The 144,179-nt window shown below is 44.5% G+C and overlaps 1 long non-coding RNA gene across 1 annotated transcript; it reads right to left on the bottom strand.

Annotated features, from left to right (window-relative positions):
- Nucleotides 1–42,512: 42,512 nt before the first annotated feature.
- Nucleotides 42,513–137,331, bottom strand: LOC128324694 (uncharacterized). Its single transcript, XR_008307038.1, has 3 exons — nt 137,271–137,331; nt 43,613–43,679; nt 42,513–42,569 (listed from the first exon to the last, which is right to left on the bottom strand). It is a non-coding gene; the product is annotated as an uncharacterized LOC128324694 (long non-coding RNA).
- Nucleotides 137,332–144,179: the final 6,848 nt, after the last annotated feature.

Here is a 144,179-nt window from a genome sequence, read left to right as displayed (position 1 = left end):
CCAGTGGATAAATGGGCAGTGTTAATTTTATAGAAATATGAAAATAATGTGAAATATACCTGCAAAGAAAAAAGCTGGCTTTCTGCCAGTTTGAGTTGCATTTGGTGCATCTTCTTGTTCTAAAGTCTAGCTCCAAGATAACAATAACAGGGCATTATGCATGCCTGTTGCTATCCTTGGTGCTGTATACTTCCTGATCTGCTTTGTAACACCACCCAAATCTTATAAGCACATAGGTGCATTCTGGCTTTACTTGGAGTCTCTGATGACGGGACCTGTTGAAATGTAACATTTCTGTTTTGCAAGCTTCTTTGCAGTATCTCATATACCACTCTTATTCTGGCATCACTTGTTTTTACTCTGAAGGATGAATGGATTCTTTCCGTTAGACTGTGATTTTCTTTTCTTGATCAAGAATAAGTCTGAAATCCAAATATATATTGATCAAAACAGTTTTCTTGGTGTGAAGCTGACTTGCAAGGAAGTGGAATGGCTGTTTTGGGCCCCGTCAAAAAGACCTGGAGCCCTGGGAATTGCTCCGTAGACATGTTCTATGAAAAAGAATAGTGTTGGCAATTATTTCAGCCAGAAGAAAGCGCAGGGATGATCAATCCTCCTGCTTGAGAACATAAAAAAGATCACCTGCTGAGGTCAGGAGTGAAACATTCCCAGTGGGAGCCAGCAGCAGCCTTCAGTTCATTATGAGGAGAGTGGTTGTACCTTTTGTTATAGCATCTGGCACCAGTCACTTCTAGATCAGACTATTGGTCAAACCAGCATGGAAAAAGCCATTGCTTAATGAATGCCCTTGATTGTCTTAGCTGGACTTTCCTAGGCTTTGCGTTTCCTGGCTAGAATCAGGTATAGAGTATTGACACAAAGCTTAGCAGTGGTACAAAGGTACACCATCAGCAATGAGCTCTAAAAGCTAAAAAACATGGGCTACATTTTCAACAAGCTGTCAGAGGTGAGACCAGTGCTTCATTTTGGAAAGTGTGCTTCGGGGCTCAAAGCTGAACACAGGCCCTGGTGTTTGCTCTTTATGCTAAGGGACATGCTGCAATTGCTCTGTAAGAACAGCCCTGCTGGATCAGGCCCAGGGCCTATTGAGTCAAACATCCTGTTTCACACAGTGGTCCACCAGATGCCTCTGAGAAGCCCACAGGCAAGAGGGGAGGGCATGCCCTTTCTCCTGCTGTTGCTCCCCTGCAACTGGTATCAAGAGGCATCATGGCTATGACGATGGAGGTGGCCTATAGCCACCAGACTAGTAGCCATTGATAGACATGTCCTCCATGACTTTGCTGAAGCCCCTTTTAAAGCCATCCAAGCTAGTGGCTGTCACCACAACCCATGGCAAATAATTCCATAGATTAATTATACACTGTGTGAAAAAGTACTTCCTCTTGTTGGTCCTAAATTTCCCGACCTTCAGTTTCATGGGATGACCCCTAGTTATAGTGTTGTTGTGACAGGAAGAAAAATTTCTCTCTGTCTACTCTCTCCACTGCATGCATAATTGTATACACCTCAATCATATCTCCCCTTAGTCACCTCTTTTCCAAACTAAAGAGCCCCAGATGCTGTAGCCTCGCCTCATAAGGAAGGTGCTCCAGGCCCCTGATCATCTTGGTTGCCCTCTTCTGTATTTTCCCCAGTTCTGCAATATCCTTCTTAAGATACGGTGACAAAAACTATATGCAGTACTCCAGATGTGGCTGTTCCATAGATTTGTATAAGGGCATTATAATATTAGCATTTTTATTTTCAATCCCCTTCCTAATGATCCCTAGCATGGAATTGGCCTTTTTCACAGCTGCTGCACACTGAGTCGACACTTTCAATGCGCTGTCCACCACAGCCACAAGATCTCTCTCCTGGTCAGTCACCAATAGCTCAGATCCCATCAGTATATATGTGGTAGAGTCAGCGAAGTAGTAAGGGAGATCTTGTACTCTGTGCAAGATCCTTCTGATATAATATTGCTTCCTCTCTGTTTAAAGAAGGGGAATGCTCATTGCTTGAAGGGGTGGTGGTGTTTGCTGTTTGCATTTCTGGAGCAATGAACAGAACAACCAAGAGCTAACTGATGCATTCTATAGATATGTGTTCCATGCACAAACTTCAGTGACATGAAAAGAATGTTGTATGGGAGCATTGCTTGTGGGAATTTGCACGCATTGTACAGCCCTGGTATTCCTTAGGTTCATAGCAGCAGCAGCAGCAGCAGCTGGTTTCAAGCACCCTTCATCTAATTCAATGAAAATGAGATGTTCGAGTGAATGAAGATAATTTAATAATGAACGGCTCTAACTTATCGGGGAAACTCTCTGTTCTTTTTTGACAGCGCTGCTTCTAAGTGCAATTTAATAAGAGACTCGCAGTCATTTGGCATGGAAACAAATGCTTACTGCAAGGAAGAAACCCCAGCCTTTCCCCCTGCAAGCTGACACAATTACCAAGGAAGCACACAAATGCGGGTGTACGTGTGCATGTTTAAAACCCCCATAGCAACAACAAAACGCCATCCTCGGTAGCTGAGATGTGATTAAAAATAAAAGCAGCTTTGAGAAACACCATGGCTCATAGCAAACAGGGCAGATGTCTCCAAAGAAGAGCTGGCATCTGAAAAAGCTTGCAAGTTGGAGATGCCCAACAGTGGTCAGAATTCAGTAGGAGAATCTCTCTGCATCTTAAAATGTGAGTTCATGTCTTTACTGCCTTGTGCTGACAGGACTGAATGGCAGGCTCTGTCCCATAGTTCCCATAGGTCTAAAAACAGAACCACATGCAAAACCCAATGCGGGACAGCTGCTAAAACTGGCAGCCGTGTGTCAGCTTCTGCTTCCCTTCCCATAATGTTGTGGTAGGCTCATCCATGTCAGAACTTCATCACACAGAGGGTTTCTCCAGCTTCCAGACCACAACACTGACTGACAGAGAAGGAGAAACACAAGGAAGGGTCACAGGCACGCCTGCCTGGGAGTTATAGGGAGAAAAGGCTGACCCAAGGCTGCTATTTTCAGGCATGCCTAGTTCTACTCTACACAGCATGTCTCTTTCTACTTGAATGGATTTTTAAATACTGAATGGTGAGTGTGGTGATGGAGGCATGTGAAGACATGGAACAACACAGCAGTGGCAAGGGCTCTTGCCTGATTAAAGCAACTGGAGCTGATCTGTGTCATGAGCCCCATCCTGGCTAGTGACTCTGACCCCGAGGAGGCAGGACCAGTGTTCTCGCTAAGGTGTGCGCACATGCGCATGCTCACACACGGTTTTTTAATGTCCGCTCAGTTAATTTTAGATCCTGCTCAGGTTGAATCAAGAGGGTCCCACTCTGAATGCATGTGAGTGCACACTGCCTTGATACTGCCGCCCAGAACGGAACTCATTCTGCACGGAGATGGAAAAAATTAGAGAGAACACTGGGCAGGACTGACACAGGACCCCGCCATGGGCCCGGCACTGGGCTGGAACCTGAGAGAGCTCCAGAGTTGGAGACTCCTGAAACAGTCACTGAGACGGAATCCCTTGAAGCAGCACCCTCGGAACTCCAGCCCCCTGGGGAGCTGGCCCTTCTCATGCCATTGCAATCCCTAATACTGTGCATCAGCACCAGTAAGAGGCTAGGCAGGGAGGAGGAGGAGGAGGAGTGACAGACTCCAGACTAGAAGGCTGCCCCTTTAAGGCTTCCAATCTCCAGGCAAGGAGGTGTAGTCCAGACGAGCTAGCCTGAGCTCCGAGCTCTCTAAGAGTCGCTCTACTTCTGACTTCTGTTGGATCAGCTTGATGACACTGAGCCGGCTGCTGATACCATGCTGCCTTCCAGACCTCGTGGGCTCTTGTCTCTGTGTGGGATAGGGCAGCCAGCCTTTTATGTGACTGACTCATTGGCTAAATAGATTTTCCTAGTACCCAAAGCAGTTTTGAGGAATTTTCTAACAGCTGTTTGACAGTGGGACATCTGCCTCACGCAGTGGTGTGAGCTCTTCTTTGCTAGAGGTTTTCAAACAGCAGCTGGATGCTCATCTGCACTGAGCAAGGGGTTGAATTAAAAGACCTCCAAGGTCCCTTCTAACTCTCAAAATGTCATTATTGTATGACTCTAAAACTCTAATTCATTCCCTTATTATTTTATAACCAAATCTATTATTGTCGTGCCCTTCTTGTCAATCTTCCTCTATCTTATCTAAAACCACAGGTATCTATTTACTCTGCAGTCACCTCAACTTGCTTGCTCATATATACGGCCATGTTACTTTTCTCTTTCATTGCCTTCTCTTATCATATTCATTTTAAAACCTGACTTCTTAAATGCTCGCTCCTGCCTAGCTTTCTTATTGCTTGTTCTAGAACCCTCTACTCCTTTGATACTAGCATTTTTGTTAAGCCAAAGATCCCATCTATTGCCTTATGCCTCTGTCTGTTTTCCAGGGGAACTCATAGCCTCAAGATACTCATGCTCTAATTCAGTAGTTCCCAACCTGAGTTCTTCCCAATGTTGCTGAACTATAACTCCCAGCATCCCCAACCACAATAAATTGTAGCTGGGGGTGGTGGGAGTTGTAGTTCAGCAACATCTGGAGGAACTCGGGTTAGGAACCACTGCTCTAATCCAAGGGTAGGCAACCTTGCTCTCCAGCTGCTACTGAACTATAATTCCCATAATCCCCAGCTGCAATAAATTGTAGTTTGGCTACAGCTAGAGAGTCAGGGTTGCCTACTAGTGCTCTAAGCTCTCCCACTTGTAAAGAAGTGCTTCAAATCATATTTATTTTCACATAGCTTTCTGATAATCAGTGGTATCTCAGCATGCCTCTCCCACCATTCTTTCCTTACCCCTTCTCTTTTCTCTGTGTGCATCTTTTTATTTAGATTGTAAATAAATCTCTGCTCTCTTATTCTAATCTGTATTTTCAATCATACTTTGATTTGGTTAGTTTTAAATGCTTAGTAATCACAACAATAATACTGCTAACATCAACTATATAATACTACTACTAATTAATACTAGATGTTAACAGTGCCTATGTATAGAAGGATGTTCTTGTTGGCACATTTTAATGCTCTCCCATCAGCTATTCTGGAGGGTAGGTTTAAGTGGATTCCTTATGAGAAATGGGTATGCCCATGTGAAGATGGAGCAGTTGAGTCTATAGCCCATGTTTTATTATACTATAGTTTCTATCGAAATTCTCCTATTTCTCTTATAGCTCCTTTACTAAGAAATTTTCCAGGCTGTTCAGATGAGTTTTTTGTTTGCCTTCTTCTTACTGACCATGATTCTAATGTCACATATAATGTAGCCATATTTTGTATGATGGCAAATAGAATCAGAGATTCTAATACTTAATCCAGTTATACTTTAGGATGAATCATTATTAATGCTCAAAGTTTTGTATCTGTCTACTTTATACTTAGTCTACCTTTTGGTCAGAGACCAAAATAAAACTGAACTACTAATAAATAAAACATTGAGCAATATGATAATACTTTTTTGTGATGTAGGTGGTTGGGGACACCACACTTCCTCAGCAGAACCAGACAAATGGCTGGTTAATAAATTCCATTCTTGATTAGGTGGACAGGAAGCTTCCCTGCTGCATCATTGGTACATGACAGGTGGACACAGTGTACAACAGCCTGAAAACCTAAGATGTTTAGATGTGTGACATACTAGTTTGCATTGGTGCTGTTCATGTACTGACTGTTTCATTAGAATGGTGGATTGACAGCCTCAGGGAGGGACCATAGTTCACATGCTTTGAAGCAGAAGGGCCTAGCTTCTCTCCCCAACATTTCCAGCTAAAGGGTCTCAGATAGCATGGCTGGGGGAAGACCTCTGTCTGAGACCTTGTAGTACCAGTGTTTCTCAGAACAAACAAAACTTAATGATGAGGGATCAATTTTATGACTCAAAGACAGCTTCACATTTTCTTCCAAGTCCGGAACTACAACTACAGCTGATGTAAATAAAGCTAGCTTAATTCATCTCAGAGCTGCAACAATGAGGAGTGTCAGTGCTACCAGCTGGCAAGTGAATAACAACACAGCTGTGACCCAGCCAATCTGGCCAAACAATTGAGCCTCAGACCCAAATCTGAACTGAAATTCTTCCATAGCTACAGTATGGATACCTTTGGGTAAGTCATAGTCTCTCAACTTCAGTTCCCCATCTGCGGGGTGGGGTGTGTGTTTGTAATATGAATGCTCTGCCTCACAGGGCTGCTTAGAAAATGATGGTGGGAAGGATTTTGTATGCTATAATTATAGCTGAATAATAATAATAATCAACACTCATATTGAACTTATTTGCCCAAATGGGAATCATGGAATAGAGCTACAGCACCAACACCCAACACAACCACAAAGAACAGCTTTTAATTAGAGCTGGGCCATCCCTGTATTCTTGGAGTCCATTCAGTTGTACAGGCAGTGACCCAAATCTGAAAGTGTATCTTGACCATCATCCATCATGAGTGAATAGACTTTTTATTAAAGTTGGTGTCCTCTAATAGTAAGACCTTCACAATTATGAAAACATGTGCTTAGGCATAGCATTATATTAAAATGTGAGATTTTAAGGGGGGCAGGGCTTGAAATTCCCTCTCAAACAATCTGGCCTTCAAAGGTTTGGGGCGGGCCTGTTCTTTGTGGCAGTGGGGCTTCTGCTGCCTATCCAATTCTCAGAAAAAGCTTTTAAGTTTATTATACAGTCAACAGGAATGCTTGAAAAACCCAGTTGGTTTCCAGGGTGAGCTGAAGGAGACTTCTACATCACTACTAAGGGTGTGCATGAATTGTGTTTTGTTATTTGATTCACTAGCTAATCAAATTGCAAAAAATTGAATTGGAAATTTGGGGGAAAATTGTGAATTGCCCCCATAGGGAACAATGGGGAACTTGAATCACCCCATTGTTCCCCATAGGTAAGCCCTAGGGACACCAAAGTGGATTGCATGGTAGGACGTGATCCAACCTGGATCACCCATAAAGCAATTGGGCGATTGGATGAATTTTTGGTTTTTATCTGGGTTAGTAGGTCAATTGGGATAGGCAGGTAGACCAACACTCCGGTCCAGACTTGATGTGTTGGCCCTCCTCTGAGAGATAGTCTACCTGGGTAGACTAGCTCTCCAAGGTGCGCTGGTGCACTAAGGCCAGAGTGGAGGGTTGGTCTATCTGCCGATCCAAATTGATAGACCAACTCCTGGTTTTCTGGGGAGAGCTGGTCTACCAATTGGGATTGGCAGGTAGACCGACTCTCCACTCCTGACATAGCACATCAGCCCGCCTTGGAGAGCTGGTCTACACGCTGGTCTACCAATTAGTAGACCAGCAATCCCTAGAAAGAGCACCATTTTGAGGCATTTTTTTCTAGCAAAATGGGCCTCAAAATGGTGCCCGGTTCACACAAATTTATCTGGGTTGAATTGGGGTGATTTGCTTTTGATGAATATATTAAAGTTCTGTATGATTTGATTCAACTTCAAATCAAAAAACAGATATTGATTCGTGAACAACCTTACACTCTTTTGCCATCAATTTCATACAGTTGATTACCTCTCAACATGCCTTTAAGTTTTCCTCCTTTGACAATGAAGCAATGGTACCTTCTGAAAAGAACTCTACATCCACACCTTGTACCTATTCTTACACTCATTAAACTGATTGCGAACTTGGAACATAGTAAGCCTCAGGAATATACACATCATTCACTCTATTTGCACCAAGATTACACTTCAGATAAGCTGTCCTTTTTCCTTATGTAAAAATTTCATGCCCATTAGCAAGGTATATAGGACTCTTATGTTCCATTGTTTATTTCAGAGAAATCTTGCAAATTATTGAAGAAATATGAAGTAGCTCCACTATCCAAATATATTTTGTTTCTACTTTGATTTGCATCAACCCTGCAGGTGATTTCTTTTGCAGCGCACAATTCTTCATTATTTTCAGCACTATTTTCATTGCTTTCACTTTTGCATGGGTGAGTTTCTCTTCGTCAGTTTTTCTGGAATTTATTCTTAATCCCTTTTCTTTGTTGAGAATAATTCCCTTGCTTTTTATTAGGACATGCATTCCTTAAATGCCTGGTGCTTTCACATAAAAATCAAGCCTACGAAGTTGCTGGTGATAGGCAATGTTTTATAACTTATTCCTCCCTTTCTGTTTGACTTTTCAAATTAAATTATTGCAGACACTCCTGCACAAATTTCTAAGTCACATTTTCTTTCATTTGCAGAAATTGGACAATATTCTCAAGGCAAGGTATTGAGCAAAAATCCAATTTTTGCTGGTTCAGGCATATCTGTCTGCTGCAGTTCCAACTCGTTCAGTATTCCCAAAAATGAGCAGACGTACTCTTTCAAACTCTCTCCGTCTTTGAATCTTTTATTACACAACTGCAGGATAAGAAAAACTTTACTATTCATGGTTGTTTGTTGAAAGACCTCGATCAATCACTTCTCTCTTGCTGTATTTTTGTCTTCTATATGATAGATTAACTGATCACTTAGAGTCAGAAATATGTGTCCCATGCCTTGCTTGTTTGCAGAATTCCATTCTCGCTGTTTCTCTTCATTCTTTGTTGGTCTTTGTCCCTCCAGAACATAAGATAGTCCAAGAGTATTCAGCAACATAACAAGCCCCTTTTCACAATTACATGAGAGGGCTACTGGGTGGGCGGTGGGGTAGGCTACTTAAACTCACCTTCCCCACAAATGATTGGCAAGTCCTTGCTGGATGCAAGATCATGTGCCCAGATGGTCATCAGCTGCCTCTAGCAGCACGGAGGTTTGGGGGCTGGGACACGTAGTCTTGGCCCTTAGAAATCCCGTAATGTACTGCACAAGTGCACAGTGCATTGTGGGGCTCCTCACAGAGATGGGCAGGTGACCATCACTGCTACAGTGGGGCAGCTGCTTGCAGCTGGCACTGACAGATTATTTTAAAATGGGGCTAAGGGAGCATTCACTCCCTTAACCCCATTTAGAGGCAGGCTTCACAGGCTGGTTTGCTGCCATGGTGCCTCTGACAGACTCTCTCCTCTCACTGCTTCTTACACGCAGCCAAGACTGGGCTTTGCTGCCATAGCTCAGTTTTGGCTGTGTGTGAGAGCAGCCTCCTTCACTCTGAAGGACCATTTTCTGTAGTTTGTTTCATTGAACAATTCAACCGTGGGATGCCTCTCCATAGATTTTATTTTAAAAATGTTAAATTTATATACCGCTTTTCATTAAAACAATTCCAAGGAGGTTAAGCAATCCCAAGATGAAATCCCAAGATGCAGAAGCAGTCATCTTCTCTAGCTTTCTTGCCTACAAACTCTTTATTATCTCACCACTTGCTGCTTCACAACTGGGCCCATAACCCAATGTTGTAAAGTAATTACTTATTTTCTATAAGTAACTGGACAAGAAACCAACTTTAACTGAGAAACAAGAGTTTGAGATTTATCACTAACTAAACATAGGCTAAGAAAGCTATAAACAGATTCCTATGCAAAGAGAGGGAGAACCTCTCAGTTTGAATTCAAGGCAACAAGTAAGGAGCAGACAAACACACTGACTCTACCCCCAAGCCAGTACATAGAGACATTCACATTGAGAAGCATGCCCCATACAAAAAACTGAGACAATGTCTGTAGCTCATCCCAGCAAAAAGGATTAGGTGGAACTCTATTGGCCCCTTGAGTCACCTGATTTCTGCTTTGATGATAGCTTCAATACCACCTGCTAGACATATACAGTCATAGCACTGCAGAGAGCAAGCCACCAGCTCCCTTGTCGAGCAGGTTGCCATGTGGACACAGAGAGTAAGGGGCCTAAGTTCAAGATCCCTGATGCTTTAAAGACGGCTACAGAGATAAGAGCATCCTCTTCCATGTGCTTCTGAAACTGGTTGTCCATGTACCATGGTGGCCCTTTAGGAAACCTGTGTTTAGACGAGGTTCAAATTCTAACTCAGTGAGGATTATGTCACAGGTCAGTTTTGTTGATGGAAACAATGTGGATTTAAAGCATTTTTAAAAGTTCCAAATAAGCTGAAGAATCACATTGACTTCAAACAAATATAAGCATTCTTTACTGTATGTTGGGTCATGCCTATGTTTAATATATGGACATTTTTGCAAAATTACATTCCTTGCAGAGTTGCGGAGAAGGATATTATGTGCTTTTTTATTTGAACAGCTTGAATTTATGCTCTTATGCTCTGAAAAGCCATAAATAGAAACATAATGAGCCAATATCAGAAGATACAGAAAAGCAAGAAAATGTCTTTGATTCAAGACACCTTGCTGAAAATGTTCACTATTTTGGCTCTGTAATTAAGAACCTAAGAATTAACGTTGGATCTGAGTGCTGCCCCAGCATTTTTAATTACGGGGAGCATCTATCCACAAGAGAGTGGACCGGGTCTCACAATCCGTGAGACCCGGTTTTGGGAAGTGAGCGGGAAGGGAGCCCTGGGTGGCCAGATCGGCCACCCACATGATGGTTGGCTCCGAGACGGAGCTGGTGGGGGCTGGGGAGCTTGGGGACCGCGTGGCCCCCGGAAGCCCCCGGAAGCCCCAGTATGGCCTGTGCAAGCACGCAGGGCATACTGGGGAGACCCCCGAGCCGGGAGGCTGCTTTTAAGCCTTCCGGCCGGGGGTCTACTCGTGAGTAGCTGCGGCACGGAGCCGCGCTGCAGCTACTCATGAGAAGATAGCCCGGGTTTGCGGAGCACTCGCTCCGCAAACCCAGGCTAAGGGGTGGGCTACAGGAGCGGGTTAGCCACTCCAGAACCACCAGGCTCGGCTGCGAGCCCGGTGGTTCTTACAATCACAAAAATTGGGCTAGGATTTTCCTAGCCCGATTTTTGTGATTGTAAGAATAGCCCCAGTGTTTGTCTCTTCAGGGAAGTGCTGTAGTTATGGTCAGCAGAGGACAGGGCTCTGTAGCATGTCAGTGTGGGGGTCAGGGGAGCTTGCTGGGCAGTATTGAAACTGGATACACCAGTGTTCTTCATTGCCAGGCCCAGGAGTCAGTGGTGGCTCCCACTGATCCTAAGTACAGTTCCCTGACTGTTTATTAGGCCCATGTGAAACTTCAAGGAAACCCAAATTGTATATACAGCCACTGCTAGCACTGCATGGAAGCAACTGTTCCCACCAGATAGTGCTACTTTTTGCCCAGTGTAGATGGGGCTTGTTTAAGGGGAACAGAACCGTCTGAAGCCTCAACACCATTTTGGAAGGCACAAACAGAGTGCTGGGCAATGTAGTCCATCTCTGTCTTTCCCCCCTTAGCAGTCTATGGACAAAGCGCTGGGAAGAATGACACTTTCCAGCAGTAGTGAAACTAGGTCATTTGGGAGCCCAGACCTGAAGGGCTTTGGAGCCTCTCCCCAACGCCCATCGCGATGGGGTGTGTGTGTGTGTGTGTGTGTGTGTGTGTGTGTGTGTGTGTGTGTGTAGAAGGTTTCCCCCCTTTTGCAGTGTAAAAAAAAATCTGCCACTTTATGAGAGCAGCACTAGCTGCAGGGAGGGGGGCAAGGAGGGGAGAGTTCCCCTTTACGATATTTACCTGGGGGGAGAGTGGGATGGGGCACGGTGGTGGTGGTGGTTGCAGAGAGGGTGAGAGTGTGAGGTGGGGGAGAATTACCCCTGTTACCATAAGGCAGAGACCTCCTTCCAGCTCCGCTCCCTCCTCCCAAGTGACTGGACGGCCTCTCGCTTCTTTGCTGAGCAGGCCGTATCCGGCCTTCCTCCACATGGAGAAAGCAGAGAGGCCTGTCCAGTCACTTGGGAGGAGGGAGCAGAGCTGGAAGGAGGTTGCCGCATCCCATCCTGGATGCTAATAGGGGGAACCCTCCCCTTCTCACCCCCACCCTCCCTGCACCCGAAACCATCATGCCCCATCCTACCTTCCCCCTAGGTCAGGCCTGCTCAACTTAGGCCCCCCAGCTGTTTTTGGACTACAACTCCCCTAATTCCCAGCCACTGTAGCCAATAGCCAGGAGTTGTAGGCCAACATCTGCAGGAGGGCCGAAGCTGAGCAGGCCTGCCCTAGGTAAATCTTGGTAAAGGGGTGTTCTCCCCTCCTCACACACCGTGCCCCATCCCACGCTCCCCCCAGGTAAATATCTTGGTAAAGGGGAACTCTCCCTTCCTTGCCCCCCCCCCCCCCCGTGCAGCTAGTGCTGCAGGTTCAAATCCAGGGGCGGCTTTTTAAAATAAAAGGCACACTACAGCAGGGCAGGCATGGGGGTGGTGGTGGTGCAGTGTGGAGTGGCTGCAGGAGGCCCCTTTGGAGGGCCCCCCCCCCAGACCTAGGAGGGCACAGTCCAGTGCACCCAGGGGTAAGAGCGCCTCTGCTTCCCAGCACTTTGTGCATGCCTTCCTAGATGGCAGCAGTGCTTGTCAGGATGGTGAGAAATGGCTCTCAGTTCTTGGAAGGCACAAACCGATGGCTCTCACACTGAATGAAGACTTTTTGGCAAAGTGGCCCCCACTGGAAAAAAAGTGAAGATCATTGGCATATACTGAACATGGCTACAGCAATAGAACAGAGCTCTAAAATGGTCTGAAAGCCCATTATTTTGCTTTGCAGATGAAATGGGGGGCTGTCTGGGAGACTACTGGGAAACCACATGTGCTCGGATCACAACTCTGCACTTGATGATGCTGAATCAAACCTTGATTTATCTAGCTTAATACTGTGTCCTCTGATGGACAGCAGCTCTTTCCCAGCCATCCTAATGGGATCCTTCTGGCTGGAAATGCTAGAAATTTAGCCTGGACCTTCTGCATGCAAAGCTGTTATTCTGAGCTGTAGCCTTTCCCGTAATTAGAGGAAGAATTGCGAATAAGGATTATCAACTGCATTGTCACTGAGATCTTGCTTAAGACAACATTTGGGGCCAATTTGGTAGTTCCTGATTTGTAGAAACATCAAAGAAATTTCAAGGGAAGCAGAATGGTTTTAATAAGTGTAGTGAGATTTCTTAGGAGCGGGTGCACATCTTTAGTTGCAAATAATTATTTCTCTGCCTTGCAAGTTATTTGATCAATAATCTTATTGATGCCTTTCATGTAGTGCCAAAGACAAACTGGACACAGCACTAACTCCAGGCTGAGAACTGATCACATCAGCGTGATTGCTTCCCACAATGTAAAACACACAGTTTCTGCTGCTCTATCTCAAAATAGCACTTGCCCTTTTGAAATAGCATCACATTGTTGGCTCACATTTAATTTATGGTCCCCTGGATGTTTCTTGGCAGTGCTCCTGCTTAGCAAGTTATTCTACATCTTGTATAAACTGGTGTGCAGTTTGGCACAGGCAGGTAGGGCTGCCAACTGCTCTGATTTTGCCAGAGGCATCCAGAAAATTAGCAGCATGTCCTGAACCAAAGACCAACCATTTGAGTAACAAGGGGATACCTCAAATGTAAAGAGCATACACTGGGGGTAAAGGGAGAGAAGAAATAATGATCAGTTAGAGTATGAAAAAAAATAGCTAACTAAATTAAACACGATTAATCTAATGTCCCATGATGATACTTGAAAACTGCTTGCTCAAAGCAGCCACTTTTCTCTTCCCTCATGATTGACTAGCCCTGTTCAGTCGGCTAGAGGCTGTGGAGTATGGAAGGCGATAGCTTAGGGAAGGGGCTGGCTCTTCAGATCACTATTCTGCAATTCAGATTGTGTTACTGACTGAAGTTGTACCATTGCACAGAGCAGGGCTTCCCAGCCTTGGGTCCCCAGTTGGTGGACTACAATTCCCATCATCCACAGACACAATAGTTATCTAAGGATGATGGGATTGTAGTCCAACATTTGGGGATCCAAAGTTGGCAACCTTTAGCCTTGAGCAAAGTGACATGGAACACTGCTAAATGTGTTCCATGGGTAGGTCACTGTGCCATGAAATACACTGAAGATAATCTCAAACAAGCCTAAGTACAAATGGAGGCTATTCTCACGACCTTCCAAGAGCGGGCTAAGGGAGCCCAGCCCACATTTGGAAGGTTGTGTAGTGCAGTGGGAGCCGCGCGGCTCCCGACAGCAAACATCCACAAATACCCCTCCCCTTAAATGAGGTTAGCGGTAGGGTTGTGTGGTTCTTTCTGTTTTGTTTTTGGCCTGAATCCAAAACACCCCCATTTTGTTCTTTGTTCAAAATTGCAAAATCTGAATGCGAAACATTTTGGGTTTTAGGCAAAACTAGTGGGTGGAGTTGGTAGTGCCCAATGGGTGGAAGCTACCACCCAAATTACAGAGGAATTGGGCAAAGGGCTGATTGTTGGTGAATTTTTGAAGCTTAAGATTTCCCCCATAGGAAATAATGGAGGTTTCAGGAAAAGTATAGCTTCACATCGGGGGGGAAAGGGGTGGCCCAGAGCAGAGTAGGGTGGGTGGTAGTGCCCAGTGGGGGCAAGGAAGCTGCCAGAATTATTTCAAAGAAACTGGGCAGAGGGCTGGTTTTTTAAAGATCTAATGGAGTTTATGTCTCTTTAACGTTCTTCCCCATAGGGAATGATGGAGATTTCAGCAACCCCATAACTGCACCTGGGGGGCACTGGGTTGGCCCAGAGTGAGTGGTGGTGTAGAGCACATAGGGTGCCAACTACCCCATGGGTTGCTAATCCATGGAGTACTGGGTTCTGTTGTTTATGAGGTGTTTTGAGTGCAGATATTCTCGTAGCATATGAGAGTGGATTCATGGTTTGTCACTGAAAATCTCATATGCTACCAGAGAATCTACACTCAGAACACCTCAGAAACAACAGAACCCAGTGCACATAGGTTGGCACCCGATGTGCACTACACCACCACTCACCCTGGGCCAGCCCAGTGCCCCCCAGGTGGAGTTATGGGGCTGCTGAAACCTCCATTATTCCCTATGGGGGGAAATCTTAAAGACACGTAAACCTCAAAAATTCCTAAGGAATCAGCCATTTACACTATTTGGAATCTGGATGCACCACCCCTTGGGGCACTGCCACCCAACCCACTGTTTTGCCCCTGAAGTCCCAATAAGCAAGTTGAAAGAGTGAAGAGAATGATGAACAAGGGCACTCAATTTTTTGGCACAGTTATTTTTAGAATTTTGCAGCGGGTGTGAGCCTGTCCCTGTGGCACTAGCACAGCAGCACAACTCATTTGTGGATTCAAGCAATCTTTCAATAACAACACTCCCTCCCCATGGAACAGTGACCACAGGTCACTTGAGATAGCAAGATAGACCAACAAACTGCCTTGGTACTATGGAACAGCTTCAAATGTTCATTTAACTGAAGTGGAGTGAGCCATAGCCCAAACAAATCAGCCTACTGTTCAGAATTGTTGAGATTTATCATCACTGCCTTTAAGAAAGTACAAAACCATGGATCATGGTTACAAGAAAGAGAGAAGCAACTAAGATTCCTGGGGATGTCACTAGATTGACAGGGGTAGACCCCTCCACACACCTTTTGTCTCCTGTAGTCCCATGTGGATGACCTGTCCCTGCAATGGCAAAAGTTGTGAACCACTGGCTTAGACACCATATCCCACCAAATTACATTGTGGCCTAAATTACACTGGACTGCTCAACTTGGGCAACAAAACTTAGACACCAGTATAGCTCATAAAAATCAGAAGAAAAAATAGCTCTTCAAAAGAGCCCTGAACAAGTCAAGAGATTCTTTCTAAACCTTTGGAAAGAAAAACCTGTGTAATTTCAGAACTTTCCTAACCAGCTTCTCGAAAAGCTTCTCCACGCAACTTATACCATGGCTTTTAGCAAGAGCTTTGGAATTGCATTGAGCTCCCAAAGATATGTGGGTATTTCTGTCTCAAAATGCTGTCTTCCAAATCCCTTTGCAAGGTCAGTTTGCATTTCAATCACACTGAATACAACACATACTTAACTAAACCATTCATGCCCAACAGGGAAGCTCTGCCAGCTTTTTGCATATCTCATCTTCTGCTAGTCACTCAGTGCCTCAGCTGGAGTGTGGAGGAGTCAGAGAACTCAATTTCAATTGCAATGCTTTCCTGAAGAACAAAGCATTCGGTCGAAACAGATTCATTTCGATTTGGAAACAAATATCTCTGTTTTTTAATTCTTGATTTTGTTTTGGTTACAAAACCTCTGAAATTGCCATTTTTGGGCACAAAACATTTTGTACCCAAATCAAAATGCACAAGCCTAGTTAGCGGAGCAAGCACTCCGCTAACCCTGTTTTTGTGATTGTGAGTCACCATAGTGCAGTTGTGTGCCACAGTGACCCGTTAGGAGACCTCCAACCAGGAGGCTGTAGCAAGCCTCCCAGCCTTGGGGGTCTCCTCAGAATGCCCCATGCACTCACACGGGGCATCCTGGGACTTCTGAGGGTCAGGCAGCCCCTGATATCTGCTGCCCCTACTGGCTCGTTGTTGGAGCTGGTAATTGTTTGGGCGGCTGATGCGGCCACTCAGGGTGAGTTCCATGCTCATCTGCGGGGAGTGCAGGTTAAGCCCACTCTCACCGCAGAGCCCAATTAGGCTCTACACACGGATCGTGTAGAGCTTCATGGACTTTCTTGAAGTGTCAGACAAAAGCAAATTACCTGACAAGATGTGGGAGAGTTTAGTTAACCACATACTGCAAGACAGGTCAAGTGCTCTTTGGACCAAGCTGTTATCATCATGTGATTTGGGGCCGTTAGAGCCAATGGCTGTAGCAAGAAGACTCTCAAGAGCCAAAACGGCTGTGTCTGCAGATCACTTGGAAGAGGGCTGTTTTCTAATTAGAAACTGTAACAGATAATGGGAGAGAAGGAAGGTTTCAGAGTGGAAGGTGGTATGGCAGAAGCACTGTTGTCCATTGTCCCATTCTCTTCACAGGTAGGAGAAGTTTTAGCACTGCTTCAAAACCTGTTTGATGAGAGACAAGGACAAAAGAAATGCGTGTGTAGACCACTTGAAACAATGCTTCTATCATGTCCCTTCAGTTCTCTTAAACTATTGTCTGTTTTGTCAGCACTGCCTTTCTGCAGGCTCCCAGAGGAGCGGTCAGCATCTTGCCCCAGGGCACGTTTTGGGCTATAACTAGTCCTAGTTTCATGAAGCAGTGTGCTTCCCTTGGTCTCTACACCTTGGAGCCACCAACTGTTTGGTCAATTGACCTGACACCTGCCATAACATCAGGGCATGTTTTACTGTTCACACCATTCCAGCTCTCAGCCTCCAGATCAGCCTTATTGGCTGGTCTGATCTGCACAACACACCTCACTGTTTCATGAAGTTGGCTACAGGAGACCAGACCCCTTTTCGATTTTCCCCTGCTGCCTAGCCCCCGAATGGCACCCGGTTCTCCACTGCTGCCTCCTAATTCATTGATAGAGCTTCACAGAGAGGGCAATTTCCTGTTCCTGATGAAAGAGGTCCCTCGACTGCACCTGAGTCATAAGGAAGGAGTGAGGTAGTATAATAACCACTTTACCTCTCTGGGCGTCTCCCTATCCTTGTTTTTTCCTCAATCCAGAAACCTTATCCTCTAAAGACTCCTTTCTCTAGTCAGTCTTGAGTCATCAAATTTGGACACCAAGCTAAATTGCCTCTTTGCAGGTTACCTGGTTAATTGCTGTGATGTATTTTAGTAATAATATTGCCTTAATCAACTCTTTCCCCACTGTGCCTCTAAACCCTTCAATAAACCGATTGTATTCGTGAATCTCAACCTACTATCAGTCTGTTCATTTCCCTGGGGCCAGAACTTTGCACAAATTTATTCTGACGTGGGGCTGCTCCATTCTAGTTTGCTAATTTCCCACACAAACCTGAATGCAGTTAGGGGTGTTCGCCAGTCACCCCGGAGCAGTTCCATTGACATTTATCTCTCCAGCTAGGCTCACCTAACAGAAAGTGCAATACACAAAACAATATGCTGATATGGTGTACACTCCTGACTGGGGGTTCTGCCCTAGTAGTTTCTACAACCTCTGCTCTTATCCCCCTTTTATAAATTCTGAAATTGGAACACATTGTGCATATTAGTGTTTAAATGCACTAAAGGTACCTTGTTTGTCTGCCATCAAGTACCCCGTTTGTCTGCCATCAAGCTTGAACCTGCTCCTGGTTTGATTCCATTCCCCAGGTGTTTGTGTGGTGCCTCAGCGTCATGCCAAGTGCAATGCTAAATGTGCACTTGGCATTGTGCTTGGAGCCGCTGGAGCCACCAGGAATGATACATCTTAGGCACAGGAGTGATACATCTCATTGAAAACCAAAGCTCTGGGAGCATCTGCAGGAGCAATACAAGAGGGAAGAGACTCTAGTAGGGATGAGCACGCCTGACTGGCCCCCCCAAAGAGGGGTGTTGGTTGGAACCAGCCCAACCTTGGTTCTAAGAGCTGGTTCGTGGGCCGGTTTGGGGATTAGTAATGTGTGTGGGGGTGGGGGGTGTACCTTTAACCTTTAATTTTGAGGTGGCAGTACTATCAATTATTACTCATGTGGCGGATCATACATTGGATCTGGTTTTTGTCTACCTGGAATTGAGTGATCTGCAGGTGGGGAGGTTAACTTCTTCTCATGGACCCTGTTGCCTATTGGGATCATCTGGAAAGGTCCGGTTACAGTTGCCTGTTTGCTGGCAACTCATGACCAGGCCTTCTCTAAGGTTGTCCTGGGCCTGTCAGCAGCCTGAGGAGAATGAGCAGCCGTGGCAGCAGTGAGGAAGGACCCAGTCAACTGCTGCTGCTGCTGCTGCTGCTCCTATGGTGAGGAGCAGGAATGGGGCTCGGGTGAGGGTGGGGAGGTCTCTGGGGATAGGGGGCTGCAGCTTGGCCAGTAGGAACTACAATGCTGCAGCTGTAACCAAGAGGGGTGAGTGGGGTAGAAGCGACCAGATGGAGGAGTGTGACTCAGGTGAGGGTGGAGAGATCTTTGAGGTGAAGGGGGGCTGTGGCAGGGGGTGAGGGGAGCAATCAAGTACTAGCACGCAGATGCTCTGCACAGGTTAAGCTACTTTGTTTTATTTCCCGAAGAAGCAAACCAACAAATCAATCAATCAACAAGAAAACAAGAGGGAAAGGACAAGGTAAGTTTACTAGGGCTGGTTGTTTTTATTTCATGAAATTGATTGATTGATTGATTGATTGATTGATTCGTTCATTCATTCAGTTTCTATGCTGCTCTTCCAAAAATGGCTCATGGCGGTTTGCACAGAGAAATAACAAATAAATAAGATGGATCCCTGTCCCCAAAGGGCTCACAATCTAAAAAGAAACATAAGATAGACACCAACAACAGTCACTGGAGGTTCTGTGCTGGAGGTGGATAGGGCCAGTTACTCTCCCCCTGCTAAATAAAGGGAATCACCATGTGCCTCTTTGCCAAGTTTAACTTAATTTTGTGAAATTGTTTTGTTTTTACTTTGTTTTATATTTGGTGTTTTAAATTGTATACACCACCTAAAGATTCACATATCAGGTGGTATATAAATATGATAAATAAATGGACAGATCACCATCTGGTGGGTTTAGTTTTACTGCCTCAACCAACCTCTGCAAGGGTGGTGGACCAATAGAACAGTTCACCTTATTGTGGGGAAGTTGGGGCCAAGGAAGGGAATCTTTCGCCCGCCTTCTCTCTGACTATGTCCGTCCCTCCCTCCCTCCCTCCCTCCTCCTGCAGTCAGTCAGTGGCAGCCATGGCAGTGAGTGCTTGAGTGCCTTTCTTTTAGCAGCAGCGCACCTGTCGCCAATGTGCCAGCCCCAGCCAGCCCTGCCACAGAAAGCAGCCATTTCTTTCCCATAGTTTGAGTGGCGAGAGAGCAATCACCACTGTCCTACTCTGCTGCCACTCAGTGGCCGCTTTAAAATGGTTTTTTTTTTTAAGGTGGCCGTGCCCCTCCCCCCAGCCAACTCAGAGTCCCTGTCCTGATTTCAGCCAATAGCAATAGCAATAGCACTTACATTTATATACCGCTCTATAGCTGGAAGCTCTCTAAGCGGTTTACAATGATTTAGCATATTGCCCCCCAACATTCTGGGTACTCATTTTACCGACCTCAGAAGGATGGAAGGCTGAGTCAACCTTGAGCCCCTTGGTCAGGATCGAACTTGTAACTTGTTGGCAACCCTACGCAGAGCCCATACCAGCTGTGGGGCAGGGAGGTAGGCACTCTGGGGCCCTCCAGGAAAGAGAGGCTGCTGAGGCCATAGATCTGCACCCCAAGATCTGAGCCTAACAGCACCTCTGCCCATACAACAAGGTCATCGGAGGTGGCTCTGTTCCATGTGCCAACACTGAGCTAGGCTCGATTCTCGTGCACACAGGAGAAGGCCTTCTGTTGTTGCTCCCAGGCTCCAAATGCTCTCCTGGTGGGTGTCCGTTCTCTGGCATCTGTGGCTGCTTTTAAAAAACAACTGAAAATTCTTTTATTTGTTCAGGCTTTTATCCCTTAGGAGGATGCCAGTCTCTCCATTTTAGTTGCTCTGTTTTTTTGTTTGTTTTGTTTCATTTTTTTGCTTTTTCTTTTTGGTGTTTTTATGGTCTTAATTGATTTTAATATTTTAATGTGATTTTATGGAATTTTCTTGTATTAACTTTTGTTAATAACCACCTTGGGATACATTTTATGAAAGGTGGTGTATCAACTGAACAATGAATACATAAAAAATAAAATAAAAGTAGGGTGGGGTTGCTGTTGATTTGAGGGGGGGGGCGGTTGCATGCTGTATTATGCTGCACAGTATATTTTTCCCTTTCTAATTTGAGAAAAGTGTCCCAGCTTTCCATGATGCTTCAGATGCAGCAAAAACTCTTCACCTTGTTCAGAGTAAAGAAAGTGGAAGGAACTGTAAGCAGTAACACTGAATGGACCAATAACTAAAGGAAATTCAGTGAAGCTGAGAGAGAGTGGAAAGTGATGTTCTTCCTTTCTTATACAGACTCAAAGTCATTCAAAGAAATTGATGGGAGAGGCAAAAGAATGTACTTTTTCAGAGGATACGGAATTGGAAGCACCTGCCGGCCGCTATTGAAAGTGGTGCCTATGGGCTCCCTACTCCAGGTCCCCTCATGCAAGGAAGCTATGAAAGGCTGGCTTGGGTAATCCTCCTTTCATCATCCCCAAATCTCAAAAATGTCCACTCTGTCTTCCCTGCCCTCTAACCACATTAAACCTGCCGACAGCAACCTGTTCAAAAGGGTAAGAGCACTTAGGTCAAATGAACCAGTTGCTGAACCCAAACAATGTGATGGTGCAGAGTAAGTTAGGGATGGTGGGGGGGACTCACTTTGCAGCCAGTTAATTTATTTAGGATAATCATATATCACCTTTCAACAAGTTACTCAAGCTAGTTTACAACTAAAGCATAAAGCAGTGCGATGGCAAACAACCAGAAAACCCTGATTAGCAGAGCACTCGCTCCATTTACCTAGGTTAAGGGGAGGGCTTCTTTGGCGGGCTAGCCACCACAGAACCACCGGGCTCACCTGCAAGCCCAGTGGTTCTCACAATGAGGGGAAACCAGGCTAGGTTCCTTTGGCCTGGTTCTGCCCCATCGTAAGAATAGCCTCATATCTCAGGGTTGTGACAATGGGTAGGTCTGCTTGAGGCCATGTAGTCAGCTGGTGTCTGTCTGCATGTTTTGGAGTACCAGGACATGTGCCCTCTCATTGGTTATCGCTTGGTTAGAATATTGTTGGATGGCTAATGGGAGAGAGGCGGGTCTCACGATCAGTGAGACTCGCTTTTGCAGCTATTGTGGGGAGAGCAGGCTAAGCGCAGTGCAGAGCCGCACCGCAGCTACTCACGATCAGATAGCCCAGGTTTGCGGAGCGCTCGCTCCGCAAATGCGGGCTAAGGGGAGGGATACAGAAGTGGGTGACCCGCTTGTAAACCACCAGGCTCACCTGTGAGCCCGGTGGTTTACATGATCAGCAAAAATCAGGCTAGGCTCTCCTAGCCCAATTTTTGCTGATCATGAGAATAGCCCCAAAGAATGGAAGTTTTCCCCTGGTGGTGTGTGTGGTGGGGAGAGTGCTATCTCACCCTCCTAAGGGTGCACCCAAACATGAGTTGCTCCTATTTCATTTCATGCCATTCATGTACCGACCACCCCGCTGCATTTCAGTCTTCAGCTTGGTGGGGGTGGTCTCGGAGGTGGCCTTGGGTTCCCCCAGGCTTATTGTTTTGGGGGATTTCAATGTTCATGCTGAGGCCCCCCTAGTGGGTGCGGCTCAGGATTTCAGGGCCTCCATGGCAACCATGGGCCTGTCTCAGTTGGTATCAGGCCCTACCCACGTGGCAGGACATACTCTGGATCTGGTTTTTGCTGACCAGGAAATAAATGATCTGGAGGTGGGGGAATTTGAGACCACTCCCTTGTCATGAACAGATCATCATCTGGTAGGGTTTAGTTTGACTGCTCCATCTGCCCTCTGCAGGGGTGGTGGGCCGATTCACATGGTCCACCCCCGGAGGCTTATAGATCCGCTTGGATTCCAGACGGCCCTTGGGGAGTTTCCAGTGTCCAGAGCTGGTGACCCTGTTGAGGCCCTGGTCGATCTCTGGAATGGAGACACAGCCCGGGCTGTTGACAGGTTGCTCCTAAACACCCTCTCCAGCTTGGTGGAGCCTGATCTGCACCTTGGTTTTCCTCGGAGCTTAGGGCAATGAAACAACTCGGACGACAGCTGGAACGACACTGGAGGAAGAGTCGTGATGAATCCGACCGAACACGGGCTAGAGCCCATTTTAGGGACTATGCCGTGGCAGTGGGGGCGGCGAAGAAACATTTTTTTCTCCGCCTCCATTGCATCTGCTCAGTGCAGACAAACAGAGCTGTTTCGTGTGGTAAAAACACCGCTCCACACATCCCCCCAGGTAATGGGGGAGGAATCATCCACAGCTCGCTGCGATCAGTTTGCTTGTCTCTTTGCAGATAAAGTTGCTCGCATCCGTGCCGATTTGGACTCCAGAGTTTTGGCAGTTCCGGCAGACGTGCCTTTGGTACCATCTGGTCCTGCTGTGTTGGATTCTTTTCGGTTGGTGCAGCCTGAGGATGTGGACAAGATCCTGGGCAGTGTGCGGGCAACATCGTGTGCTCTTGACCCTTGCCCTTCATGGCTAATAAAAGCTGCCAGGGAGGGTACAGGTAGATGGTTGGAGGTGACTATTAATGCCTCATTAAGGGAGGGCAGGATGCCACCATGCCTCAAGGAGGTGGTGGTAAGACCACTACTAAAAAAGCCCTCCCTTGATCCCTCCAACCTGGACAACTATAGACTGGTCTCTAACCTGCCCTTCTTGGGCAAGGTGATAGAGCATGCGGTGGCGTCTTAGCTGCAGAGGGTCTTGGATGATACGGATTATCTGGACCCTTTTCAATCTGGCTTCTGCCCCAGGTATGGGATTGAGACTGCCTTGGTCACTCTAGCGGATGACCTACGCCAGGAACTAGACAGGGGGAGTGCATCCCTGTTGGTTCTGCTGGACCTCTCGGTGGCTTTCGATACCATTGACCATGGTATCCTTCTGGGCCGCCTCTCAAGTATGGGAATCGGAGGTACTGTGTTGCAGTGGTTCCGGTCCTTTCTTGGGGGGAGGGTCCAGAGGGTGGTGCTGGGGGACTACTGCTTGGCTCCGTGGCCTCTGGCCTGTGGGGTCCCATAAGAATCGGTCTTGTCCCCCATGCTGTTTAACATCTACATGAAACTGCTGGGAGAGGTCATCCGGGGACTTGGACTGAGTTGTCAGCAATATGCGGATGACACTCAGCTCTATCTCTCCTTGTCATCTGATCCTAGAGAGGTGGTGGATGTCCTGAATCGGGGGCTGCAGGCCGTGATCGGTTGGATGTGGGCTAATAAACTGAAATTGAATCCGGACAAGACAGACGTACTGTTGGTCAGTAGGAGAGCCAATCGGGATGAGAAGATTTTACCGGTTCTGGATGGGGTTGCACTCCCCTTGAAGGAGCAAGTACACAGCTTGGGGGTACTACTGGACCCGGCTCTGCTTTTGGAAGCTTAGGTGGAGGTGCCTTTGCACGGCTTCAGCTAGTGCGCCAGCTGTGTCCCTTTCTCAAGAAGGCAGATCTGGCCACAGTTACCCATGCCTTAGTCACGTCACAGCTGGATTACTGTAACATGCTCTATGTGGGGCTGCCCTTGAAGAATATCCGGAAACTGCAGCTAGTGCAAAGCGGGGCAGCTAGGGTTTTGTACAGAGCTGCTTGGTGGGAACACATCACACCCATCCTGAAAGAGCTGCACTGGCTGCCAGTTCGTTTCCGGGTCCAATTCAAGGCACTGGTTTTGACCTTTAAAGCCCTTAACGGTTTGGACCCAGGGTATCTGAGGGACAACCTGCTCCCAAGGGTTGCTGCCCACTTGACAAGGTCATCTGAGGGGCCTCTGCTCCGGGTGCCTGCAATGAAGGAGGCTCGTCTGCCATGCACTCAGGACAAGGCCTTCTCTGTTGTTGCCCCCAGACTTTGGAATGCTCTCCCAGTGGCCATTCACTCCTCAGATTCCATCACAGTTTTTAGAAAGCTTCTTAAATCTTGGCTTTTTACCCAGGCTTTTACATGACCATTTCTATGCTGCTTCTATGTGTTTTTATTCTTGTGTCTATGTGTTTTTATGCTTGTATTTTATAGTTTTTAAATTAGATGTGTTTTATATTTTTAGCTTAATATTTTAAATGTCATTTTTATTGTATGTTTTTAACTTTTGTAAACCGCCTTGGGGTTGTTTTTAATGAAAGGCGGTATAGAAATTCAACAACAAATAAATAAATATAAATTAAAATAAATTCTGCCCCACAATGAGAAGTGTGGGACAGCAAGCCCAAAGAAAAGAAGGCATAATCCAATGCAGCATTTCTTATGTTTTGGGTGTGGACCATGCAACCTATATGCAGCCTGGGGTTTCTGACTTCCCAATGATCAAGGCAGTAAACACTAGTTATTTTTTGGGGGGTGACACTAAAAGAGGTACAAACAATTAATTTATACATAAAAACACAGAAATAAAAGATATCCCTACGCTGGCTTAACCCTGGGTGTCAAAAGCCAGCCTAAAAAGCCTTACACTTCCAGAAGGATTAAGGCTTGGCTTATGACAGGCCTCTAGGGAAAGAGGGTTCCAGACACTGAGGGCAAAAAGAAAAAAGTAAATATACCTGTTGTCCAAGTGTGGTGCACTGATGGTAAATTCCAGAAATCCAAAAAAGATTGTGTGGAACTCCAAGAAGATCTCTCCAAACTGAGGGAGTGGGCAACAAAACGGCAAATGAGGCAGTTCAATGTAAGCTGACCAAGAGAGAAATCTTGGGGTCAGGGTGGAAAGCTCATTGAAAGTGTCAACTCAGTGCACATCAGCAGTATAAAAGGCAAATTCCATGCTAGGGAGCATTAAGAAGGGGATTGAAAATAAAACTGCTAACATCATAATGCCCTTATACAAAGCTAAGGTGTGGCCACATTTGGAGTACTGCATACAGTTCTGGTCACTGTATCTTTAGAAGGATATTGTAGAACTGAAAAAGGTGCAGAAGAGGGCAACCAAGAAGATCAGGGGCCTGGAGCACCTTCCTTATGCGGCTAGGCTACAGCATCTGGGCCTCTTTAGTTTGGAAAAGAGGTGACTAAGGGGAGACATGACAGAGGTGTATAAAAGTATGCATGGATTAGCGAGAGTGGATAGAGAGAAATTTTTATCCCTCTCTCACAACACGAGAACAAGGGGTCATCGCATGGAACTGAAGGTCAGGAAATTTATGACTAACAAAAGGAAGTACTTTTACACACAGCACATAATTAATCTATGCCATGGGATGTGGTGATGGCCACTAGTTCAGATGGTTTTAAAAGGGGCTTAGACAAATTCATGGAGGACAGGACAATGGCTACTAGTCTAGTGACTACAAGCCACCTCCAGTCTCCAAGGCATGCCCTCCGCTCATGCCTGTGGGCTTCTCAGAGACATCTGGTTGGCCACTGTGTGAAACAGGATCCTGGACTAGATAGGTCTTGGGCCTGATCCAGCAAGGCTGTTCTTATGTTCTAAAGTCAGGCAGGCACTAGAGATGCGTGTGAGCTGGGCATCTGGCCGGCTTTGTTTGAATCTGGACTGGATTTGAACTGACCTAGCCCAGCTTGGCTTTGGGGTCGGCCAAACGGGGCCAAGTCAGTTTGCAGGCCAGCTTGGGTATACTTGTAAAGGGGAATTCTTGAGGATTCACCTTTACAATTAAAGGGCATCCCTAATCTTAATGGTAAAGGTGGCATTGGTAGGTGGGGGGTAGCTGAAGAAAGCGGCCTCTGTCAGCCTCCGTACCTTTGGAGGAGGCAGCGGAGGTGACAGAGAGTCAGCAGAGAAGCAGTGGATGCAGCGGGGGGCAGTAGCAGGGGCTCCCTCCAAACCCCCTGCCAGCCTCCCAAATGACAAACCAGGCCAGCTGCAGCCCGGTTCCCCTTTACAAGTATATTTACCCCTATACAAATATTCCCCTTTACAAGTATACCCATGCCAGCCTGCGAACCAGTTCTTTGATCCGGGGGCTGGGCCGGTTTGAACTCGGACCAGCAGCACCCTTTGCGGGGGCCAGGCTGGTTCAAATTTTGACTGCTTGAACTGGACCAGCTTGATGTTGAGCCTGGCTCAAAGCGAGCTGGCTTGCACATCCCTAGAAGGCACTCTCAGCTGAGCTTAAACACCATGTTAGGGCATTGAGAAGAAGGTGCTCTCTGAGATATGCAAGGTCTGAACCACCGAAGGCATCATAGATGAAAACCATCACCTTTAATTGTACCTAGAAAATTACAGGAAGCCCGTGGAGATACTAAAGAAATGTGAAGTGCAGCATTAGCTGAAAGTATATTTCACATTTGCACTCATATCTCCACTGGCTTCCTTGTACCTATACAGTCATCAAGGTCAGCCCTACGTAGAGCACCTGGCAGTAGTCTGCTTTGATGGTAATAATGGTGCTCACCAGGTCCTTTACAGAGGGGTCAGGAATCAGGACAGGTAGCACTAAAGGGACTGTATGGCTTGTGTGAACACACTTACTTGACAGTGGCTCAAAAATATATCTGAGCTGAAGTGCCCAAAAGCTACCTATGGGTATCGCTGAATGCAGGGTTTGTAGCTCTGCCTTCATTCTCACCCAGAATTAATGGGCATACTGTATGCACAGCTTATTTTCATTGTAGCTGAGAGATTTGGGATATTAGGGTTACACGGGTTTGCATTCAAATCTTCTCTCAAGAGTTTTTTATCAGCCACACTGAATTTTATTAACAGGGGTACAGCATTTTTTTTAATGAAGTGCGGCCTTTAGATTCTCTTTATATTGTGTAATCATATCCCCAGCTCTTTATCCAAATGAAGCATAAAGCATTTACAGCTGTATTCTCCATCACACCAACCAGGGAATGCATTCATTTGCAGTAACACGGCATTCAATGGAGTAGAAAATAAGCTCAGAAAATTGCCCTCTCTGTGAAGCTCTATCAATAAATTGGAGAAGCCCATTTGGATTCAACTGACCAATCTCTTTCGTATGACAAAAATTAATGTGACCAACCATCAGTACAGAGTTAGCAAAGCAGAAGGCTGTCTCAGTGTTACAGCCAGCTCCGCACACAATCATGCTGAAGTATAAAAATCAGGGCTGCATCAAATATTCTTTAATTTTGATTTTCTCTTCGAAATTAGTAGATTTGACACAGCCAAACTAATTACCAAAAATAATAAAATCCTTTCTGATTGCTCACATTGTTCTGTGCTTTTAAACATCCTTTTATTTGCTTGGCTGCTGCTGTTTCTCCATGCCATTTTCCTCCTCCTCCACCACCACCACCACCACCACCACCACCACCACCACGAAATCACATAGTCATGCAGTTTTAGAACTGGAAGAGAACTTGGAGGTCTTTCATGAGGCAAAGTAAGGCATTCGCCTCTGGTGGCAGATGATTGAGACACAAATAGGATGGAAAATGGTCCCTCCTCACCTCTGCCACTGGAGCAGCTCTTTGGGGCCAACCTGACCCTTGCAGGCTTTGCAAAGAGCACCTCTCCTCACATGTCTTGCACAGCTTTGCTGCTGGCAGGAGGCTGCTGGCAACCTTCCCTCCTCCCCATCCTCTGCACCACTTTCAAGGCTTGCAAAGATCCATTTTGAAAGGGCAGCTGGCCCCCACTAGGGTCAAGGCCACATTTGGTGCCTCACCTCAGATGCAATATTGTCTTGGGCCATCTCGGAGTTCAGGGCAGAAAATGCCTACAGCATCCCTGATAGACAGCTGTCAAGCTTCTACGTGAAAACCTTCAGCGAAGGAGAGCACACCACTGCAGGAAGCAGATGGTTCTGGCTCTCTCTGCCCTACTCTCACTCTACTGGGCTTCATTGCTCACATGGCCAATTAATCCAGCTGGCTGTGGCAAATGAAATCATTTTTTTAATAGATAGCTGTGACATCATTGCCTGTGATGGCATTGTGACATCACTGACAAAAGCACTGGATCACCATGACGAGATGAGGACAGGACCTCAAGGCCAAAGAGGAAAAAAGGAAATTGGCATCAAGAAGAAGCAACAGCCAGGTGGGAAAATATACAGGCACTGAATAAGATCACAACAATCTGAATATATTCAAAAATGTCAACAACTGCTGAAAATGGGAGGCACTTTTTGACATAAATCAAAACAAACATGAAATGAAGGACTGTACATAGTCTTATCTCAGTCATTTACAACAGTGCAACCAAATGACAGAGATTGTCCTGGTGTGGACAAGAGGAGCCAGCGTGGTATAGTGGTTAGAGTGCTGGACTAGGACCAGGGAGACCCAAGTTCAAATCCCCATTCAGCCATGAAACTAGCTGGGTGACTCTGGGCCAGTCACTTCTCTCTCAGCCTAACCTACATCACAGAGTTGTTGTGAAAGAGAAACTCAAGGATGTAGTACACCGCTCTGGGCTCCTTGGAGGAAGAGCGGGATATAAATGTAATAATAATAATAATAATAATAAATAGAAGTGAAATTTTTGTCGTTTATGCAGAATGATGCTCAGACTATTTTGTTGCAAAAACTTAAAAACTGCATATTGCACTTTCACATCAGAATCCAACATTTGCCTGTTTTGAGTGGTGAAATGAATGAAAATACATATTTATTAAATAATAGAGCATATTGCTCAGATACAGCCAAATATTGACTACTACTGCATGTCAGTTGTTACATATCATCAAATACCTATTGCTACTGCATATCAACTGTCAAATATGCACTTCTCTTACATAGTAACTGGTACTTGCCAAATACCGTAAAGATTGTGACTATATAACACTCTTTCTCCTGGAGCTGCTGCAGACTCATAAGCAGCCCTGATGCTGTTCAGAACCGGCAGTTGCATGAGCAGGACTCCTGCAGCAACCGCCCCCACCCCCACCCCACCCCAGTTTGCTGCACTGGGGGAAACATGTGCAACCACCAGTTCAGAACAGTGTCAGGGCTGCTTCCAAGTCCACAGCATCCCCGGGGGGGACATTATGGAGAGGTAACACTCTGCATCATGTAAGCCAATAATTTTAATATATCACCTTCTTCTGAAAACTCAGCTATTTACTGATTACTGAGAAGACACATGGGGCAGAAAAGCGTAGACCGGTGAAATTACAAGTCCAGCTGATTTCTGTCTCTGATTACTGGTCCATCTAGGGCTAGGACCCTGAGGATCTGCTCAGGTCCCTGAGGAGATCATTCATGCTCAAGCATTCACAAAGGCCTCTGCTTTAGAACTGAAATAGTTCTCTAAATCTCTCATATGGATTGACTCGAAGCCGAAGACCTTCAAGATGTGCCCCTTAAAGAGGCAGTACACTACAAGAAGTACTTGTTCATCTGCCCTCAGAGGAGCCCATTTCCTGTATTTCTGTGTGAGTCATTCTTCTGAGCATGCTTCCTCTGAGGGCAGGTAATTTTGTTGTGTGGGTACCTCTGTAATGGGAGTGACCGAATGATCCAGTCACACCCCATGTGGAGATATAGGAGGATTACTGTTCTAGTGGAAGCTGACTGGAAGGAGGCAAGGTCAGAACAGTTTGTTCTGGGTTGGGGCTTTGGCTTTGGCAAACAATATGGGGTTAGATGGATCCATCCTCAGATTCCATATGTGGCAGTTTTGTATATTCATATATACGAGTAAGCAGAACAAAATGTGCACAAAACAGATTCTGCATTTTGTTTCAAGCTCGAAACAAAATGCAGATGGCCAAAACATTTCTTTGAAACAGCGGTTGAACTGGTTCTTTTGAGAGAGAAAAAACAACTCAAAAAGTTTTGAGTGTTTCAGCCATAGAGAACAATGGGGAAGCGTGAAACACCGCATTGTTACCCATGGGTAGCTCCTAGGGACACCAACGTGGGTTGGGTGTTAGGGCATGATGGATGCTACCTACCACCCAACCCACAAAAGAAATGGGCAAGAGGGTAGTGGATTTTTTAAAAAATTAACCTTCCTCAACCCCCCACATACGATCTTATGCAGGTTTTAGGGAAAGGTTAAAAATAACCCACTTGCCCATTTCTTTTGTGGGGTGGGTGGTAGGTAGCATCCATCATGCCCTACCACACAACCCACTTTCATGTCCCTAAGAGCTACCCATGGGGAACAATGGGGAGTTTCCCCATTGTTCCCTATAGCCAAAACAAGCTGCACTCATAGAGTGCATTTTGCAAACTGAAAAACACTGCAGAAAAACACTGCAGAAGCACACAGTAAAAGAAAATCTGCACCTCCCAACACAGAACACACATTTCAAACACAGTCCAAAAATGAGAGAGAGAGAGAGAGAGAGAGAGAGAGAGAGAGAGAGAGAGAGAGAGAGAGAGATCACTGACCTAGAATCCATTGCCAGCCACAGTACCTGTGCTGCAGTAATATCATTGGCACAAATTGCTCTCTCTCTCTCTCTCTCTCTCTCTCTCTCTCTCTCTCTCTCTCTCTCTCTCTCTCACACACACACACACACACACACACAATTAATTAATTAATTAATTACATTTATATACCGCCTGATATGTGAGTCTCTAGGCAGTGTACACAATCTAAAAAACAACAACAGAGTAGAAAGAGTAAAACACAGTTAAAACAATTTCACAGAATAAAAAGTTAAACCAATTCATGAGTTTAAAAAAACAATTCAAACAGTTTAAAATTAATTTAAATCAATTATGACTCCTTACATTACTTCCTAGCATTGCAACAGTTGCCACAGCAGCACCCTTACCAGTCAGCAAGCATAGCCATAAGCTCAAGTAGAGCAATGCCTTCAGCTACATTTTGACTGAGTGCATCTTGCAGTGCAGAATGCAGATTGAAGAGCAGACCAGAGCAGAGAGTGAAGCAGAAGTTAGTCTCAAGACCAGACATGGAGCTCATCACAGCAATTGCCACAAAATATTACACACATACACACAACTGCCACTGTCCATTTCTCATCACAACACTATCTCACAAACAAAACAAACACAACTCAAGGAAGGAAGACACCCAAGTTCTGCTTTTGTCAGTCTGAGATCCAGCAAAACCAGATAGTTATAGCAGCAATAGCACAGCATATTATACTTGGTGCTGAGAAAACCTCAAAATCAAATCTTCCTTGATTCCTTTCTCCTTTCCTGGTGCATCCTCTTTAAGAGAGGCACACTGTAAGGGCTCTTTCTACCTCCCAATCCCTTTGAATAAATTTTGAAACTTCCTCCTTTTATATTCCCCCATCCCTCCTCCCTCAAGTTGCCCCTGACAACACTTGATTTGTATGATAGCAAGCCAACTAAGAAGCAAGGAGATCACAAGCCATTCGGAAGCCAGTGCTAAAAAACCAATTAGCAAGGGGAAAACAGTCCTCCAAAATGGCACTCAGAAAGTTGAAATGTTTTGAATCAAAATGGGGTCATTTTGTTCCGAGATCTGAGCTGTCAGTGACTGATCAAGAGAGGGATCTTGGGGTTGTGGTAGACAGCTTGTTGAAAGTGTCAACTTAATGTGTGGCAGCTGCGAAAAACGCCAATTCCATGCTAGGGATCATTAGGAAGGGGACTGAAAATAAAACTGCTAATATTATAATGCCCTTATAAAAAAAACTATGGTGCAGCCACACCTGGAGTACTACATACAATTCTGGTCCCCACATCTTAAAAAGCAAATTGTAGAACTGGAAAAGGTGCAGAAGAGGGCAACCAAGATGATTAGGGGCCAAGAGCACCTTTCCTATGAAGCAAGGCTACAACACCTGGGGCTATTTAGTTTAGAAAAAAGACGACTGCGTGGAGACATGATAGAGATCTATAAAATCATGTATAGTGTGGAGAAAGTGGATAGAGAGAAATTCTTTTCCCTCTCACATAACACTAGAACCAGGGGTCATCCCATTAAATTGATTGCCAGGAAATTTAGGACCAGCAAACAGAGGTATTTTTTCACATAATGCATAATCAACTTGTGGAATTCTCTGCCACAAGATGTGGAGACAGCCAGCAATCTGGAATGGAGGCAGGATGCCTCTGAGTACCAGTTGCAGGGGAGTAAGAGCAGGAGAGAGGCCGTGCCCTCAACTCCTGCCTGTAGGTTTCCAGCGGCATTTCGTGGGCCACTGTGTGAAACAGGATGCTGGACTAGATGGGCCTTGGGCCTGATCCAGCAGGGCTGTTCTTATGTTCTTAAAGAGCAGGGATTCAGCAGGGCTGTTCTTATGTTCTTAAAGAGCATTTTGTTTCAAGTTTGAAACACTCAAAATGGCCTGTTTCTCACTGGAATGTTTTGACATAGAAACATTTTGCACATCTCTATATATAAGCCTGAATTTTAGAAGCCACCCCAACCTTTCAAAGGAAAATGAGGGTCATAAATCTAAATAAATAATGAAGAGAAAAGATGCATGCACTGATTTTAGCAAAGTTTTACTGCCAGTTGGTCTCTTGCTGTTAATTAATTCATTGTTGCAGTTATATTTTGGTGAAACTTGGGTTTATTGGGTAGAAATTTATTTTAAGCTCAGAAAACAGGCCATAAAACTGGAAATATGTTTTCAAGTTTAATGCTAATTGCTACAAAGATCCCTCAGGGATCCATTGGGAGCCTATATATCTTTTATTTCCCCATGTCTTAATGATATGCCCAAGATCTATGAAACAGTAATAGTACAATTATAGGCAGATAATTTGGGGCCTTCTATGCACGTGGCTGTGCATCATAAGGTTGGTGGTTGTAATGCTTTTAAACACAGATTTAACAGTGTGATTCTCTCCTGCAGAACCATTGTCCGGGGAAAAAATGGAAAGGTCATCATTTGCAGTGATGGGATAAAATGTGAAAATGGCAACCTGGAGAGGGGGGAAATGAGGAGTGGGGTGGGCATCATGTTTCTGGAGCCACCATCCCTGATCCATTTCAGATTGGACCTACATCGGGGCAGATCTATAATTGTGCAACTGTATGCAAAGAACATGGTCCACTTGGGCCTCCCATCCGCCCCACCATTCACTGCCTGCCATCTCTGCCATGTGCCACATCTGCTGCAGCACCCTACACCCTCCCTCCCTCCCTCCTTCCTGCTGCTAGCTTCTGTGGCCCCAACATCCACCACAGCTGCTACAGCTTGTGGAGGGAAGCAAGATGGCCATGGTGCTGTATAGTGATGTCACTGCCTGTTACAGGTGCCAGGTGGTGACCTCAATATACCATGCTGCAGGCGGCTTGCTTCCCTTTGCCAGTCACAGTGGCTATGATGGTGAGCGGGTCCACAGCAGCCAGATGTGGCAGTTGAGCCGTGGGGCTGCGACAACCCATCCAAATATTTGGACATGACTTGCCACCAACATCACTTTGCCACTGACCCACATCCCTCCAGAGTATAGACCAATCCCTTGTGGAACTATTTTGGCCCATGGAGGTTTCCAGGAGCCTTCCCCACCATCTCTAGTTCCCCACACTTATGAAGGTGGGGGTGCTATGGGGAAGGTTCCAGGAAACTGCTGAGATAGAGCTTCAGGCACAGTGTGCTGCCACAGCATGCAGAGCAGTCTCCAGGGAAGGCAAGAAGCATGGGAAATGTAGAGTCCATATTTGTGGCAGCTAGGGCCTCAAAGCTGAAACAACACAGAGCTCACAGTTTGTGGGAGGCAGTTCCCGTGAGGCAGTTCCTGTGAGCCAGTGTTCCCTCTAACAGGGATTCTTAGATGTTGACTACAACTCCCAGAATCCCCAGCTGCAATGGCTTTTGCTTGGAAATTATGGGAGTTGTACTCAACAACATCTGGGAATCCCTGGTAGAGGAAACACTGTTGGGAGCCCTTGTGACTGTCCCGCCACCTCAATAAGACTAGCAACTATGCTGGTGTGGTTTTGCTGACTTTTAGTTGATGGATTTCATTATATTCCTCCCACCCCACTTTGTATATTGACTGCTGTAAGCCACTCTGATTCATGTTTTTAAGAAAGGTGGGGTATAAATCTTTTAAAATAAAATAAAATAAAGTAAAAAAATTTAAAAAAAAATCTCAAGAGGTTTTGTACGTCACTAATTTTCCCTAAGTAGCATTCATTAGCTCCTTGAAGTTGTTTGATCCTCCGACACTAAATATTGGCCGACATCTACACTACTACTGGGTTTACTGAGCCCAGAAAAGGACATATATGCCATGGTTGTAGAGCTGCTTGCCCAGCCTGTCCTGGGAGCGGCTTGCTCACTCCAGTCTCAGGCTGAATTACAGCACGAGGCCAAGGGGCTATGTTGATTGCTTTATTAGTGTGGGTGCAAATGTGCCCGCTTCTGAAGTGTGTGCATGGTGGGCTGCGGGGTGGGGTACAGGTGTGTGTTACATAGGATGTTTCAGAGGAAGGGGAGATCCGTGAAAATCATGCTTTGGGGGGCTCTGCATGTGCAGCGTTAGTGTGGAAGTTGGCCACTGTCCATCAAGTAAAGGTAAAGTCATGCTGCCAAGTCGGTGTTGACTCTGGCGACCGCAGAGCCCTGGGGTTGTCTTTGGTAGAATACAGGAGGGGTTTACCATTGCCTTCTCCCACGCAGTATGAGATGATGCCTTGCAGCACCTTCCTATATCACTGCTGCCCGATATAGGTGTTTCCCATAGTCCGGGAAACATACCAGCGGGGATTCGAACCAGCAACCTCTTGTTCCCTAGGCAAGTTACTTCCCTGCTGTGTCATTAGGTGGTTCTGAATGTCAAATAATGATTGGCTATAACACAGGGCTATACCTTGAATATCATCCATTATCCTCTCAGAGCTGGATATCATCTCTTAAATATTAGAGGCAATTCTAGAAATATTTGGGTAGCACATTGCAAACAATGAGTATCAACCAGAGTTCTCAGGCTGCAACCTGGAGACGCACACCACACCTTTAAATTCCTCTAATCTGCTAGAAATGAAGTCTACAGCTTCTCCTGCCTATCCTACCCTTGGATCCACTGCTTACCCTGCCCGCCCGCCCCTGCCCCGCCCACTTGCTGTCATGAGCAAGATGATAGAAATGCTGCCTGCTGCTGCATAACAACTGAGGGTGGGAAGTGGCAATGGAATCGGTGGGAGGAGCCATAGCCTTCTCTGCCTTGTCTCCTCTGCAGTGAACAATGTAAAGGTCCATTGTGAATCTCCGCGTTGTAGCCTGGCAACCCTATTTGATACTAGTACATCAAACACTATGCCAGATTTTTAAAATTGCCTGCTGTCTGACAGCAGAATCCACAGCAGTGGATTCTAGGGACAATGGGGATGACAGAGGCAAATTTGCTTCAACACTAATTCAATGCTGGGGTAGCAAAATGTGTTGCTCATTATTAAGCAACTTAATTTGTTTCTGAAAAGGATGTGGATCAGAGGCATTTACTTTTGCTGGGTGGAAAATACTAAGAGAGCTGGGTATGGGCTAGTGGAAGAGATGCAATGAAGGAGGGCAGTGATTTGATGAGGGCACTGAACATTCAGCACTGGGCCCATTTGCCACTGGGCCCTGGCAGTCCTGGTGTGGGAAGGCCCTTTGCCCCACCCATATGGGTCCTCTTTGCAGATAACAGGAGATCCAGCCATGAGGAAGGCGGCGCTCTCAAACTGCTCCAGTATAAACAAACCAAATGTGAGTACCTGGACTTTCACTGTTAGCTACACAGGCAGAAATGGTCTCTCCCTTGGGCATTACTGTGATGCCTTAGTTAGTACAAGCTGCTCTGGCTTCATGCCTAGGCTCAGGGAGAAGCATCGGACTGTAGTTCACCTAGAAGTGCTGGAAGATTAGCCTGACCTAGATTTCTTTTGCTCGCTGCCCATTCATCTGTTCTGGATTTTACTCAGCACTGATCAAATGCAAGGTTTAAAGGAGAAAGATACAGAGAACATTGCAAGAGCGTCTGCTTTGATGATGGCAGGGTAGCAGCTGTAACAATTTGGTTTTTCATTTAGGTGCCCGATAATTGGAGAAATAGTCACATTCCCAGTTAAAAATCCATAGACACCACTCTATGCCACATTGCTCTGTTCCTTCATCTGAAGCTAAAAGTTGTCCATCTGCTGGTATGCTAATCTCTGCTCCTCATCTATAAAATGTCACCTCTCCTGCTTTCTGCTACATTCCTTTATTCTGCAATAGCCTGCCCTGCATGGATATTAAAGCAATGAAGCTGTTTCCAAGATAGCGAAGCTCCAAATGGGGTTCCTCTTTCCTTTCCCCTCCCTTTTGCTTTTCTCTTTGTTAGTATCTCCTTCCTTCCTTCCTTCCTTCCTTCCTTCCTTCCTTCCAATCTCTTTCTCCCCCCCTTTCCTGCATTTTCTATTAAATCACCCCCTACTTTATATTTGTTTAGAGGAGCAAATGTGAAATTAAGGATTTCTGTTTGGTTTTCTCTCTATACACATATAAAGATAATATGCAAGTTCATGAAGAATTGAGTAAATACGCAAGTCTACTCAGCCTGCAATCCTCCCAAACCATGATTACCTGGGAGTAAGTTCCATTGAAGAGCCACCTTAAGTGGCGCAGCGGGGAAATGCTTGACTAACAAGCAGAAGGTTGCCAGTTCCAATCCCCGCTGCTACTATATTGGGCAGCAGCGATATAGGAAGATGCTGAAAGGCAAAATCTCATACTGTGAAGGAGGAGGCAATGGTAAACCCCTCCTGTATTCTACCAAAGAAAACCACAGGGCTCTGTGGGCGCCAGGAGTCGAAATCGACTTGATGGCACACTTTACCTTTAAATTCCACTGAACATGGTGGGCATTGTTCACAACTGCCACTCTCAACTCTCTGTACTGTTCTGGAGGAGGACCAGTTCTGAGGGACACTATCTGCAGGGTTGCCAAATTGTCTGAAGCAATTCCTGGAGCATTTCCAGATGGGACTTTGAGCTTGGAACGAAGCGGATGTGTTCTCACTGGAGACTTCAGGGCAATCATGAGGGGCTGGCAACCCTATTTGCTTGTTCTGCTCTCATGACGCTGTTTCCAATGGGCTCTTGCCAATCTTACAAGATCTGGACATCTCATAAATACAAATATAGTATATATCTGGTGGAACATAGCTTACCTAAATATTCTTGAGCATGATCTGCTACAAATAAGGTGACTTGTTTCCCACATAGTAATGAGCCTGCTTGTAGGAGCCCACTGCAGGCTTCCGTGGACCCCAGACATCAGATGAATCAATGTCCTCAGCTCATGGTTTGGGCCCCCTGCCAAAGGTTTTCCCTCCTCTGGATGCTCTGGCTCTAGGTCTTGCTCCATCTCCAAGCAGAAATTGAGAGGAAGGTTAACACTGCAGTCATCCATTCATTTTATTTCAACTTTAGAGATCAGCCCAGAGATGTGCTGGGTCTGGGGATGGTGGGGGGGGGGAAGACTGGTGGTTGTGGTAGGGGTCAAGGTTAGAGATTCAGGCAGGGGGAAAAGATCAAAAGTGTTCCTTCTAATTTTTAGATTGAGTGGAAATAGTTATATCCTGGGGAGGGGCAGCTTGTGAACTCTCCTCTGGGGGTGGCGGGTGGCCTCTTTAAGGTAAACGGAGCCGGTGCTCCGTGCCGCCCAGCAGCCCCCATGGCGGGGAATCGCCTCCGGCACTCACCTGGCCGCTGGCGGGGGCTCGCCTCTGCTGGGCAGCATGGAGCACCGGCTCCATTTACAGTTAAAGAAGTTGCCCACCGCCCCACCCCCCCGGAGGAGAGTTCACAAGCCGCCCCTGGTCTTGGGTTGCAGTATCAAGGCAGCGTGTGCACATCTCTCTCTCTTTTTCTCTCTCTCTCTACACACACACACACCAGTTAGGAAGTAATGAGCAAAAAAACCTGTAACCTTTTTAAAATCTAGTACTGAGCGGTATACTGCTTCTGCACCTGGAAGCTCCATTTAGCCACTCTGGCTAATAGTCCTTGGCCGGCCCCCTCTTCCACAAATCAGTCTCTGATCCCATTTTCAGCCACCTAAACCAGTAGCCATCCCCACATCCCAGGAGAGTGAATCTCATGGTTCTGTGTTCTGTGAAAAAGGGCCTTCTTGTGTCTGCCCCGATCTCCTGCCTGTCCCTTTCATTGGGGGACCCCCTGATAAAGGCACTGAGGCAGGAAAGGGGTGGTGGTGGACCAAGCCAAAAGCCAACACTATATAAAGAGTATGCAATAGATTTTTAAAAATACCCTTTCTAAACCTTTTTTTCAACCTGCTGCTCCCTGCCCTCCCGCCCCCAGGCCCTCAGCTCTGGTCTCTCTGGGCTGCTGGGAGGAGCCGCCGGGGGGAGCCACCATCGCTGCCTCTCGTCCTCCTTCCTCCATCCTCCGCCGTCTGCAGATCTTGATGGAAGTCTCGTGAGATCTGCTGCTGGAACTAGAGGAGGAGGTGGTCCAGCCAGGGGGAGGGAGAAGGAGGAGGCGGCGGCATGGAGGCGGCAGGGCCGAGGTGAGGGGGGGCAACAGGGTGTCGGGCAGTTGGGTGGCAATGGCGGGCACAGCAGAGACTACACACCCGCCAGAAACTGCTGCACAGGGGCCTGGTGTTTGTGCACACGCACCTTCGAGGGAACAGTGACCAAGATTGTAGGCAGGGCAGAAGGGAAGTGGTCATATAATTGCTATTTAAAAGAAAGAGGTGGGGAAATGTGAGGGTGAGGTGGTGGATTTTGGGAACTCATTATCTATCTATCTATCTATCTATCTATCTATCTATCATATTTTTATACTGCCTGATATGTACATCTCTAGGCAGTGTACAAAATTCAAAACAATATAAAAAGTCACAGATGAAAATCCATGAAACACAATAAGAACAATCACATAAAACAGTTATTAAAACAAATTAAAATTAATTCTAATTAAAAGCCTGTGAGAACAAGTGAGTCTTGAGGGTCTTCCTGAAAACAAACAAAGAAGGTGCACAGGAGATGCTCTTATTTCAGCAGGGAGCATATTCCAAAACCCCGGGGCAGCCACTGAGAAAGCCTGGTCCCGGGTCACCACCAGAAGAGCCGGCAGCAACCATAACTGGACTTCTCCGGAAGATTGTAATAGGCAGCAAGGTTCATGACCAAGAAGGCCCTCTCTTAAAAATCCCTGGGCCCAAGCCATTAAGGACTTCACAGGTGATAACCAAAACTTTGTATTTCATCCGGAAACATATTGGCAACCAGTGCAGTTCTTTAAAAAATGGTGTTATGTGGTCCCTTCGTGTTGTCCCAAAGACCAGTCTGGCCGCCGCATTCTGTACCAATGGTAGTTTCCAGACTATGTACAAAGGCAGCCCCACGTAGAGTGCATTACAGTAGTAGAGCCTGGAGGTTACCAGCTGATGCACCACTGTTAAATATAGCAGGGAGGATAAAATAACTTTCAAAAATAAAAACTGGGTTGTTTCATTTGTTTTTTAAAAGGTGCATTAAAATACCTATTCCATTTTCAATAATTTGGTGAAAATTGAATCTCCATACAAGCATGTTAAACCTACAGGTATAATTCTTAAAACTGAATCAATGGGTGTGTGATTTAATTCTTGAATATACAAATAATGAACAAAGTGATCATTCATATCTATCTATCTATCTATCTATCTATCTATCTATCTATCTATCTGTCTATCATATTTTTATACCACCTGCCACTGCCTAGGCGGTGTCTGAAATTTAAAATATATAAAAGTCAAAACAGATTAAAATATATGATGCAATAAAAACACCATAAAACAATTATTAAAACAAATTATTAAAATTATTAAAAATTATCTCTAATCAAAAGCCTGCAAAAACAGGAGAATCTCGAGAGTGTCCCTGGGGGGAAAAAAACCAGAGAAGAAAATGCTCGTATTTCAGCAGGGAGCATATTGCAAAGCCTCAGGGCAGCCACAGAGAAAGCCTGGTCCTGGGTGGCACCAAACAGGCTGGTGGCAACCGTAACTAGACCTTTCCAGGTGATCTTAATAGGCAGCATGGTTCATGACAAAGGAGGTGATGTCTTAAATCACCTTATATTTTATCCATATAAATATATTTTTTTAAAAATATCTTTAAAAGCTATATAAACGCTATACTCTTGGGTAGTGAAAATGTACATTTACATGTTTTAGTGATCAGATTTTATTTAAAGCAGTTATTTAAATTGGCCCCTTTTAAGTGATTTAAATCATTGGTTATGTGAACAGCTTTGGAGAGCTGCCTTGACAAAAAGGCTGTATAGAAATGTTTAAGATAAATAAGGAACACTTCTTAATTTGTCTGCAAGAACGTTTCTACTGTAATCTTAACAGTGAAACAGTGCCGACTGGGCTAGGAGCAATGTCTCTCATTGAAACTTCTATTTTATCCTTTTTAATGGCATTCAGTCTGAGTTCTGTGTAAATCATTGTTAACTGTGTGACTGTGTTCTGTGTAGCTACTGAATTCTGTGTAAATCAAAAGTTTACATACTACATTGCGAATTTTGATTCTGATAAAAATATTGTTTTACTGCCCTTAAACACTGTCTGCTGTTCTTCAAACATATTCCAGTTTTCTACTAGTTGTAGGTATTTACCACTTCACCACTCTTTTGCATTTATAATTGAGCTAGTTAAAGAATGGTTAAAAAGTTGGGGTTTTTTTCCTTCTCACTCAGAGCAGCAGTATAGGGATGCCACTTTTGTTTTGGTAGATTGCTCTCTGAAGTGGGTGGGGTGGGGGTATCGGTTATTCAGTAGTGAGGGAAATGCACTCTGCATCTGGAGCTATTCCCTGTCTGCAAAGTCTAATAGAGCTAGTGATTTGACAGCTTTGACTGCTTTAGATCTGTTTATTCATTGGGTGGAGGGTGATATGTCCAGTCCAGAGGCTCAGGCACAAGAAATATTCATAGATGTTCTGAAGTAATGCATGCTATGCAGACAAGTAACACACCCACACAGCATTCATGCATCCAAACTACAGCCCCACCAATCCCAGAACTTACCAGTCACCACTGACTCCCCCACATCACTAATTATTTATGTGGATGTCCTTGAGTGGTGGCCATAATCCTTACCCTTATTCTAAATTGACTTTATGACTTCAACATATAAGACCTATTTGGGCCTTACCAAAATTAGGTGCTGAACAGGCTTACAGCCCCAAAAGTAGGTCAGAAGTTCCACCCTGGCATGTCACTCATCCCCTTCACTGTGCCAATCATGGTTATGGCAGCATTCATCTGGAAAGGGATACACCATAATCGTGATGGGTGCTTCTGTGATCGGCAACTTGGATTGCCCCAGACTACTGATCATGGAAGCACCCATCATCATGCTTATGGCATTTCCTTTTTCAGACAAACCTGAACCTGAACTTCAGATAGCCCTACAGACCAAATAGGGCTACAGACAAATAGGATTACCTAAATGGTAATATCATGATGCCAGTTCAGCATGAGGGCAAGAAGCATTGCCCTCATTCTCAATTAGCTTTGTTATGCCACCATTTAGCCAAATCTGATGGGCTATAATTCACAATGTCATTCCCAGCTGGCAAGGATCACAGTCCTAGGATCTCAAAGGGCAGTTAAGGGAAAAGAAATGGTGCTGGAGTAGCAGTTGAAAGGACTGCAAATATTAGCAATTAGGAGTGACAAAGGTAAATATGGAGTTGTCAGGGAACATTTAATCTCCCCCTCCCCCTTCTCTCTGCCAAAACCACTAATTCTCTGCCAGAAATGTCAGCTGGAAAATATTTGGCACAGCACAAATACTAACATTTGACTATGGCATCTAAAAGAAGGCATCATTGTCTTATTCTGATGACATTCCTATATCCAGGTTGGAATCTAAACTCCCCCTTATTGCCATCCGTATGTGGCCAAAACAGGAATAATAGCTAGAAACTTTAAAGCAAAACATAATTTTCTTGGATACATTTATGTATTCACTCAACAGAGTTGTAGTTCTGGTGAAATCAGCTTTCTCCTACTGCTACTTTATTTGTCTATAGGTCCACAAATAAAGGAGAACTGCATCTGGATTCCTGAGCTATAAATGCCACCTCATTCGTGGATTATTTCCATTGCTTCTGTGTTGGCTTTACACTAGAAGAGAACATATGTCTCTTTTAGAAAGAAGGCAAAGTAGAAAATATTAAGGGTAGATCTAAAAAGAGATGTGTACAGTGGGTGAAAGAAAATTCAAAAGCCAACTTCCAAGTCAGACCCTCCAAAGGTGTAAAATGGTGGTAGCTGCAAGGCATTATTATTACCACTTAACGCTAGGTTAAAAAAGACAGCCCAGTGTGGCCTTTAGAAAGGAAGGAGTGCAGAACAGAACAGCCAAACAAAGTTTTAAAAGACCAGTGGAATGTAAGGGCTGCCCAGACCCCAATAAATGTCTGGATTTAGATGCTCTGAACATGTTACCCAAGCAATTTCCTTGGTCTTTACAACTTGGATAAATAATTTATTGGAGCAGTCATCCCCCCTCACCAATCATATAAAAACCATAAAAATATATTTATCATAAAAAGGCTGTGCACTTCTTAACAACAAGCTGCAAACGTGTGTGTATATTTCAGCTCACATAAAGCAACTTATGGGGTCTGACAGCCTGAAGACTTCAAACAGCTCCCTCTCCCCCCTCATCTTTTTTCTTTCTCTCCCCCCCTCCAATTTTCTAGGGTGTTGGAAATCAAGAGCAATGTTTAAATGTAGGAATTGGCCTTCGGTTTTCATCACATGTGGGAACTTCATGGATTACTAACTTCTCCATTAGCAAACTTGCATCTTTCCAAATGAAACCCTGCCTACAAGTGATCATGGTGGTTATTAATTAAGTTTGGAGCTCTATGGGCAAACTGCGGAGTACTGAAGAAAAACAATGTTTCATGGATGCCAACACAGAATGAGGCCCAGTCACAGAGCTCCAGATATGAGCTGTTGACCAGCTTTGCCAGAATGCCGGCAGCTTCTTTCTTAGGTTGCGATTTTTAAACCTAGCAAATTACGGACTATCCAGCTACTGATCAAATCATTAGGGCAAGATATGAAGGGGTTTCTTGTTGCCACATTGTTTTAATTACCACTGAGCCCTTTCTCACGATCGATGATGGAAAGTGGGGAGGAAGGCTGCTAGCACTTACCTCCGGGCAGACGATCCCTCTTCTCTTCTTGGGCAGATGGATCATTGAAAGTGTTGATGTGCGGCAACTGTGAAAAAGGCCAATTTCATGCTTGGAATCATTAGGAGGGGGGTTGAAAATAAAACTACTAATATTATAATGCCCTTTTACAAAACTATGGTGCAGCCATATTTGGAGAACTGCGTGCAGTTCTGGTTACCATATCTTAAGAAGGACATTGTAGAACTGGAAAAAGGTGCAGAAGAGGGCAACCAAGATGATAAGGGGCCTAGAGCACCTTTCTTATGAGGCAAGGCTACAACACCTGGGGCATTTTAGTTTAGGAAACAGACGACTGAGGAGCAACATGATAGAGATCTATAAAATCATGCAGATTGTGGAGAAAGTTGATAGAAGTTTTTCTTCCTCTCGCATAACATTAGAACTAGGGATCCCATGAAACTGATTGCCAAGATATTTAGGACCAACAAAATGAAGTACTTTTTCACACAATGCATAATCAACCTATGGAATTTTCTTCCACAAGATGAGGTGACAGTAAACAGCCTGGATGGCTTTAAGAGGTGTTTAGATCAATTCATGGAGGACAAGTCTATCAATTGGTACTAGTCTGAGGGTTATAGACCAGCCTCAGAGGCAGGATGCCTCTAAATACCAGTTGTAGGGGAATAGCAGTAGGAGAGAGGGCACACCCTTAGCTCTTGTCTGTGGGCTTCCCAGAGGCATCTGGTGGGTCACTATGTGAAACAGGATTCTGGACTAGATGGGCCTTGGGCCTGATCCAGCAGGGTTGTTCTTATGTTCTTATGCTTCAGCCCCTTCTCCTTCCTATTCAGATAGGAAGAGACAACCTCCAGGTTTTCTAAGAGACAATGTAACATCTGGAAGCCCACAGCATACTCAGGTTTAGTGGCTAACTGTCTATAGGGCAGAATAATCCCTGACAGGAAGCCGAGGTTTCAGGTAGTCTATCCTGGCCTCATAGGACTTTAAAGTATTTTATATTTTCATTTAAATGGAAACAATACATAGTTTTGAGATGTTGTCCCACCTTAAAAACGGGGATGTGGCAATAGTTGTGTATAGTTCAGGGCCACTAGATAGCACGGTGTGGGGAGAAAGGGAAGGTTTTGAAAGAGAAAATAAAAGTTAGTTTCTGTTTAAACTCAACATAGTGTCCAGCCTCTTTGCTATCTCCACAGTTATCACAAACAATAATAAGATAAGTTATATGTCTACAAAAAGTGTATGCCTGTTAGTTACTCTTAAAAATATGCTTTATGTTCCTCAAAACTGAAGGTAGGACTGACAGACATTTGTGCCATCACCACATTTACTATGAGAACTTTAATTGGCAGTGATCACCCAAGTGGGAGAAATAAGGAAAATCACAGAGGAAAATCACACTAAGCAGCAGGTAGGAGAAACAATGGTCCTAAGGTATTTAAAATGGTTAACATTTCCCCAATCAAATTGTTTCCCAGGATGTATTTCTGGTTTCCCAAAGTCATCATTTCCTGAGGGAATTCAATGCTAATTTTCCTTTGATTTTTTTAAAAACTGAATTTGGATTTATTTATTTATTAGAGTATGGTGCAATAAAGAGAGTTGTGGTTCAGAGTGGCTGAATGGATAAGGAAGTATGATAGGTAAGTATGAGAATATTAGTGTAAGGCGGGGAATAATATCTCATGAAAACTGGAGTCTTTTGAAGGCATTGCATGAATCTCAAATATATGTGATCTGGACAAATCATCATTGAGAGAATTCAGTGACTATGGCCGCTTTCACACACAACGCAAAACTGTGGGCACAATTGACCCATGGCTCCGCTCCCCCTCCCCTCCCCCCCACTCTCCTGTCTGAATTCGGACATCATGTAGAGCGATCTCTCTGCAGTCAGTGAGACAAGGGAACTGGTTGTGTGGGCTTCCTTCTTGCATGAAGGACAGCCCACAGACACGCACAGCCAATCATGGCCAGAGGGAGGGAACGCTTCCTCCCTCAACTCCCCCTATAGTTAACGTAGCCTGCCATTTCAAATTCAGACAACACGCAGGCTGCGTGGAACCTCAGGTTTGGGAGAAGAAACTAACTACAACTCGAGGGTTCAGATTGGAGTTATAAACTTGGAACCGAGGGTGGGTCACCTCACAGAACTGGCGTTGCAAGCATTCGGACGACATGGTGAGGGAACCTCTGCCCCCTAAAACTCCAGTTCTGTGATACATGAGAATGTGGCCATTGACTTGAACACTAGAACCTATCTGACCATAATTTGTTCTATCTCACTACTTGCATTTATCAAGGGCCGATAGATTATCTTTCATAAACAACATAGTTTTCCCCCAAACAATCACATCCATAATTCACTTTAGGAGAGGAAGAGGGCAATGTAACAAGGTGGGATGAGGGAATCCACAGGAGCAAAGTTTTTTTTAAAAAAAAGATACTCCCACATTAACACAATGGCCATAATAAATAGGATTATTGCCCATGGCAATAATGACAACAACGTGCTGGAATGTTTAGACAGTAGGATGTCGGAAAGAACGCTCTGGAACTGGACTTTGGTGGGTTGCATGAAACGCCCTCCAGGAGTGGGCACTCCTCAGGAACTACATTTCATGCCAATCATGTGAAGCCAGCCTAAGACCCAAATTATACATTTTGCAGAACTCTGTGCTTTTTCTCTGCAGCTTTTTAAAAAACCAAAGCAGCCATGGTCACATGGTGAGAGACTGATTAACTCTTTCCCCTCCCACTTTTTCACCCATGGAATTCCCTGCGCATGGATGAAAAAGCAATTTGGAGTGGGTAATTCTGAGAACACCTTAAGTGGTGCAGTGGGGAAATGCTTGACTAACAAGCAGAAGGCTGCCAGTTCAAATCCTCATTGGTACTATATCAGGCAGCAGCAATATAGGAAGGTGCTGAAAGGCATCATCTCATACTGTGCAGGAGGGGGCAATGGCAAACCCATCCTGTATTTTACCAAAGAAAACTACAGGGCTCTGTGGATGCCAGGAGTCAAAATCTACTTGATGGCACACTTTACCTTTAATTCTGAGGAGGACCAGAAAGGGTTGAGCGGCCTCTAACAGCATGCCCTTCCTCTGCTCTGACTCATAGCCTGCCCAGGCTGCTTGGATTAAAAAAAGAAATAAGATCTGGAGTGCTGTATAATTTGCAGTTTGAGCCAAATACTGTTCTAAATTTGTTCTTGCATTGTGTAAAGAATGTTCAGATCTGTGAATGTTCGGATACTGCTCATAGATTTTAAGCATATATTTTTTCTGTGTATAATTTCATAATGTTTTAATGTATATATAGAGTTTTGTATTTTTGTATTTGATACAAGCAATTAATGAGCCACTTAAAGGATATTTGGAGGTGGTGACATGTCTATACCTACAAAGATTAGAATCGTTCAGACAATGGTTTTTTTCCTGTGACACTCTATGGATATGAAAGCTGGACTTTGAAGAAGCAAGATAGAAAAAGTATTGACACTTTTGAACTTTGGTGCTGGAAAAGACTGTTGAGGATACCATGGACAACCAGGAAAACAAACCAATGGATCATAGAACAAATAGCACTTAATCAATCAATCAATCATAGCATCAATGGTATTTTAACTTTGATTTTATGTGAAGAACAGAAACAAGAGTCCTGCTGGTATGGACCAAAGGACTCATATACTTTAGAATCCTTTTTCTTACAGTGGCCATTTCTGGGAATCCCACAAGCAGGCCATGAAGACAAGAATCATTTCCAACTTATTATAGATAGCATTTCCAAATTTTGAAACGTATCTAAAAATGATGGGCACACTTTCACTTGCTGGCTACACTGGAGAAATGTGGCTTTAGAACTCAGCTCTAGATTTTCCTTCACAGTTATGACTCACGGGGGCAAAAGCTTCACCACTTCAATATCAGAACAGCAGCTGAATTTTCTTCCAAAGTCTTACAGCTTTGTAAGTTGAGGAGCCTCTGCCATTGAAAACCCTGTGCAAAGGTACCAGCATTGCTCAGATATTTCATCAGCAGTGGTGCTTCTTTTGGATATGCCAGTTCTTATAGCCCCTTTCTGGTTTTGAACTTCTTTTCATGCCATAAATTTTAACAATCTTGTTTTTATCACTGTACTCTGTACTGTGCCATTCTGTTCTTTTCTTCCACACTATCCCCCAAATACCTCATCAGGCACTCAGGCCACAGAAGCTGGTTTTAATACCTGCCTGGAATGGGGTGGGGGGAGAGTTTATGCTGGCTTGGAGGTTTTGATCGTGGTCCCTGTAATATTTAATCTCTGCCAGTGCTGCTTACTTTATGGCTGGAAAAATTCGAATGAGCATACAAACTCCCAATGCTGGACTGCGCTGAGTACAGCAACAGGAGGGCAATCTGTGCAGCTAGAGAAACTTGTGCCTTGATCTGATGATGTTGCTCTAGATGGGAGCCCATTTCTGTACTGAGAGCTGGGGTAACATAGTGGTTAATAAAGTGAGCTGTCAGCTGCAAAACTGGTTCAAATCTCACCACAGTTATGACCTCACTAGGTGGCAGTAGGCAAGTCACCATTCTCAACCCTTTTCAGTGGCAATATGGGGGTAAAATGGTGCTTAACTTGCTGCAGGGGAGCCTCCAAAGGCCTTCAGGTTCAGGCTCCAAAATTACCTAAGTGAACCTCTGTCTGTATCTTATGCAGTTTTTTTAATCTACCTCTCCTCCCCCTGCCTGTAGTAACAAGGTAGGTTCTCACTGTGCACACAGCAAGCAATTGTGCACACAGCAAGCAAAGGGAGAGGACAGACAAAAGCAGGGAGCAGCCATGGTTGCTGAGTTTTCCACCTAGCCAGGGCATTTAGAAGGAATAGCTTCAATTTCCAGGTTGCAGTTTCCTGGTAGTGGTGAGAGAGCCACGCGGTGATCATCATTTGAAGTTGCAGTCAGCAAGTGAGAAACATGCACACAGCAACCAGCCCTAGACACGGGCATCTACAGGACAAGCGTGGAAGAGGGGATGTGTGCCCTCCTGGGAAGTCTTAATTCACTCAAAAAGAAATGTGTTGTGACTTATGGAAAATGGGGGATGCATGTTTGAACATAATCTACTACAATTTAGTTTTTTTCTCATGGAGATGGACTTGCTTGGAAATCCAACAGTTTCCCTTTCCCATGGCTTTCCTGGGATACAGCCCAGGCTGCTCTGGTTCTAGGCTTTCCTCCTTCCCCAATCAAAGTTTGAGAGGAAGATGAGCACCACAGCCAAGCATTCATTTCATCTCCACTTTAGAGGCCAGCCTAGGTACCAGGTATGTGCTGGGATTAGCTGGGCTGGTTGAAGAATGGTAAAAATGATGGATTATTTTGCTCATTTGGAGCAACAATATAAAGATGCTATTCTGTCTTCTGGTAGATACAGTCTCTGAAATGGGATGGGGATCAGAGGTGCAGCAAGATATTTTTGGACCCTGAACCTAGTGGGCTTATGGGGGATTTATTTATTTGTTTTGTTTATTGTTAAATTTATATACCACCTTTCATTAAAGCAATCCCAAGGCGGTTTACAGCAAAACATTTAAACACAAGATAGTAAAAAAGACACAATTAAAATATTAAGTGGAAAAAAATATTAAACAAATCTGATTAAAATTTTAAAACAAAAGCATAAAAGCAATACAGACTATAAAGAGCAGCAGCAGAGAATCAAATAAATGCCTGGGCAAAAAGCCAAGATTTTACACTTTTTCTAAAAGCTGTGATGGAGACCGAGGAGCAAATAGCCACCGGGAGGGCATTCCAGAGTCTGGGGGCAGCAACAGAGAAGGCCTGTCCCGCGTGCACGACAACCGAGCCTCCCTCATTGTCGGCACCCGGAGCAGAACCCCCTCAGATGACCTCGTCAGGCAGGCAGCAACCCTTGGGAGCAGGCGGTCCCTCAGGTATCCCAGGCTTTAAGGGCTTTAAAGGTCAAAACCAGCACCTTGAATTGGACCTGGAAACAAACGGGATGGGCACTGGGGGTAGGGTTTGCTAAATAAGCATCCTCTACACACACACACACACACACACACACACCCCGAACAGCTGAAGGATCCACACACCTTCTTGATCATTCACCTTCTTGATCATTCACTCATAGGTCTGAGTCAGAATGTATCTGTAAAAAAAAAAAGTCAATAAAACCCCTAATGGATTCACACCGATTCTTGGACATTCACAAACCAGCTAGGACACAACATGTTCCACAGTTCAAAACACACCAGGATCACAAACCAGCTTGGACACATAATGCACTTGTAAGAGAAAAAATTAAAATCACAACACACGCCCTTGTTTCAGAATTTGGACACAGACCTTCTGGATCATAAACCAACTTGAGCATAGTGCATTTTTTTGTGGTGGTGGGGGATGTTTGTTTATTCAGATCGTAACAGTTAGTTCCACTCTCACTTAATGTAAAGTACTCTATGAATATAAATACTGTTACTCTTCTTGGCAGCTTTATTTCAAAAGGGGGGAAAATCAATAAAAATCACAAGATTGACCCATTTCCTTGAAATAAAAAAATGCACAGAATCCTGGCATCATGGGATACATGTGTGCCCAATATAAGAAATCTAAGCCCAGCCATTCCAGAAACATAAAGGGGGGGGGGGTTGCACTTTTTATGAAGGAAAGGGGCAGATTCTTCCACATGGGGGTGGAATGAAGATCCGTTGGTGGTGGTGGTGGGTTGCTTCAGTTCCATAAGTTTTTCTAATTTTCTGTCAGGAAATGAGACACTTGCATGATCTTTTTGAAGTTTATCCCCTCGCCCCATTTTTTCTGTGCCCAGTATGAAAGTCCTATGCCAAGTCATTCCAGGAGATCTAAAGGGTTGAGGAGAAAAGTGGGGTGCTTTACCTTTAAAAAAAAATGGAGGCAAAGGATAGATTTCTCCACATGGGGGCGGAATGATGGCCGGGGTATGTGTGTGTGCTTCAGATCCAGAAGTTTTGGTAATTGTCTGTCATAAAACAAGCCACTTATAGGAATTTTTTGAAATTAAAATAAATGAAAAATTAAAATTCAACAGATTGATGATATGCTTCCAATTAAATACATGGAGGCCTCTCCTCACCCCTGTTCTACAGCTGTGTCTGATATCAAAGCCCTATGCCAAACCAACCCAGAAACACAGAAAGGGGGGATAACTCACACAAGGCCCATACTTTCCACTGAGGATGAGGCAGGCACCGGCTTCTCACACTAAGGAGACAGTAGCAGACACAGCAGAGGGCATGCACAGTGCTCTGGTATCTGTAGCCAGTGGTGGCTGCTCTGCCCCCTTCCGACTCTGCCCCCCTGCAGCAGGCATGAGAGCACCCCTATGCTGGAGAGCTTCGTGGAGGCAGACAGAAGAGAGGCTTCTGCAGATCCTGCCACCCGCTTAACAGCTGATTGCCAGGTGGGGGAGGGAGAAGCAGCTCCAGCCTGCAGCAGCAGTGCAGGGAGACAGCCTCAGTCTCCTGTTGGCCAGCACTGCAAAGGGAGATGATTTCCAGTGCTGGTATTTCCCAGCTTTAATGCTGGAGAGTGGCCATGCTGTGATTGGGATAACCCAGCCACACTGCCTTGGGAGGGAGAGGGCAGGAGTCATGGTGTTCGCCACTGGGCTAGGAAATTCTTGAAGGCTGGTGGAGGTGGTGGCTCAAGAGTGTCCTGCATGATTTGGGGTCCCCCAGAGACAGCTGGGGCTGCTGCCACCCAGACCTCTGCCCTGAAGTCAGGTGGGAACGTTGCCTCTGATGGGAATATCTGGCTTGGTTATTCAGAAGAAAGGCAAATGCACCTTGCTTATGTGCAGAGGGACCTGCCTGCCAGCAATGTCCCAGGTAATGCTGATTCAGCTAGTAATTTGGCAGGTATGTTACTTGAAGTTGGATAGGGATGGCTGTAATTATTCACTGATGATATGTCCAAAAGCATTTCACAGGTGCAAGAAAAATGCACAGGTGTGCTGAAGTAGTAGTATGCACATAAACAATATAAAAAACACACCACCTCCAAAATTTAGCATTCGCCTCTGGATTCCCCCCACCTCCTGCCGCCGCCAAAAAAAAAATTATCTGGACACGCTTCAGATATAGTACATGATGCACTTTGAACACTTACACATGTTAAATAATTCATATATTATCTTATATGTGTCTACATGGAAATGCGTCCCTTTGTAGTCAATGGGAGTTACTCCTAAGCATGTGAGGTTGGGACATTGATCAGTCTGACCATAGCGGCAGTCGTATGGGTTGGTGAATGAAGGAAGCAAGAAAGCAAAATAATTGAAAAATGTAATCCACCTACTATATATTTTGAACAGTTTGTTTGCTTGTGTATTTGTTTGTGAAAAATAAAGCCATACTTCACAATTACCTACAGATACCAAATTTTGCATACACAATCCTGTCATTTAAATTAGCTGAATGCACTACTTTTTAACACCAGAATATGCTGGGTGAAAAGTTAACTTTAAAATATTTTTAGAAGAAATTCTGAATATAATCAGATTTTAACTGATATTACTCTCAATAAATTTTTAACAACCAGTAAACTAATGACAATGGATACAGCAACCAGCCTCAGAATTGATAATGAAGACATTGAAGTGGTCATTAGCTACTGCCTTTTAGGATCAACCATCAACAGTAAAGGATCCAGCAGTCAAGAAATATGCCACAAACTAGCACTTACAATGAAGTAGGGTTTAGGGATGTGAAAAAGGTTTGAGTGGGGTTTGGTTCTACGTCAAACCGGTTCGGTTTGATGGTTCGGGGGTCAAACCAACCCGCCCTGTTTGGTTCGACCTCGGACTAAACCCCCCCTTAACGGTTCGGGGGGTTCATGATTTTTTTTTTTAATTAAAAAAAATTTTTTTTTACCTCTAGCGCCTTTGAGGGGCTTCCTCTAGGCCATGGGGGTAGGGATGAAGGTTCCCCCTTCCCTCTTCCCCCGCCAGCCTCGTTTATCACCGCCGCAGCCTATTTTAATCGCTTTTGTTTGGGCCTTGGTAAGTTGGTGCAGCAGCCATTTCCACCACTGCACATGAGCAAGTGGCCTCTGCGAGGCCTGGCATGGTCCAGGGCCTTGCAGAGGCCATTTGCGCATGCACGGTGACAATGTTTAAAATAAATAAATAAATAAAATGGCTGCCACACATATGCAAATGGCCTCTGCGAGGCCCTGGGCCATGCCAGGCCTCACAGAGGCCATTTGCGTATGCACAGTGATGGATAGGAAGAGGAAGCTCCCCGAAGGGGCTAGAGGTAAAAAAAAATTATTTTTTTTTTAATTAAAACTTTGCGAATGCCCCCAGACCAGACCAAACCAGAGGTGAGGGGTGTTTCTAAGGGGTGGACTCAAACTGAACCAGGCCAGCCGGTTTTGTGCACATCCCTAGTAGGGTTGGAATGAAGGCCTTCAAAAGGATGTTTAGATGCCGTGATGTGTCTATACCAGGGATTCTCAAACTTGGGTCCTCAGGTGTTATTAGACTTCAACTCCCATAATCCCCAGCCTCAGTGGCCTTTGGTTGGGGATTATGGGAGTTGAAGTCCAATAACACCTGAGGACCCAAGTTTGAGAATCACTGGTCTATACCTACAAAGATTAGAATTATTCGGACAATGGTTTTCCCTGTGACATTTTATGGATATGAAAGCTGGACTTTAAAGAAGCAAGATAGGAAAAGTATTGATACTTTTGAACTTTGGTGCTGGAGAAGACTTTTGAGGATACCAACCATGGACAGCCAGGAAAACAAACAAATGGATCATAGAACAAATCAATCCAGAATTTCCACTTGAGGCATGAATGACCAGGCTCAAACTGTCATATTTGGACACAATATGTGAAGACCCAGCTCCCTTGAGAAGTCCATAATGCTGGGGAAAGTTGAAGGAAAGAAAAGAAGAGGACAACCAGCAGCAATGTGGATGGACTCGATTATGACAGCAATGAATGCACCACTGAGAGACCTTAAGGGCCAAGTTGAAGACAGAGCATCCTGGAGAGAATCTATCTATTTTACCGACCTCGGAAGGATGGAAGGCTGAGTCAACCTTGAGCCCCTGGTCAGGATCAAACTTGTAACCTTCTGGTTACAGGGCGGCAGTTTTACCACTGCGCCACCAGGGGCTCTATCACATGATCTTTCTCAGATTCATATTTACTATGATTTAAACTTACTATGTATGGTAATTATTCAATAAAATAAATAATGTTTTAAGTTGAAATCCTACAAATTTAAAACTGTTATTTTACTTCCTTTTTGCAAGCACATTAATGAAAATTTATATGATTTATATTAACTTTCTTGAACTGTACATGCAGGGTAACTACACAAAATGACTTTGCCCAGTTGGCAATGGGTCTCATCTACTACTATAGTTTATGTTTTGGAATGACAAATACCAAGACAACCTTGGTCCTCACATTTCAGGATTGCTGTGCTATCTTTTCACTCATCCTTTAAACAACAGGACACAAGTGATGAAAATACACATACGATCCACCACTCAAGTAAAGTACATGAAGCAATTTCCACCTTTAGAAGTTTAACATGTGCCATATAAATGCTGCATTGTATTATATTATGGTGGCTTACTCAGGTGTAGGTTCCACTCTATTCAGTTTACTCATGAGTAAATTGTATTCTATCTAGTAATATTTTCTGTTTTGTCTTTTAGACGTTTGTCCCAGCAGGATCCTGTAAGGAGAGTGTGGTGGGTGGAGTCAGAAAGAAAAGGGAGGAAAAGGAGAAGGAGAAAATGGAGTTTTTTCTGAATAAAGTCTTAGTTAAACTTACATAAAGATTTCTTTATGTTTATGAGGGAAGCAGTTATAAAAAAATTTGGTGATGAGATTTAGAACCAGCTATGCATGTAAGCCTACAAAGCTTGTGAATGTGCCTGCAACCTCATTTCATTGTATTACTGGGCCTACATTTCTGGACTGCTACATTCTACTATTGCTACTTCTGATTGTTTAGCCAGCTTCCTGACTTGTCATGCCTGCACAACCCCTGAAGGAACTTTTTCCTTATCATTCCCGGACTCAGTTATTCACTGGATGCCCACTGCAGTATGGCTCAGATCCCACTACCACTTTTTTCCTTCTCCATCCCAGGAGAACCTTGTCTTCCCTGGAAACAATGGAGGTCCTGTTTCTGCAATTACATCCTCACTATACAGACTCCTGATTTGACACCTGGAAAGCAGAAGGCTATATTGCTTCACTGTGTGGGCCTTGAACACCAAAGAATATATAATTATTTGCCCTTCCCTACCAACTTGGAAAGGGATGCCAACCCTTATGAAGCTGCTCTTCAAGCCTTAGATGATCATTTCAACCCTACTTTGAATGTGATTGCTGAACAAGTTCAATTCTAGCTCCCAAATGCCTGGTGAATCTATCTATCAAGATGTCATAGCATTACGTGCCTTAAGTGTAACCTGTGAGTTTGCCAGCTTTACTGATGACATGGTCAGGGATCAGACTGTTATGAAAACAAACTGCTCCAAACTGTGTGAAAAACTGCTACTGGAACAGAAACTAAACTTGGATACGGTTATAGAGATAGCTAGGAGGGTGAAAAACCACTGTGCCAAATCACTCTCTTTGGTACCCCGAAACCAACCTACTAAAATCCAGGCTGTTCAGTTTAAATCCTTCCAAACCCAATCTTCTCATATGGCACTGCCCCAGAAAGTGGCGGCACAGGAAAGAAAGAGCTACCAATGCTACCACTGTGGAGACTGGTCACAAAGCCAATTTTGTTCACTGTTCTGCATGGAAGGTCATTTGCAACAGGTACAAGAAAAGGGGACACTTTGCTAAAGTTTGCAAGTCTGCTTTCCACTCCATTACCGATCACTGAGGCTATTCCCACAACCAGGAGGAACCGGACTAAGGGAGCCTAGCCTGATTTTTCCTGGCTGTGTGCTGCAATGGGAGCTGTGTGGCTCCTGGCAGCAAACCTCCCTAAGTGCCCCTCCTCTTAAACGGGGTTAGCAGATTGTAGGGATATGCATTTCGTTTTGGATACAAAACGTTTTGTGCACAAAACAGGGCATTTCGGCTGTTTTGTAGCCAAAACAAAACACCCAATGCTCAAAACAGAAAATTTTGTAGCCAAAACAAAATGTCCCTGTTTCGGATACAAAATGTTTTGTTGTTTCGGCTGTTTTGGAACTCCATTTTGCAATCGCAAAAAGTCTTTCTCCTTGGGTCTCCATTTTGAGTTTTGACATCTGTTTGAATTTCCGGCCCTTCCAGCCTGCAGATTGGCCAGCAAAAGCATGGGCAGATCTGCTGGGAATTGCCTCCTTATTCCTTTTAAGGAAATTTGAGGGTAAAATTTACCCTCATTGGCCAGTGGAGTGTGTGCATTTCATTGTTGTTATTTCACACTGTTGTGTATAGATCAATTGCATTTCTTTGGGGGGGGGATGTGGATGTGCATGACCTTTGGAAATCTGCCTGGTTCCTTGCAAAGCTCTGCTGTTGTTGATGTGTGATGTTGATGTTATTTGAGGTGGATTCAGGGCAGAAAGGGGGCTTTGGGGCAGAAGAGTGGGTCAGGTGGTAGTGCCCCAATGGGTGCCTGCTGACACCCAGATTCCAAAGGAATTGGGAAAGGGGCTGATTTTTAAAGAATTTCTGAAGTTGGCATGTCTTTGGAGCAGATTTGGGGCAGAAAGGGGGCCTGAGGGGCAAAACAGTGGGTTGGGTGGCAGTGCCCCAAGGGGTGCCTGCCACAACCCAGATTCCAAAGGAATAGGGCAAAGGGCTGAATTATTAGGAATTGTTGAAGTTTACGCATCTTAAGGTTTCCCCCCATAGGGAACAATGGAGGTTTCTGCAGACCCATAACTCCACCTGGGGGGCACTGGGGTGGCCAGGAGCAAGTGGTGGTGTAGTGCACATAGGGTGCCAACCACTGTGTTGCTAAACCATGGGATGCTGGGTTCTGTTGTTTCTGAGGTGTTCTGAGTGTAGATTCTCTGGTAGCATATGAGATTTTCTACAACAACCAATGAATCACTCTCATATGCTATCAGAGAATCTACACTCAAAACATCTCAGAAACCAGTACCCCATGGGTTTGCAACCCTTGGGGGTGGTTGGCACCCTATGTGCTCTACACCACCACTCGCTCTGGGCCACCTTGGTGCCCCTCAAGTGTAGTTATGGGGCTGCTGAAATCTCCATCATTTCCTATGGGGAAGAACTTTAAAGACACATAAACTCCATTAAATCTTTAAAAAATCAGCCCTCTGTCCAATTCCTTTGAAATAATTCTGGCAGTTTCCTTGCCCCCACTGGGCACTACCACCCACCCTACTCTGCTCTGGGCCACCCCTTTCCCCCCAATGTGAAGCTATACTTTTGCCAAAACCTCCATTATTTCCTATGGAAAAAACTTCAAAAATTCACCAAAAATCAGCCCTTTGCCCAATTCCTCTGAAATTTGGGTGGTAGTTTCCACCCATTGAGTACTACCACCCCCACCCACTATTTTTGCCCCGGGGGCACTTTTAAAAATCCAAAACATTTCAGATTCGGATTTTGCCATTTCAAACAAAGAACAAAATTTGGGTGTTTCGGTTTGGCTGATTTTGAACAAAGAACAAAATGGGGGTGTTTCAGATTCGGGCCAAAAACACAGAAAAAAATGCACAACTCTAGCAGATTGTGTGCTCCACTAACCCCATTTTTATTGTGAGTCAACACAGCGCAGCTCTGCACCACTGCAACTCACGACTGCAACAAGCCTCCTGGCGTGGGGGTCTCCCCAGAATGCCTCACACACTTGCACGGAGAATGCTGCGACTTCCGGGGGCCAGGCGGCCCCTGGTCCCTGCTGCCCCTACCGGCTCCGTGGTGGAGCTGGTAATTGCGTAGGCAGCTGATCTGGCCTCCCAGGGCTAGCCACCTGATCATCTGAGGGTGAAGCCCACTCATCCCACAGAACCCTCGTAGGTCCTCCACACTGCTCATGTGAATAGCCTCACTATACAAGGAAGAAGCCGATGAACCACTTCCTGACAAGATTTTGACAGATTCAGAGCCTGCTTCTCCACATTTTCAAGTAAGTCTTAATGGCCATGAAGTGCAGATGATGGTTGATTCTGGTTCTCCATACACTATCATTTCCAATCTATTTTACAAGAAACTCCTTACAGCGTAAGTTCTACACCTGCAGCCTTCAGACACCCACCCATGGGGATATGGAGGATCCCCTATTGCCTTAAAGAGATACTCCACTGCTGTCCTGGAATACAAAGGATGTAGTGCAGAAGGGAAAGTGTATGTGTTCACAAAAGGGAGCCTCAATATAGGGCTGGAAATATCAGAAAGATCGACAGATAGGCTAAGAACCAAATAGCACAGAACTTGTTTTACAGATAATAAGATAATCCATATGCTGATATGATTGCTGATTTCACAGATGTTTTTGCTGATACTGTTGCCGATCAGCCCAATTCTGGGGTAGCATGGAAGGCACCCCTCTATATGATTCTAGATTGCACGGAACAGTGTGAGGCTATGGGATCATAGCCCCCATTTTGAACTTTTCATCCTGCTAGGGATTGGCAAAGGTTCACAGCTGGTTGTTTGCATGACCAAGTGTTGGACAACATGCCAAGGGTCAAGCCAGCACAGATTGAGGTAGGATGTTACCACCCCTTTCTATACAGAGATGCATGAGCTGTATTTGCTTTGATTCAATTTGGATTTGGACAAATTCAGACCACTTAACAAGGTCCTAGGGGCACCAAATTTGGTTGGTGGGTAGGGCCCCATGGGTGACACCTACCACCCAAATTTCAAGGCAGTGGTTGAATTTTTAATGAATTTTACCTTGGTTGATTTATAATGATTTTTTTTTAGTTATTACTGATTTTGAACATTTCCACCATAGGAAACAATGGGGATTCGAAGTTGCCATATCCTAACCCTAAAATGGATCCACAGCTTTCATTTTTTTAAAAAAGAGAAGCTCTAGCCCTTGTAGAAGTGGAGTTACGGAGCAAAATGTGCAGTCATTATTTTTCAAGTGTTTGGATTCTTTGGTATATAATAACTTTTCCTCATAATGAATCCCTATGAAGATTCATTGCACACCATCATTTCTTCTGTTCATTTTGACTCTCACTGGACAGTGCCAACTGTCAACTGCCATGTGCCAACTACACACATCCCCTGTAAGGCAGTGGGTTACTAGTTTTAATTTTTAGGAATATTGAAATGTTTAGATTCTTTGGTGTCTAATAACTTTTCCTCATAATGAATCCCTATGAGGATTCATTATACGCCTTCATTTCTTCTGTTCATTTTAACTATCATTGGGCAGTGCCAACTGTCAACTGCCATGTGTCAACTACACCCCTCCCCCCCACACACACACTGGGGGTTTTTTTTTAGTTTATTTTTTAGGTATTTTTGAAGTGTTTAGATTCTTTGGTGTCTTCATTACACACCTTCATTTCTTCTGTTCATTTGGACCCCACCGCTTTGCAGGTGGGGATGGAGAATTCGTGGTATCCCATGCTTCAACTACCCCGCAACCCACAAACCACTGGGTACTCAGGAATTTTTGAGGTGTTTAGACTTTTTAGTGTGTAATGAATCCTCATAGAAATTCATTATGAAGAAAGGTTATTAGACACCAAAGAGCCTAAACACTTGAAAAAAATCCTAGAACATAAACTGAGTAGTACCCCACTGCCTTGCAGGTGGGAGGGTGGTGTATTTGGCACATGGCAGTTGACATTTGGCACTTTCCAAAAGACAGTCAAAATGAACAGAAGAAATGAAGGTGTGTAATGAATCCTCATAGGGATTCATTGAGGGAAAGTTATTATACACCGAAGAATCCAAACACTTGAAAAATAGTGACCACACATTTTGCTCCATAACTCCACTTCTACAAGGGCTAGAGCTTAGTTTGTGTGTGTGTGTGTGTGTGTGTGTGGTTTTTTTTAATGAAAAGTGGGAATCTGGGGGAATTAATAGGAGGGATCCAAATCTTGAATCAATTTGAATTGAATCAGGCACGATTCAATTTGGACCTGAATCTAGGAATGGACCACAGGGGTGATTTGTTTTGTCTCCAATTCACCTGAATCATCTAGATTCGGGTACAAATCGATTTGTATCCAAATCAGTTTGCACATGCCTAGTTCTTACAGTAACTTGGTCCCAAGTGACACAGTGCTTCAAAAGGTTCAAACCAGCACCCTGAATTTAGTTGGGAAATGTACAAGGAACCCAGGGGCGAAGCTAGAATTAGGTGGACTCCAAACACTTGAAAAATAGTGACCATACATTTTGCTCCATAATTCCACTTCAAGGGCTAGAGCTTAGCTTTTTTTGCTTTTTTTTTTCCTTTTCTTTTTTTAAGAAAGCTGGGGATCTGTGGGAATTAATAGGAGGGATCCGAATCTTGAATTGATTCGAATTGAATCAGGTACATTTCGATTTGTACCCGAATCTAGCCAATGGACTACAGGGGTGATTTGTTTTGTTTCCAAATCACCCGAATCAGCTACATTCTAGTACCTATTGATTTGTACCCACATCAATTTGCACATCACTAGAAGAGATACTTCCTTTGGCAAAGATAAACAACTTAAAGCACTCTTTAGGAGTGGCAGAGAAAATGGCACATTCCCATGTCATTATAAGTTAACAAATTGGCTGACAAAAACCCAGGGCAGAGACCAACTCATTAAAAACTATGGATGTGTGTCTTTTTGCACCTGGAAGACATCTCCATTCTAAGATAGCACTCAAGTACTGCCATTCAGTACACGTGCACATTTACATAGCTTGTTCTTACCCTTTGGTCTGCCAAGTTGCACCCAAAATTGACTATGTAGAATGAACATCTTTGTTCTGCATGGGTTCCACCCCCTCCAGAGAGGAAGCATGGCTTACAAACTGCCTCTGGGCATGTTTTGGGGTATATGTACCTTGGGCCAAAGCACATGGCCTCAGAGACCTGGACCCAGAACCTAAGAATCTTTCTGGATTACTATCATACAGGATCTCAGACATGCAGGTTGTAGCCTTTCGCTCCTCGCTTTTCTTCATCCCCACTTCCCCCACTTGCTACTCATGAGGAGACCAATGTGCACCAACTTAATCAGGAAGGATACAGTAGGTAAACTAACCTCTTGCTCTTCTAAAGTCTCCTCACCACGTTTCTCCCTTCTCTGCTTCCTTCCTTACTTTCCCAGGCAACCTTTTAAAACCAGGCTCTGGTTTAGAACCTAAGCCAAAGTTATTGCAACTAAAACTTCCATTTAGGATATCAGCCAGATTTATTCTTGCCTAACTGAACCTCTTCTCCCTTCTGTATCCCCAATTTTACCCTTAATGAAGCTTTTGAAGTGTACCCCTGTCTCCACATTTTCCCAATATGCCAAAACTTGCTTAAATTGACATGGGAACCAAACTGATCCCCAAGCCAAGCTAATTTCCCCAATCCAACCCAAAAGAATAGTTTAGGTATCTAACCAGCACCTCAGGTAACAATACTCCTGGCACTGTCATACATTTCAAACATAAAATTCAGATGAAGGCAAATGCAATACCTGTACAATACAAAGTGAGGAACATACCCATAGCATTGTGCCAACCACTTAAAGAGGAGCTTTAAAGACGACAGAATGCTGACATTATAGAACCTGTTGACTCATCAGAATGGGTTTCTCCCATTCTTCTTGTATGGAAATCACATGGTATGCTTTGAATGTGAATAGATTTAAGAGATATGAACTCCAACATGGTAGTGGATTGTCATCCATTACCCATGCTGCTTATTCTGAAAGAGACTTCAGTGTTCACAACTTCGGACTTCTCTATGGCCTATCATCAAATTCCTCTGCTCAAAAGTTCTTGCAAATACACAGCCTTCATTACTCCAGAGGGTCTTTTTCAATTCAAAAAGCCCTTTTGATTAGCCTCTGCAGCTTCAGTATTTCAAAGAATGATGCATGCAATTTTTAGGACTATGGGTGGCATCACCTACTTTCAGGATGACAATTTAGTGTATGGCACAACCACCAAGGAGCATGATACTAAAATGACAGAAGTCTTTCGAAAACTCTGACAACACAGACATACTGAAGCTCTTCTCACAATCAGTGAAAAGAGGTTCCTTGAGGTCTGTGGGGAGAGCGGGTTTGCCTGACCCTCCCTGCAGATGCTCTCTTACCCTACACTGGGTGGGTGGATCGCCTGCCCAGATGAGCGGTGGTTCTCTGCCCCCCCTCTCTGCCCCGCCCACCAGAGCCCCAATAATGCACTGCACAAGTGTGTGGTGCATTACTGGGAGCCCCCCTCCCCCTAAGTGTGTCTGCTGTGGCTGCAAGAAGCCACGGCAGACACACTATCAATTAACCTGGTGTTTGGCTGCACTCGTGCCCAAAACCTGGGTTAAGCAAAGGAATAAATAAGAGCCCTCGCTGCCACGTGGCCACCAGGAGCAGTACAGCTCCTGGCGGTTCTCATGCACAGCGAAAACTGGGCTGGGTTTCCCTAGCCCAATTTTTGCTACATGTAAGAATAGCTTCACTACCTCTGCAGAGAAATGCCAGTTTTGCACACACTCAGGGATGTACTTGGGACACACAGTATCTCAGAGTGATGATATTTGGGATGCATCCCAAAACAGAAATGGTGAAAGCTATTTGGGAAGCACCAGAGCCACACAGCAAGGATGAGCTTAGATAATTGTTCGGACTCTGTGAGCCTATTCACATATGCAGCCTAACCCAGGTTCAGCAGCCCAGCCTGGGTTAAGCTGTGCATGTGAAGTGCTGGGATCGATTCTGATCCTAGCACTTCTGCGGTACCTAATCCCACTGTCAACCCCGGCCATTAGTCAGGGTTAAGGGTGCAAGCATGCCCTTAACATCATGGCTTGGATTGTGTCTTTGCTTGAGCAGACACAGAGACATGTGCCTAGAGCTCCCGTCTCACAGGGGTATCATGTGGTGCATTGTGGGATTTCAGGAGCCCAGGATGCATCATCCCAGCTTCTGGAGATCCATGCTGCTTGGAGCAGTGTGAATCATATGGTAGTGTGAGCTGCTGTCCCAGCAGCATTCATTGGATCTTTTGGGGAAGGGGAGATGAGTTGGACCCTGCCTCCTCCCTACCCACGTGCATTTGGATCGTGTGCCTAGCCTTTGTGAGCATTACTCTAAATTTGTTAGACCAGGGTTTCTTAACCTTGGGCCCCCAGATGTTGTTGGACTACAACTCCCAGAATCCCCAGTCACAAATGCCAAGTCTGGGGATTCTGGAAGTTGTAGTCCAACAACATCTGGGGGCCCAAGGTAAAGAAACACTGTGTTAGACAATTTGCCTCAAAAGTTGCTCCATTGCGTCTTCTTTTTTAGAGGAATGTAGCATTTAACTGGGATGCATCCTGCAAGTCTATTTTTCATATGATCAAATTGGCCAGTGCTGCAAGCCCTGCTCTCACTTCTTTTGACACCAACAGGCACACTATTGTAACCACTGATGCTACTGAATATAGTTTGGGTGCTGTCTTGACCCAGCAAAATGAGGACAGGAGGCATCCTGCCCTTCTTCAGAGAAGCATTTATAATGTGTACCAGTCTCTCTCTGATAGAACTATAGGCAGATGAAATGAGCCAAGTTGGACAAGGGTTAAGAGTGGCAGGACATACCACAGTCCAAAGCAGCTTGTCCACATCCTCAGGAGTCACAAACTGAAAGTGATCCTATCTGAACCCATAAGAGGAGTTCCTGGACATCTCCCTAGTAGACTTTGCAATAAATGTGGAATCCAGTTTGGCCCGAGAGATTTTCTCTGCAAAAATAGTCATATAAAACATCACAGTGGTTGATCGAAGGTTCCAAATTTGACTTCAAGGAGGAGAGGGCACATACTAGCCTTCTCACAACCCTAGATACCTCTGCTGGGCATGAACTTGTGGAAGCAATGTGGGCAGAAATGAACGGCTTCTTTACCACCACCCGTATTGCTAGAGCATAGAATCTATCGGATTCACGTTTAGTCTTCCTCCACTTGCGCTCTAGTTATCTACCTCGCTGCTTCAGCCACCATAATTCTTCCAAATACCACAGTGCTAATTGTATTTTTATTTTTATTTTACATTTTATATCCCGCTCTTCCTCCAAGGAGCCCAGAGCAGTATACTACATACTTAAGTTTCTCCTCACAACAACCTTGTAAAGTAGCTTAGACTGAGCGAGAAGTGATGGTCCAGAGTCACCCAGCAAGTAACATGGCTGAATGGGGAGAAGTGACCGGCCCAGAGACACCCAGCAAGTAACATGGCTGAATGGGGATTTGAACGCGGGTCTCCCCGGTCCTAGTCCAGCACTCTAGCCACTATACCACGCTGGCTCCAGAAGAAGGTCGGAAAGGATGCATAGGAGTGATTGTGTCAACTGCTCTAGTGAGTCTGTTATTCCATGTTTGCACCATAGCATTGACAGAATCATTGGCAGAATCAACCTGAAACCCTTCCAAGGCTTCTTAGAATCCTTTGGATCCAATAACCTTCTTGGGTGGACCAGCCTATTAGGTCCTTTACTCCTGCAGAAGTGGGTTGCAGCTGCAAATCCTACCTTAACCAGATGGTGGTCCATCTATGACAATGAGGAAATAACAGGAGTCCCCACCCACAGACCATCACCCTGATCAGAGGAAAAAGACAAAATTGAGCATGTGACCAGCATCATGCGTCAGTCTCAACCCCTGAGACCACTTGCGATAGGCCCATAGTTGTCATGGATGCTATGAACTCCTGAGCTGTTCCAGTCAACCTGATCCCAAAGTGAACATTGAAGTCTTGGTAACTCCAGCAACATTGAAGCCTATGGTAACTCCATAGTCTTGGTAACTCCAGTACCAATCATAACCTCTGCCTCCCCCCCCCCCCCCCGTTGGGGGCCACTATGAGAGACAGTGACATTTGGATGTTTCCCACCTTCAAATGAGCTCATGCTCTGAGACAAGATTTGAACCAGTGATTTTCAAATATATACTCTCAGCCGCTATGCTAATGTCCTGTACCTTTAAAGGCCTATTGATGTGGAGCCATTAGCAGGAGATAATGCTTATCTCCATATGAAAAGCTTCACCTGCTGAGTCTTGTATACCAGGCTACTGTTAATAGTTTAGGAGCAGACTAAGCGCCTTCCTCCCCCCCTCCCCCCCACCAGCCAGCTGGTAACCCTATTTGCCTGCATTAAGCAAAGCTACACAGACCATCACTCTAGATATCCTTTAGGATGATGGAGTAGACTTTTCATGTACCTTTTGCAACGTCTGCTTTGATGAATTGTATGTTTTATTTTCACCAGGTAGCTTCTTATGCTGCAAGCTATAATCGATTTAATGCTGCAATCTTGCATTAATGCTGAAATGAATCCATTGAAGCTTGAACTGCATACTTAAAAAGCATCTTAGTTAATCGGGAATGTTGCTTGCCTTGTGGAGCAGACTCTTAAACAGTGATATATTCCACAAAAAGGGCTCTTGCTTGAACAAAGGAATGCAAAATCCTCTGAGGTCAGTTACATTTTAAAGAAACTTGGTTTGCAGCTTTTGAAGCCAGGCCCTGCCACAGGAAATTAAGGGTGACTCAAGGGATTATTTTAAAAATTAATCTTTATTACCTTCCACTGCCGGACTGCTAATAAAAAATATACTGTTTCAACAACCTCTATAAAAACATTTCTACAAAGCAGAAGGATGGAGGAGAGCAGATATTAAAGACGACTCAGGATAGTGGAGCTGTAAGAGCTATGAAACCAGCCAATTTTGACAACCAGGTACTTCACAAATGGCCCCCGAGTTGTTAACAGATCTTTGTGCTTCATTTGGAATAAGAGCTCAAAATATTACTCAAGTGTATCTTCGGGTGCACTCTTGGTGCTTAAAAGAACATTAATATGACATTTGGGTTGAAATCCACACACACACACACTTTTATTTTTATGGAAAGGTAACACAAAACTCATCACTGAAATTTCAGCACTTTCCCGCAAACTCTGAAATCTAATCCAAGCCTGAAATCTCTGAAATCTAACCCAAGTCATTCATAATCAAAGGAATCAGATTCTGAAAACCTGTTTTCTATTTTGAGTTTTGACATACAAATAAGAAATCTAGGACACAAAATGAGAACTCTTCTCCCAGATTTATTTTTCTTTCCTTTTTTATGGCATAAGAATCTGAGTCCTAATCTAGAACCCCATTCCAACGATGGGAAAGAGGTGTCTCCAGAAGCTCACAGGAAGACTTAATATTGATGACCTTTCTCTGTTGTTCAGAGGCACTCAGTGCTTAGAGGTATATTGTATTTGAGCCTGGAGGCTCTATTTAGCTATCATGGCTGATACACATATTCTACAGGAATATGTCAAATTATTTTAATGCCATCAAACTTAGTGGTGGCCATCATCCTATCTAGTCATACTAATTTCTAGTTGTACTAATAAAACCAGTGACCTTGGTTTCTAGTATTATGAATAAGGGAGGAAATTTTCTCTCTGTCCTTACTGGTGTCCATATACCAATTTGACCCCACTCCACTTTTTCCAAATAATTATTATCTCCATCTTCTGTAGCCCTGTTATTTCCTGAAGATTGCCCTCCCATGATCCATGGAACATAATATAATATAATCATGTGCTGCTTTTTATGGAACTTAAAGCAGCTCTGCAATTCGTGTAAAGTACCCAATGAATTATATCTCATTACTGGGAGTACACTGTTCATGGATGTAAACACAACTGCCATTATATGTTCAGCAATAGTTCAGGATACAAAAAATAAATAAAATAGCTGTATGCAAGGACAAACATCACTGAGGGCTCGTCTAAATGAACCCTGTGAGAATTAGTTGCTAACTCAACAGGCTGGGAGGAAAAGCCATCAGCTAATATCACTTCCGTTTCAATAAAGAATGTGAGTGATTTGCCTCAATATGATATGTGAGTTGAAATCTCAGCTAGTCCAAAATGGTGACAGGCTTGTTGCTAAAACTTTCTGAATCCCCTGATCTGTAAAATGGGAATAAGGATATACATTATCTGTGAGAGGCAGTGTGATACATTAGACTCAATTTGCAGTCCTTACAGTGGGGAGTAAGTCCTATATTCCGACTGAACACAATGTGAAAAATTTCTCTTTGTATTGTAAGTGTGGTACTTGTGACTGGGAAGCTTTCCTTGAAATCCCCAAGTTGACAGAGTAGCCTAGAATAAGTTGCTATTGCCCAGCAACTCTATGGTGTAAGACTGATGACATAATAATTGTAAATAACTTTTTGTGTTGAAAAGTGTTATTAAAATATCAACTAGAAAAATGCCACAAATATGAGAACTGTGTATGAAGCAGCTGTGCTGATGGTTACTCATTTATTCATGCCTACGTTCATGCCTTTGTTTCCAAGTCTGCATGGCTGTCAGGAGCTCCTTCCTTTAGCATCAAATATGTTGGTTGCTAGACATACAAGTAAGTTTGAGATGAAGTTGGGGGCTGGTGTGATGACTGCTGATGTCACAATGCACGAATGGCTCCTTAAAGCAGTGATATTTTTCTGTGTATCACATAGGAGGAAGGGCATTTCATGGCTTCTTGCCTAGTGAAAATTTGCAGGTTTTGCAAACATGGTTTGTAACTTTCCCCCCTCTTTCAGTTTTCTGATAACACAATGTCTGTTCACACAGGCTCAGGAGAAGATGACAGACAGACACACAGAGACATGTGGGAGAATGTTAGAAACAATAACACATATTGCAAAGAGAAATGTGACGAGGATCACATCTAAAATACTTCCTAAACTAATATAAAAAAAATTGTCTACCAGCTTTCCGGCCATAACATTGCTGAAGGTGAGTTCATATGAACACGTTTATCATGCATGTATGAAACAGCCATCAAGAATAATTTATTATTATCTCAAATGCATTTGTGGAAAAAGGAGAGAGGGGTGCAGGCCTCTGTTTGTTAAAGCCTTTGCACTCCCCCATGGCTTTTTGTGAGTTTCCAGTGCCACCACCAACCATTTCCAGACTGACTGCCCGTCTTTCCACTTTCCTGAACCTCCAAAGCAAGGCAGGGGATGTTCAGTCACATAAACAAGATATTCCCTGGAGTCTATGGGAAACCTGCAAAATCCAAGAGCCTTCAAAAAGCATGTTGACCAAAGCAGTATGCAGGTAGGTTAAGCATAGTATAAAACCCAGCACAGTCTAATGTTAGAGTAAAAAAAAAGTTTAGAGTTTGATTTATTACAATAGAAAAGAACAGCATTTGGTTTATAACAACAATATAAAGAAACAGTGTGTAAATAAAGGTCAGGATAATACTAGAGAAAAAATAGTACAAAAAGCCCCCAAAGCACTCTTACTTCCTGATCTGGGTGTTATTGAATGAGGAGGCAATCATCTTCAGGTTGCAAAAGCTAGTTCAGAATGTCAGCCCTAAAAGTATTATCATGAGCCTTTGTCCCTCTCCAGGAACAAAAGGAACATGGCTTCTGGCAAGGCTCAGCAGGCAGTCCACAAGTCTCAGCCGTCGTCCTCTCAAAAGAGAACTGAGAACCAACTTGAGGAAGAGGATCCTATTTTACTTACTTCAAGGGAAAATATGAGAGAAACTCCGTAAATAGTGGAATTCTGGTTTGTCTGGCTGTCTGAGACTTCTGTGACAAAGGAAGATATGGGAATCCTACCCAAGAGGATTCAGTGAACCTGTATGCATGTGTTAAGTGTCCTCAGCTCTGGGCAATGGCTTCACCCATTATCAATCCTCAAGAAGGTGGCAGAGAGAACAAAGGTAACCTAAAAGCTCCCCTTTTTGCATCAATGAATCTTAATGCCTCTCAGGATGACAGCCATTATCTAAACGATCATGTGTGACAAGTACAGGGAGCCACTACTGCGTGCCAGCTTTCATTGAAATGGAGCTCTAAAGTCATAAATACAAAACTGAGGCTCTGGTCATAGGTCTAAAGGGAAGCCTTCCTTCACAGCATTACTTTTCAGGCAAGAGCACTCTCTGAGACTCATCAGGCAATGAAAATTGAGTGATAAGTTATGAAGTGAGGTAATCAGCCTTCAAGCCCCCTTCAAGAGAGATTTCCTTTTCCCCCTGACAGAGGCTCTGTGGGACCAAGTAGATGTGCTGCAGGAGGTGTGTGAGCAGTCTCCCAAAGGTGCTTTTAAAAACAGAAAATGTAGCCATGGGGGAGGAATGGTGATGGCATTTTTAACGCTTTCTTCACAGGTTGGTTCCCCTCATCAAAAAATCTCCAGACTTTAATGTGCTACCTGTGGGAGAGGACTGAGGGAGGTATGGTTGCCAACATTTCATTGCCAGAATGAAGGACACAAGTTTGGGTCTGGGTGGGTAGGGCCTGGGGGAGGGAGTGGGGCCGGGAGGTTAATGCAATGGTAATCAAAAGCCTGAGTATCAGCAACGTATATGTTATTGAATTATATTAATAATAAAGCTATTGAATAATGCCAGCATTTTTATTATTTAGAACATAATTATATTATACCACTTTTCAACCAAAAAGTTCTCAAAATAGTTTACAAGGCAAAACAAATAAAATGCCCCCTGCAAGTATTTTACACTTCATGGGGGATGTTTATTTGTAAGCTGTTTTAGTTGCTGTTGCAGAAGCAAACAGGGGGTGGGGGAGGAATCTTGTTCTTAAAAGAAAATAAAGAAAGGTTGGGAGTCAAAACCATGCATCACCCAGAAACCTATAAGCAAATCCCTATCTACCTTTTGCTCACTCTTTCTATTGCCCAGATCAAGGATAGCCAACCTGGGACTCTCTAGCTGCTGTTGGACTCTCATTCCCATCAGCCTGAGCCACAACAGCTGGGAATGATGGGAGCAATAGTCCAGCAATGGCAAAAGAGCCCCAGGTTAGCCACACGACAGCCAGTGACTTGCAGGAGCTCTTTTCACCTCCAGCAGTAATTACACCCACAAGAAACTCCAGGGCGCTTTCCAGATAAGCCGCTCAACAGCAGCAAAATGTTTCCGTTCAGGCAAATCACTTTCCAAAATGTAAACAGCAGGGGGAGCAGTCTTGCGAAAACTACCAAAAACAACAACTCAGCAACTTTTTAATGCCAGATATACATTATAGCACTATATCGCAGCAATTAAATTTGGAAAAAAAGGCATTGGAAATATGAACGGCACCCTGCTGTCAGCATAGGGACTGTGGTGTCACAACACAGGAAGTGTGGAAGCTCACTTCAGAGATTCGTCATGACCCCATTGCAGGGTATAATCTGGAAAGCGCCCAGGTGAATTAGCAGCAGAGGATTATGCTCTGGCTGGACTCTGGAGATAAAGCAACAAGACCTCCCCACCTTGCTAGCAGCATTTCCTTTTTGGCACAAAAGAACCAGCAGAAAGAAATAACTTTAGAAGTCTTTCCCCTCCCCCTCCTCCATTCCCTGTTTAGGTTCTTGCAGCGAGAAGAACTCTGGCAAAATAAATTCAATACATGAGCCAGAGAGGGAGCTCAGCCATTCAAAGCTACACACAATAAATATGCTCATTTCTAAATCTTCTAAGGCACTACAAGAATCTTAGCAAAGCAGTTTTAGTTCTCTCCACTATTGAAAGACAGAAGGGTGGGGCGGGGCGGGGCGGGGGATGAGAGAGTGGGGGGAAATCCACATGGATCACACACACCTGCTTCCTTTCCTCCCTGCTTGCCTTTTCCTTTTCCACACATGCCTCCCTTTCCAATTCCTCCCACCTCCTGAGCCAGCCCAGACAACCTCTGTACCTTAAATTTTATTATTAGATTAGTGCTGCTGTGTGTCTCTGTGTGTACACAACTGAGGGGGGAAAGAGAGGTGAGAAGCTGCTAGCTGCTTTAGGAGTCTGGAAAGGACTGAATGGCTCCTGTGCAAGCCCCGCCCAACTACCGAACAGCTGATTGGCAGTGGGTCCCAGGAACTGCTCAGTTCAGTTACAGCAGAAGCAGAAGCCTGCAGGCTAAAATCCTCTATGGAGCTCTCACTGACTGCTAGCCTGCCTCTGCCCTCCCCCGTCACTAAAATGTGGGAGAAATGCTGTCCCAAATGGGACAAACATTTGCTCCCTGAAATGAGGGATGTTCCTTGTAATCCAGAACAGTTGGCAACCTAGAAGGGAGACCCATGAATCTTTCATCCTGCAGAGCGAAAAGCAGCCCAATGAGAGAAATTCTGATTGGAAAAGCACTCCTTGGGGCAAGGATTAAGCAAACATTCACATGGCCTCTGACCTCCATGGCTATAATTCAGGAAAAAGAGAAAGAGACTACCATGAGACCGTGCACTTGGCTTCTGTGTCACATCCAGTCTGGCACTCAGACTTTAATAGTGGACTGAGAGGAAGAAATACAACATGGAGGTGCAAGGCAGCCAGAGGCACACTAACCCCCAGACCTTGGGGACCTGGTCCAGTCCTCCAAGATCCAGAGGAGCCTCCAAATGGCCGGGCACCCGCCCCGCCAAAGCTCCACTTTTTTTTAAAAGAGAGACGTTGGCCCCATCCGTTCAGGCCAGCATCTTGAAACAACGATGAGGTGCACCTCCGCAGTTGTGATCATCTCAAGCCCATGACATCACGGGCCTGCAATGATCTCTAAACTGCACAGGTGCGCCTCACAGTTGCTTCAAGATGCTGGCCCGAATGGATGGGACCAGCATCTCTCCTGCTCCCATCCCACTGCTGCCGGGGGTGGGGGAGAAGGGCTGCTCTGCTCCCCCCATCACAGCCACTCCTCAGCCGCGGTAAGACTTTTTTTTTTAAGCAAAGCTTTGGCAGGGTGGGCCCCCAAAGGAGGTTTGGGGGATTCGCAATTGGGCACTCCGGGCACCCAAATTACCTCAGTGCGCCCTTGAAGGCAGGCAAAGGATGGACCTATTGAAAGTCTGTCTGTCACGAAGCTGTTAAAAGCACAGAATCCTCAGGAAGAAAAGGGGGCAACCTGACTTTCAAGAAACTCGCTTCCTCTGAAGTGCTTGCTCCGTGTTTTCACACCGTGGCAGCTGTAGAATTTTAAATAGCTTACATCTGTTTAGGAACATACATTAGAACATAAGCTAAGTGTTCACACTTAAGTAGTCTGTGAAACTATATAAAGTGTCTTGCTCGAAGCTACCTCCTGAAAGCTACCTCCTAAACCACTTCAGTGGGAAGCATCATAAAGCATAGGAGTTCAGATGCTGGCACTATAGCAATTTCACCGTTACCTTGCCAACAACCAGCCACCCCAGAATGACAATGGCCATAAGAGACAAAGATGCCATAGTGGCAACTCTTGACAGTTGCTGTGTGACAGCACTCGAACACTAGACTGCCACTGTGAATTACCATTGCGTCTCAGCTGCCAAGACTGTATGATACCAGTTGTTAGGGCCAAATGTAAACATTGAGCAGAGACACATGTCTGGGATCCAGAACTCTGACAAACATATAAAGAGCAGTGGGGGAGGGCATGGCTTGGAAGGGAGAAGTGGCAGCTGGGTGAGGGATTCTGTGAGCCAATCCCCTCTCACCACGTTGACCTGGCACTCTTCCCTAGGCACTTTCCCAGATATACGGCTGATTAAAAAAAAACAGCTAGGGAAAGAAAATGCAAGGGGAGAAGTGGCAAGCAGGGAAAGGGTTGAGGACCCCCTTCTTTTTTCCTGCCACTTCTCCCTCCCCCACCCTGCCCTGCCACACCACTGCTTGTTAGATATTTGATAAAGATTTCGATCTAGTTTGGCCTTCCGTATCAAATACTTTTGGCTAGCAAATGCTCTGGCTGGATATAAAGTATTCTCAGAACATTCACACATGTGGAGAGGTTTTGGACAACATTTGCTCTCAAAAAGAGAACTTCGGTGAGAGAGGGTGTTAAAAATGTTTCCGTTCTATCTCATTGCAATGGCCAGTTGCCTTGATGGTGTGATTCTTTGAGCTCCAGGTGCTTGTCTCCCACAAGGTGGAAATAAGTGCTTGTCTTGCACAAGGAGGACACATACTTTTTGTGTTTGTGTGCCTAAGGTGTTTGCAGACTTACAAATGGAAAATGGGAACAAGACATGGGGACAAATGTGGGACTGCAAACATGTCGATATTGTTATATTGGCTGCCTTTGCACACAACGGCAAACTGCGGGTCCAATGGACCCACAGTTTGTCCCTATTCCACCCACCGCACTCCCAGACAATGCCAATCTGTAGACTGCAAGGGGAGAGGACCTGGCTGCCTGGGCTTCCTCCTTCGCATAAAGGAATGCCATGGCAGCCAACTAGATAAGGAGATAGTGAAGAGTTCTGCAGCAGCAGCCTTCAAATGACTAGGTGATGCTTTCTGGCCTGAGATTTTGGTGGTGGAACTCAAGTGGAACCAAAGGTTCCAATTCAGGTTTGGGGTCAAAAAACTTGGGTCGCTTTTGTGATGGAACTGTGGGTTCCCACATTTAGATGACCTCAAACTTGAACCTCTGACATGCTTGCCTCCAGTTTGGTGTGATGTCCAAAGGCAGCTTATGATTCACACCCACATTAACTGGGCATTGGAAATGCTTGACTCACAAGCAGAAGGTTGCCAGTTTGAATCCCTGCTGGTACTATATCAGACAGCAGCAATATAGGAAGATGCTGAAAGGCACCAGCTTATACTGCACAGGAGATGGCAATGGGAAACCCCTCCTGTATTCTACCAAAGAAAACCACAGGGCTCTGTGGTCACCAGAAGTCAACACCAACTCGACGGCACAACTTTACCTTTACCTCTACCTCCAACTTACACTTTAAAAGACAAAATACACAAGGAAAAGAGAACAGAAGGAAAAGTTAAAGTATGTGTTTGGGAATACCAGAATAAACAGGGGAGTTGTTCACTGGATACATATTTACATCCAGTTAGGAATAAGCTGATCTTTCCTTGCAAGTGTTCTTGTTAGGGATGCTTCCAAAAATCTCTCTGGATTTATGGAGTTCCAAATTACCTGATCTTGTTTCTGAAGTGGAAACAGAGCATTAGGGATCCTTAATTATTCTATTTTCTCACCATGGGAGAAAACTGGGCTAACTTGTCAATTACTGACAAGTAATTGGTGTTAAAACAATTACTTGTTAGTTAAAAACAAGCACCTGTTAAACAAGTAACTAAGCACAGTAGAACTAAAAGAGCTCCCTTTCCACTTTCAACATGGTGAATCTTTCCGCACTCCATAGAGGTGTTGTGAAATAGATTGTCATCTATAGCCAGCGTGGATTAAATTTAACTGTAATACAGTTAATTTAATTGGCTTACATGGCATGCAACGTTACATCTCCATAACCTTGCACTCTAAGGCTGCTGTGAATTCATTAAGACAGTCCTGTCTTAAGAACAAGTGGTTACACCAGCAGTGATACCACAGTTCCCCCATTTACAACAATGCACAGACACACACAGACATGGTGATCTCACAAATACTCTTCCCTTTGGAATGTAGGCTTAAAAATGAGGATTGTTTGCCTGGAATTAAATTTGCTGCTAAACATAAGCTGAGGTACCATAACCATTTCAGCGTATACAAGGCACCTGTTCTCCAAAGCTGGGAGCAGACATAGGGAGGAAAAGAAGGGAGCGGGAGAAGAGGTGGTTTTTTGAGCCCCCTCCGACTGTGATTGACGGCTCTGTGCTGGATTGTCACTGATGTAGAAAATTAGAGAGAGATCGTTTCAGATACAGGCCCATCCGGCCCATCCAGGCTGTGTGTTGTGTCCATAAACGTACACAGCTCACCCGCCTGGGAACTCTACCTCCAGCCTATACAACCTCATTATTCACAGTGCTGAACTGGAAAAAGGGCAAATACTCTTCTTCCATTACATTTTGTTGCGGTTCCCCCCCCCTTAAAAAAAACCAAATCCCAACTCTCTAAAAGTCTGTCTGTCTGTCTGTCTCTCTCTCTCTCTCTCTCTCTCTCTCTCTCACACACACACACACACACACTTTTTTGCAGATTTCTTAACTTAGTTGAGAAGATACATTTCCCATTTAAGACAATGTCTGGCATTTATCACCCTCCAGATTATCAACAAAAACACAGAATATAGATGCTATGAATACCCTTTCCATATGCAAAACCCACAAAGTGGATAAGTGCCCCAAACAAGCATCAGGTTTGAGAATATAATCACTGAATCCATGAAAAAAGTCACTGCTGGATGCACAGGAGAATGTGCAGTTAAGCCACTTGCTGATGATGATATGCATTGAATGAGTAACAAAGAAGATCTGTATTATTTCTTAATAAGATTCTGCACTTTAGAATAAGGAATATTAGGTGCAATTAAACCAGTCCTGGTAATAATACATGTATAAAAAGTATACAATAACACAAAAAACAATAAATTATTTGGATCTGCATTCTGAGTTGAAATTCTTTCCGAATAAGCAATGCCAGTATGTGTGAAGATGGAAATACTGTCAGAAATAAAGGGACAAGTTGCACACATTCCTGCATGAGTGGCTTCCTCTGGAAATTGTTTGATTTAAAAAGAAAGAAAAAGAAAAAAAGTCTAGGCCTGGCAGTAGCAGGATTCTGTCATTAACACCAGCCCAGCTCTAATTAATAGTAATTACAATGTCAAGAAAAGGGAGGGACACGCAAGAGGAATCTGTCAACAGCTATCCCCCTTTCTCTTATCAGTGTGATTGCCTGTCCATCTTGCTGTCATTCACTCCAGCGCACTGGAGCAAATACTGGCAGTCGTTCATGTAGATTGTGGCTGGCTGATGTAAAGCTGCATTACCTCTGTTATAAGAAGTGTTATCAGATCCAGTGTTCTCCAGGGATCTAGTATGCCTGGATTGATTTCCTGGATGCCCTGTGACAGGCTCAGCCCAAGCCACCTCTCTTGCCACTTTATATACCACTTTTCAACAAAAGTCTCCAAAGCAGTTTACACAGAGAAATAATAAATACATTATTTATTGCCCCCCCTAACAATAATCCCCATCTCCTCATTTTCCCATACCTGATGGCAGAGGCAATGGCTGCTACTCTCCTCCTCCTCCTCCTCCCATTCCCTACTGTGTGTGGTGTGTGTATAGACTCATGATGAGGATGTTATTGCTGCACACCAGGAACTGGAGGCCTCTGGGATTGAATCCAGATCCATATTTCACTAGCTTTGGGTTTGGCGCAAAATGTTTTGTGCGGGCAGAGCCCTTACATTTGAGTTCTCATAACTGGGGGAAGAGGCGGAAAAGTGGCAGGGGTTAGTTTCATACCAGTGGAAATGACATGGCAGCAAGTCAACATGAAGGCAGCAAGGAAACGCGTAGAGCACAATCCCACACAGAGTTTGACATCAGTGGGCTCACGTGCACCTAGCTCTGGGCTGGATTCTATCAGATCTATGTTAGGAAGCATGATCAACTGCTCTGAGGATGGGGCAGACAGCTAGGAGACATGGGCTGTAGTTCAGGCTCCTAGCATCTGCCTTGCATGCAGGAGGTCCCAGGTTCTGTCCCTGGCATCTCCAGGGACAGCTGGAGAAATCTTGGACAGCTGCTGCCCGTCAGTATAGATGATCCTGAGCTAGATGGGCCAATGGTCTGACTCGGTATAAGGCAGCTTCCTAGGTAAATATACCTATCATGAAGTTTAGAAACTTGCTTTCAAACAGATTCCTGTTAATTTCTGCATAGAACAGTAAAACACAACTCTTGCTAGGTATTCTAGACTCCAGCTACACATTTATATAGGACATAGGCCTCTACTTTATCTGGAAGTGTGAAACTTATTGAATGTTAATGCATTCCCTCAAATGTCACCCTCCACGATCACACTGTATTATAAAGAAGGGGCCAGCTACAAATCTACCCCATTTCTCATCCTTCTCTCATAGCCACAGTTCATGCTGCAAACTGGTAGGGACAGATTAAGGACATCCACAGTAAATTCCTTGCTGTTCGCAAATAAATTAGCTTTAAGAACAGACAACATGAGCAAGCTACATGAGCAAGCAAGTCCAATATGGGTGACTGACCATCGCAGTTCAAACACTGTGGAAAGACCTTCTGTGTCGCCCAACCTCTAACATCTTAAACATTTCTTTGAGAGTCATCCAGTGATATATTTGCATATGTGAACCACCTGCTAGTTTGGGCTAAGAGGCACCTTTTAAAGTAGTGGCTCTCTCTCTAATATTTCAACCAGTTTAACATCCCTCCCAGTGGCTATTGCTGGTGTGTTCCTTGTATTTCTTTTTTAGATTGTGAGCTCTTCTGAGATAGGGAACCATTTTCTCATTACTTTACTATGTAAACCACTTAGTGGCCTTTAGTTGCTGAAGCTAAAAAGCAGTACACAACTATTTATAATAAAAGGTGCTGCCAATAAATATGTCACTTGATTTTAAAGTAAAAGTAAAGTGTGCCATCAGGTCAATTTCGACTCCTGGCGCCCACAGAGCCCTGTGGTTTTCTTTGGTAGACTACAGGAAGGGTTTACCATTGCCTCCTCCGGTGCAGTATGAGATGATGCCTTTCAGCATTTTCCTATATCGCTGCTGCTCAATATAGTACCAGCGGGGATTTGAACCGGCAACCTTCTGATTGTTAGTCAAGCATTTCCCCACTGCACCACCAACTTTATGTGTCAATTTAGAATTCGGGGTGTGTGTGGACCTAACACTTCTTCCAAATCCTATAAAAATGCTCATTATCGATTATCCATTTCTGAATTGACTGCAGGGGATTCCGCCTATCACTACTCCTAACCAACACAGAAACAAAAATCAGATGGACACCCACACACCCATACACGTCGCCACATATATTTCCCTGCTATAGCCGCTTTTGCTGGGAATAAACTAAAAGAGACATCTGATGAATATTTATAGAATTGATGAAGATATGATCCATCCGACAGCTCTCTATTAATGAGAGAAAAACATCCAAACAAGTGGGCCAGCAATATTACCCTTGCTTACACCCCTGCAGTACTGTAGAATTATTCAGCTATGGGAAGGAACCGGATTAGACCATGAGAGAGACCCCTGAAAGGCATCTTGACATTTGAAAAAGAGAAGAAATAGGGAGATGAATGAATATACAGGGCAGGGGAGCATGCGAGGCCACTCAAATCAATCAGATGGAATGGAAATCTATGGCACAACGCTTGCAATTACACACATATCCCTTTCAGGAACATTTGTTATGGCTGCTTTTAGTGTCAGTGCTACCACTCAGAGGAGAGGCAAGGGGATCATTAGCAAGTAACCATCAGCAGAAATGCTTCCCTAGCTGCCCCCTAGGCTCTGCTGCCACTCCTTGGAGCTGAACCTACAGGAGTGCTTCAGCTGCAGCCAAATGGCCTCTATGAGGAGACAACTCTTTGGCTATGGCTAGTGATGGGGCTGAATCTCATCTTGGGAGAGAGGCAGTGTGGAAAAGGCAAACCAAGGGGGTCAGTCCTCTCAAGCCCCTTCCAAATTGGTCCCAGGCCCTCTGAAATTCAGGCCTGATTTGGAAGGTATACCAGCCCTCTCTGCCACCAGCTAGGACCGCTGAGGCCTCAGCTAGCAGGCAAGGTTAAATTCTGGCCTCATCAAAACCAAGCCCAACTTAATTCATCTGAGCTTGGTGCATTCCCAATCTGGCCTGGGAGAACTTGCCCACTGTTAATAACTATGACTCTGTCAGCCCCCAGATCATAGCCAGCCCTGTTGCTTAGGGTTAAAATACAGAAACACAACTGGCAGAAATGTCAAATTATTGCTGAGAGGAAGTTATAAAGCAGTTGTGGGGAATTTATGACTGGGTACACACATTACCCTATCAATATGGAAGGAATGGTTCTGCTATGGCTCCTTGCTCAGTATTGTCTTCACAGACTGGCAGTGGCTTCTTCAAGGTTGCAGGCTGCAATCTCTCTCAGCTCCATTTTGGAGAAGCCAGAGAGGGAACTGGAAACCTTCTGCTCTTCCTAGAGCGGCTCCATCCCCTGAGGGGAATATCTTCCAGTGCTCACACTTCTAATCTCCCATTCATATGCAACCAGGCAGACATGCTTGCTAACACAAGACCAGCTCTCCTCTCCTGAAGAGAAGACTGTGCTTCCAGTTTTCACCATTCACGAAAATGGGGAAAACAGTGGAATTGCTGCTTGCACTATCACCCATTCTTAAAAGTGTCAGGGCTACCTTAGGAGTCCTCAGCAGTCCTAGGGCACAGCATTAGATCATATTAGTGGATGTCAGTGAGATATTAAAAATCCTCAGGTGGGTTTTGTGTCTTTTCAGGTGTCAAGTTATGATCACATATGGAAAGAGCCACCTTAAGTGGAAATGCTTGACTAACAAGCAGAAGGTTGCCGGTTCGAATCCCCGCTGGTACTATATTGGGCAGCAGTGATATAGGAAGATGCTGAAAGGCATCATCTCACACTGCGCAGGGGGAGGCAATGGTAGACCCCTCCTGTATTCTACCAAAGAAAACCACAGGGCTCTGTGGGCGCCAGGAGTCGACACCGACTTGAGAGCACACTTTACCTTTACCTAGAACCCTGTTTAAGGTTATATTAGACACATGATTGGCCAATGAGCTGTAAATTTTTTAACAGCTTGAATTGGGTTTATATTTCAGTTACACTTATGGTACTTTGCTATTGCTGCTCCTAAGCTAGCTTTGAATTTATATCCACATATATGGTAAATTGTGGAGGAGGCTTCAGTATGAAAGTGGCGGCTTTATTTGTTTTATATATTGTTTACATTGCTTTTAATGGCTATGCTGTTTGCAGATTTTTATATACTTGTGATTTTTATTATTGCTGTTGTTATGACTTTCTTGGTTGAACAAATACAGGTTTACATATGCTAGGGGTGTGCAGAACTGGTTCGACTGGTTGGGCCTTGCTTGTCAAGGGGAAGGTGGTAAGGATTCCCATTGACAAGCAAAGGGGGATTCCCTACATTAAAAGGGATTCGGGGTGGGCAGAAGGCACCTTAACAGCTGTGGCTGGGACAGTGTTGGTTCCCTGGTGGCGGCAGCTGCTCTTCCGTGGTGGCAGTGGTGGCGGCCCCATTCGGCCCCGCTGGTCCTCCCCACACAAACACCGCGGAGCAGCGGGCAATCTGGTTTTGGGCTCCATGCATGTGTAGAGGTCACACAAATGGCCTCTAGGCATACATGGAGGCTGGAACCAGGCTGCCCACTGGCCTGCAGTGCAGGGGGAGTGCCATTGAGTCTGGGAGGAGCCACTGCCACAGCAGAACCACTGCTACCAGGGAGCCGTCACTTCTGCCACAACCAGTAATGTGCCCTCTCACCGGCCCCAACCCCCTTTTTAACTAGGGAATCCCCTGTGCTTGTAAAAGGCAATTGTTACCAGATTCCCCTTTACAAGCAAGGCACTTGAACTGGGCCAAACTGGTTTGACATGGTTCGATAGCACGAACCAAACCACTGGCCATTTCTAATGAACCGGTTCATGGACCAGCAGGTTCGGTTTGAATTCAGTTTGAATTCAAACCACACTGCTGCTGCCAGTTCCGTGCACAGCTCTAACAGATGTATTGGATGACATGCACTTGCGTGTTGCAAGCAGGCTCTCTCAGAGCAACCAGATATTTTCCCAAATGGTTCTTTCTTAATGCCTCCTCTAAATCAATGGGAGATCAGCAGCATCAAATGTTAGGAGGAGTATACTCTCCCCTCTCACTGGGTGATTTGTATTCAGTACCAGCTATGGGGGGGTGTGGGGGGAGGGAGGCTTCACTCCAATAGCACATTTGTATATTCACTGAGGCATACTCTCGTCTCTGCAGACTCTTGACAGCTGCAGACAGCAGCCCCATTTTTCATGAGGTGAGTAGGAAAAGGGGAAAGTAACTATGTGTGAGAGGCTGTGTGTAGCCAGTTAAAAGAAGAGTCAAATGCTACCTGAAATGGCAGTGACTTTCAAGCAGGGATGCAGGGGTGAATGAAGGGGAGAAACAGAAGGGAAATTAATTCTTCCATCATGAAATATACATTGTAAACCAATATGGTACTTCATTCTTGATGGCGCTTACAGCACCGGTGAATCTTTCCATGGCAAATGGCGTGGATATGAGAAGTTGAGGACCACTCAGGCTAAAGAGACAAATAAAATAAAACAATGGCAAAGAAGACTGTAAGCAAAATTCTTTGTCATTTATGCGGAATATTACTCTTACCAAGTGCAGCCATAAGGAGCCCAAATGGATTCAAAAACAAGTATAACCTTTCAAATATTTCTAAGCTTTCTACCTAGGGGTATGCATGAACCATTCAGTGCTGAACCGGTTCACCAGGTCCGTCACAGACCAAACCAGGGGTCGTTCGACCCACAATCGAACCAAACTAAGCCCAGTTTGGGCAGACCGGTTCGGTGCTGAATGGGTGGCCGGGGGCAGCAGCAAGAGAGGTAGTAAAAGGGTCTTCTTATCCATCTGGCATGGATGCCAGCATAGCTGCCCCCCAGTGCAACCCATAGCCCTAACACGCACAATCCTGCTTCTCTTAGCAAGTTGCCTGGGCAGCGGTGGCTCAGTTCTAGCTTCCGTGGATACACAGTGGCCGGAACCAAGGCACCGCCACATGGGTGGCTTGCTATGAGGAGCACAATCACACATGTTTTGGCTACGGGCTGCACCAGTGGGGGGAAAAAGCAGTGCTGGCAGCTGCACTGGCTGAGTAGGTTTCTTTTACTACCTTTCTCGCCACCTCCTCCTGCCACCTCTTATTTCTTTCCAGGAGCTCCATCCTTTACTTGGAAAGGGGAATCCTCACCAGATTCCCCTTTAGTAGTATTAGCCACCTGGACTGCCAAAGCTGTTCAGTCAAACGAACCAGACCAATCAGATTTAACCAAACCGGTTTGGCAGCATGGAGTTGGGCTTGAATTTGATTCGAATGTGAGCTGAACCATGATTTTTAGTTCACGCACACCCCTGTTTCTACCCAGTTAGGATGCACTTTGGTGCCCTCCTTGCCCATGACTGTGGTGCTACTACTGATCTCATCCATATGGATTCAGCTATGTACCTACCTAGATGCCCAGCATCTATAGGTAGCTGAAGCCTGTTCCCCATGGACAGCACTGAGCCCAGCCCATTCTTGGTTTTCCATAACTAGCCTGATAAGACATCTGCTACCTGACTTAGCATACATTTAGCATCTGATCTAGAGTAAACTATTGGATTCTCAGACCTTAGGATATGTTAACTGACATCGGCTCCAAAGTGTAGGACTGTGGATCTGGATGTATACCCCTTTACTATATATTCACATTATATTTTATATTAAAGGTTTGTGAGATCCTAACTTCACCCTGACCTATGGACAAGAGTTCCCAGCCTCATTTGCTGAAAGCATCCCAGGATGGCGGAAGTTTCTGTCAAGCATGGAAAGTCTATTGTCTGTTATAATTAAGGTTTGATTTAGGTTGGAGACACAGGTAGTTAGAAGGGATTATTCTATGACCAAACTAATCAGTAGGCTGGTTCTCATGGGCCAAGGCTGAGTAGGAGGGGTATCCAGCCAGACTCCAAGCCCCATGTGCTCCCAAGAAAGAGTAGAGTGTCAGTTTTTAAAAAAAAATCAGGGTAGGAGGAAGGAAAAGTTATCATGTGCTAGCCATGACCTGACTAGGCCAGCACAGGACAAGCTTTCCCTCCATCCTCGATACCATGCTGGGTATACACTGGGTTGGCTGCCACTGCCCTCCTACCATGATTGTGGCTAGCACATGATCACTTCCCCCTCCAACTACCTCAATTTTTGCTGACACACAACCATTTCTTGGGAATATGCACAGGAATTGGACCTTGGCTGGATGCCCCTTCTCCCCAGCTTTTGGTCTTGAGACCAAGGTCTGCCCTACCAGAATTCCTACATTGGACCCAAAAAGTGAAACTGGAAAACATTTAGCTCAGCTATAATGTTCCACTTTTGTGTACCCTTCACTGTTTGCACTAATGTTGTGTAAGAGGGGCCAGGGAATGGGATAGTGATATAATGATTGTACTTTTTTGCCATTTTTGTTTGTTTGTGCTGTATCTCTAGTTTCTGATTTTTAAAAAACCCTATGCACACATATTTGTGTCTCTGTGTGTGATTCCAAAATAGGCTAACTAAAATGGGCTCTACAGAAAGATTCTGAATTTACTTCACTTTATTTCCTCTAATGTATAACCTGATATTAATCATGCTAACTTGGAAGCAAGCCCTAATTAGTACAATAGGACTTTGGGGTTTTTAAACCATCGTATTAGCTCTTCTAATCCTGGTTTTATTCTTATTTAAGACCTTTGAGCAGTTGAGGAATTGTTCTTTCCGGAAGCCTGGTATCATATCTGAATGTACACCATGAACTGTCAACCCACACAACAAATCAACATAAGAGAAGATGATAGCCTATACGAGGCCTGCTCAACTTCAGCCCTCCTGCAGACCTTAGCCTACAACTCCCATAATCCCTGGCTATTGGCCACTGTAGCTGGGGATTATGGGAGCTGTAATACAAAAACAGCTGGGTGGGGGGCCAAAGTTGAGCAGGCTAGCCTATACACAAGACTCTATGATATGTACACTCACCTTACTAATTGGAGAAAAGCAGTAATCTGCTGGTGGGCATTTATTTGGATAAATTGTCAGTCAATCCAAAGACAAACAGAAGGACATAGAGTGAAACCTTTTGGTACACTAACTTGTGGTTAATCTGTGAACCCAGAAATCATGCTGCAGACAATCATCCAACTGTGGTTTTGCAACCTCTGGTTTCTGGGCAGAGGGACCCCTCCCTCTTCCTGGTCTGTCGAGGCTGCATCCCAGCAAGCCCCATGCCACTCATGTCACCAGACTGCAGGTAAGGTGTCAGGACATCAGTAGATTGGCAACCATTGGGCACAATCATTGAGTGGGGATGTCTGGTGCGATTGTGCCTCGCCCTCGGAAGGAGAAAGGCATTTAAACCCTTCCTTCACACCACTTGCACTACTGCCCATGCAAGAGCCATGCAGCCATACAGTCCTACACAAGCACAATTACTGGTAACAGGAGATGGAGAGGGGCACTAGTTTCCTGTTACTCCGGGAAGGGATCATCATGACAGTAGGGAATATGTATGTGTGGGCAAGCAAAGGATCCTGGAGCTCCTTTGTGGCAAAGGATGCTCTTGGACTTGTAGACCTGGGGCCAAGCAGTCCAGGAAGCCCCCACACCCTCCTGCCACCATGTCAGCTTGCCAGCTGGGGATTAGCCCTCTCATGAGAAGGCCAGTCCACTGGGGAGAACCAGAAGCACCATGAGCTTCAGGTCTCCATTGGACTGCACTCTCAAAAGATAGGCCATCCAACTTTAGGAGCCCCTGCTGGTGTGGGGCTCCTAGTATCTCTGGTTAATAATAGAATTCATACCCTGTAACTGCCCATCTCCACTCAACCCCTTCAGATTTCCAAGGAGTTTGGGCCACTCCATGTGTCCGAGCGGTTTCAGGTGCATAGAGTTGGGAAAGATGAGAGATAGATGCCATGTCCACAACAAGACAAGCCATGCTGGGACCTGTGCAGCATATGTAAATCAGCCACCATGGGTCATCCTGGTGCACAGCACCCGCTGTTTTCAGTTATCCCTGGCAAGGCTGGTGGCTGAGTGCGGCAAACAAAACAAAACATGGGCACAACAGGTTTAAAACAGCATAAAGTAGGACACCATAAAATCAGGGGAGAAATTAGACTACACATACCCCAAACTCTCTAAAATGACTGGGAGAATAAAAAGGTCCTTGTCTAGTGTTGAAATGATAGCAGCAGAGGTTCCAGGCTCCTTCAGTGGAGAGTATTTCACTGTTGGAGTGCCACAGCTGAAAAGGTCCTCTCCCCACTAGCCACTCATCTAACCTTTGAAGGCAGGGGCTCATGGAGAAGGGCCTCTGATGAATATCTCATTGGACAGGTAGGTACACATGAAAGCAGTACTCCTTCAAGTACCCAGGTCCCAGTCCATATGGAGCTCTATGTTCTGCACATGAAATGTGTTCCAGAATAGACTAGTAACCTGTACAGTTGTTTAAAAATGGTCTGACTCAGTATATGGCATCTGCCTATGTTGCTATGTTCCTATGAAGAATATTCAAACAATTCAGCTGACGAGGTAGAACCTCCCCTACCTTGATGCAGAGTATGTCTGCAAAACAGGGCCCCCACTCTTTAAGCTCACCAGCACTTCAGAGTAAAGGGCAGGGCCAGAATCCCCTTCCCCTTCATAAAGTTTCAGTTGGATCCAGGACCTTGCTGAAGCAACATTGTTGCAGAAGTGCTTGCCTTGCTCTTGAGTCATTCTGATTTCCCAATCTTGACCCTTGTTTGCTTGGACTTTGACTCCAGGATACATCTGACTCTCTGGCTTGGCTGACCTTGACTGGATGTCCCTGCACTCACCTGCCCTGCTGGCTCTTGACCTTGGCTTGGCTGTCTCCGATTCCTGACCCTCCTACATGGACTTGATTTTCTGGCTCTGGACCCTGGTTTGCCCAATGACAACTGATGCTTTTATTTCATAGATCTGCTCCTTTGGTCTGAGACTTCAGCCTTACTCATACAGATGAAGCCTTGCCCTAGATCTAATATATTCCTAGTAACTGGTCCCAGTTAGCCACCCAGTAGCTGCATTCTGAACTAATTGCAGTTTCCAAAAGGTTTCCAAGGCAACTCCACACCTTTGCAGGAGTAAGGCTGCTTGGACTTCCAATGATGGTACCCACTCCAGGGGTACTCCCAAAATGCAAACTTGAGCAGGAGTGCACCCTCACCCCAAACAAGTAAAACATCATCTTGGTCAGGAGATGATCTGCCAACCCATACCACTACCATCCTGTCAGAACTAATGTATTCACCCTTTCCCAACCCATTCCTGACCACATACACTCACTCATCACTTTGACTGCTGCACCTGATTCTGATGAAAATGACAAGTGGAGCTGTGTTGTCAGCATACTGGTGACACTTAACCCTATATTCTTGGATGACCTCTCCAGTGCAGATCTTAAAGAGTGGGGGAGGGCAAGGTAGAACCCCATAATACAAGTGCCAGAGATCCAATGACACCTTCTGGAAATGCCCCTCCCTAGTAGGCGCAGTACTACTGTAAAACTGCTCTAAACCCACAGAGGCTGGGTTCAGACATGCTATAGGCCCACAGTTCCACACACCCCTCCACCCGCTCTCCCGTCCACGTTTGGATGTTTGGGAGAGGGGTCTCTAGAGGTGGGGGAACTGGCTGTGTGGGCTTCCTTCTTGACAGAAGGACAGCCTGCACAGCCAATTGGGCCAGAGTGAGGGAGAAGATTCCTCCCTCAACTCCGGTCCCATTGGGTCCAGACTGCAGTGCCAGCATTTCAACGTAGCACTGGTACTGCAGAAATTGAGTATTGCTTGGAGTATTGGAAATACTGTATTGCGGATCGCTTTCCCCTGCAAAACTCCATTTCCCAAGTTTGGACATTCGGGTTAGGAAACCGGAGGCAAAGGGACCTCCAGTTTCCTATCTCATCTGAACTTGGCCAGAGTCTCTTTCGAAGGATATAATGGCTTTCAGTATCAAAAAACTGCTGAGAGGCCCAGGAGAATCAACAGGGAGTTGAAAAGCCACCATTTGTTCGAGCACCTTGTCCAAGAATGTCATATTCACAACTGGCTGGTAATTGTTACACTCTTCAGGGTCCAGGGAGGCTTTTATAAGAAGCAGTACCACAACCATCTCCTTCAAGGCAGCCAGGGACTAATCCCTCTCTCCAGGATGATTTCCTGGATCCTGTTGGTCAATCCTGCTCTGCTATATGTAATTAGCCATGAGGGATGAGCAAGCAAGTCATAGGCCACACCTCTCCAAGCACCTTGGCCACAATAGTTGCAACTCATCCATAAGACAGGACTAGATGGTACATTAGACGACTTGCCTGATTGAACTGTAGAACTGGCGGCTTTTGCCTTCAAGGTGCTTTTGCCCTCAGTATGCTTGACACAGAGAGAACAGCATGCTTCTCAGGTTTACTTCACATCACTCTGTGGGTCAAGGTGGAGTAAGGTCTGAACCAATCAGAAAACCCCTTTGGGTGGTACTCTGAGGACACAATGGTAATGGAGAAGCATTGTTTCTTCACTGCCATCACTGCCCCAGAGTAGGTGTGATAATGTACTTTTATTTGAGTTTGGTTGTTTTACACTCTGCATTATAGGAGAGGGTGCTTAGGAGCAATCATATCAACCACCAGAATAATCTCTATATTCCAGAGAGCAACAAGGGCTTCAACAGGAACATTTGCCATGCTAACTGGGAACTCCCCAAGGGCCTCAAGAATCTGATTCGTTCAGTGATGGGGTGGATTACTCTAACAGGCCCACCATCCCTCCAGAGGGACTTGGTCACCATAACTCTAAATCTCACCAGGAATCTATTAATCTGCTGTCCTGCACACAATTCAGCTGCTTAAAGTCATTGCTTTCAATAGGATTTAATTCCTGCTTTCTTAAACTGATTTTATTAGACTGTGTGTGTATATATATTATTTCTTATAACTGCTAGAATAATAAGTAAAATAGCTATCTTACCAACAGAGGGTTACAAAATCCATCCCATCCTTTCCCTGACATAAAAATGGGGTAAATTCATAAAGTTATCATCCAGTTCATATAATTCAGTGCAGATATATACAGGCTTGAAGAGGTTACTGGAGGGTGAGTGACCCAAGAAGACACCTGATTGCACACACCATGTGGTAGAGATGAGAGTATTGAGCTAGAGGGCCTCATAATAGATTCCAGATGCAGGAAACAGCTGCTTGTTCCATGCATCAAGGGAACCAATGAAGATAAACTATCAGAAGAACTGTACAGTCAAAGCCCATATTTAGGCTGATTTGGATGAAATGAAGCAATGATGAATGGTTTCACACTGGCCCAGATCACTATTCTGTCTCCCTTTGTTCTGGCAATCACACCGTAAAGTGAGGAACATCCATTGATACAGAATAGTTAGTCCTTCTAAAAAGTCAATATTAGTCACAGATGGCCAAGCTAACCCTTACTACTGTGGGAGCCTGAGCAAAATAGCATTTTATGCCCCCTACTTCCCTTAAGGCTGGCCCATTTTTTGGCAGCATTTTACTTGGCAGGTCTGAGGATTGGAGGATACTGACATTTTTGGAATACCTGTTTATTTTAAAATATACCAGCTGAGCAGCAGGAAGCAGTCAGGCACCAAGACATGCAGTACTTGTCTCGAAAGAGCAGCATCAGACCTGCAAAAGCAAGTTGCTTCATGGCAGCCAGCCATCTGCAAACACACAGGCGCTTTTTTTTTTTCCCCCCTTTCACTGGACAGATTTGAATGACAAAACTCCACTCCCCAGCCTCCACTAAAACAGATAAGGGAGGTGCTGCAAATTCTAGTGGTTTATTTATTTCTAACATTTCTAAACTGCCTAACACCTTGACCTCAATGTAGTGTATACAACTTAAAACAATAGAACTTTTAAAAAAGCATAAAATATTATTTATAAAATAAAAGCATAAAATATTATTTATTTCTCATATTTATATACTGCCTGATATGTGCATCCAGAGATGGTGTACGTAAAAAATATAAAAAACAGGATAAAACTAGTTATTTATTGGATTTTTATACCGCCTCACCCAGATGGCTCTAGCTGGTTCACAAATATAAAAAGAAATAAATAGCAAAATTAAAATCAGTTTAAAATCATTTCAGGGCTCACTAAAGGCCAGACTAATAAAATATGTTTTTAGGGCTCTTTTAACCCCAGAGACTAGTCTGGCTGCTGCGTTTTGAACTAACAGAAATTTCTAAACATACAAAGGCAGCCCAATGTAGAGTGTATTGCAGTAGTCAAACCTAGATAGTATCTATGAGTACATCACAGTTTTGAGATCATTATCTTCAAGGAATGGATGCAGCTGTTGTGTCAACCAAAGTTGATAGAAAGTGCTTCTGGCCACAGGGTCCTCCTGAGACACCAGGGTGAGCAATGGGTCCAGTGGTAGAGTCCAGAAGCACTTCCAAAATTCTATCACATCCCTCAAATTATGATCCTTCACCATTAGTACCTTTGTCTTGTTTCGATTCAGCTTCCATTTATTATCCCTTATCCATCCCATTACTGCCAAAATGCAGGCATTTGGGGAGCTATGCCATTTCCTGATGATGTTGTAATAGAGAAATAGGTTTGGATGTCATCAGCATATTGATAACACCCTGCTCTAAATCCCCTGATGATCTCACGCAGCAGCTACATGTGAATGTTAAAAAGAATCAGAGATAGGATGGAGCCCTGAGGGACACTATATAATAGCTCTCATTTCACAGAGCAACTATCCCTGAGTGACACCATATGAAATCTGCCCAAGAGAAAGGAATGGAACCACTGCAAAGCAGGACCCCCTATTCCCAAATCCCTCAGAAGGATACCATGGTTGATGGTATCCAAAGCCACAGAGAGCTCCAAAAGAACCAGCAGAGCCATACTCCCTCTTTCGATTCCTTGGTATAGCTCATCCAGCAAGTCAACCAACAAGGCTATCTCAACCCCATAGCCTACTCTAAAGCCAGTTTAAAATAGGTCTAGATCAGGGGTTCTCAACCTTGGGTCCCCAGATGTTGTTGGACTACAACTCCCATCATTCTCAGCAACAATGGCCAGAGGCAGGGATGATGGGAATTATAGTCCAACAACATCTGGGGGCCCAAGATTTAGAATCCCTGGTCTAGATTATCAGTATCCTCCAAAACTATCTGGAGTTGATCAGCCACCACACTCTCAATCTTCTTGCCCAACCAAGGGAGGTTGGAGACCAACTTATAATTATTCATTGCTGAGTGCTCTAGGGCAGGCTTCTTAAGTAAAGGTCTCACAGTTGCTTCCTTCAAACATGGAGGCATCCAGCCCACCCCCAGTGAGGCATTTATGATGTCAACTTGGCTATCTCTAATAGCCTCCCTACTATATGATATAAGCCATGTTGGGCACGGATACAGAGGACAGGTGGTAGGCTGAACATCTCAAAGAAGCTTGTCCACATCCTCAGAAGTTACAAATTTAAACTGATCCATTCTAATCTAACAAGATGAGTTCCTGGACACTGCTACCATTGACTCTGCAGTAATGGTAGAGTCCAAGTTGGCCAGAATCTGAGAGATATTGTCTGCAAAAAAATTATTAAAGGCATCACAGTGGGATGAAGACGACTCCATATTCAAGTTCAGAGAGGAGGGAACCTGAGTCAGTCCCCTCACAATTCTGAACAACCCTGCTGGATGTGAACTTGTGGATGCAATATGTGCAAAATAGAATGGCTTCTTTGATAGGGGTGTGCAATTCGGGTTTTGGGGTGATTTGGCTCGGACCTGAACCGAATCACCCCTGTTCTGTTTTGTGCCTGAATCTGGGTCACCCGAATCACCCTTGATTCGGTTTGGATTTGGATTTAATCTGAATCTGAATCGATTTGGGGGGTAAAAAGGGGCCCAGGGGCAAAATTTTGGGGTGGGGTGGTAGTGCCCAATGGGTAGAGTCTACCACCCCAATTTTAGGGGGATTGGGAAAAATTCTGATTTTTGGTGAATTTTTAAAGTTTTAGTGACTTTGGGGCAGTTCGGGGGCATAGCATGGGATCTGGGCAAAAGGAGTGGGGTGGGGTGGTAGTGCCTAATGGGTGCAGACTGCCACCCCAATTTCAGGGGGATTGGGCAAAGGGCTGATTTTTGGTAAATTTCTGAAATTTTCATGTCTTTGGGGTAGATTGGGGCATATTGGGGCAGAAAGTGGGGCCTGGGGCAGAATAGTAGGGTGGGGTGGTAGTGCCTAATGGGTGGAGGCTACCACCCCAATTTCAGGGGGTTTGGACAACGGGGTGATTTTTTGAGAATTTTTGAAGTTTTAGTGACTTTGGGGCAGTTTGGGGGCAGAAAGTGGATCTGCCCCCAAATAGTGGGATGGGGTGGTAGTGCCTAATGGGTGGAGGCTACCACCCCAATTTCAGGGGGATTGGGCAGAGGGCTGATTTTTTGAGAATTTTTGAAGTTTGGGTGTCTTTGGGGCAGATTGGGGGCAGAAAGTGGATCTGCCCCAAAGGAGTGGGGTGGGCTAGTAGATAGTGTCTAATGGGTGGAGGCTACCACCCATCCCCAATTTAAGAGTTATTGGGCAGGGGGTAAATTTTGGTGAATTTATTTTATGAGGTTTGTCTTCATAAGGTGAAGTGTGCAAAATTGATTACTTCCTCATATTATTCATAGTAAAGGAAAGTGTGAAAAAGTGAAAGTGGGGTCATGAGAGTTGTTTAATTGAAAAAAATCTCATTTGCTATGATAGAATGAGAATTCACACCTCAGAAAAAACTTCTGAGGTGTGAATTCTCATTCTATCATAGCAAATGAGATTTTTTTCAATTAAACAACTCTCATGACCCCACTTTCACTTTTTCACACTTTCCTTTACTATGAATAATATGAGGAAGTAATCAATTTTGCACAATTCACCTTATGAAGACAAACCTCATAAAATAAATTCACCAAAATTCACCCCCTGCCCAATAACTCTTAAATTGGGGATGGGTGGTAGCCTCCACCCATTAGACACTATCTACCAGCCCACCCCACTCCTTTGGGGCAGATCCACTTTCTGCCCCCAATCTGCCCCAAAGACACCCAAACTTCAAAAATTCTCAAAAAATCAGCCCTCTGCCCAATCCCCCTGAAATTGGGGTGGTAGCCTCCACCCATTAGGCACTACCACCCCACCCTACTATTCTGCCCCAGGCCCCACTTTCTGCCCCAATATGCCCCAATCTACCCCAAAGACATGAAAATTTCAGAAATTTACCAAAAATCAGCCCTTTGCCCAATCCCCCTGAAATTGGGGTGGCAGTCTGCACCCATTAGGCACTACCACACCACACCACTCCTTTTGACTAGATCCCATGCTATGCCCCCGAACTGCCCCAAAGTCACTAAAACTTTTAAAAATTGCCAAAAATCAACCATGAACCCAATCACCCGAATTTTTCGGGTCCAAAATTCGGGTGATTCGGCTCGTGCCCGAAAAATATTGGGGGACATCGGGGGTGATTCGGTTCAGCCCCGAATCACCCAAAATTGTTCATTTCGGGCACAGATCGTTCTGTGCCCGAAATTTTTTGCACATCCCTATTCTTTGATGCATTTATTGCCACTATATAAGTCTTTAAATTGACTGTGTTGTATCTTGTCAGCTTCAAGTCAAGTGTGTCTTAAGCGATTATTTAACGGCAACCAGAGATGGAGATGTTCTTATACTGGCAGGGAAGAGGATATTCCAAAGCCCTGGGGCAGCCACAGAGAAGGCCCATTGCCAGATTGCCACCAAATGAGCCAGTAGCAGCTGTAACCAAACGTCCCCATGAGATCTCAGTAAGCAACAGGGGTCATGACAAAGGCAGCACTCTCTTAAATAACCTGGACCCAAATCATTAAGGGCTTAATAGGTAATAATCAGCACTTTGTATTTTGCTCAGAAACATATTGACAACCAGTGCAGTTCTTTTAAAATCGGTGCTATATGGTCTGTTTGGGAGACCCCAGAGACCAATTGCAGTTTCCGAACTACACACAAAGGCAGCCCCAGGTACAGTGCATTACAGAAGTCTAGCCTGGATGTTACCAGCATATGTACCACTGTTTTGAGGTAGTTTACCTCAAGAAATGGGTGTAGTTGGCATATCAGCCAAAGTGTATAGAAAGCACTCTTAGCCATTGTCTCAATCTGAGGAACCAGAGAGAATTTTGGGTCCAGGAGAACCCCCAAACTGTGTATCTGTTATTTCTCGGGGAGTGTAACCCCATCCAGAACAGGCAGATCTAAACCAGTGTTCCCTCTAACAGGAATTCCCAGACCTTGTTGACTACAACTTCCATAGTCCCCAAACAAAGGCCATTGCAGCTGGGGATACTGGGAGTTATAGTCAACAACATCTGGGAATCCCTGTTAGAGGGAATACTGATCTAAACCATCGCCTGAGTCCTGACCCCCCACAATCAGTAAAGGTAAAGTGTGCTGTCGGGTCGGTGTTGACTCCTGGCAACCACAGAGGCCTGTGGTTGTCTTTGGTAGAATACAGGAGGGGTTTACTATTGCCTCCTCCCATGCAGTATGAGATGGTGCCTTTCAGCATCTTTCTATATCGCTGCTGCTCGATATAGATCAGGGATTCTCAATGTTTGGGTCCCCAGATGTAATTGGACTTCAACTCCCATAATTCCCAACCAAAGGCCACTGGGGCTGGGGATTATGGGAGTTGAAGTCCAATAACATCTGGGGACCCACACATTGATAAACCCTGATATAGATGTTTCCCATAGTCTGAGAAACATACCAGCGGGGATTCGAACCAGCAACCTCTGGCTTGTAAGTCAAGTCAGTACCTCCATCTTATCTGGATTCAACCTCTGCTTGTTATCCCTCATCCAGCCATTACCACCTCCAGGCAGACATTTAGGGAAGTTATGCTTCACTGATGAAGCTGATATGGAGAAATAGATTTGGGTGTCATCAGCATATTGGTAATGTCCTGCACCAAATCTCCTGGTGATCTCTCTCCCAGCGTTTTCATGTAGATGTTAAGAAGCATTGGGCACAGTATGGAGCCATGCAGGAAGATGTCTAATGCCAAGCAGCCCTCTAACCTGGATCTCTAAACACCTCTTTGATATGCAAGATAGTCCTTTACTATGGTTGCTGCTGTAGTGGTGGTAGGGTTAGTCAATGTCACAATGCCGACAAGTTTGTCTGTGAAATGAATTTCAGTGCCACTCTTCAGGCAGCACATCTCAGAGCAGCTAACAAAATCAAGCCCAGAAACCAACAATACATACATAAAATAGCATGAAATCCTAGCAGCAGGGAGAAGAACAAACAGCCAGATGAAAACAGTGCAGAACTCAACTTTTAAAACAACAACTGGGCAAACAAAAAGGCACTGAGAAGACTTCTGGCTTGCACCAAGCAAGCCTCCTTGGGGAGAACAGTCCAAAGTCAAGGCACCACAACTAAAAAACAACTGACCCTGGGTAGCCATCTTCCTCCCCTCTGTAGGCAGAATACCCTGAAGAAGGGCTTCTGGGGCAAGTAAGCCAGTTTGTGTGATCAAATGAAGGATGTTCTTACTTGGGATGTGAACAAATCAATTATTTTTATTCAATTTGTGCCCAAAACAAATCACCCCTGATTTGTTTTGTATCCAAATCTACCCCCTCCAAATCACCCCAGATTCAGTTTGTATTTGCTTTGCTTTGGATTTGGACTGATTTGGACCACTTAAGGTCCTAGGGGTATCAAATTTGGGTGGTGGATAGGTCCCCATGGGTTCCACCTACCACCCAAATTTCAAGGCAAGTGGGACACTTGGTTGATATTTAATGAATTTGTTTAGTTTTTACTGATTTTGAACATTTCTGCCATAGGAAACAATGGGGATTCAAAGTTGCCATATGCTAACCCTAAAACAGATCCCCAGCTTTCATTAAAACAAAACAAAACCCTAAGTTCCAGCACTTGTAGAAGTGGAGTTATGGAGCAAAATGTGTGGTCACTATTTTTCAAGTGTTTGGATTCTTAGATGTATAATAACTTTTCCTCATAATGAATCCTTGTGAGGATTCATTGCACACCTTCATTTCTTCTGTTCATTTTGACTGTCACTGGACAGTGCCAATTTTCAACTGCCATGTGCCAACTACGTCCCACCACCACCACCTGAAAGGCAGTGGGGTACTCATTTTAATTTTTAGGAATATTGAAATGTTTAGATTCTTTGGTGTCTAATAACTTTTCCTCATAATGAATCCCTATGAGGATTCATTATATGCCTTCATTTATTCTGTTCATTTTGACTATCACTGGACAGTGGCAACTGCCATGTATCAACTACACCCCCCACCCCCCACACACTGGGGTACTCAGTTTATTTTTAAGCTATTTTTGAAGTGTTTAGATTCTTTGGTGTCTTCTTTACACATCTTCATTTCTTCTGTTCATTTTGACCCCACTGCATTGCAGGTGCGGGTGGGGAAATTAGTGGCATCCAATGTTCCAACTACCCCGCAACCCACAAGCCACTGGGTACTCAGTTTATATTTTAGGAATGTTTAAGGTGTTTAGACTCTTTGTTGTGTAATGAATCCTCATAGGAATTCATTATGAGGAAAGGTTATTAGACACCAAAGAGCCTAAACACTTGAAAAAAATCCTAGAACATAAACTGAGTAGTACCCCACTGCCTTGCGGGTGGGAGGGGGGTGTTGTTGGCACATGGCAGTTGACATTTGGCACTTTCCAAAAGACAGTCAAAATGAATAGAAGAAATGAAGGTGTGTAATGAATCCTCATAGGGATTCATTGAGGGAAAGTTATTATACATTGAAGAATCCAAACACTTGAAAAATAGTGACCACACATTTTGCTCCATAACTCCACTTCTACAAGGGCTAGAGCTTAGTTTTGTTTTTTTTTAATGAAAGGTGGGAATCGGGGCAAATTAATAGGTGGGATCCAAATCTTGAATCAATTTGAATTGAATCAGGCACGATTCGATTTGGACCTGAATCTAGGAATGGACCACAGGGGTGATTTGTTTTGTCTCCAATTCACCTGAATCAGCTAGATTCGGGTACAAATCGATTTGTATCCAAATCAATTTGCACATCCCTAGTTCTTATAGTAACTTGGTCCCAAGTGACACAGGGCTTCAAAAGGTTCAAACCAGCACCTTGAATTGAGTTGGGAAATGTACTAGGAACCCAGGGGCGAAGCTAGAATTAGGTGGACACGTCATCATCAAAAAACATGTATATACTGCTTTTCAACAAAAGTTTCCAAAGCAGTTTACATAGAGAAATAACAAATAAATAAGATGGACTCAAAAGACATCCAAAGAACACACACCTCCAGAACCACCTCACCCTGCCTGAGAGGCCTCTCACTTGCCTCCCCTCCCCTGCTGGCCAGCTTGCAAGCCATTCCTACTGTCCGCTGCACTCCTACCTGCAGCACACCCCCAGTGGTGTGCAGCGCTCCTGTGGTCAAATCCCAGCCACTCAGGATTCTGACCCTGGAGGTGGGTGGGAAGAAGGGCATGCAAACTCTCTTCATTCCTAGCAGCCTCAGGGTCAGCAACAGATGAAGTGCAGGCAGTCGTAGTATGCTTCCACCACCACTGGGGACAGAGAAGCTACTGCAGTGGTTCCACCATCATTGCCGCTGGAGGGAGGCTGCCATCAGGGTAGGGAGCACACCGTCACTACCATGGAAAGGCTGCCTGTGAGAACACATGCCCTCTCTATGCCTCTTCAGGAACCTCTACTGCTGTTCTCAGCCTAGCAAGATGTGTTCCATACTCACAGTTCCAGAAAGTAATCTCATAGCCATGTATGAACCGTAGGTTCCAAATGATCTTGGATTATTCTGGTTAGAGCATAACTAACTTCTCTGAGTCTGTGAAATGCTGTGCTTACTAATAAGGACCCTGGTCTCTAGACTTTGCTGGACTGTGGAAGCTCATGCAAAAAAGGAACAATGGAACTAGAACCTGACCCAAATAAGGAGAAACACAACATTTTGCTGTGGATGACCATGAAATACTCATGCTAGCAAAGTCAAACTCCGGCTAAGCACTGGAATGGGGTCTCTACACAAAGATACTATTTAGCCAGAGAGTCCTTTAAGATAAGGCAGCTAATTAATTTTGGGGTCACAGGCCCTGGAATATGTGTAAGGACCTACTGAATGACCTACTTTCTCAGTGTCCTGTCAAGCTGGTATATGCCATACAGTACCTTAACTGGGGTGATGATGAAAAAGGAGGACCAAGAGGCTGGAAGGAGGCACTGAATTGGAAGATTAAGCATTAGCAGGGACCGCACCAGGTGCTGGAGTCCCTGGACATCTGGTGGCAAGTGGGCTACAGGACTCAGGATCTTCAGATGAGCAACCAGGGCTGGAGACTGCAAGGTTACTGGAAGAAATTTCACTTAACCAGAAAAAATATATGAAAAATGCCAACAGGGAAATAATGATCTGCTATTACAAGTCTAGTCCAACTAGAAGAGGTTATTTAAAAAGAATGTACCAAATTTGGAAAGAGAAGCATCCAGATACAGAAATAACAGAACAAAGGCTAGCAGACCAGAGAAGATTCATAATAAGAAATAAAGTATTCACAGAAGTTGAGCTGGAAGAACTGCAAAGAGCAACACAGGCTCAAGATATGGAAGAAGAATTACCACCAACTGAAGAAGTTGCTCAGGCACAGGTGGAGGAGGTGTTGGAAATAGAGGATGCCACTGTTGCTGAACTGTTCCAAAATCAAAACCAGGCAACCTCCCCTTTGCCTTCACCTCAAAAACCCAAATGCCATTTAAAAGAAAAGCAACAAGAACTAAAGCAAAAAATAACTGAGCACATGAACCAAAGAACCACCAGGATTTGACTTCCAGCTCTAAAAACAGTTGCCAAAAAACAACTTGCTCAGGCATTAAAGATGTCAATGCTGCACTTGCAGAAATAACAACCAATAATTTGCAAAAAAACAACACAAAAACCCAACTAATGTATGGTGCAGCAACAATAATAACACAAGAGCTCGGATATAAGATCAGTGGACTTGTAAAAAAAGAAAGTAGTACATCATCTAAATGGAAGATTAGATTAGAAAATATAATTACCAGGCTTAGATCAGATGTTAGTAAATTGAAAGATATGAAAGACAAGAAGCTGAAGAATGAAAACATCAAACAGTATCTGATCCAAAAATACCACCTAGATTCAAGGAAAATTAGAGAAGTCCTGGAAATAATAAAGCAGCAGATAACAGCAGTGTCAAAGAAGATTAGCAGATACGGAGCCAGAATTACACAACACAGGCAGAATCTCCAGTTCCAATCAAATCAGAAACGTTTCCACCAAAGCATAGAAGGAGAAACTACAAGAAACATAGAAACACCAAATAAAGAAGAAACAGTACAATTCTGGGGGAAATTATAAGACAATCCAATAGACTATAATAAAAAAGCAGGCTGGGTGAAAGAGGTCAAAAAATGTAACCAAAAAATGCAAGATCTAATAACAACACCAGAATTAATAAGTGAAAGAGCAAAGAAAATTAAAAATTGGACTGCACCAGGCGAAGAACTGCATGGCTTTTGGCTTAAACACCTAACAAGCCTTCATAAACAACTATCGAAACAGTTCGATCACATTTTGCAAGGAGGTGATATTGAACAATTGAACTCATCTCATCATGAAAAACCCAGCAAAAGGTGCAGTTCCAAGTAATTATAGACCGATAACCTGTCTACCAACCATGTTCAAATTATTAACTGGAATAATAGCAGATGAAGTGATGCAACACTTATTAACTAACAAACAGCTTCCAGTTGAACAGAAAGGAAATTGTCCAAACACCAGAGGCACAAAAAACCAGCTGCTGATTGACAAAATTATTTTAGAAAATTGCAAGAGAAGAAAAACAAATTTAAGTGTTGAATGGATTGACTAAAAGAAAGCCTTCGACTCATTGCCTCACACATGGATACTAAAATGTTTAGAAACAACTGGTGTCAGCAAAAACATTCAGATATTTATTTTTAAAAGCAATGAGCTTGTGGAGTACACAGTTAACAATCAATGGCGAGACATTTGGACAGGTTAGCATTAGAAGAGATATTTTCCAAGGGGACTCACTATCCCCTCTGTTGTTTGTAATCAACATGACTCCATTTTCACAAATACTAAACAAAACAAGCCTCGGATACCAAACATCTAAAACATCAAGTAAAATCAACCATCTGCTGTACATGGACGATCTGAAGTTGTATGGAAAGTCCCAGTCAGAAATCAAATCACTGCTAAACTCTGTCCGTATATTCAGGAGTGATATAGCAATGGAGTTCGGACTAGACAAGTGTGCTGCATTAATAATGAACAGCGGGAAAATAAGAAAAACAGAAGGAATAGAACTGCCCAATGGAAGCAACATCAAGAACCTGGAAGAGAAAGAACATTACAATACTTGGGCATTCGCCAGACTGATAACATTGCACACACTGAAGTTAAAAGAAAAATTGGAAGTGAATACATCAGGAGAGTTAGAAAAATCCTCAAGTCCAAACTCAATGGCGGGAACACCATACAAGCCATAAACACCTGGGCTATACCTGTTATCAGATACACTGCAGGAATAATAGACTGGACCCAGGCAGAGCTAGAGACGCTAGATCGTAAGATCAGGAAAATAATGACCATCAATCATGCTCTACACCCCCGCAGTGATATAGATAGGCTATACCTCCCTCGCAGCTCAGGTGGAAGAGGAATGCTGCAAGTCCATCAAACAGTAGAGGGGGAGAAAGAGGTCTTGAAGAATATATCAAGGACAGTGAAGAAGATGCACTTCAAATGGTCAATAACGAGAAATTATTCAACACCAATGAAAGAAAGCAGGCCTACAAGAAAGAACAAGCCAAGAACCAAGCAGAACAATGGAAAAATAAGCCACTGCATGGTCACTATTTGCACAATATAACTGGAAAATCAGACATCACCAAGACCTGGCAATAGCTTAAGAATAGCAACTTGAAGAAAGAAACAGAGGGTTTAATACTGGCTGCACAAGAACAGGCACTAAGAACAAATGCAATAAGAGCAAAAGTAGAAAAATCAACAAATATCAAGTGCCACCTTTGTAAAGAAACAGATGAAACAGTGGACCACCTAATCAGCTGTTGTAAAAAGATCGCACAGACTGACTACAAACAAAGGCATGACAAGGTAGCAGGGATGATACACTGGAACATCTCCAAAAAATACAAGCTACCTGTAGCCAAAAATTGGTGGGACCATAACATTGAAAAAGTTGAAGAAAATGAAGATGCATAAATATTATGGGACTTCCGACTACAAACAAACATTTGCCGCACAATACACCAGATATAACTGTAGTCAAGAAGAAAGAAAAACAAGTCAAAATAATTGACATAGCAATAGCAGGGGATAGCAGAATAGAAGAAAAAGAAATAGAAAAAATCACAAAACACAAAGATCTACAAATTGAAATTGAAAAGCTATGGCAGAAGAAGACCAAAATAATCCCCGTGGTAATTGGTGCCCTAGGCGCAATTCCAAAACACCTTGAAGAGCACCTTAACACCATAGGGGCCACAAAATCACCATCAGCCAATTGCAAAAAGCAGTATTACTGGGAACAGCCTATATTCTGCGACAATATCTATAATAATAATAGCAACAACACTGATAATAAAATTTGGCCATCCCAGGTCCTAGGGAAGGACTCGATGTCTGGATAAAACAAACCAGTCAATAACACCTGTCTGACTGTGTAAACAACAACAACAACAACAACATTAAATATATGTGCTTTATCTATGCAACTTATATTCTGATATATTCACCTAACCACTGAGTAGCTAATTATTTATTTGTTTAGTTATGATTCCTTTTGGAGAAGCCTGATAACACCTCAAGCTGCCAGAAGAGTAAGTATGATTTCAATTAGGGGTATAAGAGGGCTGGTGGACTTTGGGGTGGATTTTATTATTCACAACAACACTCTTAATAGTAGCTTCAAATGCCACACATTTTATATGTTTTAGAATCTTATACTTTGCTCATGCTTATATTTTGATGTTTCTTTTGACACATATTTACCATTTGCTTGTCTTTAGTCTTTGAATAAAACTTTTAAGGTTTAAAATGTATGGTCATTGTGTTTTGGGTTTGATCATACTAAAAGTCTACTGAGGCATTAAAACAACCGATTTTTCAGTGGCCACAGGTTGAATCTGGCCCTTTGAGGTTCCATTTGGTCCTAGCTACCAAATTTTGTTCTTCTTTTCAGAGGATCTTGAAACAGTAGGAATGATGGGGAGAAATTGAGGCATCAACTGCTAAGCAGAGAGGCGAACCCACCTCACCCTTTTGTATTTCTCCTATTCAAAGGGGCCCAACAGTAAAAGCAGTTGACACATAAAGAAATATGGAATCAGTTCCCTAGTTAAATGCTTAGTGGATCTATCACTGTACATGTGGGATTCTCTATAGAAAAAGAATCCTGGATTAATCCAGTGTTCACAACTATTATATAGTTCTTTCAAATGAAAGAAGCCAGAATTTTTTTGGGGGGGTGGGGGGAACAGAGAGAGAGAGGGTGAGTGTGTCAAGGTCAAAAGTCTGGAAGGAAACATGGACATGGGAAGCTATTCTTTAGCAATATGTCATATCTCATCAAGCTCTTAACCAGTGCTGAAACAACACTAACTGGTTGCTAGCCTTAGTCCTCAATCCAGTTCCCTTTTATTTTGCCCTAATGCTTTGACTCCAATTCTAGGTTTTTGAAGTCAATCTTATTTCCCACCCGAATTGATCTGTTTCTTGAACTGAAGGTCTTGGCTCCGAACAGAACGTGGGGCAAAAGATCCTGTTTTTTTTGAAGAAACTTTCATAGCCATCAGTGTCGCGATAAGAAATGAAAGCTGATGACCAGATGGTGAAGAAGTAAAGAGTGCAGAGTGTGATGTGCTTTGTTCACTACTGTGAGTGTGATGCATGCCAAGATTTCAATCAGGTGTGTGTGTGTGTGTGTGTGTGTGTGTCCAATTTAGTTTATCAGCTTTTCTTCTGATGTTAGACTCCCTGTGAGCTAGAAAGCATTTTTAAAACGTAATTGTTTTTAAAATATTTTGTTCTGCATGTTTGATTTGTCTCTGGGGATATTTGCAAGCAGTCTGTAGCAAGTATCAAATACAACTTTCATGGCATGAATTGTCAGTTGAAATCACCATTCAGCCTCTCATGGTTCCTTCAAATTTTACTTTAAAACACAACTGAAATTAATGTTTAGATGAGAAATAGGAGTGAAATCTGCCACCCAAATCTGAAAATCCAGAGGGGTGTGGGCTGGTCTACTGAATGGTGGAGTCAGACATTTTGCCTTCACTACATCTTCAAAGTCCAGCTTCTTTTTCTCTTTTAAAAAGTGGTGCCAGGATTGTGTGCCATTCCATTAGAAATGCCAGGTAGGAGGGGGGAGCTTCTCACCCTACCTCCACTTTCTCCTCCAATTTCCCTGGGAGCTTTTGAACATTTTTGCTGTCCTTCAAAATGGCACAATCTACAGCAAAAAAATAAACATCGAACCTGATTTAAAAAGCTGGGGCAGCACTAATGTAAAAACTATTCAAAAAATCTGCATGTGAAGAAGTGCCCATGAAAAGCATCTTTCACCAAGCAAAGCTCAAGATGTCAGCAAGCTTCTCCAAGCTTGGACTTAAAAGAAGTTGTTTAGGGGCTAATCGAAGCCCACCTCAAATTGGGAGGTCAGCTCAAAAGGTCCCCAAAGTTCTTCTTTAAGCCCAAGCACAAAGAATGTCTGTATTTACACAGGCAAATACATCATTTTTGAATACCTAATGACTCACAACTGAGTGTTTGAACTCATTCCAAGGAACAGTGTTGCAGCTGAAATGATGGAAAGAGATATGAAAGCAGTGTTATATCTATTATATATTCACATATGCAAGATTCCAGTTGATTTTTTTTTTGTTTTACTTTTTTTTTAAGCTCTGAAAGTAGCTTGCCTGGCAAAAGAAAATAGCAGTTTGTTTCTTGTCCCAAAGAGTCTTACAATCTAGAAATACACAAGAGGGACCACAAAAATAGCCACTGGCAGAGACAATGAGGCTATTCTCACACGCATCCTAACCCAGGCTAGGGAGGAAGAGAACCATCAGGATCGGGCCTTATCCCAGTGGGACCACATCACCTAGGCCCAATCTTAAACCCAGCTTTTAGCTGGGGTTAAGGGCTTGAGCAAGCCTTTGACCTGGGCTCCAGGATCATACATTTGCTGGGACTATTCCAGCTGACACAGAGATGGGTGCCTAGAGCACCTATCTCCTGGGGGAATCCCCCAACGCATTGTGCATGTCACACATGGTCCCAGCCTCTAGAGCTCCATGCAGCACAGATCATCTGGGAGTGTGGTCCGTGCTCCCAGCAGCACACCAGCTCTCATCTGGGGGGGGGAAGGTGAGTTTAACCAGCCTTCCCATCTGCCTATTCATGTGAGCAACCTCACTGAACATAAGATGATAAGAAAAGCCCTCCTGGATCAGGCCCAAGGCCTATCTAGTCCAGCAACCTATTTCACACAATGGCCCACCAGATGCCTCTGGGAAGCCCATAGGCAAAAGCTGAGGGCATGCCCTCTCTCTCCTACTCTTATTCCCCTGTAACTGGTATTTAGAGGCATCTTGTCTTTGAAGCTGGAGGTGGCCTATAGCCCTCAGACTAGTAGCCATTGAAAGACCTGTCGTCTTCTGCACCTTCTCCAGTTCTACAATGTCCTTCTTAAGATAAAGTGACCAGAACTGCACACAGTACTCCAAATGTGGCTGCACCATAGATTTGTATAAAGGCATTATAATATTAGCACTCTTATTTTCAGTCCCCTTCCTAAAGATTCCAAGCATGGAACTGGCCCTTTTCAGGCCTTTTGAGGATTTCTGTTGAAGGCTTAAAACACACACCCCTCGGGAGATCTTCAAGTATTCAGTAGGGACACTCAAAAAGCCCAGTCAGATGAAGTGTGCCCCCTCTTCTCTAGAAGTCCCTCTGCCTTCCTCAAACAAAACAAAACAAAACAAACCCTTTCCTTGGGGGAAGCGAAGGCAGTAAGAGGCATCAGGAAAGCTCATTACCGCAGAAGAGATTGTGTGATCATCATCTCTAGCCACAGAGAAGTCCAAGAAACCCTCACCTCTGTACTATGAGCCCTCTTTGAGGTGTGTTATCCTCTCCCCTTACCCCAAGATAAGGCTTTTTGCTTTTGTTTGTGGAAAGGAGGCTGGCAGGAAGGATTGGGTAGCGATGATTTGAGCATGGATATGTAAACCAGCAGGAAAGAGAAAGAAAAACCCAACTCTTGCACCAGTTTCCAGATAGTACACCAAATCCATATGCATGGAACTGTAGAAGATTAACAACTCTGGCCCTTCAAAGTGAAGGCGTTCAGAGCTATACATTACTACATCTAAGTGACAGGCAAGGTAGAATAAAATAGAGAGTAACAAGAATGGAATTAAGCAGAAATGGGGAAAAGGGGGGTATAAAATGTGAATGAGGGAATAAAAACTAGCAGAGGGACAATTTGAATGAAAGAAAGGATAGAGGAGAAAGCATCCAGGATGTAGAGCATTTGCAGAAGTGCATGCTGGTCTTTGGCTTCCTTCACAGCTCTCCTGGCAAGCTGAAATCTGCTGACACTATGCAAGCAGGACCCAGAGGAAAAAGAAAGAAGTTAATAGCCCCTCTGAGGGAGCTAAAAATATTCAGGTGGTCAAAGTTTTGCAAAGGGATGTAGACAGTCAAAAGAGGAGACACTACCTTTGCATGTCTAGAGCCAGAAAGATCTTAAATGCAAGGAAAACAGAAGGCCCAAATGATGTGCAAATAGCTACAATTGCCAAGTTAAATGGTGTTAACCCAATTAACTCTATGCCCTTCTTATTAGTAGATTAGCAGAGCAGGTCAGTTCAGGGATCTAAGGATTCCTAATTAAGCACCAATTTAGACCAGCTCTGCAAATTCTGATTCTCTTGTTTTCCACACTAGTACTAACAAGGCACTTGTGTCATCTAAACCATTCTAGTTAGCCAGCAAAAAGGTGTGGGTGGGTGTGATTTTTTGTTTAAAGCCAACTGTACTGGGCTGCAAAGTGCTACTGCTTGGCTCCACAGCTGTTTCTTGCATCTGGCCTAGCCAAGCACGTAAGCTTTTCCAGCTGACAGTGTTTCCTTTGTTAGCGGCTTCATACTTCTGTTCACATCCGTCACAGGCAAGGTCCAGGCCGGCACAGCACATATGGGTGTGTGTGGTGTGCTTCATCTATGTCAAGTTCCTCCAGCTAATGCAAATATTTCTACAGAGTGTCCCCAGGAAACCAGTCTTTTCTATCTCTGCCTATCTGTGATTGAAGGCTAAACTCCTTCAGGTTCTTGGCTAAAAATGAAATAGCACTCCAAGATGAGGATGATAGATGCTGTGTTCTCCAGAGCTTGACAGTTAATGGTTCCAAAAAGAAACCTCCAGATGCTTTCTGATTCAAAATGAATACTCATTTTGCAGTTGAGGTAAGAGCACTGGTGTCCTGGCAATCCATTTCACCTCCATACATTCTCTTTATTGTCTGGGGAAGAACTGAGGATTCATTTCCCATGATTCAACTCTTCCTTCACGGATGAGGCCACAATGTATCTCTCAGTCTCTTCTTCTAATGCTGAAGGTAGCATGTCCTGCTCTCTATGTCTGCAGCCAATTAGAGGGAACAAATGGTTCTGAATGAGCACAGGTGGGAGCCGATCTCCTGCCGCAAAGTGTCTGCGAACTGGTTTCCTGTCAAGATGGCGCACAGATGTTTTGTGGCTCATTATCTTTAAGAGACAAAGTTGTGGGAGGCAGGCAGGGGATTGAGACTGTTAAAAGAACTGGAGCCCTTGGTTAATTGTAGGCTGACAAACAGGAAAGGGGAAAAAATCTAAAACCTATATAGACTTAGAAAGCAAATATTGAGGGGACAGCATGGTGGAACTTAGGAACAAACGAAGCTGCCTTATACTGAGAGACCGTTGGTCTATCTGGTTCGATATTGTCTATACTGACTGGCAGTGGCTCTCCCAGTCCTACCTGGAGATGCTAGGCAGTGAGGTGCAGACTTTCTCCATGCAAAGCAGATGCTCTGCCACTGAGCTACAGGCCCCATCCCCTAAAGGGAAGATTTTTACAATGCTCACATGCATTTACCCATCTAAATGCAAACCAAGGTAGACCCTGCTTAGCAAAATGGACAGTTCATGCTCACTACCACAAAACCAGCACTCCTTTCCTAAATTGATTGCTGCAGAGAAATTCCTTATCCACTATAAGATTCAGATTCTAAGGTGTTTGTATTCTAAGAGCCACAGACATTTCCACCTCAAACATATGATACAGTTAGAATTTAAAACATTAGATAAAATAAATATACAAAGATAATCACATAATAAGAGCATCTCCTTCCCTGCTTGCTTTTACCAAGAACCTCATTGCACCTGTTTTACCAGGTTTTTAACTGAAACTTTAAAAATTTTAATATGTTTTTATCTTTTGGGATTATGTTTTTCTTGTTTTGTGAATTTATATTGTTTTACATTTGCTGTTTTTACTTTGTACACTGCCTAGAGATGTTTATATCAGGCAGTATAGACATATGATGAATAGATAAATAATTCTCATAATAGGAAAAAACAGAATCTTTCATTAAAAAAATCATAAAACACAAAATATCTCATAAAATCCCAATAAATATATTATCCAAAAATCAAATAAACTTCCATCATTTAATCCTATTTAACTGCTTGAGATCTTATTGTAATGGCAGCAGCGAGATATTTGGTGGTATTTTGAGCTACTGTTCTATCAAAACCACACAGAAGATGTGCAACACTGTCCTACCAGTGAATAAAATTTAAAAATTTGAGCAATAATTCCCCCCCTAATATCCTAAAGAGTTCATTCCATCAAAACATGTTCCATAGTTTCATCACGCCCCAACTCACAAGGGCACAATCTTATTTCTAGAAGGATCTTCTTAAAATGTCCCTCTGCAACAGCGCAGTGTTGTTCCCTGTGGGAACACCTTTATTTCTTCTGTTCATTTTGACTGTCATTGGAGAGTGCCAGTTGTCAACTGCCATGAGCCAACTACACCCCACCACCACCTGCAAGGCAGTAGGGTACTTAATTTATTTTTTAGAAATATTGGAGTGTTTAGATTATTTAGTGTCTAATAACCTTTCCTCATAATGAATCCCTATGAGGATTCATTATACGCCTTCATTTCTTCTGTTCATTTTGTCTCTCACTAGATAGTGCCAACTGTCAACTGCCATTTGTCAACTACACCCCCACCCCCGCCACACACTGGGGTACTCAGTTTATTTTTTTAAAGGAATTTTTGAAGTGTTTAGATTCTTTGGTGTCTTCATTACACACCTTCATTTCTTCTGTTCATTTTGACCCCACTGATTTGCAGATGGGGGTGGGGAATTAGTGGCTTCCCATGTGCCAACTACCCCCCAACCCGCAAGCCATTGGGTACTCAGCTTATATTTTAGGATTTTTTGAGGTGTTTAGACTCTTTGGTGTGTAATGTATCATCATAGGGATTCATTATGAGGAAAGGTTATTAGGCACCAAAGAATCTACACACTTGCAAAAAATTCCTAGAACATAAACTGAGTAGTACCTCACTGCCTTGCAGGTGGAGTGGGGTGTAGTTGGCACATGGCAGTTGACGGCGCTGTTGAAAAGACAGTCAAAATGAATAGAAGAAATGAAGGTGTGTAATGAATCCTCATACGGATTCATTGAGGAAAAGTTATTATACACTAAAGAATCCAAACACTTTAAAATTAAAGTGCTAACTTGGCAACTTGGTCCCCTGCGAACTTGACAAAGAGGCACCTTTTAATGTGGTGATTCTCTTTATTTAGCAGGGGGAGAGTAACTGGCCCTATCCACCCCCAGCACAGGACCTCCAGTGACTGTTGCTGGTGTCTATCTTGTGTTTCTTTTTAGATTGTGAGCCCTTTGGGGACAGGGCTCATCATATATATATATATATATATATATATATATGAAGGGCGGTATAGAAATCAAATTAATAATCATAATAAAATGAGTGACCACACATTTTGCTCTGTAACTCCACTTCTACAAGGGTTAGAGCTTAGCTTAAAAAAAAAAAAAGCTGTGAATCTGGGGGAAATAATAGGAGGAATCCAAATCTTGAATCGATTCAAATTGAATCTGGCATGATTCGATTTGGACCTGAATCTAGCCCATGCCACAGGGGTGATGTGTTCTAGCTCCAAATTGCCTGAATCAGCTAGATTTGGGTACAAATCGATTTGTACCCGAATCAATCCACACATCCCTAGCGGGAAGACAATTAAATCAAGCAGAAGTATACATTTTCCTGTATCTAGGTATGTAGGCTGATAAGGGTAAACACCCCACCCAGGACTGGCATACCATACTGGAATGTGGCGGTCGCACCCTGATAAGCACTCCTCCCATACTTACAGCAAAATAGAACCAATCCGCTCTTTCCACGCTCTCTCCCTATACATTTGCACCACCTCTTTTGTACTCTATAAATAAACGCACCCTTCTGATGTTCAGGAGGTCCTGCATTGACACCGTTTCTGCCTTGTTTGTTCCCTCATCTGGTGACCCCGACGTGATCCAGATCCCTCAGCACCCTGCTTACGCGACTGGAACAGTCTTCTTAGTGCACTCAGCTTCAGCTCCCTCGTAAGTATGGGCTCTAGTCTTTCTGTTGATCAGAAACAGCATGCGGAAGAATTGCAAAAAATTATCTGGCAACATTCCGGGGAGGTGGTGCCTGTGCACGATCTCGCTGATCTCTTACGGGAGGTCGATTGTCAATGCCCTTGGTATCCGTACAAAGGGACATTGAAAGCAGAACATTGGAGAAAGATAGGGACCGAGCTGCAGGCGGAGCCACGAGCTCCAATCCAGCACCTCCTGCTCAGCAGAAAGGTGCTGGAAGCAGTCGCGGCTTTTTTCGATGGGGAGCCTGTGCTCCTGAAATCTGAAGTTGTGGATGCCGCGCCCCCTCCGTACCCTGTGTTGCTGCCCGCCGTCACGCCGACGGCCTCGGGGCCCCCGAACGCCAGGGCTCTTAAGGAGAATCTGGGCTTTCGAGGGGTTGTTATGGAGGGACTCCATCATGCCAAAAAATCCGGACCAATCCTGGTAGATGGGGAAGAATGGGCTGGAGAGAACCCAGCTCTATTCCCAGTGACGCGAGGTCCGGTAGACGGCCAAGGAAACGCCCAAGTGGACTGGGAACCACTTCCGTATTCGGTCCTCCGGGAGTTAAATCGAGCCGTACTCAGGACTCCAGTCTACCTTTGTCCAGGGCATTTTGGAAGGTCTTAACAATGGATACCTCATGACCCCGCACGACTGGAAGGCGTTGTTTCGTATGATTTTAACGCCTTCACAGTATGTGGTGTGGGATAGAGAATACCAGCAGGCAGCCCGTTTGGGCGCCACAGCGCAGATTACAGCAGAGCAGGTTTATGGTTCTGGGCAGTTCGAGCCTCTGGCCATGCAATGCCAGTTGCCTGATGGACACATTAAGGCGGTTGGAATGTGTGTCCTCCGAGCGCTCCGCAGGGTGCCCTCGGCTGGCACCCCGGCTCGCTCCTTTGCAGTAATCAAGCAAGGACCCTCAGAGCCGTACACAAGCTTTGTGGACCGTCTGAAGGTTGCGATCGCTCGGCAGTTGGACAATGTAGAGGCTCAGGGAGAGCTGCTGCAAAAATTGGCATTTGAGAATGCCAATGCGGACAGCAAAAAGGCCTTGCAGGGAGTTATCCACCGTCAGACCTATTCCCTGGCGGACATGATTCAGGCTTGTGCTGAAATCGGCTCCAAATCGTATGATATGGGCCTGTTAGCTATGGCTTTGAAACAATCCAATAAACCCACGGGGAACTGCTACAACTGCCAGAAGCCTGGCCACTTCCGTGCTGCGTGCCGAGCGCCAGGCGGAGGAGCACATAAATCTGGATCGAACCAGAAGAATGCTGGTCGCCCCTCGAAGAAGTGTCCCAGATGTAGTAAGGGCTACCATTGGGCTAACCAATGCCGTACTAACCCTGTAGGAACAGAGACCTCCCCGGGAAACCGGGGAGCGGGCCTTCCTCGGGCCCCGGAATAAAGAAAGAGGAATCATTGCCGACACCCGGATGTGCTGTCGCGCTTGTGCTTCAAAAGAATGCCACCTCAGTGTTCCCAGGGGAAGTTATACTTGTTCCCACATTGCCAGCGACTCCCTTTGAGGGTCCTGAGGCACTGCTTATTTTACCAACGCAAGCAGCGAGCCCCCAAGGGATTTTTGTGGTCCCAGAATTGCTTGACTACATTCCCCAGACATCTATCATGCTTCAGGTTTGGGGGCACATGCCCCTGACCCTTAAGCAGGGAGATTCGTGGGCTCATTGCCTAAGCGTACGGAACCTCACCCCAGTGGGGCCTAAGGCCTCTATGTTATCCCCACAGGTTGCGCTGGTCCAGACGAACATTGCCAGTGGAAAGCCAACTCGTAAGTTTTGGGTTCATGGGCACTGCCTAGAAGGGTTGTTGGACACTGGGGCGGATGTGTCGGTCATTACGGTAAAGGAATGGCCGTCTCAGTGGCCTAAGGAGCCCGCCCCCTCTATTTGGGGAGTGGGTGGGGAACAATCTTCTAGCCAGAGCACTGAGTGGTTGGTGGTGAGAGCAAGTCAAGCCGGTCCAGTTATAGCTCACTTTCAACCGGTCATAATACCGCTCCCTTTTAACCTATGGGGACGCGACCTCCTGCAACAGCTGGGAACTTGGATCAACATGCGGGAGTAGCTTCCCCGCACCGAGCATTGGCCCTCACCTGGAAAACTGAAGAACCCATTTGGGTAGAGCAATGGCCTTTGCCAAAAGACAAATTAGAGGCTCTGCTGCACCTGGTAAAGGAGCAGGTGCAAGCTGGACACTTGGAATTTTCCTCTAGCCCTTACAATACCCCTGTTTTTGTGATAAAGAAAAAATCAGGGAAATGGCGACTCTTACATGATTTGAGGGAAGTAAATAAAATTATTGAACCCATGGGCCCCTTGCAATGTGGACTACCTAATCCTAACTTAATACCTGCGGGTTACCAGGTCGCCATCGTAGATTTGAAAGACTGTTTTTACACTATTCCCCTTCAAACTCAAGATAAGAAAAAGTTTGCATTCACGGTACCAGTTCTGAATAATGCCCAGCCCACACAAAGGTATCATTGGTCGGTATTGCCCCAAGGCATGTTGAACTTCCCTACGCTGTGTCAGCTTTACGTGCATCAAGCATTATCGGAGTTTCGTAAGCGTTATCCGACCCTCCTAGTTATTCATTACGTGGATAATATCTTGGTTTCGGGGCCTAGATTACCTCTTCATTGGTTACCTATTCTAACTCAGTCCCTGAGAGAGTTTGGGTTAATAATTGCACCTGAAAAAATCCAGCTCTCCGAGCCCTTTTTGTATCTTGGCCACTGTTTGATGAGCGCCTACGCCATGCCCCAACTACCCGAAATTATTTTGCCACCACAGCTGACTTATGTACACTTACAACAAATTTTAGAGACCCTTAATTGGGCACGGCCATACTATAAATTGACAACTAATGACCTCCACCCGCTTTTTGAGGCTCTTAAGCAAGGCCGACAACCAGCTGACCTCATTACATTATCTCAGCCTCAGTTAGAAGTGATTAAGAAGGTGAATATCGCCCTAAAAGAGCGTTGGGTAGATCGTGCAATAGAAAATATGCCCCCTGCACTTCTAATCGTAGCAACCCGACCTCAGTTCACCGGAGCAATCGCTCAAGTCTCCTCGTCGGAGATGCATATTTTGGAGTGGCTCCACCTTGCACATACGCCAAAAACCACTGTCTTGACTCAATTGGCTATACTAGCTTTGATCCTCCGCAAAGGGCGCGATCGTTGCTTGGCCCTTTTTGGCATGGATCCTATTCGACTCCACATACCCATCCCCCAAAGTGACTGGGAGTCGGGTTTCCGTTCTTCCTTAGCCTTGCAACTCGTGTTAGCTGATTTTACTGGAGAGGTTGTATACCACCTTCCCAAGGATGTACGGTTGCAACTTCTCCCCCATTTGCCTATTAGACTCGGCACTTGCCTAAGCCCAGCCCCTCTCCAAGGGGCGCCCACTGTCTTTACTGATGGGTCACCTACCAGAGGTGTGATGACTTGGCAGGTGGACGGCGAATGGAAAGCCCGATATACTACCCCACAAACATCTCCACAACGGGCAGAGCTTGCTGCAGTAGTCCTGGCTTGCACAGTGTTTGCAGACTCTAGTTTTAATTTAATCACTGACAGCTTGTACGTTTATAATGTCCTCACTGCACCTGAAGGAGAGCTTCCCGGCACAGCCCCGACAACGAGGCAGCAACAGGAAGAACAACCCGCCAGTGACCTGGGGAATGGTGAAGAATCTGGCAGCGCAGGCGACCGTGCTCCTGGAGCAGGAGGAAAAAGAAAAGACCCCTGAGAACTTTCTGGCAGCCGTGTTTGCAGCCCTGAATGCAAATTCTTGCCTTATTCTGTTTTGTTATTTCTTCTGCCTTTTTTATGTACCTACTGAAGCTTTGCCCTTGGCTTCTCTTTCACACCCCAACATGTGGGTCCGTCACGCGTATTATATGTTTCACACCCATGGAACCAATGTCTCCCTGATATATGAGCACCCTTTATCTGTGTCCCACCTGTCCTTTTTGCCCACCCCCATCAATAGCCCGGAAGTAATTGTAGGCCAGTTGCAGAACCTTAATCGGTCCATGCTATTTTCCGACCCCCCAGGTGAATTGAATGCAACGACGTTCCGTCTTTTACGGTATCGTCGCGCGCTCCCAGGCCTTTGCTTCTGTTGCCTTAATTCTGGCACCTGGGATAACAAGTGGAAAGGTCATAAAAAGGTGGGCTATTGGAGAAAAGGCGCAGGCAACTACTCGGGATGTACTGATCGGTTTTATCTGTATGGAACGTATAATAATTCTTACGTGTTTAATGTAACAGCTTTGAATGGCTCTTTAGATGATCTTTACACCGCCTTCCCCATGTTCACACCCAACTTGACTGGCCTCTCTGGGGGCTCCATCTGCAACGGATGGCAAATCAAGGACCCCAACTTATGGTTCTTTTTTAACTCCACTGCCACAAATTATCATCCCGGCCAATACCTGTGCGTGGCAGTGGGCTACCTAACGCTTCCGGTGCAAGTTGTGACACCGGCAGCAACCCGTCCCAGCCCGCAACGAGCCCGTAGGGAGGCCATGGGGCCGCAGTGCCAAGATGAGGTCATTGTGGGACCTCAACTCTCTGAGGGCTCTTCGGGAGGGCGGGCCTTAGCAGGTTTGTTTACTGGATTTCTGACTCTTGGCTCCTATCCAGGAATCATAGCGCAGGAAAACCGGCGGTCCATTATTGGTCTCACGTGCCGCTTAGAAAAAACCATCAATGCTACTGGACGCATAGCTCACGACCTCCAGGAGGAACTAGCTGGCCTCCACCAAGATCAAATGCAGCTTCGATTTGCAGTAGACTTTCTTTTAGCTAAGAGTGGAGGATTCTGCTCTGTTGTAGGCTCCTCCGGCTGTCAGGTACACTACCATGATTTAAACCGCACAATTGAAGATGAGCTCACTCATCTGCAATCCCTGATCACAAATAATGTGGCAGGCGCCCCGAATCCCTTCGCCTGGCTTTGGGACTGGTTGCCTGGCCTCCCTTGGCTTCGCTATGTCCTCCTGACTATCGTCGGTGTATTGAGTGTCGGGGTTCTGTTATGTTGCTGTATACAATGTGTCCCCTCCTTTTTTACCCTTCTCCGACCCCACACTCCTACACGCCGAGAGCTTTATTATGCATATCACTGTGTGAAAACAGAAAAGGGGGAGATGTAGGCTGATAAGGGTAAACACCCCACCCAGGACTGGCATACCATACTGGAATGTGGCAGTCGCACCCTGATAAGCACTCCTCCCATACTTACGGCAAAATAGAACCAATCCGCTCTTTCCACGCTCTCTCCCTATACATTTGCACCACCTCTTTTGTACTCTATAAATAAACGCACCCTTCTGATGTTCAGGAGGTCCTGCATTGACACCTTTTCCGCCTTGTTTGTTCCCTCATCGGTATAGTTAACATATGGAAATAATAGCCTGGTAGACTAACATTCGGCCCTATACCCTACTTTAATGAGGAATAACCATAGTTTGCCACTTTTCCTGAAATTCAATATCCACTAATCTAGTTTTGATTTGTCTTTTTGCCTCTGTATAATCATATCTTCTCAAATGAGATAAAGGAAGTTTTATTGAATTGGCTTTATAATTAAATTTCTTCTGCCAAGTACTAGTGTATGTATCTATCAGCATCAAGACTAAATAACTATCTGAAGCCAAATGTTGATGAAAACTAATCCAAAAAATCTGAGCATCTGCCCAAACTAAAGTACAGTAGTTATTGTGGTAAATCCAACTTCCAGTCTAAATGCAGCACTCCTAACACATCTAGGCAGATTCAAAATACATCTCAAAAAAGTGGACTGACCTCTTTCCATACTTTGGTTCATTCCCAGGTACCATAGTTGAATTTCATATAATGATTTTGATAATACCTTGACTTTATACACTATCAAAGCTAGGGGGATATGACTTCCTCCTCTTGTATAAAAGATCCAAACCACAGCTGCTGAAAGAGTGGCTGCACTCTGTAAGGCATGATCTCTGTATCTTGCTCAACTAAGGGATGCTTGAAATGTAATTCCTAAATAATTAAAATGGTTCACTTGTTCAACTGAATGACCATTCATATTCCATTTATGTCTCTTATATCTGCCATGTAACACTAAAACCTTAGTTTTCTCATAGTTTATTGTCAAAGCTTCACTAACACAGTACCTTGAGAACTGCATTATCAGCCTACCTAACCCAACCTTAGTTTGTGATAGCAATGCTGCATCATCAGTGTATAATAGTATAGGAATTTCCTTCCCAGCCAGTTTTGGAACATTATATTCTGGGGAATAGAGATTAAGAGCCAAATCGTTTATATACAAATTAAACAAGTTGTTCTAGTCAGAATGAATAAGCCTACTTTCCTTTCACTGTCTCTACATCTGGACTAAATCTGGTGCAAATTGAGGTCCACAAGTTAGATCTCTTGCGCCTCAAATGTTCATGTGCTCGCCATCTTGCTTCATTACAAACTGCACCATTGAGGTGTCCCTGTGTGTCACTCACTACAGCTGTTCAGTTAGACAGTCCTCAGGTTAGTACACTTGCGCCTCAAAGGTTTATGCATCCACCATCTTGGATCAGGGTGGGTAACATCATCACAAACTACACCATTGGGGCATCCCTTTGTGTCCATTCAGCTGTAGCAAATTTGGTTCAAATCAGTTAGACTGTCCACAAGTTAGTGCACTTGCGCCTCAAAAGTTTATATGTCCACCATCTTGAATTGGGGTGGATGACATCATCACAGTCTTCATTGTTGAGGTGTCCCTATGTGTCCCTACATCTGTACCCAATTTGGTTCATATTGGTCCAGGTGTTGTGAAGTTGATGGGGGACACACACACACAGACACACACACAGAATGCCAGTGATCTCATAAACCTACTGGAAAGTAGGCTAACAAATGGGGTGCTAAAACACATGCCTGCAGTACTCCTCTTATCTTTGGACCTGCATTAGTTAAATCTTCTTCCAGATTAAAACACACATTTAGAGAAGTTGGTATAAAGGCTTTTTATCAAAAACCACAATCTCCTATCAATTGAAGGTTTTTCCAATTTCTCCCATAATCACTTTCTTGTTTTAGAGTCAAATGATCAACAAAAATCCTATACAATTTCACCTTTAAGTTTTTAGAGTATTCTTCTGCCAGGTGATATAAAACTGCCCTGTGACCCAAGCTTGAACATCCCTTTTTGAAGCCCTTTTGAAGCAAGGTTGAACATCCCTTTTTGATTGTTTCAGTACCTATAATATTCTCATCCTCAATCCAATCATATAGTTTAGTTTTTAAAATTCATATCATATAAAATAATTCCAGTTATAGATAGACATATAAATAGGATGATAGTTTGCTGGATCTGTTTTAATTCCTTTCTTATAAATAAGTACAATTATTGCTTCTTTCTAACTATTTGGGATCATAGATTATCGATATGGGAGAATAAAGATGCCAATGATGTTATCTACCATTCACTATTTATTTTCAAAATCTCTACTGGTATAAAATCAGGCCCCGGAGCTTTCCCTACTTTCAGTTTCTTAATAAGGCTAATCACTTCCAACTCAGTTACTGGATCCCAAAGTTGAATTTCTTCATTTCTTTGTTTTAGTGCTGTTCCTTGCTTAGAGGTTTTTTTTTGGGGGGGGGGGCTCTCCCAATGTTGCCGATATACAACTGTCATTAATTCCATTTATATATTTCAAAGTTGCTGACACTATATGCCAGAAAGATTTACTATCCTTCTTATACAAAGCTTCTATTAACTGGAACCAAATTTCTTTCTCCATTGCCTTTTTAAAATATAATTAGGGATTTATATTCTTTTTAAAATTGTAAATATAAGGCTGGCAACTCCCTCTCATTATTTTCCTTATATTAGATATAACATTTCTTCAACTGCCTTTTCTTTTTCTTTTCTTTTTTTTTGAGGGCTCCTTCCCTATCATACCAATAATTTTGACTGAAGTTCTTACTTTTCTTACATAGTCTTATTTCCATGGATAAAAGATTTTGCAGTACTAAAATTAGGCAGCAAATGACTCATTAGGTAAGCTGATTTCTATGCTGGTCTTTAACTCCCTACAGTCAGAGATATTAACACTATAAATAAATAAAGTTAGTTATTTAATTCAAAAGACCATTTAAGTTGCCTCCTAAAGGGATGCTCAATTGGCCTCAAAACAGATGCCTGCATTGTGCAAAGTGAATCCAGAAATAAGGCCAATTCAACAATAAGAGGCTGATGATCACTAAAATAATGAGACCCAATCTGAAAATGTATTTATTTATTTATCATATATATACACATTTCTAGGGGTTGTCTTCAAAACTGAATGAGTGGCTCGACTATCCACCAAAAGAGAATGCTGTCCATAACCCACTACAATTGAGACAAGGGGTTCTTGTGGATCTAAGTCAATTTCCTGCTGTATGGATGCAGCCCCCTGTCTGTCCTATTGCAGAAAACCTTGATCTTGTGCATAAGTTCCTTGATACATACAGGGCTCTGGGGCTTGTACATAATACAAATTACAATATAAAAACAAACAAAACACTTTCACTGAATAAAAAAACAAACAATTCACAAAGTGAAACCATTAAAATAATTTCACAGGATAAAAACAAACAGTTTTAAAATTAATTTTAATTAGAAGCTTGAGAACAGAGGTGTGTCTTAAGCAGTGGCGGCCCGTGAATGCGCCTCCGGCAGGGCAGCAGGAGGCACCTTTAAGAGTAAATTAATTCGGTGCTCACTTCCGCCGCAGTGACACCTGAATGCTGTTTGGAGCTGAAACATGCTGCACAGCAGCCCCTACAGTGGGGAAGCGCCTCCGCCACTCACCTGGCCACTGGCGGGGGCTCGGCTCTGTGGAAGCCAAGTGAGTGGCAGAGGCACTTCCCCGCCATAGGGGCTGCTGGGCGGCACGTTGCAGCTCCTAACAGTGTTCAAGTGCCACCGCCGCGGAGGTGAGCACCGAATTAATTTACTCTTAAAGGTGCCTCCCACCGCCACCGCCCCCCGGAGTCACGTTTATGGGCCGCCACTGGTCTGAAGGATCTTTTAAAAAGCAATCAGAGATGGAGAAGTTCATATTTTGACAGGAAGTGCCTGTCAACAATGTACATTTTTAAAAGGGTCACAAACCAGCATATAGTCTCTCACACTACTCCCCTTAGTTGAGTTAAAAGCATATTCACCAAACTTATCTCTATTCATGGATCTATTTAGAACCAGCAGCCCTGCCTTCTATTTAAATAACCTTTTAGGTTAGCTCATGCAGAATTAATAATTTTATACTGTTTTGCTTTCTATTTCCACCTAGTGGTACATATACATTTATTATCAAAAATTATATGACACATCTCAAACAGAAGCACTATTGCTAGCGATTGATGAGATGGAAGAATTTTAATTTTAGCAGTCAGAGAAGATCCTATCTGGCATTCCAATCCTGCCCTTATCTTTCCTTTTGTACAACTATTTATAGACTCCAAAGAATGAAAACCTGGGAGTTCCATTTTCTCCTTTGCCCATGTTCCCTGAAGCAGTACAATATCATAGCACCTAATATAGTCCCTAAATGTTACCACCTAGAGTTTGATTTTACACCCAGACCCCAAAGAAGATAGGACACACGTGTATGGGTTAAACCAGGGCCAAATTTTATTAACTGGGACAATTTGGGGGAAAATGCAACAAGATAAACTTTAACTAGAGTGCAGGCAACTCCAACCCCTAAGAGGGACCTTTAGCCTCCTATCAAGAGCTATCAGTCCTCGTATACTGTTGAGCAAAGCAACTGGGCCAGGAGGAAACCAGCAGCATCGGCTGCCTAGCCTACTCCCCACCACACAGTTTCCTGTGCTGAGCAGGTGGCCAACCAGGTCACACACACACCCTCAAGCCCCATAGCTCTGAGTGGATGAACCAAACAGTCACCTAAAAGCAGTCCATTCTCAGCCTGCCTGGGTCACAAAACCCTGAGGGGCTGTTCCATGGAACCACCCTTCCCACCAAAGGTGCCTCCAGCTGAACCTCAATAGATACCTTACCTCAGCCAGCCTGCACACACCTGCCAGTGTGACCCAACTACCTAAGCAGAGGACCACACCCTTAGGAGTCCTCCAAATTCTTCTCAGTGAGGAGTGGGGGGGAATCTTCCAACCTCAACCAATCAGGTTGAAAGTAAACATTCCTGCTTGGCCCAAGAGCGACCAGCTAATCTCTCACTGAAACACGGGAGGGTGGGTGGAAGCTGAGATCCAACCAGCTGGGTAGTTTCAAGGGTTGGTTATTCAAGATCATAATTTTATTTCTTTGAGTCATGGTTTGTCAATCCATCTTCCTAATCATATTTAATTCTTCTCCCTCATCAATATATACAGATCCATTACTTTTTGGAGGTACCCTTAGCATTACCTATAATTGTCTTTCTAAGGTAGATGTAACTTCACCCAACTCAGATGGTTCTAAGAATCTTCTTTATAACCACTCATCACTCAACATTGGGTTGGCTGTAAGGGAAGTAAAGTTAAATATTCTTGGGGGAGAGGATTTTCTGTGACACACTACATCTTTTTCAAATCCAGTCATTACTCTTTTGTTTATTTTCCTGCTCAACTCTTGTGAGCTCTTTAACCTTCTCTCTATCCACACCAGTGGTCATAGATACAGAGGTGCACCTAGGTAAGTTTGGAGCCTGGACCTAAAGGCCTCTAGAGGCTCCCCCTCCACTGCAAATTATGCATCATCATGCTCGGCCAGGCAACCACACCAACCAGGACAGACTAAAGAGGATTTGGGGGGCCCCCAAGGGCTGTGGAGGCCCTGGACTTCAGCCCCAAAGTCCAGGGGTAAGAGCGCCTCTGCGTAGATATATTTAAGGCTGGGGATAATACCAGATTTTCAATATCCCCTACCTGAGAGTATAATAAAGTTTCCCTCAAAAATATTAATCTTTTTATTATTTCATCCTGCACCTGTACAGATGATGTTAAAAAGTATTCAAAAGTACTTTTTATTCAAGGAGCAAAGTTATGTTTTGGACTGCTAACTGTCATTCTTACATTAAATTATTAGTTTCTATACACTCCATAACTTCCTAATTCAGATGGTTATAACAAACTAGGGGATATTGCCTCTCATTCAGCACAATGAGATTACTTACACTGTGATATTTACGTATAGAAATTGAATTAGCATCAGGACCTGGCTCTAGATTTCCCTTTACCAGTGGAACAGTCAAGGCCATATTTTCAAATAATCTAGAAACCAATAACACTATACTCATGATCTTATTCTTTTTATAGTAAATCCTCCTAGCAGTTTGCATATTTTTGCAAACAATGTCAGCAATGGTAAATATCCCAGGAATAATTGGTTCCAAAACAGATATGCTGCTTACACTCCGATGGTGAAATCATAATCCAGTAATTAATTAAAAAACTAATTTATGATGTATCAGAATTAAATTTCTCTTTTCCCCCCACGTCTGGATTCTTCCAAACTGGGTAAAAGATCAAGTACTTCTGCTTTTTCCTAAGAACATAAAGCCAAGGGTCCTGCATATCTACAGATCCATTTTATCTAAAGAGGAGGAGATGGCAAGACTTTCAATTAAAGGTTTCATAGGGCTTTCTTTTGATGGTTTCTCAACATCTATCTGTACTTACCTTTCTCTAAACTGCAGTGGTTTTTAAACTCTCTTTGGTTTATCATTGACTAAATAAAACAACTTCTGAAAATTCATTTCCTCATATTACTGTTGAGGTCTTTAGCCCTTCCTTATGTTGGCACAGTGGGGAAATTGAATAGCAAGTCAGAGGTTGCCAGTTTGAATCCCCACTGATATGTTTCCCAGACTATAGGAAACACTTATATTGGGCAGCAGCAATATAGGAAGATGCTGAAAGGCATCATCTCATACTGTGCAGGAGGAGGCAATGGTAAACCCCTCCTCTATTCTACCAAAGAAAAACCACAGGGCTCTGTGGTTGCCAGGAGTCAAGTAAGACTTCAGCAAGAGGAGTTGACATCAACTCGACGGCACATTTTACTTTTACTTTATGTTCTTAACATTTTTACTCTTTTTGGACTTATTGATACTTTACTTCTGAGATATAAGCACTTCTTTTTCCAAGGTATTAGAATCAATTACTTCATTACTCAGTCCTGTCTTTATGACAGTGTTGGTATTGTCAACGGCTCATAGCACTCAGAGAGAAATACCTTAATTGGGTCAAATTCCCTAGTTACTGTATTCATGCTCTGTTTTGTTAACCCTTCTTCCTCTTTAGTACCTTATGAGGCTATTCCCATGACCACAGGAAAGTGGGCTAAGGGAGCCCAGCCCGCTTTCCTGCAGTCGTGTGCTGCAATGAGAGCCACACAGCTCCCGACAGCAAACCACACAAAGTACCCCCACCCTTAAACGAGGGTAGTGGAGTGAGCACTCTGCTAACCCTGTTTATCCAATCGTGAGTCACCACGGCGTGGCTCTGTGCTGTGGCAACTCACGAGTAAACCTCCAACCGGGAGGCTACAACAAACCTATGCACTTGCATGCCCCACGTTCTTGTGTGGGGCATGCTGGGACTTCCAGGGGCCAGGCAGCCCCCAATCCCCGCTGCCCCTGCTGGCTGCATGGTGGAGCCAGTAGTTGGCCAGCACGGGCTCGGCGCTGGATTGTCTGCAGGGAGAAAAGGTCAAGCCCGTGCTCCCTGCATAAGCCCTGCAGGCTGTACACATGGATTGTGTGTAGAGCCTCTATATCTCCTGAGCCCCAAAATGATCAAATGTGGTAGCAAAGTGAGCAAATTGACTAATCTCTTTATCCATTAGTTTCTCCAAAAAGAATTATTATCCCAATTACTCAACCAACATATACTTTCAGCAAGAGCAATTTCCATTGCCAAATCAATAGTTCCTTCCTCTGCTTGCAGTTCAGATATAGCTATGGTCCAAAGACCAATCCAAAACAGACTTAGAAGGGGACTTAGTATTTGTTTCCTGTGATCCCTTTAATGGAGAAAAGAAGAATAGAATTTTAGCTTGTCTTTTCCTTCTCAGGAGCAAATCTCTTTCCAGGGGAGGAGAAATCCCCAGATCTCTATAACCTTGTCTAGTAAGGACCGTTATTTGAGCAACCAATAGGCAAATAGATAAGGGCTGTTTCCCAGCCTACCAACATAAACAAATAAAAGAAGAGGGGAGACGTCTCTCCAGTAGGACAATTATATATTCCTTTTACCAAAGAATCAAATAAAGTGGTCACATAGATCTAATGTACTGTCACTATTGTCCACAGGCTGTGTGCCATGAGCTAAAAGCCAAAGGCCAAGAGCCCTTTGGCTCTTGCCTGTCAGCTCGAGCTAAAGGCTGGTACCCTTGGCAAGCCAGGTTCTTAAATAGGTATCTTGAAGGGGGAGAGAGAACAAGCAAACTCTCAGCAAGCAGCCTCAGCTGAACAGACTTCTCAATTTTCCTTTGCTCCCTGCTATTCTCAATAAGGAATTTTAGAGGAAGCAACTTTAACTGAGAAATAAGAGTTTGATATTCATTATTCACTAAAATATAGGCTAAGAAAACCATAAACAGACTAACAGTCTATTATGTAGAGAGAGGGAGAACCTTTCAGTTTGAGTTCAGGATAGCAAGTGAGGAGCAGACAAACAAACAGTGACTCCATCCCCAAGCCAGTACACAGACACATAAACAAGCATGCCCCACACAAAGAACTGAGACAATACCCATAGCAAAATCTCAACATGGATGACATGTTTGGTTTTGTCATGGAGACCCAGGTTCAAATTCTTGCTTCACTGTGAATCTCCTTGGGTCACCATCCATTTCAGACATTCCATAGGGCAAATCTTGCCAATATCGCATCTTGACTCAGTGATTGGGCCATCAGTGAGGAGGTCCTCAGTTCAAATTTCATATCTGCGAGCCGAGAAGAACCCGCAAGGTATCCTTAGGCCAGCTATTCTCTTTCAGCCTCCTGTCTGTTATACTGGTCAACTTTGCAGGGTTATTGTAAGGAAAGCAACAAGATAGTGTGCAGAATATGCCTTGACCACTCTGAAGGTGCTATATAAACAAGTCTTATCATTGAACCCAGGTCAGCCATTGCCAGCCAATCCTGATTCACTGCAATGCGTGTCTATATAAAATATCTCTTTGTTGCGTTCACATCTTTAAAAAATATATAGAGCATTTCAAATGTCCTCAGGCTATATTTTAAATATATAATGTGGTCTTGGACAATAATTTTCTCTCCGCCTGACCAATGGTTAGTAACTTTAAAAAGAAAGTTGTCAGGGGCTTAGAATCCCAGTCTCCTGAAGACAGTGCTGACCACTTGCTCCTGGGTATGTACAGCCTGTACAGGTCACTAGATTCTTCAATGGGAGGTGTGGGACACAACTGCCAGTGCAGCCAATCCTGGTCAGCCAGTGTTTCACCATGTTGAGGCATGGCCTAGTTCAGTAGTAATTAATCTTTTCATACCCACAATCCTCCTTTAATCCCAATTTATTAAAAGGTATATTTTTGTGTGTATCTGTGGTTCTCTGTTCGCTCTTTCTCTGTCTTTCTCCACTTTTTTTAAAAAAAAAATGCCAGTAAATTGCACCAGAGTTGGCATCAGGAGTTGGCATTGTTTGGCAGCTGCCAAAGGCCCAAAGCCACCAGAAGGGTCCACTGCTGACCCAACCGTCGCTGTTTCTGGAACCTGTTCCTAGTAAATCATTATCTTTATTTTGCCCTTATTTTCACTTTTGGGGGGTTGCCTTGTTCAGTTTTATCATGTTAATATTAGAATTGTCATTCTTCATGATTCTGTTCCCTCCCCAATATATCTAGAAATTAAAACCTCCAAGTCAGTGTGTAGCAAAATAGCGACTAGCGAATGGCAGATTTAAGCCCAGCCTTCCCTCCATGCTTGCTCAACAAAGGCTTTTCCTTTCAAACTTAACCGTTCCTTGCTTATTGCTGCCACCACAACCTAATTACAGGGTTTAACTCCTCCCTAGATTTGGGTGAGTGCCCAGGAACACTCTCTTCTTCTTTTACCAATAGAAGAAATACAAAAATCTCCCTCATGCAGTGAAGAGTAAACTTGGTAGGTTGCTGAACAATTAACCTTGAGACGTGTTTGCACCAAAGTAAAACCCTTTTCCTGAGTTAAAAGTCTACTCAGAGGTGGGTGAAATTGCAAAGAAAAAAGAGAGAATACTTTATTCAAAAGGCTACAGACTTTTTCAGTCTGAGGCTCTAGTAGCTTCAGTTACAGGTAACAGAGACACTCATTACTTGCAAGAATACTTCAAAACGCACTCCAGTTGATAGTGGAAGTGGTACACTTTAAAATCATTGTTACCCGGTTGCAAAGATAATTCAAGGAGCATCCCCAATTGCAGTCAGTCAGTCCTTTATTGCGGTCATAGACCAGTAGATAGTTAAAACATACATACTTACAAAGAAACTCAACATAATAAAACAGACAGATTATAATACAATACTGACAGGTTAAAATTAAGGCAGTTGTGGTGATCTCCAGATAGATCTTACTGAAAACCTTACTGAGCAGAGCACCCTCCATTACAATCATAAAACAGGAATCACAGAAAAAAAAGCAGAACATTATTAAAAACCTAAGCGGATGGTGCAAATGATATAACAGTACCTTGCCATTTTGCTGATTAGGTTGTCATCAAGACTGGACAGTAAATACTTCAAAAAGAAGTCATCCAAATGCCCAGGAAAACGTTGCAACAAATGGGACACTAATCTTAAGCGGGTGCGCCTATAGAAGTTACAGTATAAAATGGCATGCGCAGTTGTCTTCACTTGACCAGACCCGCAAGGGCAAAGTCAAGCAGAAAAGGGGGTACCTTTAAATCTTCCCTCCATAACAGCAGATGGAAGCGCATTAAGATGGGCGAGCGTCAAAGCACGTCTAAATTTGGGAATGGTGATTAGACTTAAATAGCTAGCTGGTTTAGTGTTGAACATTTGATCCCCCAGAAAGATATTCTTAGGCAAGGAAGCAACTTCTTCCTGCAGTTCCATGTCCATAATACGTTGTTTGATATCAATCCTGGCTCGATCATATCCCAATTTTATAATCTCGTCCTGAGAGAAACCATAGTGAGCCAATTTGTCAACAATTTGGGTCTTCCACTTAAATCGGAAACAATCAGTCTTAATAAGGGAGGCCAATCCTACACAAGAGAAGACAAATTTTAACCAGAATAATATGATATTCCTCCAATAACAAGTTTCCAATCTAATCATACCCACCTCTCGTCTTAGTGCAACACTGGGCACGCATCGGGGGACTAACAATATAGATCTCAGAAATTTAGACTGCAGGGCTTCTAAAGCCGTAAAATTGCTGACAGGTCCTATTTGGGCTCCGTACAGCACTTGAGAGTGGACTTTAGATACAAATAGTTTAACTGCAGCGGGAATATAAGAAGCCCCCCTCGAGAAATGAAAAGATATAATAAGGTTCGTAGTTAACTGTGCCGTCAACAATGTGGATTTGAGGTGGGCATTGCGTGAGCCTGATGAATGAAAAACCACTCCTAGATATTTGAAGGAGTTGACCTGTGCAATCCTATGTCCATTGATGGACCAACAATATTGCTTAGGTCGTTTTGCAAAGACTAGGACTTTAGTTTTTCCATAATTTATCTCAATGGACTCTTGGGAGCAAAATTTTGAAAGGAGACCTAAAGCACGTCTCAAACCAATTGGGTTTTGGGACATGATTGCCATATCATCTGCATATAAAAGGATAGATACATGCTTATTTGCTATTTTGGGAGGATGCGTGGAAGGTGTAGATACAAAGGAGACCACCGAGTTAATATATAGATTAAATAATAAGGGAGCTAAAATGCAGCCCTGCCTCACGCTCCTGTATGTAGGTATCGCATTCGAAAGGGACCCCAGTGCATTACATTGAACTTTCAGAAAGGCGCCTTCATACAGGGAAGAAATCAATAATAACAACCTTCTGTCTATTGAAAGGTCCCATAGTTTGCGCCAAAGCCTTTCACGGGATATAAGATCAAATGTGGATTTAAGGTCAATAAATGAGACGTAAAGTCCGGAAGCTGGCTTACTGGAATATTTTTCAGATAAGAATTGCAAAATGAGGGCATGTTCCAGGGTGGACCGGCCCGCCCGAAAGCCAGCCTGCTCCAGGGCCAGAACATTATTTGACTCAATCCAATCCTCCAATTTACAAAATAGGTGTTTGGCATAGATCTTACTAATCACGTTTAGAAGGCTGATTGGGCACCCCCAATTGCAAGGAACCTTTAAAAGCACCTTTACAGGGTACAGAGACTTCTACAGAGCCCTATCTGGAAGAAAGGGCTCAGGCTAGTGTTGCTCTTAACTTGTTACGTTACAGATAAAAACACAATAAACCAGTTGTAAGGATTTGCACTGCAGTAGCACAAAAAGAATGAAATCTAATGCGAGTAAGTTAACAAATGTTCCCTATCTAAACCCTTCAGAAGCCCAGAAGCCCTGGCTTCCTTTCCCCGTGAAACTCACCCCAAACTGCAGGAGAGAATTTAAGCTTCCTGCAATCTTGTCTCCCAAGGATCCGCAGATGTCCTTCCATGAGAGAGTTCTTCAGGCTAGCTTTTGCCATGAGGCACAAACTCCATTGCTCCCCACTAAGCCTTCTGCCCGTCCTCCCTCATCTCCTGCCTGGCTCCAACTGAGACAACAAAGAACCCCTTCACTTCCTGCCTCAAGGCCTCCTAGGTCCCAGTCACCGTGTGCTGAGTGGCTGATCCCTAGAGGTCACTGCCTGATGGACAGGACACTTCTGGTTCACTCTTTAGGGAGAAAGGAAAAGCTGTTCCTGACTGATCATAACAGGGTGGATGCCCCATGCCTCTAGAGCACCTGTATGTTACTGGGTGCAGTGGCAGCTGGTGTGGGCGCCACGGGGGGGGGGTGGCAGGAGGCACCTTTCAGTGTAAATTAGTAGGTGCTTACCTCCCATCCTGCTGCACCTGAAAGCTCTTCCCAGCAGTGGCACAGCACCCAGCACTCACTGTGGCAGAGGAGCTGCTCCGCCACGCAGTGGGCAGAGGCCATTTCCATGGCCAGCAAATGGTCTCCATACATGTGCAGAGGCCAGCTGAATGGTGAAGCCAGTCCTCCGCTACAGCAGGTGCTGGGCAGCGTACCGCTGCTGGGTAGGGGTGTGCACGGAACCGGTCCGGCACTGGGGTGGGGGGTTTCAAAAAGGATAGGGGGGGCTTTAGTTAACCCTCCCAACAACCGCGCCATATTTCTTTGAGTAATCGGGCGGCAGGATAGCTCCCTGCCGCCCCCTTCCAAGTCTCGCTCGGCTGGCGGCCGCCCCCAACTTAGAAGATCCGCGCCGTTCCAATAAGACCCACCCGTGCTGCTCCGTGAAGTGAAGTGAAGATCCGCGCCAAGATCCTTGAAGTGAAGACCCCTGCCCTGCCGTGAAGACCCCTTCTTTCAAAATCCCTCCCATTGCTAAGGGGCAGCGGGAGAACTCCCCTGCCGTGCCCTTCCCTTTTGCTGGTCTGGCTGCAAATGGCTTCTAGAGGCTCCTTTTAGAAAACGGGCGGCGGAGAACTCCTGCCGTCCCCTTTGCCGGTCTGGCTGCAAATGGCTTCTAAGAAGCCATTTGCAGCCAGACCGGCAAAGGGGAAGGGCACGGCAAGGGAGTTCTCCCGCCGCCCCTTAGCAATGGGAGGGATTTTGAAAGAAGGGGTCTTCACGGCAGGGCAGGGGTCTTCACTTCAAGGAACTTGGCGCGGATCTTCACTTCACTTCACGGAGCGGCACGGGTGGGTCTTATTGGAACGGCGCAGGTCTTCTAAGTTGGGGGTGGCCGCCAGCCAAGCGGGACTTGGAAGGGGGCGGCAGGGAGCTATCCTGCCACCCAATTACTCAAAGAAATATGGCGCGGTTGTTGGGAGGGTTAACTAAAGCCCCCCCATTCCTTATTGGAACCCCCCACCCCATCCTCCCGAACCAAAACCACCCCGTGTCCGGATCGGTCTGGAGGCCTTTAGAATGGCCTCCGAACCGGTCCGTGCACATGACTACTGCTGGGAAGAGCTTCAGATGCAGCGGTATGGGAGGTCACCACCTACTAATTTACACTGAAAGGTGCCTCCCGCCACCCACTGGCAGTGCCCACACCAACTGCCACTGACTGGGTGTACCACACTGAGGCATTATGCAGTGCACAGCTTATAGCAGATGGAATCCAGCCTTTAGCAATATGTAATTGTGTGGGGGGTGGGGGCTTCAGCAGTAATCCTTGATATGAGACTAGGTTGTTGCTAGCGTATCAGTTTTCATCTGCAAAATATTGGAGGGTATGGACTTGGCTCATCTGCTTTGGTAATCCTGAATCATGTACTTTTCTGCATGCACTTCTGTGGTACACTAATCATCAGAATTGTAGACCACGCCTCCTAGGTTGCTTGGCCACTCCCTCTACACATTCCCTCGCTATTTTCATAGGTGAAATGGTAGACAGTATGCTGATCCCTGAAACCACATCTGTGCCCAAAGCCTTTGTGTGGTGGCGGTGGCGGTGGAGTGACACACTCAAGGCCCACTTTCCCTCTGAAAACTGGAGCTGGCCCTGACTGATACCTTTGAAGACAACTTTTTCCCAGGGATTTGCATGCCCACTTCTCGGAGTACTTAGGAGTGCTTCTCTTGTACTTTGTGGAGGTCACTCCAACCTTGATGAATATCTCTTGATTTCATTTTCTCTCCTTAGCCCCCACCCTGGCTAATAACCATAATGGTTTTGGAACCCACATCTGTGCATCATGTAAAGACTTAATAATCTTTAGGAGAGCCCCCTGGAAATGCTTCTTTTGACAGCCCTTGCCTCAAGGAAAGAGAAATTAAGGAACCATGAGGGGTGGAAGGAGGCTTCCAATTATAGGCAATTAGCTCTAATTAATGCTCACATACTGTGCATGGCACTCCAAAGGCTATCATTCCAGTCAGTAGTGGAAGGGAAGTCATTTCGGTGACTTTGCAGCCTGCTATTTAAACAATCTGATTTCCTATCATGTGTCTCCATTGGCAACTCGGAACCAAATTAACTCACCTTCCAGGGGGAAAAAATTAAAAATGAGAGAGGACACAAAGCTGCCCTTGGTGAGCTTTCTCACACCTTATGATGTTCTTCTGTTAGTTTTGGGGCAGAATTCCTGGGGTTTCTTTGCTCATGTGAAATGTCAGCATGGAGAATGCAAATGCTTTTTATCCATCCCAGTTTAAACTGGGATTACAAATGACATGCAGAGCCACAAAGCTAAGCAAGGGTGCTCGGGATGTGAAGAAATGTCTCCAGGCTGAAGTGCTCTCCAAATGTCAGGGTTTTATGAACTCCCCTCAAGGAGAAACTGAAATTCTCTCTGAATTTCAGCGGTTCTTCCCAAAGAGAAAATTCAGAGAATTTCCTCCTATTTCTCCACATCCCAGGATTGGTGCCATTAAGGGTGGATGGATAGGAGACAGATCTGACCTATGAAGCAAACTCCACAAGCAACACTTCCTAAGCAAGTCTGAAAGAAGAGATGCTCTAATTCCTTTCAGTGAAGCTTGCGCAAGAGTACTTCCTGCTGGGTTGCGTTGCCTCGTGTTGATGACAGGAGTTCTGTTTGGATTTCCTGCCTCAGGCAACGACATGTCTTGGTCTGGCAGTGATGTTTTGAGTCTGATCCTCTAAGAACAATTAAAAGGACTGTCAAAATATGGGAAGGCAAGGGATAAAGCAGGCATGAATGCATTCTGAGATGTTTGCTAAGCAATGAAAGAAGTACTTCCGCCGCCACCATGCAGTGTAAGTATGTGTAGTTGAATTTGATTACATCCATCCCTTGTTCTCGTAATGTGCTTCTAATCCTTTCCCCTTTTGTCTTTCAGCCCTGTTAATTTTAGATTGTATGTTCCTTGGGGCAGGAACCTTCCTCACTTGCTCTTGCTGTCACCCTGGGATCTGCCTTGTAGATCAAGGTTGGAGTGCATTTGCTGAACTGCGAATAGCCAGGATCAGCACCATATTATGCTGTCTTTAGTGCAAAAAGAAAAGAAAAAACAGGTTAAAATTTTCACTCCACTAGGTTTAGTGACTTAGTTGCCTCAACTCTGTGTGTGTGTGTGTGTGTGTGTGTGTGTGTGTGTGTGTGTGTGTGTGTGTTTGGCTGAAAGATGCTTCCACTCTGGCAACAATTACCATGGGACTTATTAGGAGAGCAGTAAGTGGAATGAATGACCTAAGAGACAACCTTACCCTCCAGCAATGGAGCATTTTATTCCTCGTATGGAGGAGCCTCTCATGGTTCTGTTTTTTCCTCTCCTATCCGAATTTTTTGCTATCCAATCTACCCAGTGCTGCAAGCCTATGTATTTACATTTTAGAGGTAATGAATGCACTGTGAAATATTCTGATTATTATATATGCAGTACTTAATTGGGAGAGGTGAAAAGGTTACTGCCCTTGCTTTGGAGCTTCTTGTTTGAGCTGCTTTCATCAGAAGCCAGACATCGGTTGTTCATTCCCTTCTTTGCATCCAAAGATCTTGAATCCAGCAAGGGGGTGTTTTTGTACCCTTTTCCTTGATGGATCCAGGGGCTTCAGGATTCAACCGGAATCAGGAAGGGGATGCATTTTCATCCCAGGATGGGAGTAATCAGATCCAGTGAAGGAAAGGTTAAATCACCTCCCTCCCTGGACTGGAGACACCCGGCACATCCCTAGTTATGCCTGATATGCTTGGTCTAGCTGGTGGTACAGTTGGAGGAGCAAAAGTAGGGATAGAGCAGGAAATGAATGCAAAGATGGGACAATGTTCTTGAGAGCATTAAAGGCAAGGGCCAGGAGGACTAGAGACAGAAGGGAATGTAGAAGCCAGTGTAGAAATAAGAAGAGGGTAACCTTGACCTCTTAACCCACTCATTTTCAAAATTAAGCCTGCTCATCCAATTCAATCCGATTTGTTGTCTGCTGCATTGCACTGAACAGAAGCATTTCATCTCAAATTATGCCAGGGGAGTGAATGAAAGGTTAATGTAGCAATTAAAAACGGTATGAATATTGCAATGCTGGTATAGCTCCCTGTTCAGCGAACAGGTCTAATTCAACGTAAGCCTGTTAAATGCGACACAATAATGAGTTTAGCTAATTGAGTGTAGGCTGAGCGAGTCAGCAATCAGCAAGTATTCTCACAAAGAAAAACCAAAATCATGCATATATTTGCTTGCTTCCAACCTGGTAAGGCATAAGGGTTTCCTTTTTAGGAGACTGGGGTGGAGAGGTGGGTAAAGCAGAGTTGATACTGTGCAACGCTGGAATCATAGGTCAGTCGCAGAGTTCTAGTATACACAGCTTGAGGAAGGAGATTGTCCCGGTTCTAAATTGCATGAGTCGCTATGAACACGTGACCTTTGCTCCCCTGAAATTCAGGAGGAATGTGAGCCTGACACAACCAGTATTCAGGATTTGTAAAGTGTTCATCTTACTGTGAATGCCAAACACAATCTGGGTTGGCAAGAAGCAAGCGACCAAGCCAAATTACCGACTTCAGCAGGTTTCTTTCAGCTGATTCAGCAAGATTGCTTGGGAAGGATAGTCTGCCTTTTATAAAAGTATGTTCCACTTTGCAGAGTGTAAAATCAACAACAGGCTGCATGACCAAAGTCCGCCCCCCCCCCAGGTCTTTCCTTGTTTTTAAAGGTTCAATTAGAATGAACCTGATGGAGGCTGAGAATGGTATGGATCGAGTCACCAGAAGGACATTTTTCTCCCTGTCTGTAATACCAGAACTCAGAATCATCCAATGAAATTGGATGACTCTGACAAAAGAAAGTATTTCTTCATGCAATGTAAAATCAACCTATGAAATTCACTACTACAAGATGTCGATGATGGCCACTATCTTAGATGGCTTTAAAGGAAGACCAGCAAATTCATGGAGGAGAGGCCTATCAGTGGCTGTTAGCAATGGCAATAAGATAGAACTGCATTATTTAGGGGCAGGATCCCTCTGCTGAGTATTATATGCTAGGGATAAATGACAGGGAGAGAGCTGTTGCCTTCACATCCTGCTTATGATCCTCCAAGAAACATCTGGGAACCTGTTGTTAGAAAGCAAATGATGGATTATATGGACCTTAAGCCTCATCCAGAAAAGGAATTCTTACATTCTTATTTTCCTCATGGTTGCTGGTATATACTAAATTTGTACCTACATTTGAATTCCTTCCAACTGTATCTGTTTGGCTGATACCCACCACTCCAGGCTGCAGGTATTACACACACACACACACACACACACACACACACACAAAAATAATTAGGTCTAAGGCAATCTGAGCGCTATTGGAGGATTTTCACTGGGAACAATTTCAATGAAAAAACCTATCCAATATCAGTAAACTATTTCATACAATATTGCACTGTATTGGTATTATATGAAATGGTATCAGGTGGGGGGGACTACCTTTAGTGAAGGTAAAGCCCTCCCCTTCTTCTGTGCAGACATTGGCTTCTATGAAGACATTGCGGCTATTCTTAGGATCTCAAAAATTGGGCTAGGAAAATCCTAGCCTGATTTTTGTGATTGTCAGAACCACCAGGCTCGCAGCCGAGCCTGGTGGTTCTGGAGCGGCTAACCCGCTCTTGTAGCCCGCCCCTTAGCCTGGGTTTGCGGAGCGAGTGCTCCACAAACCCGGGCTATCTGCTCATTAATAGCCATGCTGAAGCTCCGCGCCGCGACTACTCATGAGTAGACCCCCAGCTGGAAGGCTTAAAAGCAGCCTCCCAGCTCGGGGGTCTCCCCAATATGCCCTGCACGCTCGTGCAGGGCATACTGGGGCTTCCGGGGGCCATGTGCCCCCTGAGCTCCCCAGCCCCCACTGGTTCTGTCTCAGAGCCGGCCATCGTGTGGGCGGCTGATCTGGCCATCCAGGGGTCCCTGCTCGCTTGTGAGCAGGGAGAGCAGGCTTAGCCCACTCTTCCCGCTCACCCGTAAAAACCGGGTCTCCCTGATCGTGAGACCTGGTCCATTGGCTGCCTGCAGTGGCAGCATTTCTTTGCTGGGCCTCTCCTTATAAGGCATCAGGGAAGGAACATTACTGGGGCTAGGGTCGGTGGAGTGGGGGCGGATGGCTGCATCCCATAGTTACAGGGTATGGCCATTTCCCCCCAGTAATGCACCAGGGAAAAAATGCAACATCGTGACGTTTTCTCCTTTCCTGGTGTATTATATGGAGAGACCAGGCAAAGAAAGGCAGGAATTTTAAACACCACAACTGCAGGCAACCAATATCTTCACAGAAGCCAGTTTGTCTTCCCACCACACCCCCATCCCAGTGCATCTAGTCAACACCAATTATTGGCTCTATGCAATCCCTGCCATCTGCTGCAATTAGCATGAGGCAAGAATAGTTGGGATCAGCCCTATAATCTTGTCCATGCACAGCCCTGGTACACACACAAACATGCATACACACATATACCTCCATATGACAAATTAGCATGTCAGGAAGAAAGCTAGGCTAGACCCCCTTCTCCCTGACATTTAAATGTGCAGGGAATTGGGGGGGATGGAGGAACCTAACATCTCCCTGTCTTTGTAGTTCCTGGCAAACCACAAAATCCAGGGAATGTATTGAATTGAGCTCACAGCAAACTGTAATACAAGTGTAGATGGGTGGGTGCTGCTCTCAGTGGGTCACAAGTGGTGCAGACCTGATCTAGTGCCATCAAATCAGATGATTAAGCCATCAAAACTATCACTGACAATAGCAAGGGTCATCACCAGCAGCAGGACCGGCCCTAAGGTTTTTGGCACCCTCTGTAAAGTTTGACTTTGGTGCCCTCCTCCCCAGCCGAGACGGGCAGAACACCAACTTTAACCTGAGCTGTTCAGGCTGTTCATTTGCCCAGATGGAAGGGCGTTTGAGACAGGAGAGAGAGGGCAGAGCAGAGCAGAAGGTTGGCTTGGCTTCCTCGCTTTTCCTAGATACACAGACCGTGCTACCCTGCTTTCTCTCCAGAGAGGAGAGCAAAGAGGCTCTTCCAGCAAGTCAGACATATCATTGATCGCCTGGAGAAGGAAAGGGAGACATGTAGCACCCCCCAAGAACTGGTGCCCACCTAGGGCTGCCTAATGGACACACCAGGTCTGACCAGTAGCACACAGTTGTCATTTCCTGTGAGAGGAGACTCCAATAAACAAAGCCCAAACCCTTCTGAAAATGGCGCCCAGCCTTAAATTCTCCAGTGACAAGACCCCCTCTCTCATCAGAAGGCGGCAGCAGCAGCATCAAACTTCCAGGAATGGGGGAAACAAGCTCAGCCAATGGAATATTTATCATCTACAGCTGAAAGGTGGATGACACCTGGATACGGGGGTGGGGGGGGGACGAGGAAGGCAGCTTGTCAGAAGAATAATTGTCACTGAGGCAATAAAGCCATGTCCGGACTGTTCCACTTCAGATTGCCGGTGATGGCTCAGGTGGCAGAATTGAAATGATAACTTTTATGATGTTTTATTGTCTTTTATATTCTTTTATTGTGGATTTTATGCTTTTATGGTAAGCTGCTCCAAGCAGCTGTGTACTGGAGGGGTGGGATAGAAATATTTGAAATAAGGAAGAATAAAATAAATAAATAAATCCTTGTATATTAAAAAAAACCTGAGTATGTCAAGGAGAAGTATAAGCTATACAAAGATATATATATAAGCTTTTTGTATAGAGGAACATTCAGTCATGTGAGACCCACGCTGCAGTCTGAAGTGACTGCACTATATAATCTAGATACAGGTTTACCAACTCAGTGACAACTAGGCCAGAAAGCAGGCAAGGTAAACTCTTTAAAGGCAATACATGCCTGGTGATCAAGGTGCAGCTGAGAAGCGACCTGCCAGGGACCCTTGTCCAGAAACTCAGAGCAAATAATGCCCAATATAGCTGGGGATTATGGGAGTTGTAGTCCAACAACATCTGGGACCCCAAGGTTAGGAACCCCTACACTAAATGTTATTCTAGGAACCAAATGCTACTCCAGAAGACCAGGATAAAGCCAGGTTAAGTTAGGAGGTTGCGACCCCTCTCTTTTCTTCATCCCCACTGACTACAACAAATTGACCCAGCCTCTGATCTGCAGTGATAAGTGGGTTCTCTCAGGGATCCTGGTCAATGGCCAAATAACTGTAGGTTCTGTTGAAACATCACGTCCTTGGGAGAGAGAAAATGTCTCCAGTCTGCTAAAAAGTTGAGGAGAAACAGGCAATGATGTCAGTGTCCTCCTCTCAAGTGCTTTCTGGCTACCATCTGAAGTAAAAGCATTTCACGTCAGTGCGCGTCCCAAGCTATCTCACTCACTCATTCACACACACTTCCATTTTTCTTTATGCAATGACTTGCTGCTGCAAAGTGTCTGCTCTGCAGTCTATAGCAATAAACATGCCAGAGTAATTAATGTCTTTACAACTTATTACAATCCTCAGATAATTAATCACAAAAGCTAAACATGCGGTCTCACCCTCCTAATGTGTTAATGCTCTAATTATTATGCCTCAATTAAGGGGAAGTCAGTGCTCTTTGCGTAGAAGTGCATGTTTAATAAGGGCGCTTGAGTGCAGGCAGATTGAAGAGGGAAGAGGAGAGAGGGGAGTGGGGAGAGGGAGAGAAGACTGTCCTTAATGAGGTTTCATGCGTGGCTTTAGGCAAAGAACTGACAGCCCCTATCTCAAATCTCACACTTGGCTGCATGTGGAACTCTGAGCCATCTGCGATGCCTTTGCACTCTGTCTCCTGCCAGGATATTTTTAGGAGCAGTGACATGTGTGCAAGAGGAAGGTGGAGCCTGTCAAAGGAGCTGCAAAACACCCGACCTGGTAGGCCTGGAATTCATGGTTGCTGGTTTGTCCAAGCTAACAGCCCCATACATGCTGAGCTACTAGTGTGTAGGACAGAATGCTTTAATCTTCCATTCAGCCTCATCCATTCTCACCATCATCGCTGTTCACTGCCTCCATGTATCAATGTTGTGTTGTTGTGTGACTATCTACATATGTCAACCTAACAGATGGGATGGGGTGTTGATTTCAGACTTCAGGTGCCTTCACAAGTGATGTTAAGAACACCATTTGGTACATAACTTTTGGACTTGTGAATAGGGATGTGCGGTTCGAATCCAAACCAGATTTGAACTGACCTGGCCTGATCTGGATTTACATATGGCCGAACTGGGTCCAGTCCAGTCCAGCCCTTGAAACGGGCTGAACTTGGGATACTTGTAAAGGGGAATCCTTTCCAGTGATTGGTGATGGTCCTTTACAAGTAAAGGGGGCACCCCTAATCCCTACCCTAAAGGCACTAGCAGGGAGGTGGCCAGAGAAAGGGGCCTCCATACATCTAGTAGAAGTGGCGAGGCAGGAATGGAGACATCGCAGAGGGGGCGGCAGCAGCAAGGGCTCCTCCAAGCCCCCTGCTGGCCTCCGATCTTAACTTTTGGGTTGTAGTGATTTCTGTCACCGCAACCTGAGGTTCCACATAGCCATGTATGTCCAAATTTGGAACTGCAGGCTGCATCCCCTGGAACAGGAGTTGAGAGAGGAAGCTCCTCCCTCACTTCTGGCATGATTGGCTGTGCAGGCTGTCCTTCAGTCAAGAAGGAAGTCCACACAGCCAGCTCCCCTGCCTCTCTGCAGTCTTGCTGACTGCAGAGAGGAGGCTCTGCATCCGAATTTGGATGGGAGAGCGGGGGGGGGCAGAACCATGGGTCCATTGGATCCATGGACCCATGTTACATGCAAATGTGGCCACTGCTAGTAAATCCCATCAACATATATGTGAAGTTAGCAACTTTTTTTGTCACAGTCTACATCAGTGTATTTACATTTACACTAGTTGAACCTCATTCGCCAGTTTGTTGCCGATTCACTCAGCTTGGAGAAATCCTTGTGGAGCATTTCACAGGCCAGTTGAGGTTTCACCATTCTGGAAAAAAATGGTGTCATTCTTGGCCACTTCACATCTTACTGCTAACTCCAGACCATTTATGAACAAGTAAATAGCACTAGTTCAAGTGATGATCCTTGGGGAATCCCACTATTTATTTATCCCTCTTGGAAGATCTTTCTGCTTTCTGTCATTTAACCAGTTACCAGTCCATAACAGAACTCATCCTCTTATCCTATGGCTACTAAGTTGACTTGGGAGCCTTTGGTGACAGACTGTCAAAAACTGTGACCTAAGCGATTACCCATCCACATGAAGGTTGACACTCTCAAACAACTCCAAAAGGCTGGTGATGCAGGACTTTGTTTATGAATCAGGTATGGATTTGTAGGTCATGGAGGCAGACAAGGTCATGTATTAGCATAAAGGGGAAATGCCTGGATTTCTGCGTTCTCTTATTTGTTTTTTTGTTTGTTTATTGTTAAATTTGTATACTGCCTTACATTAAACCAACCCCAAGGCAGTTCACACAAAAATTAAAAACAAGACTATAAAAATGGCACAATTGAAATATTAAGCTAAAATATAAAAACAGATCTGACTAAAAAGATTTAAAATACAAGCACAAGAACTGTACAAAATACAAAGAATCAGCAGTAGATACAATCATATAAAAGCGTGGGTAAAAAGCCAAGATTTAACACGTTTTCTAAAAACTGTTATGGAGACCAAGGAGTGAATAGCCTCTGGGACAGCATTCCGTAATCTGGGGGCAGCAACAGAAAACGCCTGAGAATTCACTTTCATTTGGGCCTATAAAGTAAGGATTTGCAGAACCGGTCCGGTGGTCCACAGTCCGATGGTTTGGTCCGGGGGTTCGTGATTGAACCGAACACACACACCCTGGTTCCGTCCAGACTGGAACCAAACTTCCGGTCCGGTCCAACAGGTCCGTGATCCCCCCCCCAAAAAAGTTTAAATGAAAAATAACTACCTATAGCCCCTTCGGGGGGCTTGCTGTAGCCACCAGGGGTGGGAGGGCCGCAAGGGTTCCCTCTCCCTCCATCATCACTGCCACGGCCGGGTAAATGTAGTCTTTTTGGCCTACGGCCTCGCAGAGGGCATTTGTGCATGTCTGGCGGCAGCCAAAATGGCTGCCGCTCGCCTTTACAGAGGCCCGAAAGGGCCAAAAAGACTACATTTACCCAGCCATGGCGGTGTTGAGGGAGGCCAGCAGGGGGAAAGGGAACCCTCGCAGGACCCCCCCCCCCGCTACAGCAAGCCCCCCGAAGGGGTTACAGGTAGTTATTTTTCATTTTAAATTTTTCTTTTAAAAATAATTCACAGACCAGTGGGACCGGGGGGGGGAGGGTTGATGGGGGCCGGACCGAACTCACCCGGTTCCATGCACACCCCTACTATAAAGCCTCCTCTTCTCATCTTCATTGCTTAAACCCTTTCTGCCCAAACAGTGATTAAAGAAATTTCCCATCCTGTGAAAATACTGAAATGGAGAACTTTCCTTTGCTTAATTAAAAAATGGGCTTTATTTTTGTTTTCTATTAAGCACCAACATCATGATTCCATTGTGGCTCAAGGCTTGTCCCAAGACTTCATCAAAAAGGGGAGGTGTTTTTGGTTTTTATGTTTTGACACTGCTCAAAATGTTTGAGGAAAACCTGTGAGGAGTTTCACTTCAGCAGCTTCTTTTCCAGCTCCAGAGCAGAATGATGGAAAATGTTGAGCCTTTAAAAGGCACTCTGTTCACCACAGCCCCTTCCATCCTTACTTGGCCCCAGCTTTCTCCAAGTCTGCCTGACACTCAATGGCCTCATGTGTACATAACTTGAAACCGGAGGTCCCTGCACCTCTGTTTTTTTGATACCGTACATCTGAATGCGGGCAACTGGAGTTTAGCAACAACAAAGGCGGGGGGGGGGCACCTGTAGTTTCCCTCCCCAAACTCCAGTTTGCACCTTTGGTTATCAAAAGGTTTTTCCGCCTTCAACTCCGGTTTGGCAGTGCCAGTGTTACATCTGAATGCTGGCACCACAGTTCCCCCTTCTACAACTGGAGATGAGGGAGGAAGCTCCTCCCTCACTCTGGCTGCTACTGGATGCCAGACCTGTCCTTCATAAAAGAAGGAAGTCCCAGCAGCCAGTTCCCCCTCTTCTCTGCAGTCAGCAAGATTACAGAGACAGAGCTCTCCATTTTGACTGCAGAGAGGGAGAGCTCTCCATTTTGCCCGAATGTTTTGTCCATTGGATCCATGGGTGCGCATTATGCCAAAGGCAGCCACTAAATCTTGGTTGGAGATGTTTTCAGTTTGTTTATATATCAATCTACATAACTCAAAAAACTATGCAGTACTGCATAATTTCTCGTACTTTGCACAATATATTCTGCTAAACATCAGGAGAGACTACACATAGTATTGCAACTTCCTGGCCCCAATTGACTCCTAGAAATATTGTTTGGCAACCCCCATAACATTTGCATTTTTTGAGCAAGTATTGTCCACACACTTCCAAGCCTATCTTTGCAACCAAGAGGACTAGAAACTTGCTTTTATTAAGATAAAAGACAGGTAGCCAAGACTCTCAAGTTGTTGAATTCTGTGCTCAAACCTACGTTTTATGATTTTTCTGCACTCACATACAATTGCAGCACATACAGTCTTGGCCTCAGCTGGAGAGACATGATCAGATTTAGCTATCACATTTTAGGAAAAGATGTTACTAAATGGGAGATAGTAAAAGAGAGGAACAAAGGTGATAAAGGGCTGACCAAGCTGATAGAGAGGGATGCAAGTATTGATGAAAGAAACTGATGCTGTTAAAGAAAAAATAACCCCAGGCATTAGAGGCCAAGGACCCATACTTTGGATCTGTTGCTACGCTGTGGACTGACCACAGTGATAACCTCCAAACTTACCTTCTGCATCTTTGATCTTTGATCTGATGTCCTTTAGACATCTCATTCCATCTCTTTGCTATTGCCTCTTTATCACAGCTGCAGCTTGATGCCCGCATCCATGCTATATAGAGGGCTGTGCTGTGCCCTGGTGTAGGGATAAGCAACTACCAGCAGCTCAGGACCTTAAGGGCTTCCCATCAGGCCTCAGTAGGCTCCTCAAGGACCCCATGCCCTTTATCAGCTGTGTAACTGTAAATTGTGTGGATGTGTTCAAAGAACATGAGCCACCTATGCATGAGGAGCTGCCAAGGGTCCTTCACCTGTCCCTCCTACCCTGCCAAGCCCCCTCAATCCCCTGCATTGCTATTTGGGGGCTGGAGCTAGCCCCTCTGCAGTGCACCGCCTCCTGCCTTGCCGCTGCTGCTACAACTACCGCCATTGCCACCTCCTTTCCCCTCTTGCCGCTCCCACCACCATTACTTGGCCAGCTCTTGGGGTGGCGAGTGGAGAGATGCAGTGTTTCCTCTCTCATGCCTGCGAGAGAGGAAACATCCCACACATTCACTTGCTGCTCCATGAGCCAGCTGGGTAATGGTGGCAAGCGTGCATGCAGTCTGATGTTGGCATTGGGCTGCATATGCAAATGCCGCCATTTCCCAGCCGGCTCTTGGAGTGGTGAGTGAATGGGTGGGGTGTTTCCTCTCTCGCTGGCATGAGAGAGGAAGCATCGCCTCTCCCTGCTTGCCACTGTGGCAGCGAGTAGGGTCAGTGTTGGTGGCAGCGGCAACTGGCGCATGAGCGGAAACATCACATCTCTCCACTTGCTGCTGCAAGAGCAATCCAGGTAATGGTGGCAGGAGGAGGAAGAGGGAGGAGGTGGTGGTGGTAAGAGGCAGGAGGGGAGGGCAGTGCCAAAGCAGCTAGGGGTGATGGGGCGGAACACAGGCCACACTGGGGCTTGCTATGCCCCTGCCCTTCATGCACCTTCACCTCTTTCTCCTGAATGGATTCCCATGCAAAGGCCTTTTTAATACCTTCCACTGGTGAGCAGCACCACCAAAGGATCTGGCAGAGGCACACTCCTGTGCACTAGAGCTGCACACTTGAGCCAAAAGCTGCATGCTGGAAGCAAAATGCAGTCAGTCAGTGAGAGGTTGAGGTGCATAAGTCAGTGACTCCTCCAGAGCCTCTGTTGCTGCTCATGCTGGGGTGGAGAGGACAACTGAGCCCTTTGCTCTTTTCATGGCTTGCAAAGGAGTAAGTCAGTGGGTGGAGCCAATGTTGTTGGACCTTCAGCTCTAGCACAATACAAATTATGTTGCCTGATAATTGCCAACCAGGACTCTTTTACTTGGCATTTTTTTCTCCTCATCTTAACCCGATACCAAGAGTAGTCTCTTCCTTTTGCTGGAATGTTAGAAGCGGGGTGATTAATTCTCTGACTGAAAAATAACCGTCTCTTTCAAGTTCACCCTCTTCAGTATTTTTCATACAAGGTTTGAGCCTGCTGAGGCTAATCCTCCAGCTGCCATATCATAACTGTAGAAAGAATGCTGTAAAAGTTCCCAGCAAAATTCACTTTAGATTTATGAACCTCTTATCAAAATAATACCACAGTTCTCTGTCTGCTGACATTTCAGAACTCACCCAAGGGCCAGTTCACACATGCATGTGGAGTGCTTGGTTTCTCAATGAATGTTGCAGCTGAATGTGTAAAGTGATTTTGATTCCATTAAAAAGCACGGTGGTGGTGTGAGATTCACTCTGTGGTGTCTAATCTCTGATGGCTCATCCATCCATGCAGTGCTCAATTCGAAGTGCCACTCAGCAAGTGTTGAGTGTTGAGTGTGTGTGTGTGTGTGTGTGTGTGTGTACCCCACCCATGCAGCAGCATCATAAGTATATAATGCCACCACACATCATGATGTTCCTTTGGACTGGTTGATACCACCTAGCATAGATCCTGAGCATGGAAAGAGTGAATTCAACACACATTTCAGCTTCTGACATAGGCAGATTGGTTTTCAGTCTCTTATGGAGGAGGTAAATGGCTTCCATCCACAGCATCTCAACAAAGTTCCACCCTAGCTGGAATCTACACTGGAAATGTGGGTTTCAACAGGGGTGAAAGCAACTCTGGAGTGGACTTGTATATTTTAGTGGATTCCAGACCTGTCACATCAATAGGATGTGAGGTGGGTGTAGCCGAGCCTGGAAACATCTTTGGGCCATCCTAACGCCATCTTGCATGTCCAGAGATTTCAGAACATGCAAACAAAGCCTGGCATAACGTGGGGAAATCTTTATTTCAGCTGATTCCGTCTTCTTGTCATTTGAGCACCTCTGTTCTATAATATCAAATCCCACAGCAGAAAACCTTTCAGAAATTTGCAGAAAATGAATAGGGAGCAATATTATGGCCACATACTGTGTGGTAAAGCTTAGTGCTGGAATTAATCATTTCTCCCCTCAAAGTAGACTCCAAATTCTATACTCTCCCCCAGAAATCATTATGGGGCAAGTTAAGAATAATTGTGCACCTTTCAGAGTTTATGGCCATGGTTCAGATAGACTGCTCTTGCTCAGAAGCTGCTGTGCAAAAACAAAAACAAAACACTGCGGTGCAAAAAAAAAAAAAAAAAAAGCTGTTGGCTGCTGTGCCAAATATCATGTCTGCAATTTTCTCCTTCCCCAGCAGTGGCTGAATATGCTGTACTGTGTTAGTCTGTATGTATGGGACCAATGAGAAATTGCAATGGGGCCACTCCTAGGCCTGCTGCCCTCTCTAAGTCTCTCAGTAAGCTGGCTTCTAGCTGTTCAACTATATTATGTTGAAAGCATGCTGAATAAGTGCACATTGTGGGGGCGAGGGCATTTCATGATTTAACATTTTCTTGCAATCCATCTTGCAATGCATTATGTCAATTTTGTTTCCCAATATGGACCTGAGACTGGTGCCCATGCTGCTCCTAGCCTAGCTACACTTCTGGAAGAACGGATCACTGAGTCCTGAATCCCAGAATAGAATCCTGTTGACAAGCCTGCCATGTTCCTCCCCACCCCCCCTACCCCCACCCCAAAGAGCAGAGATTTGAATTCTTTTCCTCTGTCACAGAAAGGCGCCAAAAGACTCTATGCAGTACAGTGACAGCTGTGAAGCCCTCTCCAGCTACGCCATTAATTTTATCCTTGTTTACCAGCATTAATTTTTATATCCTTCTCGGGCACTAGCATTCCACTATACCAGTTGGAGCAAAGTCCTGCTTCATTGGCCTTCTGTAGGGCTGTTGGGTAATTATTTTGTTTGCTGTCCCCTGGCACGCAGGCACATGTTTATGCTTTGGCTGTAATCGTGCATTTTGCTTGGGCCAGACTGAGAAGTTCTGCCATACCCATAACTACAGTAATAAAATACAATCGCACCAAGAATTTGAGTTTCCTGTTGATGTATTGCCTGCTGACAATACTTGATTCTTCATCTAGTTTGATCAACTTGCTAGTCATGATTACAAAGTAATCTGTTTTTTTTATACTAGATGCTGTTTTGGTCTAAGGAAAAGGGAATGCAAAATAGACTGTAATCCCTTTTACTGGACCAGAAGAGCATCACAGTATCCTATTTTTCTTCCTACTTTGTCATTCGGGGAGATGTGAGGGATACTGGCTTGAAATTTGTTAGCGTGCACACGTACATAGAGTTCTTCAGATCGGAGTTAGATATTTGTTGTTCAGACTGGCAGCTGCTTCAATAATTTTGTTTTGCAAAGCTACATCTTCTTCCTGGAAAGTAACAACAGCCAGTTGTGAAATCATGTAGCTAGAGTGATGGTGTCACAATGCCACACAGTACAGTAGCATGTTGCCAATCTGATTTAGCTGTTTGACAATGTCACAATGGCAATTCAGAGTGAAAGCCTTTCTGTCCTCACCATGAATTGGCTAACCGGGCACCGATTACTGTTATGGAAGGATAGGGCTTTTCTTCTACCAGGTCACAGATCTAAACATGATCTCCAGCTGCTATCTTCCTCTTGCTCATAAAAAGAGCAATTAAAACAAAACAGCAACTGTCATCTCATACAGCCCAGGTGTTTTTTAAAGCCGAGGATGGGGGGGCAAGGTAAATCTTTTATATCTATATAAGAAAGAACTGCTTTGCTTGAACAGATCAAGTCCATCTAGCAAAGCAATCTGTCTCCAGCAGGAGACTGTCAGATGCCTTTATTCATCTAGTAGCTAGTTTCTCCAGTGGGTAGTATTCAAAGGGTATTTGGAGGTTCTGTTTGGTCTATTTAGGTGTATTGAGTTATCATGATGTAGCTAAATTCCCACATACCGCAATGGGATGTATACATGAGTACATAATTGCTGGATCCCAACTACATTATACAGCAAGGATGGACAAACTACTGCAATGACCCAACCCACCTATTTAACCTATTGTCCTTTGTGGCTCATTAATTAAATATAAATCATGTGCTTCTGAGTCATTATAACAAGGTTAAGATCCCACTGGTTGCAGTATTTTCTATGTATTGATTTCCCCAGACACCATAGAGGAGATTTGATTAAATTCTAATACAGGTGAAACTCGGAAAATTAGAATACCGTGCAAAAGTCCATTAATTTCAGTAATGCAAATTAAAAGGTGAAACTGATATATGAGACAGACGCATTACATGCAAAGCGAGATAAGTCAAGCCTTAATTTGTTATAATTGTGATGATCATGGCGTACAGCTCATGAAAACCCCAAATCCTCAATCTCAGAAAATTAGAATATTACATGGAACCAAGAAGACAAGGATTGAAGAATAGAACAATATTGGACCTCTGAAAAGTATACAGTGTACTGTGCTTGATTGGCCAGCAAACTCGCCTGACCTGACCCCATAGAGAATCTATGGGGCATTGCCAAGAGAAGGATGAGAGACATGAGACCAAACAATGCAGAATTGCTGAAGGCCGCTAATGAAGCATCCTGGTCT

This window comes from Hemicordylus capensis, chromosome 4 (assembly GCF_027244095.1).
Source record: "Hemicordylus capensis ecotype Gifberg chromosome 4, rHemCap1.1.pri, whole genome shotgun sequence".
NCBI classification, from domain to species: Eukaryota; Metazoa; Chordata; class Lepidosauria; order Squamata; family Cordylidae; genus Hemicordylus; species Hemicordylus capensis.
This window is presented reverse-complemented; position numbering and strand designations above follow the sequence as displayed.